Below are 142,617 nucleotides of genomic sequence, written 5' to 3'. Positions count from 1 at the left end.
GTCTCTTTGTTGATGTGAAGAGCTATTTTTATATTCTGGGTACTGGTTTCTTATCAGATATGTGATTTCTAAATGTTTTCTCCCATTTTGTGGGTTGTCTTTTCACTTTCTTGATACATTATCTGTAGCACAAAAAGTTTAAATGGTGATCTAGTCCAATTTACCTATTTTTTTCTTTGATTGCTTGTGCTTTTGGGGTCACATCTAAATGGACATTAGCTAACCCAAGGTCACAGAAATGTGCTCTCATGTTTTCTTCTAAAAATGTAATAGCTTTAGTCTTGACACTTAGGTTTATGATGTATTGTGACTTAGTTTTGTATGTGATGTAAGAAAGGGGTTAGCGTTCACTCTTCTACATGTGGAGAGCCCTTCTCCCGGCATCATGTGTGGGAAAAGACCCTTCTCACTCTACGGAACTCTTCTGTCAGTTTTAAGCAGAAATAATTCTGTTTTGCTCTGACCACAGCCTGAGCAGAGGGCAATGAGACCATTCACATTCCTGAATTTCCAGTACCGGGTAAATTGTGAGACAAACCTTAGCCAAATGCATTTGTTAACTGAACAAACACAAGAAGCATACTTAACCTTGCTGAACTACCTGAGAGCTTGAACCACTTCTGTTTGCTATAAATACTCAGCACTGTGGAAGAGGCCGTGTTTCTATTGAAACTCGATCCTGGAGTATTTGTCTGAGAAGCAGGGGGACTGATTTTCCTGTTTTACCCATGACCCCTCCCAATAAATGCATTTATTAATTTCCATGAATTGTTGTGGCTGCTGGGAGGTGTAGAGCAGCCGCCAGTGGGGGCCCAAAATCCCAGGCTGCCAGCTGAAGGGCACATAGGACCGTGGACCTGCTCCTTCTCCACCCACCATGGTCTTGGTCCCTCTGGTTCACGTCCAGTTCTTGCCCGACCTTGGTCTTCCATCTGACTGCAGAGAATCATGGGCATATTCAAGTTCTCCAGGCCAGTCCTCTGATGGCTCCTCAGAAACATCAAATGAAACCTCAGCCTTCAAAGTGGACCAACTCAAGCTACTTGGCCAGCTGTGTGTACTTAGCGGCTCAGTCATGTCTGATTTTATGCGACCCTGTGGAATGCAGCATGCCTGGCTTCCTTGTCCTTTACCATCTCCAGGAGTTTGCTCAAACTCATGTCCACTGAGTTGCTGATGCCATCCAACCATCTCATCCTCTGTCATCCCCTTTTCCTCCTGCCCTCCATCTTTCCCAGCATCAGGGTCTTTTCCAGTGAGTTGGTCTTTTCCAGTGAGTGTATTGGAGCTTTAGCACTAGTCTTTCCAGTGTATATTCAGGGTTGATTTTCTTTAGGATTGACTGATTGATCTCCTTGCTTCCCAAGAAACTCTGAAGAGTCTTGCCAGCACCATAGCTCTAAAGCATCAATTCTTTGGTGCTCAGAAGCTGAGGCCCAGAGAATCCAGGGGCTGGCCTGTGTCACACAGGGAACTGAGGTTTTAGAGAAGGATTGTAAACTTTTGGTGTATGTTAATGTTCTGGGTCAAAAATCACTGATCCAAGACAGTTTTCCAGTCAAAGCTGATGCTTCCAGCATGCCACTGTCCCACCCAAACGATGAAGGTGAGATTTGGATAATCAATGTCAAATTAATTGGGTAAAAGATGGAGGAGGGGGATGGGCAGTCACTGCAGCCTCAACAAACCAAATCTAAATCTGATCCCCCACAGCATGGCTGAACAGAAAGGGCCTCCTCTGGTACATTTTTCTCCACATGAGCTGTGTGACAATGAGAGGTCAGCTGACCTGGGTTCCTGGGATTATGTTGAGATTGTACAAAGAGCCTCCCAGTCTGTGTCTCGCAGGGCCCAGGTGCTGGCCACCCCTGGACGCGGGTCCCCAGACCTCACTGTCCACTGCAGCAATTATGCTCTCTCTCTGCAGCTGCAATCGGAAGAGTGCTTTGTGGACCACCAGGCATTTCCTGTGATAGAATATCAGAACGCCAGTGGTGGCTGGGAGGAGGTGACCTCACAGGGCAAAAGTTCCCTTTCTACAATAAACATTCTCAGCGTGGCCATGTCAGAGACTTCCTACACAGACCCCACACCTACGAGCCACTTGTCATCGTGACACTGAAGAGGTGGAGAAAGAAACGCAACCGTTTCCAGCAGATTCTCTTTCTGGAAAGGGAACTGGCCTCTGGGTTCTGAGTACGTGAGCATCATCCTAAAAACTGGTGAACTTACAAAACAGAAAGAGACTCAACAAACGTAGAGAACGAACTCACAGTTGCCGGGGGGAAGGGGTAGTTAGGGTGTTTGGGATGGACATGTGCACACTGCTGTATTTAAAATGGATAACCAAAACGGACGTACCGCATAGCACAGGGAACTCTGCTGAATGTTATATGGCAGCCTGGATGGGAGGGGGCTTTGGGGGAGAATGGATACACATGTATATGTATGCCTGAGCCCCCTAGTTGTTCATCTGAAACTGTCACAACATTGTTATAAGAGAACTTAGGGGTTCTGTAAAGCAGTTGGTGGTTCCTAGGCGAGGGCTAGAGGCCTGAAAATCTATGACCCTAACGCCCTTTAGCATCTTGAGGGGAGAGGATAAGGGGTGTTCGCTGTGCCCCACGGAGAGCCTGGGAGCATTGTGGGGGGTAACCGAGGCCATTGACCCCAAGGCTTTACGTCCCCAGCAGCCGCCATGCAGAAGAGAGTCACTGAAGAAAGAAGCCAGGGCCGTGAGATGATGCGTCGTTAAACCCGGTGTCCAGGGAAGACACCCTGGGGGATGGCGGTCCAGGGAAGGGGAGCTGGCATGCTCGCCCCAGCCTACTGCCCGGGCCTGCACGTCTACCACCAGTGGAGACAGCACTGCAGGCCAGGGGGTGACGTTCTCGCCTCTCTTCAAAGACCTCTCTCTCTGCCTGACTCTGCCTGTGTGTCTGAACAGAGTCCCGGGTCCTCGCCCGCAACATCTCCCGCTTAGGGGCTGCACGTGTCCCCACTGGTAAATAAGGAGCATCGCTGTGGACTGACCAGTGTGCCAGCTCGAGAGCAGATGGACCTGTCAGAGCTGGAGGTTAACTTCAACCCTTCCGAGGGTCTTGTGAGGAGCCACGTCCTTAGTGAGAACCCCTGTGAACACACCCACCTGCCCTCCCTCCAGCTTGGAGCTTGGACCCTGACTTTCACCTGCTTCCATTGAGTGATGCTTCCCACTCATATGACCAGGCCCCTCGGTAGCTTCCATCCTTCTGGTAAAACAGGATGCAACGGTTTGACTAGGCTTGTGTTCTCCTAGGCAGTGTGGCTCCTACCCTCTCTCTCTCTCTTTCTCTCTCACACACAGACACACAGGTCTAGAGTTCTTCCCATCTTTCTGCAAGAAGGTGACCACAGCTGGGTTGGGCTGGAGGGGGGGCGGTCAGCTGTCCTCACCCATGTCCTGAGCTCCACTCCTAAGCATCCCCAGGCCCACATCCCTCAGGTCAAGTAGGAAGCAAGTGTGACCAGTGGCAAACACTGCACAAATCTTTAGTGCGTGCGTGCTCAGTCATGTCTGACTCTGTGTGACCCCATGCACTGCAGCCCGCCAGGCTCTTCTGTCTGTGGGATTCTCTAGGCAAGAGCACTGGAGTGAGTTGCCATGCTCTCCTCCAGGGATCTTCCTGACCCAGGGATCAAACCCACATCTCCTGTGTCTCCTACATTAGCAGGCGGATTCTTTACCACTAAGCCACCTGGGAAGCCTACATATCTTTGCACAGTCAGATTCACCCTAGTTCTCCTCTAGGATCCCCCATGTCCAAGAAGAGCCCTGAGCCCTGGTCTTTTTCTCTCTTCATTCCATGTGAACCAGAATTACAGGCAGGACATTGGAGCAGAGTTGGCCCCTCTTATACCTTTCCTGAGCCCACATCCCATACAATTTGCCTCTGATGCTACTGCCACTGTGTCCGTCTGAGGACTGGACAGAGGCTCCTTTTGAGACCACAGTGTGGGTGACCTGGGCTCCCTGTGCCCCTAGTCCAGGGCACTCTAGTCAAGCTGCCGTCATTCCAGGGGCAGGGTGGGGGGCACACTCGCCCAAGGACGGGGGTTCCAAGGCTCTGGTCTAGGAAGAGGAGCTGGCAGGTCCATACAGGAGGAGGAGGGATTTCAGGCTCCAGCCTGATGCAAACAGCAGCTACATCAGAGATGCCTCAGAGCCAGGACCCTCCACCCAGCAGCCCCTGCTGAAGGAGCACAACACATATTCATAAGTTTGGGGAATGAACGGGGCAAAGAGGCACATGTCTCCCGCTTCTGAGCAGCTCCTGAGAGCTGAGACTCTAGCTTTCTGAGCGGGGACCGCCCCCACCCCGCTGCCGAGCAGCCGCCAGGTTTTCTTCTTGCTCACCCTGCTCCTGCCCGGGGTTCCTGGGTTCAACCTCGACTCACCCATTGTTCAGCTTCCTCAGTCAGCCTCCTAACCCACTGCTGAACCACGGCGAAGTGACGTTTACAAACATGTCTGTTTGGCTCTAATAAATTGGCACTGACTTCTTCTCTATAGAATATTCAGGAAGGATGTATACAATGGGGCCCAGACAGAGACCCAGGCCTGGCGGACGGAACTAGGAGCTGGGGGTGATGTCATCTGGGTCCCGGGGAGGACAGTCCCTCCCCCGCAGTGACAGGGAACCAGGGGCGTCATCGTCCCAGACCCCAGCCCGCCCCATGTCTGTGCATCAGCAACGCTTGATCCAGGGCCTCTGAGGCCCTCAGGCTCTAAAAGTTCGGGTCGCGGATATAGTTTCTGAGCGCTCATCTGGTAGCTGGCCTAAGGCAGCCCAGACTCTATCCCCGTGACTTTGACCTAATGGGGCAGGGAGACACCCAATGAACAATTATAAAGAGAGGAACACTGTGCGCTCTCCAGGTAAATATGCAGTCTGGGCACCGTGACGGCGTGGATTTTTGCAAACTTAAGGAACATCAAGAGGAAAGCTACAGAAAAAGCTGGGGTGCATCTCAGTCGGAAATATGGAAGGCCTGATGGCATCCCCAAGACACAGAACTTGAAGGGAAAACAAAAGCCAAGGGGCGCTCTAGCGCAGTTCTTACTCCCCATGCCCACAGGGCCTGATCAGTCCAGGTGAATCCACACCAGCCTTCATGCCAATGTGTCTCCATCAGCAGGAGAAGCTGATCCTGGCAGATTCAGGCTCAGCCTACCTAAAGACCCGGATTCAGAAGACCGGTAGGAACAAAGACAAGCCGGGGAGGGGAAGGCCAGCCAAAATCTCAGCAGGACCATAGCATGCATACCACCCCACACAGTGGACCAGCCTGGAGGCTGGTTGTTTTGTTGGGAAGACCCGATGGAAGAGTAAATGGCAACCCACTCCAGTATTCTTGCCTGGTCCCATGGACAGAAGAGCCTGGTAGGCTGCAGTCCATGGGGTCACAGGAGATGGACATGACTAAGCGACAAACAAAACCAACTAGATGTGCAGCCTTGAGCTTGTTGCTTAACTTCTCTGTGCCTCAAACTGTCCTATGTAAAATAACCTTAAAAATACATTGCAATAAGCCTAAAATGCTGCCAATTGTAAGATGTGCTATTTTATGAGCCACTAAGCAGGAAAAAAAAACCCGCTACAACCCAGTGCTTTCTTATTGTTCCAATTTTTGATTTTTTATTTTGTGAAGAATCCATCTTAGATCTTTTAAGATGCAGGTTTTTACTATGCCACTCTTATACAGGCATAAAAAGGAAAAATAAATTAATTAGGAGACTTCTGCTGTTGTTCAGTCACTCAGTCCTGTCCGACTCTTTGTGACCCTATGGACTGCAGCAGGCCAGTCTCTTCCATCCTTCACTATCTCCTGGAGTTTGCTCAAACTCACGTGCATTGAGTTGATGAAGCAGGAGACGCCTAGCCCGTTCTCAGTTCAGAGCCCAGCTCTCTACCTTCCCCACGGCCTGCCAGCCTGGCCGTTGGCACCCCGGGCACTGCAGCCCCAGAAACATTTCCGCAGAGCGCTTCTGCACCGTCTCCTCCTGGACTCGTGACAAGCCTCAGACACCACTCCTCCAAGCGTCACTTTCTTACTGCTGCTTTCTTGATCTCCCAGAGGTGTCGAGCTTCCAGAGCATGGCCACGGGCCTTTCCAAGTGACCCCCAATCCGTCCATCCCGAGACAGCGAGGGTTTCTGTATCCTGCAGGCCACCAGGAACACATGTGAGCATGCGCAGCAAGACCGGCCCGGTGACCACAGCCGGATGCTAAATTCTGGGCAGGCGGTGCCTCGGGTCCCAGCAAGGAGTCACATTCCTGCTGGGCCCCAACTGAGGGTTGTGACCCTCACTTCTTTATGGAGCCCAGTCCTAGTACACCGTCAGCAGTCAATAGACATCAGTTGTTTTCTGCTTTTTAAAAATTTTTTTAAATAATTTTATTTATTTTTTAATTTTTGGCTGTGCTGGGTCTTCGTTGCTGCCCAGGCTTTCTTCTAGCTGTGGCAACTGGGAGCCACTCTCTAGCTGGTGCTCCGGCTTCTCAATGCAGCTTCTCTTTTTCTTGTTGCAGCGCCCGGGCTCTAAAACACAGGTTCAGTAGTTGTGGCACACGGGCTTAGTTGCTCCACAGCACGTGGGATCTTCCTGGACCAGGAATTGAACCTGTGTCTCCTGCCTTGGCAGGTGGATTCTTTACCACTGAGCCACCAGGAAAGCCCAGTTCTTTTCTGCTTTTAAGAAACATTTGCAGCAACAGGGAATGATACTCAATATTTTATAATAACCTCTAAGGAAAAACTCTGAAATATATACATATACATATTTCTTCAGCTCTGCCAGGTAGCCTGAGGTCTGCTCTCCTTAGGATGAAGTTCAAAGATGTGTATCAGCAGGCAGGACTCAGATCGGCTCAGAGACATCCCAGCAAGGGAGGCACGTTCTTTACGGGTCAGCACAAGTACATACGTACGGTTTTTTCCATCTCTAATTATTTCAGCTTAGCTCAGTGATTGTCTATGTTCTTGGGAGCCCAGAACAGCTTTGATGGTTTTCTTTTGTGTGATAATGGACTCAGAACACTGAATCCCATTTCTGACCAGGACGGCTCACACACCTTCCCCCATATGCAAGCAGAGTGTGGGATGGGAAAGGCCCTTCCCTGGGTGGGGCCCTCAGAGGAGCCTGTGGAACAAGGGCCAGGACACCCTCTTCCAGTGCCCGGTGCCTACTGCATGAGTGACCGGGGGCCCCGGGGAGGCAGCTGATGCTCCACTGGAAAAGCCATCATTTCGCAATCCTTCGTGAAAAATAGAAGACCTTTGACCCTTTACAACCATCCATCCCTCCCCCTTGCATTCGTCTTTGGTGCAATTTGGTGTTTCTAAGGGAAATACTTTGAAATCTTGATTTGACGAGTCATCAGCTACAGGGACCAAAACTCTTTGTTTTGTCTGTAAAATGAGAATCAACAGCACAGGCCTGGGTGGCAGGCACCCAGGAAGAGGACGGGGAAGAGGGGCACTTGCCTTCCCTTGAAATGAAAGCTATGACAAACCTAGACAGCATATTAAAAAGCAGAGACATGACTTTGCCAACAAAGGTCTGTCTAGTCAAAGCTATGGTTTTTTCAGTGGTCATGTATGCATGTGAGAGTTGGACCATAAAGAAGCCTGAGGACCAAAGAATTGATGCTTTCTAATTGTGGTGCTGGAGAAGACTCTTGAGAGTCCCTTGCACTGCAAGGAGATAGAACCAGTCAGTCCTAAAGGAAATCAACCCTGAATTTCATTGGAAGGACTGATGCTAAAGCTGAAGCTCCAATACTTTGGCCACCTGACGTGAAGAGCCGACTCATTAGAAAAGATCCTGATGCTTGGAAATATTGAAAGCAGGAGAAGAGGGTGACAGAGGATGAGATGGTTAGATAGCATCGCTGATTCAATGGACATGAATCTGAGCAAACTCCAGGAGACAGTGGAGGACAGAGGGGTCTGGCGTGCTGCAGTCCACGGGGTTGCAAAGAGTTGGACACGACTGAGTGACTGCACAACAAAGTATCCACTGATACTTTGTCAGCATCAGATGTCAGCTTTCAAGTGTTCCAATACCGTTGATAGCTTAGGATGTGGCTTTGAGCCCAAAACATGAGTATTTGGCGTTTCAGTAAATACCACCCAGCTGTGCCCAGATGCAGTCCCAGCACGGAGTCAGAGAGCGCCAGCTCCACACTCGCCACAGCGCCAGGTCCTTTGGTTTTTATTGCATCACTGGTGAGTGCTGCAGGCGTCATGCAGTCATGAACAACTCTGAATTTCTCCTTTCTCTATCAGGTTGGGGGATAAGGCTTCATTTGTATCTTACCCCAGCAGCAAAGAGGTGAATATCTGCTTGGACTGAAAGAGGACGAGTTGCTGATTGAAATTATTGTTGTTCAGTCACTGATTGTGTCCAACTCTTTGTGACCCCATGGAGTACAGCATGCCAGGCCTGCACTCGGGTTCATGCCCGTTGAGTCAGTGATGCTGATAGAAGAGAGACTCTCAACTCTCCAGGGCAGTTGGGCCCACAGGGTTGGGAACCTCTCTCCAAGGAACCCGCTCCTGAAACTTTGAGGTGGAGAAGAAAAGTGCTCCCAGGAGCTCCCAGGGGGCCTAACTCTGCCCAGTGGGCTGGGCTCCCATCACAGGGTGGCCCAGGAGTGCAGGGCAAGCGGCTGCTCCACGCTTCCTCTCTGTCACTTAGCCCAGCCACAAAGTCCCCGGACCTGGTAAGCCTGGAATCTCAATTTATAAATTTCTTTGTTTATTCTGAAGGAAAGAAGCGGGAAGTTCATTTTTACCGGTGACCTTGACTAGAAGTCTTTGATGAGGAGGTTTCACGGGTTAAAGGTTCATCATGGTTTATTTATGTCTTGATAAAATGACGCCATCCTTCTTACATTTTTTTCCACATTTCTCTGATGGATGTACTTCTTGAAATAAACTACACACACACACACACACACTCACACACAGAGACACCTGTAGCTAAAAGCCGAAGTTCTTCAGTTTACTATAACTATTTTTATTGTAGCACCATCCCAACATATCATACAAACAATGTCATGTCATTTTCAGATATTTGCCTGGACTTTTAGAGCAAACATTGTGCCAGTCTTTCTAAAATGTTTTACACTTTAAAATGTTCCTTCTCCACAGTTATTCCTCAAATACAACTTTATATGTTGCACATAAAAGTTTTTGCTATTATATTTGTTTTCTCTTCATTTAAAGAGCAAAACGTTATTTCAGTAGAGGAAAAGAACATTATTACAAAAAAACAAAAAAACACGAAACGACTTACGCTATGGGTCTAAAGTTGCTCTTAAGTATAAAAAACTCGAGGAAATGGCTCCTCCTAGTGGTCTAGACGAGATACTGCAACATGCAAGCTCCGTATCTAGTACCAGAGCGTCTCAAACTTGAAGGTGTACAGAAATTATCTGGGATCTTGTTAAAAGGAAGACTCTTACTCAGCTGAAAGGTGAGGACTGGATATTCTAAACTGATAAAGAGCTCCATGTAGATTCCAATGCTGCTGGTTCATGGAATTTCCATGAATTTGATGATGTCTAGTCACTAGTAAAGTGATGCTCGAAATTCTCCAAGCCAGGCTTCAGCAATACGTGAACCGTGAACTTCCAGATGCTCAAGCTGGTTTTAGAAAAGGCATAGGAACCAGAGATCAAATTGCCAACACCTGCTGGATCATCAAAAAAGCAAGAGAGTTCCAGAAAAACATTTATTTCTGCTTTATTGACTATGCCAAACCCTTCGACTGTGTGGATCACAATAAACTGTGGAAAATTCTGAAAGAGATGGGAACACCAGAACACCTGACCTGCCTCTTGAGAAACCTATATGCAGGTCAGGAAGCAACAGTTAGAAGTGGACATGGAACAACAGACTGGTTCCAAATAGGAAAAGGAGTACGTCAAGGCTGTATATTGTCACCCTGCTTATTTAACTTATATGCAGAGTACATCATGAGAAACACTGGGCTGGAAGAAGCACAAGCTGGAATCAAGATTGCCAGGAGAAATATCAATAACCTCAGACATGTAGATGACACCACCCTTATGGCAGAGAGTGAAGGGGAACTAAAAAGCCTCTTGATGAAAGTGAAAGAGGAGAGTGAAAAAGTTGGCTTAAAGCTCAACATTCAGAAAACGAAGATCATGGCATCTGGTCCCATCACTTCATGGGAAATAGATGGGGAAACAGTGGAAACAGTGTCAGACTAATTTTTTGTGCTCCAAAATCACTGCAGATGGTGATTGCAGCCATGAAATTAAAAGACACTTACTCCTTGGAAGGAAAGTTATGACCAACCTAGATAGCATATTCAAAAGCAGAGACATTACTTTGCCAACAAAGGTCTGTCTAGTCAAGGCTATGGTTTTTCCAGTAGTCATGTATGGATGTGAGAGTTGGACTGTGAAGAAAGCTGAGCACCGAAGAATTGATGCTTTTGAACTGTGGTGTTGGAGAAGACTCTTGAGAGTCCCTTGGACTGCAAGGAGATCCAACCAGTCCATTCTACAGGAGATCAGTCCTGGGTGTTCATTGGAAGGACTGATGCTAAAGCTGAAACTCCAGTACTTTGGCCACCTCATTCGAAGAGTTGACTCATTGGAAAAGACCCTGATGCTGGGAGGGATTGGGGGCAGGAGGAGAAGGGGACGACAGAGGATGAGATGGCTGGATGGCATCACCGACTCGATGGACATGAGTTTGAGTGAATTCCAGGAGTTTGTGATGGACAGGGAGGCCTGGCGTGCTACGATTCACGGGGTTGCAAAGAGTCGGACACGACTGAGCGACTGAACTGAACTGAACTGAGTCGTCTAAAAAGAATTAAAAGGTTGTAATTATATGTAAGGATTTCCCTGGTGGCTCAGGCGGTAAAGAATTTGCCTGCAATGTGGGAGACACGGGTTCAATCCCTGGGTAGGGAAGATCCCCTGTAGAAGGGAATGGCAACCCACTCCAGTATTCTTGCCTGGAGAATTCCATGGACAGATGAGCCTAGTGGGCAACAGTCCATGGGGTCACAAAGAGTCAGACATGACCAAGAGACTAACATTTCACAAAGACCTTTTCATGGTAAAAATTCTAAAAAAGTCAGACTCATTTCCTCCATTTTCTACAAAGGGCACTGTATAGTTGAACTGGTGATGTTGATTACTAATTGCAGAACAGCTAATTGCCCTAAGTGAATTCCCATTAATGCTCAACCCTTATTTTGTTAATACCATATGTCCCCTACATACGAACAAGTTCCATTCTGAGAGGATATTCTTAAGTCTGACAATGTTAACCCAGTACAACCAGCACAATTGGTTATATAGTACTGTACTGTAACAGGTTTATAAGATTTTCCCACACAAATAATACTCAAAAACAAACATAAAAAATAAAGAAAACATTTCAAGTCCCTTTACAGTACAAGGCCCTTGAAAAGTACAGCAGTACAGTACAACAGCTGGCACACAGGGGCACGTATGCATCTTTGAAAGTTTGAAACTTGAAGGTTCGTGTGCAGGGGACTTACTGTACAACGTTTAGAATGTGTTCACTTGCTCCTGCACCCACTGCCTTACTGTGAGCAGCTCTGAGAGCAATCTTTCTGTGTTCTATTTCACCTCCCTGGCAGGTGTTATCGGCTGAATTATAGCAGGTGCCCAGCCCACTGGTCTTGGGAGATGAATTTTCCAGATGAGGGAACTAAAGCAGGTGGGCACACAATGAACCCCTTCTGGCAGGCGTGGACCCAGCGAGTGTGCACCCGAGGTTCTGCTGTGTCACTGGGTCCATCCTCCCTGAAGCTGTCCACCCGATGTCTTCACAGGGATAACGAGCTCCCCTGCTTCCTGGACCTCTGCTCTGCCCACCACCTGCCAAGGACGCACATCCTCTCTCTCACCAGCACCACAGCCATCTGAGGAAGGGATCATGCTCTTGCTGTCTTGCAGGGGAGGCCACTGAGGTTTGAGTTTTAAAGCCGCCTGGGGAAGCAGCCCCCACGGGACCACCTCATCCAAAACCTGTGGCTTTAATCCACTTTGCCACCATGTGTAACCCCAGTTCGTGAGCACACACTTCCTGGGACATCTCTTTTAGGTAGTCTACAGCCAGCTTTCAAATGTGTGTGAGGATATACAGTCCCAGAAATTAAGAGTTTGTCTATTCCGTACCCTTAAAATGTTAGGAGGTGCTGTGAACATCAGTGTTGGAAACGGGCAAGCGGACACCTCAAGGTTTACAGAATCTTAGGGAAAGCAGAGTGAGAATCAGAGTGGATCCTTTGCTGCTACTTTGGTTCCCCCTTCCCTTCTCCCTCCTCCTCCTTCATCACCAACTGCAGCCAAGGAAAAACTTGGGTTTGCTGTGCACTCAATTCCTTTAAAACAGAGGATGAACCAGAGTGTTGGGAGCAGGCTACGTGCGGCACTTTGGGCTCTGTGATTTCATTACTCCTTCCCTTGGCTCCTCGTTCCCTTCTACTGGTCTGTGTAGGCCAGTCACTCCACCTCTCTCACTGTAGTAGCCCCCGTGCCTAGCGCTGTGCCTGCTGTGCGAATGCTTCAGGTGTGCTGAATGTATACAGCATGAGTACCTCCTAACTAAGGAGGACCACACCCCACTCCAGTGCTCTTGCCTGGAAAATCCATGGCCGGAGGAGCCTGGTGGGCTGCAGTCCATGGGGTCGCGAAGAGTCAGACACGATTGAGCGACTTCACTTTCACTTTTCACTTTCATGCATTGGAGAAGGAAATGGCAACCCACTCCAGTGTTCTTGCCTGGAGTATCCCAGGGACGGGGGAGCCTGGTGGGCTGCCATCTATGGGGTCTCACAGTGTCAGACATGACTGAATCTACTTAGCAGCAGCAGCAGCAAGGAGGACCAAGGTCACACCTGGAAATGCCTGCAGTCTCATATGTGGTCACTAGGTGGCAGCCTTGCCTCATTTTTGAAGGCTAAGGGTGTGTGTGTGTGTGGGGGGGTGTGTGTATGTGTGGTGTGTGTGTGTTTGTGTGGTGTGTGTGTATATGTGTGGTGTGTGTGTGTATATGTGTGGTGTGTATGTGTGTGGTGTGTGTGCATATAGGTGGGGGTGTGTGTATGTGGGTGGTGTGTGTGTATATGTATGGTATGTGTGTGTGGTTTGTGTGTGTGGTGTGTGTATGTGTGGTGTGTGTGTATATGTAGGGGGTATGTATATGTGGGTGGTATGTGTATGTGAGGGGGGTGTATATGTGTGGTGTGTGTGTGGGTGGGTGTGTGTGTGTGGTGTGTATTTGTGTGTGTGTGGTGTGTGGTGTGTGTGTATATGTAGGGGGGTATGTATATGTGGGGGGTGTATATGTGGGGGTATATATGTGTGTGGTACATGTGTATGTGTATATGTGTGGTGTGTATGTGTGGGTGTGTATGTGGTGTGTGTGGTGTGTGTGTGTGTATATGTGGGGGGTTATGTATATGTTTGGGGGCGTGTATATGTGTGTGGGGGTATGTGTATATGTGTGGGTGTATATGTGTGGTGTGTGTATGTGTGGTGTGTGTGTGTATATGTGGAGGGGTATGTATATGTGGGGGGTGTATATATATGTGGTACATGTGTGGTGTGTATATATGTGGTGTGTATATGTGTGGTGTGTATGTGTGGGTGTATATGTGTGGTGTGTATGTGTATATGTGGGTGTGTATGTGTATATGTGTGGTGTGTGTGTGTGGCCTGTGTGTATATATATGGGGGGTGTATATGTGTGGTGTGTGTGTGTGGTGTGTGTATATGTGGGGGGTGTATATGTGTGATACATGTGTGGTATGTATGTGTATATGTGTGGTGTGTGTGTGGTGTGTATATGCATGGTGTGTGTGTATGTGTGGTGTGTGTGTGGTGTGTATATGCGTGGTGTGTGTGTGTGTGGTGTGTGTGTATATGTGGGGGTGTGTATATGGGGGGTGTATATGTGTGTGGTATATGTGGGGGGGTGTATATGTGGGGGGTGTATCTGTGTGTGGTACATGTGCGGTGTGTGTGTGTATATGTGGCTGTATGTATATGTGGGGGGTGTATATGTGTGTGGTACACGTGTGGTCTGTATGTGTATATGTGATGTGTGTGTGTGGTGTGTGTGTGTATATGTGGGGGGTGTATATGTGTGTGGTACATGTGTGGTGTGTGTGGTATGTGTGTGAGGTCTGCAGTGACCTCTCCCAGGTCTGGACACGTACCCTGTCTTGGAGACCACAGCCATGGGTGCACACCAGGGGCCCACGTGGAAGCAAGGCAGGGGCTCTGACAACAGCTTCTCCAACTTCAAACAATACCCGGCAGCGCCTAGGCTTTCTCTGGAAATCTTCCCTCCGTTACTGGAGATGCAAGCATTTAGGATGCGTTAGGACAGATCCCTTTCTGATACCAGGGGGTGCGTTTAGTTCCAGTCAATGTGACTCCACAGAGGGACTGGGCTCAGGACCAGCATCCCCAGGGGGTTGGGCTGGGGCCTAATTCTTCATAGATTCTTACAAAAAGACAAGGAGGAAATACTTTCAAATCATTCTATTTGCCCAGTATTACATTGATACCAAGCCAGACCAAGACATCACAAAAATCATGAACAAAATACTAGCAAACCAAATCTAAGAACAAAAAAGCAAGTGGGGTTTATCAATGATCTGAAAGTCTTGTTCAATATATCTGAAAATCAATGTAATACCCCCAAAATAGAATAAAATACAAAAACCACATGATCATCTCGAAGACACAGAAAAAGAAATGGACAAAATTCAACATCAACTGATGATGAAAACACTCAAGAGAACAGCTGAGGTTTCTTTAGTTAATTCCATAAGACCTATTACAAGAGTCAGAACTGAACAAGCTGGCCCTGCAAGTGCTGGTGAGAACGAGGCTTACATGGGATCTTGCTCAGGGGTGGGAGGGGGATGAAAAATGGTTAAATGACTTTAGACAACAGCCTGGTATGTGATGTAGGCGTTTACCCATGAGCAAAGGAAGCACACACCCAGAGACTGGTACACAAATGTTCGTGGCAGCTTGATTTGTGATAGACAAAAACTATAAGCAAGGCAATTACCCTTCTCCAGGTGGATGAGTAAGCAGATTGTGTAATGGAACATGTGTGCTGCCGTGGCAAAGAACGCACTACTTATACACACGTCAGCGTGCAGAGGTCTGAAGCTTATCATGATGTGGCAGGCTGTGGCACAGCCACGAAACGGAGAGGCACTCAGCAATCAAAGAGCAGGAGCGGCACAGCTAAGCCCTCTGCAGGCCTTGTGCCAAGTGAAGAAAGCTACACTCGGGATGCTCCAAAGCACAGGAGGGAAATTCTGGAAAAGGCAAAATCACGGGGACAGAAGTCAGATTGTTGCAGGAAGGCGGACCCCTTCCAGGGCCCGAAACTGGGCTCTTGTCTAACACTCGGAGATGAATTGTCTGAGGAGACGCACGTGCTGACAAAGCAAGAGATTTTATTGGGAAAGGGCACCCGGGTGGAGAGCAGCAGGGTAAGGGAACCCAGGAGAACTGCTCTGCAGCGCGTCTCGCAGTCTTGGGTTTTATGGTGATGGGATTAGTTTCCGGGTGGTCTTTGGCCAATCATTCTAATTCAGGGTCTTTCCTGGTGGCGCATGCATCACTCAGCCAAGATCGATGCTAGCGAGAGGGATTCTGGGAAGTAGATGGACACACGGTGTCTCCTTTCAACCTTTCCCGAACTTATCTGGTTGGTGGTGGGCTTATTAGTTTCATATTCCTTATCAGAATCTCCTGTCACAAAACAACTCATGCGAATGGTTACCATGGTGCCTGGCCAGGGTGGGCGGTTTCCCTAACAAGTGTGCTTCCCCTAACAAGATCACTGGTTGCCAGCTGTTAGGATATGAGGGAAGGAACTGACTAGAAAGGGACAAGAGGTAACCATGGAGAGGGTAGTTGAGTGTATAAATGTGTCACAACTCAGTTGGACACCTGAACACCTTTCCTGGACATAACTCATGTCTCGATAAGCCGCAGTTCTTAGGGAAAGACTTAGGCAGTATTTATTGGAGAGACACAGGCATAAGCCAACAGAGGAGGAGGACAGAGTTGACTCTACAGTGGAAAGGGTCCTGTGGAAAGTTTTGCCAGCAAGTCCACAGCTGTGGGCTTTGGCCACCTGATGCGAAGAGCCAACTCATTAGAAAAGACCCTGATGCTGGGAAAGACTGAAGGCAGGAGGAGAAGGGGACGACAGAGGACGAGATGGTTGGATGGCATCACTGACTCAATGGACATGAGTTTGAGCAAGCTCTGGGAGATGGTGAAGGACAGGGAAGTCTGGTGTGCTGCAGTCCATGGTGCCACAAAGAGTTGGACACGACTGGGTGACTGAACAACCACAGCTGTGGGAAGAAGGCAGATGGTATACACAAAACTGTGAGGACGTCAAAGGAGAGACCTGAACACTGACACAACACACAAACCGCTCCCTACTGGCCTCTCCCACTGGAGACGAGAATTCCTTTGCTGCAGAGGGACTGTACCATGCTTTGAGCCTGGATTTACAAGGATTAGCAAGATCATGGCTACTTCTGTGATTGATTCAGAGCAGTGAGTGCTGCCAGGCTCTCTGACGAAAGCATGCACTGGGACTTAGGCTTAGTGGATGACAGACGTCTTATCCCAACCCACTTAACCCACCAGGTTTTGCCTTTTGGTCTCAAAAGGATTTATTCTTTGAAAGATGCAAGTGTCTAGAGCTCACTAAAACAAACAGAAAAACTTCCTCTTTAAAAACCTTTTTACTTTCAATGTGAAAGTAATTATTTAAAAAATGCAACCTCTTAAAACCTAGACTAGTAGCATTCAAATTTATGAGATAAGAGACCAGAAGGCAAAACCTAGTATTTCTTGATTTCTTCCAACAGTACCCAGGTTATTCTGTAATTCACAAGGAACTTAAATCCTGAGCCAGAAATGCTGACAAGTGCTCTGCGCAGTAAATGTGTTTCTCATTTCACATCTGGGGAAACTCAAGTGTCAATACATCCTCTGTGGTGACCAGCACGGAGCAGCATGTGTTAGAAGGTCAAGTGCAGTCTGATCTCTGGCCTTTGGCCAAGTGAGCGGGTCAGGAAGATCCCCTGGAGAAGCGAATGACTAAGTAATATATTTATATGAAAGAAATTAAAATTACTTTGATGCTTATAAAACTATAAGATATACACAGGGCTTCCCCGGAAGCTCAGAGGTAAAGAATCCGTCTGCAATTCAGGAGATGAAGGTTCAATCCCTGGGTCAGGAAGATCCCCTGGAGAAGGAAATGGCAACCCACTCCAGTATTCTTGCCTGGAAAATCCCATGGACAGAGGAGCCTTGTGGGCTACAGTGCAAGGCATCGCAAAAGAGTTGGACCTGACTGAGTGAACAATAAACAATCACATAAGAGGTGGGCCACGTAAGATGCTTAATTCATGAGCACTTAGAGGCACTTCTGTGCCAGGCGCAGTGGTAAGTGCTTCACACACTGATTTCTCTCAGTCCCCATCATCACTGGATATGTTAGGATCTGTCATTATCCCGCATTTTTCAGATGGTCAAGTGGAGGCTCAGAGAGGTTAAGCAGCGGTCACATAACTAGTACTAGATTCTGAGCCCAGGGAAATTCTCCTGACCAGTCTGCACACTGGCCTCCATGCCTGGAGCCTCTGCCCAGGTAACCAGGTGAGTCTCCTGCCCAGGTAACCCAGTGAGTCCCTAGCCACAGAAGGAGACAGGAGTGGGTGTTGCAGTTAGACGACGTGCCCCAGGTCAGCCGGCTTCCGTGAAAGCCTAGATCAGCACCGAGGTTTACAGATGCAAGGCTGTGCCATGCACGCCATAGCCAATCCCCCTGACACAGCACAGGGTCTACACTCACTGACGCCAGGGAGTGTGCTTTGTTCTGACACATGCTCAGCAGACCTGCTGCTGCTGTTGGACACTAGCTCTGCCACTGCAGAGTCTACCCACAACCCAAAGAACAAAAGGACATTAAAAGAGGAAAAGAGGGGAAATCCCTGATGGTCCAATGGTTAGGACTCCATGCTCTCACTGCCAAGGGGTGTGGGTTCGATCTCTGGTCGGGGAACTAAGAACCCCCATGCCAAGAGGCACGGCCAAAGAAAAGGAAAATAAGCCAAAGCAATCCACAGTAATTACTTTCAGGCACTAAAAGATCTTTTCTAACCCGTATCAACTGAAGACTTCTCTGCAGACATGCACAGGCCATGTCCGGTGAGAAAAGGCTTAAGTCACACCAGGCAGGACTGGGATGTAGACGGAGGGCGTGTGGCTTTCCTACTTAGACCTGCTGTCTTGGAAATGACCTGGCACAGGGCACTGTTATAGAACGCGGCTCGTCTCTCTGCTGACCCCGATGACAGCAGAGTGGACAGACTATGTGGAACGTGCCTGCACTGAGAATGAGCTGCAGGACTATGAGATTAAGGCCAGGATACAGCTGTTTGTGACTAAGCCCTGAGCCCCGAGCAAGTGCTCCCCGGCGTGACGCATCACCAGGCACCTGTTTCCTGTTTTCATTCTTCCCTTTATCGTTCTCTCCTGACTTCCCCTCCACCTGGAGGGCCCGAGACCACCAGCTTCAGCAAGTCTGGTGTCTGCCCGCCTCCTTCTCCACTCTCACTGCGGCTCCGGGTAGCTGAGTCATTTACTGGGCGCGGGGGACACTCCTAAGGGCCTCTTGAGTACTTTCTGGGGCTGGAAGCTGAGGTCCCATCGTCCACTTGCCCGTGATTACCACCCCACCTCACGTCTCCTGAAGAACTGCCTGTCGGGGCCCCTCCAACACGGCTGTGAAATGAATCACAAGACGAGCTCCAGCAGCATGGCGGGGGGTTGGGGGTGGGCGGTGATAGTAGCCCACCCACAGCGAGGCCCACACTCCGCAGAGACAAGTGGTCCACTCCAGATGGACACAGGACAGGATGTGCTTAAATGTAAGGAAGTTCATTTCTGCACAAAAGGTTGAGGTCATAGAAGCCTTCCTCAGCCCAAGACAACTCAATCATCACGGTATTTGAGCCTGTGCTACAAACAGTACGGGTCACCACACTTCAGCCAGGAGGGTGAAGGGACTTATCTAACGGACCCTGTGTGAACGGCTTGTTAGTCACTCAGTCCTGTCTGACTCTGTGCGACCCCATGAACTGTAGCCGGCCAGGCTCCTCTGTCCATGGGATTCTACAGGCAAGAGCACTGGAGCAGGTTGCCATTTCCTTCTCCAGATCTTCCTGACCCAGGGATCGAACCCAGGTCTCCACATTACAGGTGAACTCTTCACCATCTGAGCCACCAGCGAGGCCTACGTGAATAGCTTAGTTAAGAATAAGAGTAGACATCATTTAGAAGTGGACATTTAATTTCCAAGTACATGGGGTTTTATAAGTTTGATACTAATTTCTCATTTAAATGCTTTCTTCTCTGCAATCACCGTGTTTTTTTCAGTCTAACTTCACTGAGGCTTTCAACGGCTAAGTATCTCTCTCAGTAAAGGTCACATTGCACTTGAAAATATGTGGGTTATTTTCAAGTAACTTTTGTATTGATTTCTAACACAATTTCACAGTGACAAGAGAACAGACTGTAACGTTTCAATACTTTTAGACTGTGACGCTTATGCACCTTCGTTTTTGCCCCTGGATATGTTCCAGTGTCTCCTAGCTTATAGTCTCTGGAAACTTCAAATTTGTATCCTACTGTTGCATGAAAACTGTACAAATCTTAATTATGTTGAATTGGTTCATAGTGCTTTTCAGGTCTACTATACCCACTTTTCTGTATATTTCTTCTATTAATTTTTGAGAGTTTGACATCAAAACTAAAAATCTACTAAAAAAAAATAATAGTAATTATGTAGTGGAATTACAAGTAACTTTGGTCTGTATTTTCCAAGTCTCCTATAATGTGTTATCATACTTTCATAATTTAAAAAAAAAGAGAAAGAAAAAAGGTGCTGTTTACTCTAATGGAAAGCGTTTTTGAAATGGTATTAGATGTAACAAGGTAACTGCCTTTATTTGCCGTCTATGCTGTTTTGATTAAATAAAAAAAAAAAAGGACTCCAAACCAACCAGTGGTTTTCTCACCTCTGGGAAGTAGGTCAGGAACCAGTTAACAGTAGGACAAATGGACTTTCACTTTTTAGACTTCGGTATTACGTAATTTCAAAACAGGCACTGGCTACTTTCATGATAGAAAGTTTTTGAGGACCTTTCCCAGTGACTTTAAAAAATGAAAGTATATTCTCTTAATGAATTACTGTAATCATCAAAAACATGTTTTCTGTGTACCTTGCTGTTTTTCTTTGCAATCTATCTCCTCTCTTCTTCCACATACAGTATTCCAATATAACTTTTCAGAATCTAACACAGGCAGCCTAAGACAGCTTGATGGTCAAAATGTTTAGAAAAAGGAGGCACGGAAAAAAAGTAGATGGTATCTGGTTCTTTATCATCACTCTCCTTCAAAAACATCATTCTTACCCAGATTGATGAATTAATCACTTAGTTTTATAACTTACTGAACAGAATAGTGAATATATCATTAAGCACATGCTCAGTCGTGCTGACTCTCTTGTGACTTCACGGACTGCAGCCAACCAGGGTCCTGTGTCCATGGAATTCTCCAGGCAAGAATACTGGAATGGGTTGCCCTTTCTCCCTCCGAAGGATCTTCCTGACCCAGGACTCAAACCCACCTCCTTGTGTTAGCAGGTGGGTTCTTTACCACTGAGCCACCTCAGAAACCTCTACTATTAAGCACAGAAATAATGAATTCTGCACTTTTTTTTGATGTTTGTCTAATTTAAGTCAACTAACCTCAGGGTTGAAGTTTGGTCAATACCAAAGAGGCGTCAACCCCCACTGCTGGTTGTCAACATTCCCACTCGTGATTCACCCATCAGGGTTTTTCAGCTGAGAACACAACTGCAAAAGAAAAGACTTCAGCCCCTTGTGTAAGAAAAGGGCTGTAGCCAAGCTTTGGCAAGTGGGATGGGTGTAGTGCAGGTTTTGTGTGGCAGCTTCCAGACTCATCTTGGGGAAAGCGGCTCTGTGTGAGTTGTATTTGGGTCCTAAAGATGCACCTCTCTCTAGGACTGGGGGAAGCAAGGGACTGAGAGACCAGTCGACGCTACAGTGATTGCCACTCTTCACTTCAGAGAACGAGAAACCTGATCTCATTCAAGCCACTGAGACCCGGGGCTCCAATCAGTGGAGCCAAATCTAATCCCAGCACTGCCAACTCTTGTCACCGGGTGTCCTGGAAATAAAAGCGTGTTTTAAAATTGTTGCCTATCTTCTGAAATTCACAGGTGACTATCAGAAAAGGTAATCCTAGTACTGATTCTTGTGAGTTCTGGATACTATGAAATGGCTTAATAACAAACCAAACTAAATAATCCTGCATAAACTGAAATATCCTCTTGGCACATAAATTACTTCATCAATTGAATATTATACCAGCAATATCTGAGGTAGATAAATTGACAAAATAATGCACTGTTTAGGTTTTTAAAAAAATTTTTAATAAAATAAACAGCAATCATTTTAATTCCACTGTAGAAGAATTATCAGGAATTATTCAAGATTTAATTGCATCAGGATAAATTAAGCTTCCACGTGGTTTAGATACAACAGATCTTTGCAAAGCTAAAAAAGCTTACTGACTGCTAAACCTTTTACATTAACAGTTTAATTTTCATGTTACCAACTGTTCTTATAGCTTATATAATCACTGACCATTTTCTTCAAAATCATTTAAAACGACTGCAAAACAAAGGTTTCCAAAGTCTAGGAAATAAGTAAAATTATATCAATTGCAACATTTACCTTCTTCAAAGAAAAAAAATGTTAATGGCTTGATCATTTTCGACAGCTTTGCCAGAGTTGAGAAAAATGAATTCACTTGGAATTTTCATTTCAATCTTGCCAGCAAACACTGCAATACTTAGAAACTATTCACCAGCCTTACACTCCCATCCAACATCTTCATCAGTCTGGGTTGAAGGCTTGCTGTCTCGACTCTGGGTAAGAGGTTCCTCAGGGCTAACCAAGAGGCACACCAGCTCATCAGCAGCCCTCAGACCCCCACTGAGAGGACAACAAAGCAAGCCCAGCCCATCTGCATTCTTTCTGATTTGCAACAATAAGACAAGACCTGAATGGGAAGAAGATGGAAAACTCAAGGGGAAATGGTCTAAGAGCCGCCTACTCCCTCGGGCAGCGTGCCAGCGAGCTCTGTTGCTGAGACACACACAGATCCACATCTTCCACGCAGTCCTTGCTTACTGTATTTTTAATTTTGATTAAAAAAAAAAAAAAAAGGCGTGATTACACAGAAAACATCATCCTCTGCAGAAACACAAACTGAGCCGACGCAGTGGGAAACATGTGTCAGCACCCCTTCCAGTGCCCTACCACTGGCTCCCCTGGACGGAGCTCAGGAGCTGTAGTACTCAAGCAGCTTCTCATCCGTAGGTTTCAGAATCTTCTTGTCTGCCATGTTCACCACCCATCCGGGAGCCAGACCAAAGAAAATCTGCCGTGGATCCTTCCGAGAAGTGAGCATTTTGAAGAGTTCGTCTTTAGTGATGTCGGGTAAAATATAGCCATACTTCTTGGCGAGCTCCAGTCTCGCTTCGGGAAATCTGGCAGGATCCGCCAGATAGCCTCGATTTCTCGCATCAGTGTAGTAGGGGACTAGTGCCTCGGGGGGGAGCATCCGCTTGGGAATGGGTTGTCCACGGAGAAAGAATGGGATGGGTTTGCACAGAATTTCTAAAAAACATTTTTAATAAAAAGAGAGATGCAAATACTGGCGATATATATACTAGTTTTCTCTTAATGATATTCTTTTAATTTATTAAAGTATTTCCAAGATGAGAGCTTAATTCCAAAAACTTTTTATTTTTTTCTTAACTTAGTAGACTTAAGTAAACAAATGGAAACACTTGATCTTCAAAAGTTTGCATCTTGAAGGTCAAAGTCATTCCTGGGTTACCAACAATTAGTGAATTTCTAAACATAGGGTATTTAAGCTCCAGATTTTTTTTTTCTAAAAAATTTTATGACATACTAGCTGAGGTGTATCAGAAGACGGAGCCTCACCAGCCACACCACTAGCAGAAATTCCCAAAACAGGAACCGAGGTGTCTGAACAAGTCAAGCCCTGGTGAGGCAGTCGATTCAAGCCCCGAGAGGACAAGCTTACCCAGGCTTCGCGGGTCGTAGAAGGCGGTCGTGACGACACCCCCATTCTTCTCGATGGCGGCGATGGCCAGCTCAGAAGCCAGCTGAACTTCGATGTTAACTTTTGCCTTAAAGGTGTCAGCACCCTGTCATCCGTCAAAACAAAAGTGTGAGGAGATGGCTGGGCTGCCAGCAAACTAATCACGAGGGCCTTCTCCCTGCCCTGTTTTCTCCTCCGGAGTGCCTCCAGCCCAGCAGCTGCTCCTACTTTAACACCTCTGCTTAGAGGTCCTATCAACCACCACCAAATCGTTCCTCATTTCTTTAGGCCACTCTATTTTCTTAGTTTTCATTCCCTAAGAGCAGGGATGATAAGACTTCCATTTTACATATTCAGCAGGCACCATCGTAAGTACCCATTCCCAACACCTCCTTAACAGGCGATTGTTTAGCCCTCAAAACAACTCTAAACCAATAGAATTACTGCGACACCAATGCCATAGATGGTGGCACAGAGAGCCTGGGCAACTTGCCCAAGAACATAAAGCAAGGGAGCCTAGTCCCAGTGGCTGTGTTCCTAACCACAACATTATGTCATGTGATATAGACAGAAACTTACTTTCCTGACCCACAAGTAAGCAAGAGGCCAAGAGATGGTTAAAGAGGGGAACAAGCATGCTGGAGCCAACGGAAGAACAAAATAGCTGAGCTCTGGAGGGCACCAGCCCTCTTGAGCGAAAGAGGCAGAGACCACAGAAGAAAAATAATTCTGAACTTTTTCAAGTCCTGTCTTTGGTCACTTTCATTAGGCCTAATTTCAAAACAGATTCTGACAAAAATAAAAAGATGGTGGCACTACCATTCTTTTTGCAGTGGTAAAATTTTTTCTGCTATTTTCGTGTGGTTGAAACAAGGTGGTTCCCAGTTTCAAAATATTCCATCAATTCTAAGACACATTTCTCCCTTCCCTGATACTGGTAGGCATTTTTACAATCATTGAGACCTTTGACTCAATAAAACAAGGTCTTGCCACGTTACCTGACATTTCTCATTACTATTTCACAGACTGTTTAACCATTTCCCTGTCTCTGGGCACTAGTGTTAGTTCCAGCATTTTCAGTGCTGTAAGATGCCTATTTAGTATTTCTTTATATCAATTAAGTTTCTTTTATCTTGTTTTACCTTAGGACACATGTTCCTAAGTTGGTGATTTTATGCTGAAAAGATCAAAACCATCTTATTACCTAATATTGACTGAAAATCTGAAATCCAGAAAAGGGCAACTGGTTTACAAAGCTGTAAATGATGAATAACTGTACATACTCAACCAATAGATTTCAGAATGATTTCTGCTAGTTTAACAGACATATGTCCAAAGCTGTTAGGATGTGCAGTTTAAGGTCTCATGAGGTCATGGGTTTTTCCGTATGTTACTTTATAACCGTGTTCCTTGATATGCCTAAAGTAGAATACCGAGGCTTAATCCTGTATTTGGTATTCTCTCTTCAAATCATTTATTTGGAAAACTTTTATCGCCAAGTTTACTTTTTCAAAGATCTGAAAGGTTTTCCCATAAACTATGCTTCCCTCTAGTGGACACTAAGTTAGTCACTTACACAGCGATCAACTGTATTATTGACACGGAAGAAAAAGGGGGTGGGGGGGCATTAGTTGATTAGCAATGTACAGGTTCATTTGCCTATAAAACTCCTGGCCAACTCCTCTAAATAGAAAACCTCTTCCCTACAATCAGAACTGACTGGATTTCATTCATCCCTTTCTTCCATAAATACCGAGTGACTATCACAAGCAAGTTGAAAATACAGCAATGAGTCAAAGCACCTGTACTCAAAAAAAACTGACATTACAGTGAGGAAGACAATGAAAAATGCCTGCTTGGTAATAAATATCAGGTGTTCATATATTCAAAGAAAAACCCTTTTGGGCACAATAAGGCAGACCGTCAGATACGAGAGTGCTCCTTTATAAAGAACATCTCCATAATAAAAATAATTTAAGCCTCAAATAATTTGGAAGGAAAAAAAAAAAAGTTAAAAAGATCCTCCTACTAGGATGACATCTGAACAGAGAAACAAACAGAGTGAGGGAGCAAGCTGAATGGATACACAGGAACAAAACTCAGGACAAGGGAACAGTGGCTTTCTAAAACCACAACTGAATATAACACAATCAACCACTACATAATGGTTACAACTTGAAAGAGATAAAAATAAAGGAGGCATAGCGTTGATTATATGGAAATCAGAAACAGTCATCTACGAAACTCCCAAAAAAATTTAATTCAGACTTACCTCCTCTACCAACTGGACTCCATAGTCCCTTTTAGATGGCTGGATGGTAACACCTCGCCCATTGACCAGCTGGGTTAAGTCAATAGGTTGTGTGGGATCGACACGGCCCAGGTCAATCAGGTACTGCAGCCTGTTGAGACTCAAAGGCTGATACTGGCGTCTGAAGCTACAAAAAAAGCAACAACAGATGGAAAACTCAGCCAGACTTATCCTCCTGTAAGACCTCCAGATGAACGCAGAGCTCTGTCCCGTGCTTTCCTGCATCAATTTAGTTGGTTTAAAATAAAACTCCTACATTTACTTTGCTCATTTATACAAATAAATATGTGAAAAATTTAACATACTATCTGAATTATGCATTACTGGATCTCGAAGTAAGAGCAGTTACCATTTACTGGGTGATGACAGTGGGCCAGAGTTTTAAACATAAAATCATTCTAAACCTCCAGAGCATGCATCATTACCTCCATTCTGCAGGTCTGGGTGTAACCTCTGGCTTTTTTCCTCTACTAAGTCAGGCTAAACTTCATTACCAAAAATGGTTCAAAGGAAGGGTAGCAAAAGTTTGCTAATTTAAAGAAGTGGATTTAAATTTCTACCAAGCTATCATTTGGTGATTCTCAAAATCACAAATTTTTACACTAAGAAGCAAAGCAAAGCAAAAAAATAAAACCACAAACAAAGCAAACTTACCTGTGTCCTTCATTAAAGCCGTATTTTGGGATTCGAAGGTAAAATGGAGTCTGGCCTCCTTCAAAGCCCAGCCGGGGCCGGGTTCCTCTCTGCCGTTCTCCTTTGTGGCCCCTGCCACACTTCCTACCTCTTCTCTGACCTCTTCGTCGTCTTTCCTGGAAGGAGAGAAGAATGTTTTATGAGCTGCAGATGCACTTTTTAAAGTATATTTCACCTCTGCGCTGTCTGTTGGTAAGGCCCTCATTCATCCTTCCAGCCAGCAAAGGGCCAAACCCACTACGTGCCAGGCACTATTCGAACTGCTCTGAGGTCAACACACCAAATTATAAAGAAAACTTTTTTCTTACTTGGCGAAAGCAACGAGTTGATTTTTAAGGTGACAGTATACCCATAACAGCTTTTCTAGCTGTGTTCAGTGACTTGCAGAACGTAAAGTATCTTTCCCTTTAAGATACAGGTATAATGGAAAAGCACTTCATGCTAACCCAATATTGAATGAAACAACCATCTGCACCTCCTGCGACCTCGCTCCCCGCCCAGATTAACCCGATTACTCCTCTAAACCCGAACCTGAGAGCTGGGACTACCGGGGCAGGCTTCCCGCATCACTCAAGTGCAGGGGCTCACAGGCCCCTCGTTCCCACAACGTCTCTAGACCCGCGACCCCAGGACTCCCGCGCCATCCCCAGCCTTACCGGTTTCCTGGAGCCCGGGTTCGGCCTCAGGTTAGCCAGGCTCACACGAGGCAGGGCCCGAAGCAGGTCCAGAGCCCAAGGCCCTGCTGCGCCCCGCACCCGGCCGGCCATAACCCGCTTGCAGGAGACGCCGCAAGGGCGCCTGGCATCCACACCCACGTGATCTCGGGCGCTGCTTTACGGCCGCGGCCCCGCCCCCGTCGTGCAGCAGGCGCGCAGCGCCGCAGGCCTCGGGGCACGCCAGGAGCAGGTCTTCATCCAGGCGGCGGCGGGTACGCTAGGCTACCTTCTCCGAGCTGAGCTGGCTTTGTATTTAGTTCCCTGGGGATGGGACCGTATTTTGAGAGATCGTGCCTTGCTCTTGGCTTGGAATGTGCTGCGTTTTCTTTCGCCGCACAAACACGCGTTGAAACGCTGCGCGTTGTAGGACTTGGTGTCAACTGTGTGTTCTGAGCTGTCTCACAGTCTGGTGCTTAGAGAGGCAGGGTCTTCTCCGAGCGCCACGTGGAGCCCCGAATAGCATACTCGGAGCTGAAGTTCCGGTTTGGAGCTGGGAGCTGGGCTGATTATACGCCCTGTCAACTGAAAAATTGCACAACACAGAGCTGTGAGTTATTTGGGGCAAAATGAGAGCTATAGCCTAGAAGACAGCCACTCAGCTCTGAGAAACAGTTCCGAAGAGGTGGGGGGAAGGTCGGCTTATATGTTATTTTAGTGGAGTCAAGAGTCACTGGAAAAGACCCTGATGCTGGGAAAGATTGACGGCAGGAGAAGGGGACGACAGAGGATGAGATGGTTGGATGGCATCACCGACTGGATGGACAGGAGTTTGAGCAAGCTCCAGGAGTTGGTGATGAACAGAGAAGCCTGGCGTGCAAAGTTGGACACGTCTGAGCAATTGAAATGAGTGGAGTCAAGCACATTTTGCAGAGGCTCCTGCTAGTAAGGAGGAGAAGGTGTCCCCTTTAATGATTTCACTGCTTTTCTAGACACAAGGAAAGTCTAGAATTTGGGCTTGTAAAGTCTGAAAATATCTGAATATATGAAGGCCTGTTCTGTCAGTTTTTCCCAGAACACAGATGCCTCACTCCTGATCTCAGACCTGAACGCTGAGGTGAGGGGGGTGTTGAAAGACAGGGGCTGCAGTGGCTCCTGACTTCATCCTTGTAGAGGCAGATAGTGAGTGCCTTTCAGTTGGCACCCTGAGATATGAGAATAATACCCAGAGTTGAGCTATTACCAATGGCTGGCTGGCACCAACCTGTGCTTGCTGACTTCACTTGCTGTTAATGAAGGAGTCACCCTGGCTTGATTCACTAACTAAACAACCCCTTGTTGGTTAGATGTTATTTCCTTTGACAGACTTGGCAAGGCTGGTAGTTTAACCAAATTCTAATAAGCTACCAGCCTAACCAAATTCTAATAGTAAGCAGCCAGGATTCATACACTGCCTCTTATACTATGTAAGTAGTATTTTTTTTAATAGTATAAAGTTGAATATCTGCAGCCCAAAGTACATTATTTTCACTCAGAAATATCAGCTTCCTTATTTTTGTCTTAAGTGAGTGTGATACAGACCATGCCCTGTTCCTGTACTGTTTTTTTTATGTTTCACCGTCTAGCTGGGGATTTGTTCCTACTGGTGATCACAAGTAGTGAAGGTGGAAATAAAATTTTGGAGGGCAGCTATTTCTATGTTTAGCTAAACCTTTTTGAAGTTATTTTAAATCAAGTGTAAAAAACAAAAGCAGATTCCCTGGCAGTTCAGTGGTTAAGATTCTGAGCTTTCACTGCTGGGCCTGGGGTTCCAGCTTTGGTCAGGGAACTCGGATCCCACAAGTTGCTTGTGTCGGGGCAAAAAAGAAAAAAACTACAGAAAAAATTGCATTCATTCCTTTATTTGAGCAATATTTGAGCAAGCTACTGAACTTGTTACAAAAATATGGACGAAGTAAAAGTTTTGTTCCCAGATTATTTGAAGGTAAGCTAAGGGAGATCTTCCAAAAATGAGTACTTTTGAAAAGTTAAAAAGAGCCTTTTGTAAAGCTAATAGCACAAATACTTTCAAGAGGGAGCTGCTGCTGCTGCTGCAAAGTCACTTCAGTCGTGTCCGACTCTGTGCGACCCCATAGACGGCAGACCACCAGGCTCCCCCATCCCTGGGATTCTCCAGGCAAGAACACTGGAGTGGGTTGCCATTGCCTTCTCCAATGCATGAAAGTGAAAAGTGAAAGTGAAGTCGCTTAGTCGTGTCCGACTCTTAGCGACCTCATGGACTGCAGCCTACCAGGCTCCTCCGTCCATGGGATTTTCCAGGCAAGAGTACTGGAGTGCGGTGCCATTGTCTTCTCCGTCAAGAGGGAGCGGACATATGTATACCTGTAGCTGATTCATGTTGATATGTGGCAGAAGAAAACAAAATTCTGTAAAGCAATTATCCTTCAATTGAAAAAAAAAAATACAAATATGTGAGTTCCGTAAAACAGTGTGATGATACATGACCAGACTCTATTTAGAAATATAGAAAGAAATACTGTGAAAAAATAAAAGCTAGTTTCTGACCTTAAGGCTTCTCAGTTCAATATATTTCTTCATCTTTCTGTTATAAATTTCATAATTCTGGGAAGAAAATTGCAAAATATGTTGCAAAATATGTCCTAATCTTCAGAAAGAAACACAATTTTCCCCCTTATCTAGAAAAATCATAGTTTTCACTAAGTAATGAGCTTCTGGGTGAGTGTTCATTCCAATATTGTTTTTTATCATCAAAAAATTTTCTATTAAATAAATGAGATACAGGAAACATAAAACAGTGTGCTGCACTTCTGGGAAGTAGATGCTTTTTGTTGTATAGGTTATGTAATGTTATTGGTGGACATCGGTTAATAATAGTACAAGTAATAATTGTGGTTAGCTGTAGACTCCAATTTATCCCATAGCAACATGTTGACCAAGCATATAAAAGTGAAAATTTGATGAGTCTCACCTATGTTTTAAGAATGTAAAATTAAGGGTGTGTGGTGAATAAGTCATAAGTCATTGATCTTTATGTCTATAGAAGTTTTACATCATCATCATCATTGCAGGATAATGTTTATTAACCACCCACATGCTTGGGGTGTTGTGCTAGCCCCTGTTTAAATCACATTAAGGAGACCTTGTAATAAGAAAACACCTCAGCAACTATTTAAGTTCATCCTGACTCCAGCCCTGGTTAATAGTGACCACTGAGTCATATAAAAGAATGAAGTGGGACTTCCCTGGCAGTCTGGTGGTTAAGACTCCATGCTCCCACTTCAGGGAGTACAGGTTTAATTCATGGTGGGAGAAATAAGATCCCACATGACGATCATTAAAAATTAAAACAGCATTAAATATGGATTTTGGGGGAGGGGGATAAATTTGACAAAATATTAGGCCAATGGGGCTTCCCTGGTAGCTCAGTTGGTAAAGAATCTGTCTGCAATGCAGGATACCCCAGTTCAATTCCTGGGTCAGGAAGATCCCCTGGAGAAGGGAGTGGGCTACACACTCCAGTATTCTTGTGCTTTCATTGTGGCTCAGCTGGTAAAGAATCCGCCTGCAATGTGGGAGACCTGGGTTCGATCCTAGGTCTAGGGTTGGGAAGATCCCCTAGAGAAGGGAATGGCTGCCCACTCCAGTATTCTGGCCTGGAGAATTCCATGGACTGTATAGTCTATGGGGTTGCAAAGAGTTGGACACGACTGAGCAACTTTCACGCTATTCAGGTCTATATGATGAAAAGTGTAAAACATTACTGACAGAAATCCAACATTACCAAAATTAATATCTATCAGTTCTTAGAAGTTTCAGTTGTCAGATTTCCTCAAATTGGTCTGTAGACTCATGAGCCTCTTAATGAAAATCCCAAAAGCCACACACACCCCCCTTTTTTTTTAATTAGCATCAATTTAAGGGTTTTTGAGAACCCACAAAATTTTCAGCACTCAGATTCAGGACAAGAATGATTGAAAAAACAACAAAAAAAACATATGTATAAGACCTTCAACTTTCAGCATTCTGGCTATCATGTGAGTAATGTGAAGTTTTTTGTTTTTTGGTTTTTTTAAAGATCTTTCCTCACTATCTTCTTTACCCTGGACTCCCTAAGGACTGTAAAAAACAAAACTGGGGCTCCGTAACAACCTAGAAGCCTGGGATGTGGGGGGAAGGTGGGAGGGATGTTCAAGTAGGAGGGGACATGGGTAAACCTATGGTTGATTCATGTTGATGTTTGGTAGAAACCAATGCAATACTGTAAAGCAATTGTCCTTCAGTTTAAAAAAAAAAAAAATGACATAACTTCAACTGAGTAAATTAAAAACTAATGGCTTTATGCAACCATTTATGAATTGGGCAGCATCCCATATGGCAAGTAGAAAGGAGGTCTGAGGAGCTGCACAGACAGAGGACTTTTAGAGGTAGAAAGAAGATGGGAACAAGAGTTCAGTTCAGTCGCTCAGTCGTGTCCGACTCTTTGTGACCCCATGGACTGCAGCATGCCAGGCTTCCCTGTCCATCACCAACTCCCAGAGGTTGCTCAAAGTCATGTCTATCCAGTCAGTGCTTCCTCCAACCATCTCATTCTCTATCGTCCCCTTCTCCTGCCTTCAGTCTTGCCCAGCATCAGGGTCTTTTCCAATGAGTCGGCCCTTCACATCAGATGGCCAAAGTATTGGAGTTTCAGCTTCACCATCAGTCCTTCCAATGAATATTCAGGATTGATTTCCTTTAGCATTGACTGGTTGGATCTCCTTGCAGTTCAAGGGACTCTCAAGAGTCTTCTCCAACACCACAGTTCAAAAGCATCAGTTCTTCAGCACTCAGCTTTCACATCCATACATGACTATTGGAAAAACCATAGCTTTGACTAGACAGACCTTTGTCAGCAAAGTAATGTCTCTGCTTTTTAATATGCTATCTAGGTTGGTCATAGTTTTTCTTCCAAGGAACAAGTGTCTTTTAATTTCATGGCTGCAGTTACCATCTGCTGTGATTTTTGGAGCCCCCAAAAATAAAGTCTGCCACTGTTTCCGTTGTTTCCCCATCTATTTGCCATGGAGTGATGGGACTGGATGCCATCTTAGTATTTTGAATGTTGAGTCTTAAGCCAGTCTTTTCACTCTCCTCTTTCACTTTCATCAAGAGGGAGCAGATTAACTCATTTTGGGGGGGAGATGGAAGGGATCCTATCAGGCTCTCTAACACCCTCATGCCCACCAGGAAATTCCAGACTGATTCTGACATCTTGCCAGAGACTGAAACAGACAAGTTGAGGTAGTGAGTTTCAGTTTGGTGATGATGCGGGCTTGGCACAAAGGGCTTGGCTCCATTTGGGGCTGGTTGTTACTCTTTTGACAGATTGTATATATCCTTTAGGGCTTCCCAGATGGCTCGGGAATCTGCCTGCAATACGGGACACACGACTTCATTCTTTGGGTCAGGAAGACCCAGACCTCCTTAGAGGAGGAAACGAGCAACCCACTCCAGTATTCTTCCCTGGAGAATCCCACGGATAGAGGTGCCTGGCGGGTGTCAGTCCATGGGGCCGACTTATCATCTAGACAACAATATAGCTTTAAATCTCTCCACTAGATGAAGACAATGTCATTTGCCGTCTGGTTCTACAAGAATGAAGTCAACAGTCCCTGACCTTCAATACCCCCTGAAAGGAGTTCAGGGTGGAGATCAAGAATGAGGCATCCAGGGACTTACCTGGTGGCTCAGACAGTAAAGAAGGAGGCATCTGTGTTCCAGGAGAAAACGCAAAGAATGAACTGAAAGTTGCAGAGAGGGAGCTGTCAGAACTCAGCTAAAGAAAGGCCTTCAGACAGTAGATACTTCCAGGTGAAAATTTTTATGAACCCAAACTGGTATCTTCCCATCTTCAGAAAAGCACCAAAACCGTATTTTCTCCTGACTACCAGCAACCTACAGAAATGCTGCTTGACCATCTGAACACTTGGACCAAAATCGTATAGATGCTGACCTCGCCCAGGCCCCCCATTCCAGAGATGCTCCTCAGCGCTCAGAGGCTGTGTCCCAGGGTACAGTCCTCAGTGAGCTCCCAAACAAAACAGAACCATAGCTCACAAGTTGTGGCTTTTCACCAGAGGTCAGTCGTAACCTTCCGAAGGTCAGGGCATTCTAACTTTTAAGTGCGCCCATCTCTGCTCCTCCCAGACCCCACCATGTAGTAGATAGGCATTGGGCCCCCTCCCGTGGTCGGGTGCCTAAATCAGTATTAACTCCACATCCGCCCACCGGTGAACCGTGGAAACCCGGTGACAACCGTTTCCCTCTCCAGCTGCAGTTTAGAGGAGGAGGGGAGCGGCCCCTACAAGAAACGCCGCCAAAGCTGCCCCAAGTCCCCACCTTCGTAGGGCAGAGACCGAATGCCCGGGGTCGTCAGTGACCGCGCGCCCCGGCCCACCAGCCCTCCGCCCGCATGGAGCATGCGCGGCCCGCACGCGGAGGTCAGCTCAGGCAGCCCTCGGCCGCAGCCAACCGGGCGCCACTCGGCGGAACATTGTGACGCGCGGGCAGCGGCGCGAAGGGCGGCAGGGACGCGCGGGGCCGGGGGGCGCGCACGCGCCAGAGCGCGCGCCCGTGGGCGGGCCCGACTCGCCGCTCGCACGCCCTTGGGCCCGGCCGGGCGCCCGCTCCGCCTTCCGCTTCCGACGCGCGGCCGCTGGAGCCGGTGTATGTGCGGCAATAACATGTCGGCTCCGCTGCCCGCCATCGTGCCTGCCGCCCGGAAGGCCACCGCCGCGGTGAGTGCGGGCTCGGGCGCGCGCCGGGGCGCCCGCGGGCCGGGGGGAGGGGGCGGGACGCCGGGCCGGTGGGTCGGGTGCGGTCGGGCGGGGGTGATAGGCGCCGCCTGGCCCGGCTGTGTGCGGAGGGCGCGGGGTCACGGCGAGCGGGAGGCTGTTTTCCTACCCTCGAGCTCCCATCCCCATCCTGAGCCCCCGGCCCCGTGTACCCATTCTGAGCTCCTAGCCCAGATCCCTGTGTCCCCATCCTGAGCCCGTGCCCCGATCCCCTTGTCCCCAATCCTGAGTCCCTAGTCCCGATCCACTTGTCCCCATCCTGAACCTCCAGCCAGAACCCCCATCCCATCCTGAGCTCCCCGCCCACGTCCAGAGTCCCCTACCGCGCCCCGGCCCAGGGACCTCCCTCCCCGCCCCCTCCCCGCCGGCACCCCACTCCTAGGCCCCCATGTGAGACGACGGCGCCCTAGCCCCAGGCAGCTCTGGAGCAGGTTTCTGCCTGTCTGTGGATGGGAAAGGCCTTAGCCCCCAGAAACAGGACTTTATTTTCGCACCTCACACCCCTCATCTCAGAGTTTGAAGGTTTAGTGTCGTTTCCGATCAGGGGTGCCACTCCTTAGGAAACTTGTGCGTGAGGATCTCAAACTTTTACCCCGCGAAGCTCCTTTTTTGTGATGGAAAAATTCTACCGTGTAGGTGAGACTCTCACGGTCTGACCTGAAAGAGACAACTGTGTTCTGTAGAATGTGATCGTTTGCCCAGAAGCATGTCTAACTGGAACCTCAAGAAGTGCTAAAACCCCACGTAAGTTATCTGAGGAGCTGCAAAGAGAGAAGTTAAGTATTTTTGCCGCTTCAGCGAGGTCTGTGGAGATAATTAACTTGCTGAAGGCAGTGTTCTGTGACTCCTGGTATCCAGCTTAACCAGATCCCGGGGCTGTGACATTCTGGTGGTTTCTTGGGGGTATTAAGCAGTCATTGCTCTCTTCTCTTCTAGGTGATCTTCCTTCATGGATTGGGAGACACAGGGTAGGTACCATCCTTAGTACCCTGATGAGCGAGGTCAGGCACCCCTACACGAGCAAGAATTCACTGTTGAAGAAATCTAGGATTGTATAAAAAAGACTGCTAGTTATATTTCTTACACTTTGGTCATGAGATAGAATCCTTTCTTTTTTGATTCCCAGCCCCTCCCCCTGCAGTTTCCCCCATCCTCTTAATTTGTCATGCATCAACTTGTGTTTCTGGAACATATTAAAACTGCAAACTCCTCCTTGAGTTGCCATGGGTACTGGATGCCAGAGTTGGGAGGTATGTTTGTAGAGCCTGCACTTGAGAACTTGCCGGAGGTGAAATTTCAGGGCAGCTTGAGAAGAACTGGTGCATTTTGTTTAGTGAGATACTAGCAATGTGAGTGTTCTGAATGAAATCTTAGATGTTCTGTTCAAAAATCAGTTGAAAGGCAGAGGATGCAGTTTAAAGATTTGTTCGGAGGCTTATCAGACACATGGCTTTAGCCCTATGGTTTATCTGTCACTCAGCTTTTCTCTGTATTGAGAGCTTTTTGGGGCGGAAGCCGGGGAGCTATGCCAGATCTTAGTTGCGGCAACCTGGGATCTTTATTGCAGTGTGCAAAATCTTCCTTGCTGCATGAGGATCTAATTCCCTGAACAGGGCTCAAACCCAGGCCCCCTGCATTAAGAGCTCAAAGTCAACCCCTGGACCACCAGAGAAGTCCTGAGGGGTTTTTAAAATTTAAATCCATGATTATCTGTTTGAAATGTCAGTCAAATTGTTGTTATAAAATTGTTAAAAAATTACAGAATTGGAGGGAAAGTGAAACAAATAAATTTTGATAAAGGAGCCAAGACACTATTGAGTCTTTACAAGGAGGCACTGGGCTAGAATTAGATTAAGTCTTAAATCCTTTTAGGCCTCCCAAGTGGAGGTCCATGCCTTACATGGAGTTATGTATGGGAAGGGTTATAGGACTTTATGGTCAACACGTAGTTCTATGAAAAAGAAAGACTTGTTTTCCTATTTATTTATCCATCTATCTGTCTAATCCAGAGGTTTTTAGAGAAGCCCTGTTTTATTACCTGACAGAGAGCATCTTGGTCCCCTGCAACTTTCCCAATAAAGAGCTTTGAGGCCTGAAGAATCAGGGCAAGAGAAAAAAGCTTCATTTGGAGGAAGGTTCTGTGTGGACCCCAGTGTAGCCAGATACTTTAGACAGAAGTTATGAGTGAGATGGTGACGAAAATGACCACCGTGAGATTATAAAGGCTGAGAGCAGCTGTGACATCTTGACTAAGAGTGAAGTTTATATAAAAAATTAGAGTTCTGAAGGACAAAAATTAGAGGTCTCAGTTCTGACAGTGCTTGGTGGGGTGGCACCAAAGAAAGCTGACATTTAACTGGTTGCATTAACACATGAGAAAATTCAGCAGCAGCCTATCTGACAAATGGTAATTCAGTGTTTAAGATAGTTTTTGGAGAACTGAGGTTCTTTTGTCAGGTTGACTTGCAGGGTGAAGAGGATTAAGCAATTCAGTTTGTTGCTATAAAAATGGGCAGCTTTCTTTTTTTTTTGGTTAAGGTTCTTTTTTGCAGGGCCAGCCAAGGTGTGCTGTCTTAACTTGGATCTAGCAGTCTATGTCCTGTAGATTCCTCATGAAAAGTGTTTGGTGGCCAAATGAGATTGGGAGACCCTGTGTAATTCCATATTTTCTCAATTCCCATATGTCATTTTCCCCACATTTTATGTTTCTGAGATTGGTATTCATCTTTTTTTTTTTTTTTTTTTTGGTATTCATCTTATATGTGTTTGTTGTGGTGGTGATTTTTTTTTTTATAAAAAGAGTTTTTTCAGTGGTGCCACTTAGATTATATCTTAGTGTCAAGGGAATATGATATGGCTTATTCTCCCTTTGAAGCTTTACTGTGTGGGCACTAGCATGTTTAAAGCTCTGAAAAGTTCTGCAAGAAACACATCTGACCACATGTTCCTCTGCGTAACCTGTATAATAAAATGTGTTAGTCCACACTATATTGCCTGAGATCAGTTTTCCTTCCAAAATAAAGATAGCTTTTGTTATGATTATGGAAGTGTTACATTTGTCTTGTAAAAAAAATTCAGATTCAAATATATTTGAGAAGAGAATGAAATCAGTTGAAATCCTACAACCCAAAAGATAAATACTTTTGAGAGTATTAAAAAAAATTTTTTTTTAATACTTTCAAAGGTATAGAAGAGTTGCAAGAATAAAGGGGCTTCCCAGGTGACTCAGTGGTAACTGAGTGACTCAGTGGTGACTCAGTCAGGAGTCAGTGATTCCTGACTCCACCTGCCAGGAGAGGAGACTGGTTCGATCCCTGGTCTGAAAGATCCCCTGCAGGAGGAAATGGCTATCCACTCTAGTATGCTTGCTGGGATAATCCCATGGACAGAGAGGAGCCTTGTGGACTCCAGTCCATAGGGTCGCAAAGAGTTGGACATGACTGAGTGACTGAGCATATGCTAGAGTAAAACAGATTCCTCGATTCCTTCTACTCAGATTCACTGAGCTCTAACTAACATGTTACTGTGTTTGCCTAAACTTGGAAAAGTTGCCAGTACCATGATTCTTTACTTCCCAACTTTAGCACTTACCTCCTAAGCACGAGCAGAGTCTCCTGTATAACCACAGAACAGTATCTGATTCAGGAAGTTTAGCACTTCTTTAATGTTCTTATCCGTCTACCCTGTTACCTAACAGACCTTGGCAGCTGCCCCAGTAATGTCCTTTGTAGTAATCCTCTCCGCTTGCCCTTCAGTCCCTGCCGCGCTGCCCTGAGCAGCTGCAGCGCTCGAGTCTCTTTTAATCTGGGACAGTCCCTCTGCTCCTCTCTGGTGTTCTGGATGTTTACCTTTCTGCACGGATGGGACTGGTCCCCTGTTTAGGTTTGTGTGGCACTTCCTCACATGGCAGTTCAGCCCCGTTCATTACCTCACACTGGGAGCCAGACGGGGTCCTCTGTCCCGTTACTGATGCCGCCCTGGGCCACTTGGTGAAGGTGGTCTCTTCCTTTGGGGCTTCGCCGCCTTGTTTTCCCTGTGTGGTAAGCGCAAGTCGTGGGGAGGTGCTTTTAGATGATGCAAATCGTACAGCGGACTTTGACCCAGGGCTTTTTCCACGGGTGATTCTCACTGGAGGCAGGTGTTACTGTGACGTGGTTCTCTAACTGCCACTCCCCTTGCGTTTTTGGCTTGACCCTCCTCACTTCTGTCATGTGGACTCATAGAATCACTTAACAGGTTACGTTCCATTCATTGTCTTAGTGTAAAATTTTAGCTGCTTCTATTAAAATAACTTCAAATTTACATGAAAGTTACAGAAGTAGTATCCAGAGGTCCTTTTGCCCTTCACTCAGATTGCCCAGTTGTTAACATTTCTCATACATTCAAGAATAAAGTTGCAGGCTTGTTGCCTCGTTACTCCACAGAGCTGCAGTGTGTTTTGCAAGCAGAAGGCACGGCCGTGTGACCACAGCATACCCATCGGTCAGGCTGTTGATGTTGACCTGAGGCTCCCGTCAAACCCACCATCCACAGTCACATCCCCCTGCTCTGACCAGCAGTGTCCTTTGTGGGTCCAGATCACAAGTGAGCTGGTCAGGTTGAACTGTCAAATCTCCTGAGGCTCCTTCAGTCTGGATCGGTCCATCTTCTTAGCTTTGGTGACCTGGACCCTTCTCCCTGACAAACCAGTTCCTAGGTGGGCTGGCCCTCAGTCTGGTTTATGTGACTTCTCACTGGGTTGATTTTTGTGCCTCTGATGATGATTTTATGTTTCACTACCTGGTTAAGATAGTGCCTACCAAGTGTCTCCAGAATAAATTAGTAAGTATGCTGCTGCTAAGTCGCTTCAGTCGTGTCCGACTCTGTGCGACCCCATAGACGGCAGCCCACCAGGCTCCCCTGTCCCTGGGATTCTCCAGGCAAGAACACTGGAGTGGGTTGCCATTTCCTTCTCCAATGCATGAAAGTGAAAAGTGAAAGGGAAGTTGCTCAGTCGTGTCCGACACTCAGCGACCCCATGGACTGCAGCCTTCCAGGCTCCTCCGTCCATGGGATTTTCCAGGCAAGAGTACTAGAGTGGGGTGCCATTGCCTTCTCCATTAGTAAGTATAATTGCACTTAAAAAGTATTTGGTGGGTAGATGCTATGATTTCATAAAAATGTCCATTTTTCACCTCTGGATTTAGCATCCATTAATGATTGCTGTCTGCATCTGTTATTGTGATGGTTGCCAAATAGTGATCTTCTAAAACATTCCTTCATTCTGTGTGTATTCACTGACAGTCTACAGTATTGGTTTCAGCCCTCTCTGTGTTTGCCTTTTCAGTGAGGTTTCTGTGTCCTTAACACTTTTGGGGAAGGTGGATTAAAATAGAGAAGTAGTTAACAGAAAAGCAGTTAACATTTATTTCAAAACCATTTTATCCAGAAAAGGCTTAAGTTACTTTTATTTTACCCTTTAGTAGAGGTAATGGGGCTTCCCTGGTGGCTCAGTGGTAAAGAATCTGCCTGCAATGCAGGAGCCACAGGAGATGTGGGTTCGATCCCTGGGTCGGGAAGATCCCCTGGAGGAGGGCAACCCACTCCAGTATTCTTGCCTGAAGAATCCCATGGACAGAGGAGCCTGGCAGGCCACAGTCCATAGGGTCACAAAGAGCTGGACACAACCTAAGCACCTGAGCACACAGAGGTAACATGTAGAAAGTACCAGGTGTAATGTCAAGTGTAAGTAAGTAGGGAGCTGTGTGTTTGTAGTGTGATCCCACTCTTCTTAAATCTGTGTTTACCTCTCCAGTGATAGCATGCAGAACTTGGAAAAAATATGTAAAAAGATTAACTTTATTTCTGGCTGGAAGGATTTTGATGACATTTATATTTTTCTAGTTTTTCTCTTACTCCATTTTGAACATATGTCCACATTTGCACAAAGAGTGAATGTTAGAGTTGTTTTATTTTTGATTGGTGTAGTAGCAAAAGAGAGATAGCAGATAGTTGCTTTACCCCTCTGAGGTTTTTTTCTTCATATAAAATGAATTATATCATCTGTCTTGGGTATTTTGTTAGGCATATGGTTGGGAGATTATAGAGCTTAAAAAAATGCACTTTGTAGATTTGAAGGCCCAGTGAAGTATATGAAAGAGAAAACACTGTTCTTTAGGAACCATTAGAGAGTTTCTCACGGTAAAGCTGAAATCACACGCTTTGGGTTATTTCTAGGTTGGCAATGATTTTTTAAGGGGTTAAAATTTATCTTTACAAATGTAAGTAACTATTCTGTTACTAACTAACGGGACTGTAAAACAGTATCTAATGACGTTACTTCTCCACCAGGCATGGATGGGCAGAAGCCTTTGCCGGGATCAGAAGCGCTCACATCAAATACATCTGCCCGCATGCGTAAGTGTTTCCAGTTTTCAGGCTTGCGATTTGGAGTCCAGAGAAGAAGCATCATGATAGCTTTGCTTTTCCAGAAATGCATTTGTGTATGTTCAGCTTCAAACTAAAGATTAGTAAGTTCTTTAAAACATAAATGTGACCTGGTTACCTTGAATTTTTCTTTCTTTTTTTTTTTTAATTGCAAAATTTAAAATAATGCTATTTTGGAGATCGATTGAACTCACAGCAGCCAGAAAAATTCCTGTAGATACACAGATACCTGTTAAGCTCTGAGGATATCCATGAGCTGTCTCTGAAGGGGATTTACCTGTCAGGTTTGTGACTACCTTGAAAACCCTTTCAAATTCCATCAATTAGAAACAGTATGATGCAGCACAAAGAGAACACATACTTTGGAGTCTGTTAGATTTGGCTTTGAATCCTGAAAATATTTGTAGGTGTCCAAAAGATACTAGTAAGTTTTGAGCAAATTCAGAAAGTCCCTGAGATGAGCAGGTCTTAGGTCAGAGGGTGCTGAGGAGTGGTAGCTGTGGAGAAGCCGGTGGGATGAGACGAGTGCTGACGGGTCAGTAGTTCAGCCTCGGAAGTGGTCATAGCAGCAGAGTCGATAAATACGAAAGAGGAAGAGTATCTGAGACTAGGTAAGAAAAGGTTCCCTCCTCTTCTTATCCTGTACCAAAGGCTTCATCTTCTTCATCTTAACTGTTGTCAGCGACAGCCACATACTGTGGCCAGGGTTGCTGTGTGCTTCTTAATGACTCAGGCCAGAGACAGAATTCTTGATGCAGTTGGAATTCCTGCTCTATTGTTATTGGCCCCCAGACTGAATTTGGTGTAAACCTATCTTTGAACCTAGGGAAGCAAGTTTATGTCCTCAAGGAAATTTCGCTAAGATTTTGTGACATCTAAGGTGGACTTGTTTCTCAAGTAAGGAGGATGGTGGTGAGATGCAGTTAGAGTGTGTCTGTTCTTCTCTTCTTTGGTACCTGGCTGCAGGTGGGTGGTCCAACATTGTCAGCACAGAACTGAGTTGGGTATAATGGATACTCAGGCAAAGCTTGTGTTTCCCTTATTTATTTAGAGGTCTTGTAAGCAGGTAAGAACTAGAAAATCAGCACACATGTCATTGAGCCTACGGGAATCGACATCACCTTTTCTGTGCAATAAGTTGCTTGCATCCCTTGCCCCCTGCTTAGCCAGTCTCAGACATTTCCAGCCATGTTGGCCACTGTTTTCTTTCTCACGTCTGGTCTGAAAGTATCGAGTAAAGGTGTTGATAAAGAAAGATATTTTTTTTTGCCAACTTTAGTCCATCCCAGTGGCCGCTTTTGTCTCAAGAACCATTTGGAGAGTGTGGAGCACAGAGTTGTACAGGTGTGCGTGCAGCTAAGCAGATCATCTGTTTAAAATTGCACACTGGATGTTGTGTGAGCCTCGAGTAATTATCTGCAACAGATGGTGTTGACTAGGTTCTGTGCTTTGGTGTATTATTCTTGTTTTTCTTTTTTCTTCCCCATGTAGGCCGGTTATGCCTGTAACATTAAATATGAACATGGCCATGCCATCATGGTAAGTAAGACTTCACTAATTTACTAACAACTTTTTACTTAGGGGGGTTTTTTTGTAAGTTTTTCTTTTTTTTGTTTTTGTTTTAATCAAAATTGCTTTTGCATACATCAATTTTTAATGAACTGTCTTTAAGTTGCAAAGTTCTAAAGTGAAATGGTTCTCATGACTTAGGTTCAGGGGTAAACTGAAGGAGCTGCGACAGCAGGTAGAGAAAGAGGAGTGAGTGGGTGGGTAGAAATGCTGCAGAGTGTCCCTCACCACTTGACACGCCTCTGCTGACTGCTGTGACCAGATGGGGCGTCCACCTCCCGCCTCGGCTTGGCAGGCTGGCGGGTGTGTGGGGAGACCACTTCCTGATGAGCCCTCTGGGGGTCGACAGGGTGCCAGGCGTTCCCCGTGTGCTTCACAGTCGCTCCTTTGTTCTCTGAGCTGCGTCCAGGCCAGCGTTCCTCCTGCTGCTCTGAGAGCCCTGCCCTCAGGTCTGCTCAGAAATGACGACTCCAACCCCTGGGTCCTGCCGACATCTTACCTTTCCGGTGACTTGGGGATCCGATGTCCGTGGCCCATTCACAGCCTTGAATGTCTGTTGCTTCCAGGACTCTTCTCTTCCCGCTGACCTTTTCCTCTCTCAGCCTCAGGCACCCACATCTCCCCTGGGCTCTGCCACCTGGAGCTGCCCCATCTCTGAAGGCACTTAGCTCAGACCTAACCAGCAGGCATACTTGTTCCTGCTTGTTTGCTCCCCTGTCTCCACACTCCTGTCAGGACATCTTGGGGTCTCCAGTGTGTTGCCACCTTATCCTCTGCTTGTCCCCACCCCTTCTAACCCACCTGAATGTTCATCTGTGTCTATGGGAGATTCCTTGGTGACTCTCACAGGTTCCTGCCCACGGTGGCCTCTAATTCTTCTCTCTTCCTTCTCTGACAGAATCCCTGTCTGACACCAAGACTTCCACCTCACATAGCTCCTGACCGTAGTCTGAACACGTAGCGGACAGCGGGGCAGACCCAGATTCAGGGTCAAGTGGTGACAGGCTCTGCAGACTGTGGTGGAGGCAGCCCGAGGGCCTTGTGCAGCAGGCGCAGGCCTTGCGTGTGAGGTGCCGCGCTGGTGCAGGGATCTCCAGCCAGTAGACTTAGGATGACTAGGAGTGAAGTGAAGAGATGGCATCTATTCAGGTGTCTCAAGGGCTGAAGATTCCTCCCCAGGTGTCAGGTTAGACTAGGTCATTCTGCAGGTGTTTCTAACTCTAAATTATGTGACAGTGACTTTCTAATAGCATCTGCGTCTACTTAGCGCAAAAGGAACTCACAGGATATCATATTCAGACATTTAAGTTGACTGTTTGGCCTGCAGAGACAGTTGTTGTTATTTAGTCATTAAGTTGTATCTGACTCTTTGCAACTCCATGGACTGTAGCCCACCAGGGTCTCCTGTCCTTGGAATTCTCCAGGCAAGAATGCTGGAGTGGGGTACCATGCCCTTCTTCAGGGGATCTTCTCGATCCAGGGATCAAACCCACGACTCCTGTGTCTCCTGCATTGGCAAGTGGATTCTTTACCATCTGAACTATCTGGAAGTCCAGAAACAGTTTAGTTTGAATTTAATGTTCTAGAGAATATTTCTGGTTAGCCTTTTTTCTCTGAAGTTACCATCTTCTTATCAAAGGTAGATATTCTTAGAATCAAACAATTCTTTTAGGACTTTGCTTTGTTTTCCAGGTTTGACATTATTGGGCTTTCGCCAGATTCACTGGAGGATGAAACTGGAATTAAACAGGCAGCAGAAAATGGTAAGTAAGGAAAGTTTTATAGTAGATTCGGTTGTTGTATTGCTGTTGATGAAAACGATGCAGCTGTCTAAACTCAGGTGGTGGCACTATGCCACCCTTTTCTGATCACTCTTACCTTGTTGGACTGTTAATTATGGTCCATGAAGATGAGGTGGATGGGGAGGAATGGCATTTTATAAAGCTTGAGTGCTGTCAGATGCATCATTTTGCTTTCATTGATGTAGGCAAACAGAGAAAGTCACAGAATATCTCATACTTGTGGCCAGTTAAATTTGGAAATTTTCATCTTAAAAAGGTGAAACTCTTACATACATATATCAAAAGTGAAAGGAGATAAATTTGTAAAAAGGGGCAGTTATTCTCATAGTATTATAAAGAAAAATGGAATTATAGGGAGTTACCGAGTAATATAGTTAGTGATATGTGTTGAAATATTTTGCGGAAACAAAAGAATTCATCTGTTTCCCCCGCCACCACCACATTATTTACTGGCTATAGGGAAAATTAATACTGTGTTTGGGGTTTTTAAATAATAAGGTAAATTATTCAAGCACTGTAAATCACAACCCACGTAAAGTACTTAACTATCTACGATTTTAAAGTAACAGCTTTTAGGTACAAATGCCTGAGGTTCATTGGAGAGAAAGAACTATAAAATGTATATGAGCAGAATGGACCGTGGATAAAGGAATATTCATATCCCTCCACACTGATGAGAGAAAAAACTGCTTTACAGATCACGTGACAAATAATTGAACAGTTTAAGCAGTGCCTACAAAATTGAGTTCTTGAAAATATATCCTAATTTTGTATTTTAAAAGAGTGCTTCAAGTTTTTCACTTGTTTTGACCTTTAATACACTGATACAATTTAAATAGGAAAAAATTAATAATGGAAAAGCACATCAGTGGACTTTGAAAGTATTGGTGATTTAATTTTTGGTGATTTTATTTTTTTATGTTATTTTTAGTAAAAGCTTTGATAGATCAAGAGGTGAAGAATGGCATTCCTTCTAACAGAATTATTTTGGGAGGATTTTCTCAGGTAAGATAAAAGTTTGGGTGGCGTGTCATCGGTCTATTTGTCTAGAAGTCCTGATCCTTTTTTTATGGGAGTCCTGTTTTTAGAAGATGTTACAGAATATGATGTACTCCTTACCTTTAATGCTGAATTAAGTTTGATTGGACTGGGAAGTTCTTCTTTTCTAGTTTTCTCTCTCAGTGATAGGCTTCACTCCATAGATTACGACTTGAAAGTCAGTTTATTTAAGGAAATCAATTGGAGCCTGGAATGTGTTTTTCTTGAGTAACCACAGCGCACACATAGCTGTATCTGTTAATAGTGTGTGCCCCTCTAGATAAAACTGCTGAAACACGGGTATGAGGCCCTGTCCCAGGAGGAGATGACTGATGGGAAATAAGGTCAAAGAGAAAAATCCCTTCCTTCTTTTTCTCACAAATTCCCAGCGGTCGAGCCCCACGAACCCCCTGGAATCCCAGTTGGGTGGGATCAGAGTAGGGGCCCGGACAAAGGGGACCCCAGTTGGGGGGCTGCGCCAACCACTTGCTGACCACCCCTGCATCTGTGCTGGTCCCAAGGTTGGGGGTGCTTCAGCCGCACCCTGTTTGAGGATCCCTCTGTGGTTCCCATTCTGGAGTAGATGGTTCTGGTGAGGGGAGCCAAGTCAGTCTTGGTGATGTCATTCTGTCCTCTTTTTTCTTGTCATGCAGAACAGATTTTAGATAAAAGTGTATGGTGTTTACTTTTGGCATCTTTCTTCTCTTCCTGTACTTTTTCTCCCACCTGCGGTACTTTTTCTACAGTTACGACGTACTGGCATTTACATCTTAATTTCAGCTCATCACCTGTTTGCCATGTCACCTCCCACCCCCCAAACTGCCCTCACTGCCAATCTGTAAATTCTCCAAGGCAACAGTTTAGCATCCAGATGACCTGAATTAGGGCAGTATCAGAATTAAGGAATCATTTAGAAGTTAGAATTCGATGGAAACATAGGTTGTTGATATGATACAGTAAAAAGACGCGCTGTTGATGCGGTATTTATTGGAAGTCACGGGTAATGTACATTGTAGTGCACACACTGTGACATACATGTGGTTATAGGAATGAGCACTTGGTTCAGACAGGAGTCTGTCAATGAGATTCGTTGATTAGAGCAGGCAGAAACTAAATCCTAACACCTTAGGCAAGAAAGAGTAAGTTACGAGTCTGGGGTCACATCCCAGAAGCCAGCAATGAGAATGAAGCCAGGATCCCGGAGGCAGCTGGGACTCAGGTGTTCTCCCCCTGCATCTGCCCATCAGCCTCACTTGCCTCGCCATCTGTGGTTGGCCTCTGCTTCCTCTCGCTTTTCCCATTCTTGAGCTTACATGTTACAGTTCCAGCCACACAGAGTGTGACAGTCACTGAATTTCTCAGATGAGAAAGGCTCCCACATCCTTGTGTGGCCCTGGAAGCAGTGGGCCAGAGTGAATGCAGGCTCCAGGCCTGGGCGGGGGGGTTGTGAGCTGCCGGACAGTGCTCCCGAGGTATCCCCCCAGACAGTCCTTATCATCCTGAATTCTTCTTTTGGAAAGTAACACCAGTTTAAGACCAGATTTGATTTTCTACCCAAGACTTTGCAGAGAGGATAGTGACTATAAATTTGGACTACCCCTCAAGCATTGTCAGGGCAGCCATGAACTCTGCTGTTCAAACTGCATCTTGGCTGGTTGGGGCATCACTGGGGTCTCATGACTGCCTTCAAGGTGGAGAGTCAAGTCCTGGAGGACGTGCTGCTGGGGGGTGTGTGTGTTTCTACCAGTTTGCCTAATTTCATTAGATGTCAGCCATCCAGTGTGACTTTTTTTCTAACAGATGGTATTGATAACAAGAATCACCCCCACTGCTCTTGGCAGCAGATCCGCCCCACTGACTCTGCCTGTTATCTCTCCAGGGAGGAGCTTTATCTCTGTACACGGCTCTGACCACACAGCAGAAGCTGGCCGGGGTCACCGCTCTCAGCTGCTGGCTGCCACTGCGGGCTTCGTTTCCACAGGTGCCTGACGCATGCGTGCAGCGGGGCATCGCTGAGCTCTGAGGTGGCCGATATTGTTGAGAACAGCCCCATATTAGCTTATTAGGACTTCCCTGGTGGCTCAGACGGTAAAGCGTCTGTCTACAATGCGGGAGACCTGGGTTCGATCCCTGGGTTGGGAAGATCCCCTGGAGAAGGAAATGGCAATCCATTCCAGTACTATTGCCTGGAAAATCCCATGGACAGAGGAGCCTGGTAGGCTACAGTCCACGGGGTCGCAAAGAGTCGGACACGACTGAGCGACAGGGCTATAGTAGTAATTAACTTAAATTTTTAGGGCGGTTTTAGGTTCACAACAAATTGAGCTGAAAGTACAGAAAGTATATGTTTACTTTGTGATGTATTTATTTAGACTTTATCTGCACACTACAATGCCTTTACTGTGGATTGCAGAAAATGGAAGAAATGAGTGAGTCCTTAAAACAAGAAAGAAAGAAGTCCTTGCTGTCATGAATTCTATATTTGATGTCTTTGGTACACTGTAAGATTTATATCAAAAATTAGGGCTATTTTTAATACATAGAAATAATGTTTTTGGAATGCTCAGTATGCTCACTGCTTAATAGCAGAATTTTGCCAGAGAATGTAGTTTTTAAATACTCAACATGTAAAGCAGTACATAGTACACACGAAGGATAAGGACATTTTCAAATTCATCTTTAAATCTAGTGTTTTCTTTTTTCCTTGTCACTATATAGTAACTCTTTGGTGTCTCACACATAGTGTTGTTTATTAACCTTCTTATTTAAATCAAGTAAGAGCTGAGAAGAACATGATTCAGCTAAAACATACTGAGTCCAGACACTGGACATATGACTAGGATACAATGTGCTTTGAGGAACTGATTCATTAGGAGAACATTTAATACAAGCAGGGTGATCCTATGTCCTTTAAATGAAGAGGTGGGGGGCACAGGGATGGAGGGAGTTTCATTTCTGTGGCCAGACGTCACCTGTGATGTAAGAACATGCTGTATGATACGTGCCTGTTCTCTGGTTGTACGCGCCTAACACAGTGCGCCATCCCTTTGAGTGAATAACACAGTTCTGTTGTGTTGTCTACAGGGCCCTATCGGTGGTGTGAATAGAGACATTTCTATTCTTCAGTGCCATGGGGACCTGGATCCTCTAGTCCCCCTGATGTTCGGTTCTCTCACTGCTGAGAAGCTGAAGACATTGGTGAATCCAGCCAATGTGACCTTCAGAACCTACGCAGGCATGATGCACAGTTCATGTCAACAGGTAAACGACAGGAAGCAGCGATGACAGGCATACCTCTGCAACTTTTTGCATGTGATATTTTTAGGATAAATAACATTTGATGGCTTGGGGGTTTAAAAGAAGTTAATGAATGAATTCACATTGAACCATAGGTTAGTAGGACTTAGATCAAAGTTTATTTCATTTAATTCAACATTCATTCATCGACTTCCCACTTGCAAACATTGTATGTAATCAAAGGACAAAAAATATTCCTTTATTAAAATCTAAAGTGCTGCTGCTGCTGCTAAGTCGCTTCAGTCATGTCCGACTCTGTGCGACCCCATAGACGGCAGCCCACCAGGCTCCCCTGTCCCTGGGATTCTCCAGGCAAGAACACTGGAGTGGGTTGCCATTTCCTTCTCCAGTGCGTGAAAGTGAAGTCGCTCAGTCGTTTCTGACTCCTAGCGACCCCATGGACTTCAGCCCACCAGGCTCTTCCATCCATGGGATTTTCCAGGCAAGAGTACTGGAGTGGGTTGCCATTGCCTTCTCCGAAAATCTAAAGTAGATTAACTCAAATGAGAATTTTTAATAGGGGAGAAGGGTATATATCCAAGTGACTATATAGCGAGCAGACTGTGATGTATGTTACGTTACAAGTTTTTTAAAAGTTCTCTGAAAACCTGAGAAGGATGATCGCTTGTTAAGAATGAAGGACGTCAGGATAGGTTCAGAGGCTCTAAAAACTAAAAACTGACTGCTCAGCACCAAGGCAGTCCAAGTTAACATTGTTTGCACTTGTCAGCCTGGCTAAATCACGTGCTTAAAGGGCAGAGAAGGCAAGTAGTAAGATTTATCTAGAAGGATGGGGGACCTAGGTCTCTAGGTGTGACTGAGAAGGCAGTTGAACCCCTGATGACATATCAGATTTGGCAAGGCTGGCAGCCAGATCCCAGGAGGGAGGGGCTGCAGGTCCAAACCAGTGGTCCTCACAGCAGGCATCCCGTCACAGGTGCCCCAAGGTTAGCACACATACACCCGAGCCAGGACCCCAAACTCAGTACCTCTGGGTCAGCACACTGAAGACTCGGGGGTGCACCTGGGCACCAGTGTTTGTGTGGAGGGGACCTATGCACCAAATGGGAGGACAGTGGATGGACAGCTTGGGGCAGAAAGTGAGAGGCGGTGGGGCTGCAGGAGGGGGCATCGCAGGGACCTTTGGGACCACAAAGGATGTACAGTAGGCTGGAGGTGATATGAGTGAAGGGTCTCTGTGTGCTGGGGTGTGGATCTGGGAGGTCAGACACCAGGGGTAACAGCAGGGAGCCTGTTCTGGGGCAGTGGTAAGGTGGAGCCACAGGCAGGAGGCATGGAGCCATGTCCTCGGGGATGGGCTCGCTTCCACGGCTCTCCAGGCCTGTTTTGGGCACCTGCCCTCCCTCCTTCAGGTGGCTGGTTGTGTGTGATTCCTCATGAAGGCACAGCGTGTTTGGTGCTGCTGGTATAGTGTCATTGTTTTAGTGGGGGTGTGTTAGAAGCTGGGCACTGACGCTTAGTTGACAATAGTTGTGTGTGTGTACCATGTCTTCTCCAGGTGGTTATTGTCACTTCTCAACCTTCCTTCCCCCTGACCCCCAGTGGAACAAAGTGCATACAATTTTCCTGGGACTTCATACCACCAGAGCAGTCATTAAATGTATTAATACAATCATCACTATCATCGTAGGAAGTATTCCCAGATTTCTGTTGGTGCTTCATTTCTCTGTCACCACTTTTTATGTAATTGTAGTAAAACTGTGGTTTCACCTTATCTGTGCACACCATGGATTTAGTTAGCGGAATTTAGTGGGGATTTCATTTCTGATTTGTGTAACTGCTTATCAGACCTCTTTATTCCAAACAGGAAATGATGGACATCAAGCAGTTCATTGATAAGCTCCTACCTCCTGTTGACTGACGCCGCCAAGAGGCCTTGTGTAGAAGTGCACACCAGCATCGTCCAGTGGAGCACATACTTCTTCCTGTGCCCAACCTTGAAACCTCTAATGTTTGCAGTGTTAAAACGTTTTGCAAATATACACCAATGACACAGACTAAATAAATCTCCTCGTGGGAAATGTATGATCTTTGACATTTCTCTATATGTATTTGTATGATATGATCCAGGATACACTAGTATTAAAATAGATGAAGCAGCTAGCTTCTTTCTCCCAAATGTAATTCAGCAAAATCATAAAATACTGCAACCGGACTTTTTTTTACTACATCACTTGAAAATTACTAGTATGCTTAATGAAACTTTGTTCAGGTGTAAATGAGCAGTTAAGACATAAAGGGTTTATACGTGCTGTGACTTAGGACTATGGACACATCCCTAAATTACATAGTCACCATGCAGTATCCATATTTTTATATGTGTTCTTATATACTTAATGATTATAATATTAAGAATGAGGTGTTATTACATTATTCCTTATAAGAGGGATAATGCTATTAAGTGTCCATAAAGAGTAATATTGCTCTCTAGAATTAATGGCCCTTTTATTTTGGGGACCAGGTTTTTCTTTGCTGAATATAATTTCTGTTCTATTTAATATTCTTTTCTCCTCTCTAGAAATATGTTCTTTCTTCTTGTTATCCTTCATAAAAGACCAAATATTGCCTCCTTGCCATGGACACCCACAGTCAATATATGCTGTAATTTGACATTCTGAATCACAGACGTGGTGGAGTAAAAATGTATTGATACTTATAGAAAGAAACCTGACATCCCTTCAGAGTTTGTACACTACTTCCTAAACTGGAGTTTAGTCCACATTTTGGACCTGCAGAGTTACTAGAATCTTCAGTGCAGGTAATGAAAATAATTCTGTGGTTGTATTTTCCTGTAACTAACTGAAAGAATAGTTAGTTCATATTCTAGTATGTTCTGGAATATTTAAAACGGATCTTAAAAACTGTAATCTCTAAGATGATTTGCTCTGAGGTGATTCTCCTCATAGCACAGAATTTACTTATTCTGTACATATGTTTGAAACCGACTGCTGTAGGAAATGAACAGTCCTTTCAAAAATTTTGCTCTACTCTTCTCTGCCAATAGACTCATTTAAAATTTTCACTGTAGTCAAATGATCTTTTTAAGTTAGCTTTTGTGCAAATGAAAAATAGCAATTATTTGATTTTAAATAATCAGATTTTTCAAATTATCGGTTAAAATTACTTGAAAATAAATTTATGGGTAACAAAAGTTAGTCAGAGCTCAATACATGTGGTGTAGTTACCACACAGTTTAATACATACCAAAAATGTACACTTGATATTTCTACTGGTCATTTTCTGCTGTATTCCAGCTGACTAGGACAGTGTTAGGATGGCATCTTCATAAATGGGTGCTATTTGATGATGGAAATGACTTGGTATGGACTACACAGAGCATGTGAATAATGAAGCCATATGTTTATGTCTGGATTCAGTTTTTAAACAATCATTTACTAAGTCATTTTGCTTTACCTTGAAGAATATAAACTGTTGTTTCACTGACACAAATCAGTAAGATCTAACTTATGGCAAGAAATATTCCATTGAAATGCTGTGCTGTAACGTGGGAAAATGTAAATCTTTTTCACGGTTTCTATCAATGTGAAATAAAACTGAATTCTGACTTTGCTGTGACTGGCTCTTTGGAATATCTTTGACTTTTGAATTTGCCTTGGAATGGCTGTACGGAAAAGGAGGAAGACACTGATGCAGTCACAGGAATACAGGTGGAGAGAGCAGATTGATGGTGGAGTGGAGTCAAGTGGGAGCCAGTGTTAATGAGCTAAAAAAATCTCCAGTTTGATCTTAAGGGTACCTGGCCTACTGAAGTTTTCTGTGGTGTCTCCTTCTGTCTTCTCCTTTCAAATAGTTTCACAGGATTTTAAAATTAGTGTCATAAATCAGTTATCCAAGTGGTTTTTTTCTCCTTTTATTTCACTGCTGATTTCTTTCTTTTTCCCTGTAAAGGAATCCTGTCTGCCTTTTAAACAGTCCTTTGGCTTTTGAATCAAGTGACCAGCTCACCTTTTTGTGAGGCTGGTTGTTCCATTTGAGAGTGGCCTTCCTGCTTAAGAGAGTTCTTGTCTCCAGCTTTAGCTCTTTCTTAGATTTATCCTCCACAGCAGCGGCTTAATTCATGTGATAACCTTTGATTTCACCATCCTTTTGAAACTCTTGGTTCAAAAATAGATGTGGTCCAAGCATGGTTTTAAGTCTATCTACAGATAACAGCAGTGTCCTACTAAAACTTAAGTACTTAATCCATTCCAGGCAGGCACTGTACTAGGCATTTTATATCCTTTACTCATATAGTCCTCACATCAACCTTATCTTCATTTTCCGGAAGAGGAAATATACTTGGAGAGATGAAGTGTTTGCCCATGGTCCCAGAGCTGATATATGTAGAAGCCAGGGTTCAAAATGATGTCTTTTTCTTACCCTGTAGTCCCCTGCCAGTGCCCCAGGGAGGTAATTTAAATGCTTCTAAACATTAAAAAAAAACAAACTGTTTCATATCATTCAAAACACCTAGTAATGCTGAATAGACTGGGGTAAAATTCAGCTTGCCCTAAATAAATTGCATCCTCCAATGCTCAGAAAGAACCGAAAAGGAACCTAAATCCCAAAGGCCACACCTAATTTGGGGGCTCAGAAATAACTCACTATGATGAAGCAGGCATCCTTTCAAGGGCTCCACTTTGCCACAGGGTGAACCGGAGAAAAATCTGACTCCTGGGAAGGGATAGGAGAAATCTGTCTGTCTTGGCTTGGGCTCTGACAGAAGCTCTCCTCACAGATACTTGGATTCTGAATTTGTACTATTAACATAGCCTGGGAACACGTGAGCTTCTAATGAACAAGGATTTCCCTGGAAAGGTCCATGGTGGTTCAGTGGCTAGGACTCTGTGCTTTCACTGCCAGCGGCCAGGGTTCATTCAAATCCTGGTCAGGGAACTAAGATCCCACAAGCCTCAGGGTGCAGCCAAAAAAAAATTTTCCTGGGACTGGGTCTGTCCCTCTGGTTCCTGGAAGAGGCAAACAGATTCTCCCATAGACAGTGATGTATTCTCAGCCCAAGTTGGTTAGTTAGCTCTGCCAAAAGTGAGCTCAGCACCCCTAAAGGACAAACCTGATGAGAGAACTACCTGCACAGGTGAGCACCGGTGACGCAAAAAGGCAGAGGGATCATTGGGTTCTCAGGAATGTGAAGAGACTGATGGTATGAGTTCAACCAATCAGAGCCAAGGACAGACAGGTGAAAGGACACAGGATCAGAAAATGCAAACTTGTAGAAGCACAACATAAACACTCAAGTGAGAAATCTTTATGGAGAAGGATTATTTATGATTGTATTTATGATGGGGTAAAATACTGAAACAACCCCATGTGGAATAAAAGTGGCCCAGCTAAATAAATTACTCTTCACCTGTACAATGGATTGTTACACAGCTGTTAAAAAAAACCAAAAAGAATTAATTTGGGAAAGATTCAGAATACATTACTGATGAAGAAATGTGAAACACAAAGGGGTGGAGAAAATAACACCCATATATTTCACTTGGCTAGGATTTGCATGAAAAAAAAGAAACCCATATGTGAGAAGGATGTGAAGAATCTGATAAAACAGGTTACACAGCATGACCGGGGCAGGGATGAAGCCGGTAAGGACAGGAGGGGGAGCAGGCCAGGCTTGGATATACTTTATTCTTCAGATATATTTTTTATTGTGGTTAAATATAACAAAATTTGCCATTTAAACCACTTTCAAAGTATACAGTTCAGTAGCATGTGCAACCATCACCACCGTGCAGCTCCAGAACTTTAATCAGCTTCCCAAACTGAAACCCCACACTCCTTGAGTTTGAATTGTAATATATGACCTACAAAAAATACTCAGATGAGTTAAAATGCATATTAAACACAGAAGACTTGTATGCATGAAACTGTGTATGAAAGAAACTCATTAGAAGAAATTCAAGGGACCAAAGGAAGGGTGAGAGACTGGAAAAGTAAAATGAAGAGGTCCAACCTAAAGTTTCATGGAAGTTGCAGAGCACAGAATGGCAGAGAAGCAATACTTGAAGATAAAATGACTTGACATTTTTCCAGACTTCAGGAAAGGTAAGAAATCTTAGATTCAGGAAGCAACATGAGTTACTAACAGAAGAAACAAAACTAAGGCTCTAGGGTCTTCCCCTTGTGGTCCAGTGGTTAAGAATCCGCCTTTCAATGCAGGGGATGTGGGTTCCTACCTGGGCAGGGAGCTGAGATCCCACATGACACGCGGCCTGCCTGTGTGCCACAACCAAGACCCAGTGGAGCCAAAAAAAAAAAAAAAAAAGAATTAAAAAAAAAACCCCAAAGTCTCTAAAGAGACATTTCATGGTGAGAAGCAAAACTGAATACCATAGAAAAAGGTTCCTTTTTTTTAGAAAAAGATCTTAACAGCAAACAGAGAGAGCCTACTTGAAGAGTCGCACATCACACTTAACAAAAACACCACCAGAGGGCAGAGAATAAAGGAATAACGTAAAAGTGGAAGAGAAAGGATAACTGATAAACTTAGAGGTGAACTCATTTTGAAGTGAGGGCAGAAGAAAACCACTTTGATATAGAAAGTTTATGAGAAAAAAGAACACTGAAAGAACCATGTTCTTTCAGAAGAAAAAAATGAATTAGAGGAAAGAAGAGATGCAAAGAATGGGCAGAGTGATAAACATCTGGGTAACGCAACAAGCAATGGCTGCATGAATGTAACTTGGGAGTTGAAACAGTTAAAAATGACCTATAAGTCAAGGAACTAGCAAGGAACATGTGAAAACCAAAATTAAAAATACAATACTATTTACCATTGCCCCAAAGAAGAAAGAATACCTAGGTGTATACCTACGTAGGAATCAATGATGAAAAGATAATTTTAAAACTAAAATGAAATAAAGAGAAAGGGGCACGGTTCAAATTACTCTTTCGCCCAAAAAACTGAGCTAGAGCAATACCTGACATCCTAGTATAGAGGAAACTTTTAGGTGGTGAGTTTTGATTAGTGATGGTTAAATTGGGTGTGGAGTATGTCTGCAGTTAAATTGGGTGTGGGCTATGTCTGCAAACTGCACGAGATGGTAGTCCAGGGTATTAACTGCGCAAAGATCTACGGAAGGAGCCTACACTCTCCAGTATTGATTATTTCGATTTTCTACCTCGGTTTTGGGTTGTTAGTCATAACTTTTTACATTTCAACTTCCTCACTTATCTTCAGAGCAGGTGAGACGCCTTCATCAATTTCCTTGATGAGAACGTTACTGTCAACGATTATTCTACTATATTCAAGGTACAGCGTCCAACATTCTGAGTCAGGCAACAAACAAGACTGGGTCCCCGTCCTCACGGCGTTTACAAACGACTTCAAAGAGTAAACTCTTACAACGGCCACATCCTTACGATACAACGATCTATTGAGGGGGATGGAGAACCCAATTTCCAGGCAGCGGTCGACGGCGGGGAAAAAGCTGGGGTTCTCACCACGTTCCATTCTCCAAAGCCGCCGGGGCTGGGGACCCCGGGCGGGGGGGGCGGTCTCTGCGGGCGCCACGGCTCGTGGACGGGAGACCAGCAGACCAGGGGTGCCGGGCACCAGGGGACCGCGGTGGGAAGGGATGGGGCGGGGCTGCAGGGCGCGCGCGCGAAGCTCGGCGGCGCAGCCCGCCCACTTTCACGACAGCCGGCGAAGACTTGCAGCCCGGCGGGCCTGTAGCCCAGCTGGTCTCTGTCGATTGGTGACGCCTGCTCGGCGCGCGCGCCACTCGATTGGCTCTGCCTGCGGGGGAGGAGCGCCACCGCCTCTGCCGCCGCCGCCGCCGCCGCCGCTGCCGCGGGCTCGGTCGGTGAGGAAGAGCCTGGGCACGGCCTGCTGAGGCGCCTCGCAGACGCCTGGGCTGGCCCGCCGCCCGCCAGCTTCGCGCACTTCCCGTCCCACACGGCCGGGCGCGGGGCAGGGAGCCATGGAGGACGAGGTGATCCGCATTGCCAAGAAGATGGACAAGATGGTGCAGAAGAAGAACGCGGTGAGCGCGGCGGGCGGCGCGGGCCGAAGCGAGGCCGGGCGGCGGGCGGGGACCGGACGCGGGAGCCCGGCGGCCTGGTGAGGCTCGCGGCCCGCGCCGCCCGCCCTCCCTGTGCAACGCCGGCGAGGCCTCGTCCTGGGGCGGGGACCCTCAAGGGAGTCCTGGCCCGCGTCCTGGGGAGAAAGTCCCGGGGGAGGGGTCCTGTCCCGCGTCCTTGGTAGGGGAGGCCTGGGGGGCGAGTTCTGTCCCACGTCGCGGGGATGGGGTCCCGGGGCGGGAGTCCTAACCCGCGTCCTTGGAAAGGGGTCTTGGGAGCCGTGTCGTGTCCCGCATCATAGAGAGGGGGGTCCTGGGGAGGTGTCTTGTCCCGCATCCTGGGGAGGGGTCCCGCGGCGGGAGTCCTATCCCGCGTTCTTGGGAGAGGGTTCTGGTGGAGTGGGGTTTTCCTGTGCTACATCTTGGGGAGGGGGTCACGAGACGGGAGTCCTATCCCGCGTCTTTGAGAGGGGTCTTGGGAGGGGTGTCCTGTCCCGCATCGCGGGGAAGGGGCCCTGGGTGGGGTCCTGGGGGGTGTCCTGTCTCACGTCCCGGGGAGGGGGTCCCGGGGCAGGAGTCCTATCCCGTGTTCTTGGGAGAGGGTTCTGGTAGCGGGGGGTGCCCTGTTCCACATCCCGGGCACAGGGTTTCGGGGGTGGGGGGCTCCATCCCGCGGCCGAGGGCCCGCTCTGAGCGCCGAGGCCCCTGGGGCCGGTGCAGCCGGGTGAACTTCATCGAAGCGTTTTCACTATAAACTTGACCGTGGCCGAGCCTCGCTGGCTTAGCCCAAGAGTACAGACAGCCCTTGCCGTTTGAAAGAATCCGTTCTCGTTTTCCGGGCTCGTTGGCTAAAAACGAGAAAACTTAGAACAGCGGTTTGTGATCTGTTTTAGACACGAAGCTGATAAAGCAAAACGTGAAATTCCCGGATCTTTTTTTTTTTTTTGAAAAGGGCTAAACATGCCCTGGATTATTTCAACTGTCCTCCATGTTTGTTTAGTAATTAAAAAGGTAAACGATACCAGTGTGTTTGGCAAGCTGCTAAACTTTTTTTTTTTTTTTTAAGTGGATCTCCTTAGGCAGTAGAGTGCAGAAGGGCTGTGTCTAAGGCACACACCCTGACGAGAGTGTGCTGCTTGGCGGGTTTGCACAAGTGTCCTGGCTGGGCCTCTCTGGGCGCTTTACTGTTGATGCCAGCAGCGTTTTCTGTCACTGATAACATGTTTATGTGGATGTGTTCTCTTGTGGTTTGTATGAGATGTCCCAGTTTCTGCATTTCTGTCCACCTGCCTGTGCCACTTTCTGACCCTTGCTTCAGAGCTGTCTGTTGTTCAGTCGCTCAGTCGTGTCTGCTCTTTGCAATTCCACGGACTTCAGCATGCCAGGCTTCCCTGTCCTTCACTGCAAAGCCGTTTTGTTGTTTTTTTTTTTTCAGCTAAACTGAATTCTCAAACTAACTGGAGAGAGGAAAGGGGTGCTCTGGTTTGTATCGCACTTTAGAGAAAGCACTTTACAAAGCATCTGTGCAGCGGCATTTTGGGACTCCAGACACTGCTGTGCTGCATCCATTTTACAGAGTAAGAAACCAAGTTAGGCCAAGTAGTTCCCCAGCTTCCATGAAGTGTACACTGGATTAAGCCAGGAGCTGAGTGTTCTGCTGGTCTGCATGCCAAAGCAGAAAGCAACCTTAAACACCGAATTCTTCAGGCTTCAAACTTAGTCTCTTCCTCTTTTCCTTTCACAGGTGCATTGCCTAGCATGTGATTTCATAGCCTGTTAATCTGCATTTGCAATTTTGGACTTTTAAAGTATTTCCTGTTTGTTTTCTGTTCTAGACAGTTGCCTTTGCTATTTGTTTTTTCTATTGATACAGGCCATTCATTGCCTGATGCAAGTGATGAATTCTGGATATTTCATTGGCTGAACATTTCTGTTATTTTGCTTAAATTGGCAAGTTTTTTTCTCTGTCTAGGGAACCCTCAGTTCAGTTCAGTCGTTCAGTCATGTCCGACTCTTTGCAACCCCATGAATCGCAGCACGCCAGGCCTCCCTGTCCATCACCAACTCCCGGAGTTCACTCAGACTCACGTCCATCGAGTCGGTGATGCCATCCAGCCATCTCATCCTCTGTCGTCCCCTTCTCCTCCTGCCCCCAGTCCCTCCCAGCATCAGGGTCTTTTCCAATGAGTCAGCTCTTTGCATGAGGTGGCCTTTCAGCTTCAGCATCAGTCCTTCAAATAGGGAACGCCAGACTCCCACAGTAGAAGCGTAACCTAGGGGAAAAGGCTGTTAGTTGGATAATTTTTTTCTCTAACTTGGGCTATAATGTATCCTTTAATCATCTAGTGATGCTTGTGTTTGTTTCCTTGTAATAAATGTTTCCTAAAAATGAGGAATTTCCTAGTGAACAAGTATTGAGAAGACGAGTTTATGCTTATCTGCAGTTCTCAAATTATAAAGACATAATGCGTCAACAGGAGAACGAGAAGTACCACAAATAAGTCTCAGGTCTCATTTTTCTTCTCAAATCTTCTATTTTTCTAGTAGTACAAAACTTTACCAATATAAAAGCTTGCTCCCCCGCACGCCCCCCCCCCCCCCACCAGCTCCCTGCCAAAGAAAGGTAAAATTGACTGGCTCTTTTACTTTTTTCCTTCTCTCTTTTCCTGTCTGTGTTACAGAAATTCAAATAGGCAGATGAAATAGAGAAAGGGAAACGGTCTAAATGACTCTCCCTCCCGGCCCACCAGCAGCCCATGAAAGCTTTTTAAGTTGTTCAGTAATTTAACAGAAGCTGTTCTGGGGAATTGTAGGATTATGATAGATTTGTTTCTCTCTTTTTTGTGTGTGTGGCTTCCAGATTTTCTCTACAAGCTATTTTTTATACTATTTTTATACTATGAAAAGTGAACTTTGCTGAAAAAATAATAGTTGTCCTCTGAATTGAAGTTTAAGTGCCATTGTTAGATAGTGCTTTACTATCATAGTACAAATCATAGGTGTCACTTTTAAGTAATAATAAAAACAGCTTCCATTTATTGAGCTATTACTCTGAGCTAGGAATTCTTCTCAGTACCTACCTTATCTGATTTATTCCTCAGACAGTTTATTGAGCTAAGTCTTAATCTCTAGTCTGAAAATGAGGAAATTGGGCTTCCCTGTCGGTTCAGTGGCTAAGACTTCATGAGTTTGATCCCTTTGGGGGATCTAAGATCCTACATACCATGCAGCCAAAAAATAAATAAATAAAAATATATTTTAAAAAAATAAAAATGAGGAAATAAAGTATTTAGGCTCTTGAGTGAATTCTCAAGTCTAATAGCTACAGAGTGGCCAAATGAAGATATAAATCTGAATCTGTTTTTCGTCAAAGCCAGTACCACTCTGTTCAAGCATCTACCACTCCAAGCATCTCTCTAGAAGATCTGGGTCTTGAACCTTGTCTGGGTACATTGGGCAACCAGGGTATTGCCGTTGTGGGGCAGACAGGTTTCTCTAAATATCCCCACAATATCCGGACCCTGGCGCTGCCCAGAATGTTGCCCCGGCTGTGCACTTGATCTTAAACAGGACATGCTTGGAGGCCATGATGAATCACGTGAATCAGTTCTAAATTTTCAGATATTAGCCGTTTTTTACATAGATTTTCTTTTTCTTGCCGTTTTGACTAAAAGTCAGTAAACAAGTCTGTCTCCTAATCTTGGTTCAAAATCTGACTCTTCTGAACTTTAGCTGTTAGGGTCTGAAATGTTTTTTTGGTAGTAAAGTGGATACAATTTAGTAAAGATTAGATGAATATAAAACTCTTGGCAGTGCCTAGGATATGAAGGACTGATGCTGAAGCTAAAACTGCAATACTTTGGCCACCTGATGCGAAGAGCTGACTCATTGGAAAAGACCCTGATGCTGGGAAAAATTGAAGGTGGGAGAAGAAGGGACAACAGAGGATGAGATGGTTGGATGGCATCACTGACTCAATGGACATGGGTTTGGGTAGACTCTGGGAGTTGGTGATGGACAGGGAGGCCGGGCATGCTGCAGTCCATGGGGTCTCAAAGAGTAGGGCATAACTGAGCAACTGAACTGAAAAAAATCTTTTTATCTTTGTAAAGGATTTGTAACATTAGACTTAGAGGAATCAAGTGAGAACTTAGAATTTTCAAGTTCATGGACACATTAATGAGTGATGTTGAGATTTGTTTATTTTTTTCTTCACTGAAGGCTCAAGGCTGAGTAGAATTAAATTGCAAAGAGAGAAATTGAAATTAGATGTTAGAATCTCCTAGGTGCAGGGATACCTGAAATATGTACATTTCTAAGTCTTAATCTTACCTGGGTTGGGGAAAAAAAAAAAACTGTGGTTTCCATATCAGGGTTAGATTAATTAGCATAAATCCGAATTTAGAATGACTACACAATCTTTGTGCTGCGATTCATGGGGTCGCAAAGAGTCGGACACGACTGAGCGACTGAACTGAACTGAACATAACCTTTTATAACAGCTTTATATAGCTGTACAATACAGTTCACCCTTTAAAGTATACAGTTCAGTGGTTTTTAATATATTCTCAAATTTGTACAACTATCACCACTGTCTAATTTTAGAATATTTTCATCACTCCGGATGGAAACTATCCATTAAATAGCCCCTTACATAGTTACCATATCTCCCCCCAACCATTAATCTATGTTCTTTCTCTCTTGATTTGCTTATTCTGAACTTTTCGTGTAAATGGAATCATACAGTAAATGGCCTTTTATTTCTTTCGCTTGGTGTTTTCCAAGTTCGTCTGTGTAACAGCATGTCAATACTATGTACCTTTGTGTTGAATAGCATCCCTTTATTCTGATGGATATATCACATTTTGTTTATTTACTCATCGTTTGATGGACATTTGGGCATTTTCCACTTTTTTACTATTATGAATAATCTAAGAACATTCTTGATCAAGTCTTGGTGTGGACATATATTTTCATTTCTGTCGGGTGTATGCATTTCTGTAGGAGTAGAACTGCCAGGTCATCTGATAACTGTGTCTATGTAGCCTTTGGAGGAACTGCCAGACGGTTTTCCAAAGTTGAACTATTATTCTACATTCTCACCAGTAGCATGAGGGTTCAAATTTCACCACATCTTCATCAGTACTTGTTATTATGGCTTTTTGATTATAGCCTTCGTAGTGAGTATAAAGTGGTATCTTATTGTGGTGATTTGCATTTTTCTGATGACTAATGATGAACATATTTCAGTACTTGGTGCCCTTGCATATTGGAGAAATGTCTGTTCAGATCCTTTACCCATTTTTTTAATTGAATACTTGTATTTCTAAGTTGTGAGAGTTCTTTATATTCTGAATGCTGCTGCTGCTGCTAAGTCACTTCAGTCGTGTGCAACTCTGTGTGACCCCATAGATGGCAGCCCACCAGGCTCCCCTGTCCCTGGGATTCTCCAGGCAAGAACACTGGAGTGGGTTGCCATTTCCTTCTCCAATGCATGAAAGTAAAAAGTGAAAAGTGAAAGTGAAGTCTCTCAGTCATGTCCGAATCTTTGCGACCCCATGGACTGCAACCCACAAGGCTCCTCCGCCCATGGGATTTTCCAGGCAAGAGTACTGGAGTGGGGTGCCACTGCCTTCTCCAGTATAGTCTGAATACAAGACCCTTAACAGAGATAGGGTTTGCATATATTGTCTCTCATTTTGTGGGCTGTTGTTTCACTCTCTTAATAGTGTCTTCTGAAAGATAAAACCTTTTGTTTTTCTGCCTACACTGTGTGACTTGCAGGATCTTAATTACCCAACCAAGGACTGAACCCAGGCCACTCCATGAAAGCACTGAATCTTAACCACTGAACCACCAGGGAATCCCCCAAAGCTTTTAATTTTTATAAAGTTGAATTTATGTATAAATTTTGTATCTTATCAACCATCTCTTATATGTCAGGCACTGTAATTTGATACTTCTTAGGTGTTATATTACCTCATTTGATCATCCTAACTAAAGTTTAGTGTAATATGCTCATCTACACATGAAGAAGCTGAAGCTTGAAAAAGCAAAGTAACATGCCCAAGATCTGACAATTGGGAATTGACAGAGCCTGGATTTTAATCTAGATCTACCATATACGTGTGTGCTCTTTGTGTTCTGTGTTGCTTCTTCCCTCTTCCTTGAACAGAAGACCATTTGGATCCTGTACAGTCTTCTATGTACTGGGTTCTCATCATACCATATTTTATAAAGCACTTTTCTCTGATGACAGGTAGTAGTACCAAGGCTGTAATAAAGTAGTCTGTAGCTGTTTATCTTTTAGCCAGTACTGTGAACTAAATTTGACTCTTGAAGTTGAGGCAGACTCTTTCTTTCTCTTGCATCATTGTCTATAGGAGATGCTGCAATCAAATAGACTTGACCTTTAGAGGCAGGTGATGATTAGGGACTGTTTAGTAGTGCTGTTTGCTGGAGCTCACACAGAGCAGAACTGCCCCAAGGGTGGGGCTGTAGAATGGACAGAGCAGTGACGCAGGCCAGGAAAGTGGGCTCTTGTCCCTTTGCAGTACCCATCAGTATCGCCTCGGGCAAATTACTTACCTTCTCTGAATTCAGGGTTTTGTTTTTTTTTTCTTGTTTAATTGAAGGTTTGAAGTGGAGGCTCAAAGATTTCTGCTTATTTTTGGATTTCCTGAGGTCAGAAAGGGTTTCTGTTTTGCCCATTGCTGTGTCCTCAGCACAGCAGAGAGCTTGGCATGTGGTGTAGATGGGTGTTTGTTAAGGGTGAGTGTGTCATTTGACAGAACGGGGTAAATCTCACTTTTTCTGGTTAGTAAATCTTGTGACCTTGTGCAAGTTTCTTAACTTTTCTGGGCTTTAATTTCCTCATCTGTAAAATGGGGATAATAGGATTCCTGCTTCCATAGGGTTCCTTGTAAAGAAGAAATGAGACACTGTATGCAGCGCTTGGCACATGGTAACCCTCAAAAAAGTTTTTGTCACTGAATTAACATATGATCGTCTCTTTTTTGCCCTTTTCACCCATCCAGATCATCATATTAATAGTTGTTTATTTCCTAAAGAACCTTGATTGAAATACATATCTTATTTCGTTAGAACACACTGTAATTCTGAGAAAGGTCTTACTTTTATCCCATAAGTGTTATTTAACTTTTCCTTCCTTCCATAGCCTATATCTCTAACCCTAGTCTCACCAAAGAGATCCGAGTGAAAAAGGAGAGTGTGATGAAATTAATGCAAATCTGTTGCTTCCTTCTGCTTGAAAAATAGCTTAGACCTTAAGCCACATTGCTGATGTGTTAGAAGAGTCAACTTGATATGCAACCCAGCTTTATGTAAACCTAAAGACCCTGCTTTTTAAGGGACTCTTAGAATTGTGATTATCTTCACTTTTAATTGATCTTAGGTCAGAAATTGTTCAAAAAGACCACAGAGATGTGAGTAGAAGAAAAATATCTACGGTAGATAAGGATACAGGCAAACAGTCTTGTAATCAAAACCTTCAGAGTCTTTAACATATTTAAGAATTCCAAATTTCCCAGGTTTATAAACATATTGGTATAGTACAAACATCACATATTTCATAGTATCGTCAGTGGGAGCTGGGCAGTTCCCGGTAATCAGACATTGGCATTTCTATAGTGAAATGTAACATTCACACATTAAGTAGGATAAATAGAACTAAATAGCTGTGTACATCTGTTGAGATTAGATGTTACTGCCAAATGAGTTTATTGAAAATCTATGGGAAATCTTTTGGTTTTTAAAGGATTTTGGTTTGGGGATTTGCAGATACAGGATTGAAGACACTTGCTCACAAAAATGGCATGCGTATAAAAATTCTTGATTAACAGTAAATTTAAAGTCAGTGTTTTATTTTTTAACAACTCTAATGTTTTACTATTTTTAGTTGCCTCTAAATAAAAAGAAATTATAGAATTTATGATCAGGAGGAATCTCTTAAATGGTGGATCCTTAAAATCCTTTATAATGACCTATTTCATAATTTCTATTGAACTTGTTTTTAGCTAGGAGGTTCTGGGTTAAATTAAAAGGATGTATCTGTTGCCAGAAGAAAATTTAATACTGTTTTATTCTTCAGGGCCACATTTGTCAACTTTAAATGGAAGAATTATCTGGCTAGAAACCTTTGCTTGATTTTAAACTTAAGAAATACAGGGATACCATGAGGTTCCATGCTTGTTCCGTGCTCTGGGCTTTCTGTTTTCCCAGGGTGTGGTGTGTTTCACTGGTTCATGGAGTGCCTAGTTTTCATATTTTAACATTTCAGAAAGCAGAATGAGTTACACGTGTTGCTGGCCAGATGGATGTTGAGATGTACTTTCACAGACAGAACATCCAGCCCAGCATCAACATTGTGGAACAGGTGTCAGTGACTTGGAAGGAAATCTGAGAGTAGTGGGGTGCTCTTGGCCCCGCAAGAAGCCAGTGGGAGAAGAGCAGTGGGGTAAAGGCAGCAGGCTTACACGCCCAGAGCCCACCCTGGTGCCTGCAGAGAGCTGATGGCTCAGAGCTCAGAGCTCTTTTATAGATTCTTTTGTGAAATGTTGTGTTACTAGTGTTTTGACACAGCTTTTTGTGGGCTAAAATCAGATATTATGGAATCTGAGTCAGTAGGCAATTCATAAGTGTTAGACTCTGAAAAATAGTTTTAGAACCACCACCTTAGCCAGTTTTGTAAAAGGTAATATGACAAAAATTCCAAGTCTAAAGGAACTGCAAAAGTAAAAAGAAGTGATAAGAAAAGTTTATGATAGTTTAATAGTTTTTTAATTAGTGGTGGGTAGAATAATAATCTGTCCAAATATAGTACATTAAGTCACTATTAGACTAAATGATACATGATTAATTAAGTTAAATGTATTAGATGAACTGAACAGAACTGAACTGAAATGTGGTCAATTGAATGAGTATCACGTTGACCACAAGCTGTAGGTGGCACTGTTGCTTCTCATGTAATTCCAGCCCCTTTAGCCGTAGTGCTAAGTCTCATCGTCATCAGCTGCATGGGAGCCTTTGATTCTAGATGGGAATCAGAGTCCTGGCAGAAGATGGGCCTGCGAGCTTAACAGAGACCTCACTTCTGGATTTCCTTTCAGAATTTGCTTCTTACCATGCAAGAACCAGGTAGACAGCAGTGTCCTTGAGTCTGAGCTGTGAGGTGCAGAGGCGTGGTGAGAATTCTAGAGAAGCGGTGCCCCCACCACCACCACTCTCCCACTCCTGCTTCCATAGCTAATTACCCTGCATGGAAGTCTGGGGGTATTGTACCACCACAGTGAGAAACATTGCACATTTCTAGTTGAGACACATAAACAAATACTACTGAAAGTAAACTTTCACACGACAACACGTAGGTGCTGGTTATAACCCAATAAATGGATTTTATGATCCTCTAGTGAGTTGCAGCCTGTTTGGAAAACTCTTTGCTCTTTCTTTTTTTCCTCTTCATCTATGTATCTGTATCTCTATATACCATTCTCCTCACATGAATAAATGACTCTCAGTGAATTCTGGATAGGAAAATATACATTTAAATCTCTGGTTACTCTTTGCTTTACTCTCTGGAGAATTTAGTTTGAAATTATTTTATTTTATAGGCTGGAGCATTGGATTTACTGAAGGAGCTTAAGAATATTCCCATGACCCTGGAACTATTACAGGTATGTGCTAACATATGTCATAATTTTTGAATAGGTAATTGTCATAAAATACTGAAACATCTTCAATACAATATAAGTTTTTTGTATTTTCCTCTTGTAGTGTAAAACATTATTAACTTGTTTTTGTTTTTTTTAAAGATGGTAACATAAATTAGTAATCTACTGAGTTACCATCATAGAAAAATGTTGCCTGCTTTTGAAAGGTTTTCTGCATTCAAGTGCATGCCCCACCGGCTGAGAAGGCAGTGCTTTAGACAAGTTCTAAAGCATTCTAAAGTTCTAACAGTTTTTCTTCACTGAGAAAAGTTCTTGGAACATACTATCTTCTACAAGAAAGAAACCACTTTCTGTGGGAAAAACGTCCCCCACATGCTGATCTCAAACCACCTTGGGGTTTTAGAGTGGTGAGTCCCCTGTGTGTGTCTGCTGTGGAAACTTCCTCTGCTGTGCTCCACTCTCCGAGAGAGAACACAGGGCAGTCCAGTCAGATACATATTCTAGATTCTTCAGCAGATGCCCCAAATCTCTTTGTTGAGTACATTGAATAATTTAAAAGGAAATCTTAAGGATCCATTTATTTCTCAGCTTTAAAGTTTATAGCAGGGCTCCCTTTTGTATCTCACTAACAATTCCTTTTATTTCTTCCATAACCATATTTTGAGAGATTGTCTATTGACAACCTAAATTTACTAATTAAGTCACCATTTTTTATCTATCATCCATAATTGGCCATTAGAATCTTTATGTTCTCTGAGCAGTTTGAAGACAGTTGATGTGTGGGAAAAGAGCATGGATTTTGGAGGCAACAGACCTGGATTAAAATCCCAGTTTTGCCATTTAGTAATGGTGTGATGCTGGCCAGGTTATTTATTGACACTTCGAGTCTCTTCATCTTTAAAAATAGGGATGATGATCTTGATTTTAAAGGATCTTGGGACGGTTGATGAATATGGGCGCTCCCAGCACGCCCCTGAGCACGTATGTCACCACAAGTTAAGTTGTCTGTATTCTGTGAAGTCCATTTTTAGTATCTGTGATCATGTGCTGGTGTTTAACCTTGTGTGGACGGTGGTATTTGTTTTGGTGTCCTCCTTAAAAGGCGCAGCACGTGATGTACATAGTAATCTGTGCAGGAGATGTGAAGAAGCAAAGTGGGTGTGTGTGTGAGCCCGTGGTTGCATCTGCCTGCCTTGTGTACACACACACTCTTTGTTCTGTTCTCTTGTGAGAGAGACTGACTTCATCTTACTAGTTGACCAGCCTCATTTCAGTAGCGAGTTAACATGCCTGCAGATCTCGGTGGTGAGACCCTTGATGTGTGTGTCTTAAATCGACAGTTTACTGCTAAAAGAATTCATACAGTTGATGTTTTTTCTGTTCTAAAATGAAGAGGCATCTGGAAAACAAGAAAATCAAACAACGAATTGCCTGAAATAAAATTGCTTGTATACATTTTTTTTTGTCATTGCCTTGCAGTCCACAAGAATTGGAATGTCAGTGAATGCTATTCGCAAGCAGAGCACAGATGAAGAAGTTACATCTTTAGCAAAGTCCCTCATCAAATCCTGGAAAAAGTTATTAGGTATCTTCCCTTATATATATTTATGATCTGGTTTATTCAAACATTGAGTTTTTGAATTTTTTTTTTCTTTTAATGAATATAGGTGTTTTGAAATCAGTACTTTATAATCTGGAAGGGGGCTTTAGTCTGACCTTGAGGATTCTGCTTTATAAGCTAGTCAGATTTTTTAATACTTATAACTGGATTGCCTCTTTTTCTTTTTTTGCCACTTTATTTTTTAATTGAAGGATAACTGCTTTACAGAGTTTTTTTGATTTCTGTCATACATCAATAAGAATCAGCCATCAGTAGACCCATGTCCCCTCCCTCCCCATCCCACCCTTGTAGATTGTCACAGAGCCCCTGTTTGAGTTCCCCAAGTCATACAGCAAATTCCCATTGGCTATCTATTTTACATATGGTGTTCTAAGTTTCCACATTACTCTCCATACATCTCACCTCCCTCCTCCCCTGGATTGCCTCTTTAAGAAGAAAATTTTTCCCGGAGGAGAAGGTGTCCCACTTTTTGAAAAAAAAAACTGTTTCTAACTTAGAAAAAATTTTCAAAAATAATTCACGTGTCATTTTTCTAGGGCATTCATCTTTAATATTTGCCATGTTTCTTTTGTCATAGTCTCTCTCCTCTTTTTCTCTTTATGTATATCCCGATGCATACACTTTATTTTTTCCAAACTATTTGAGAGTAAGTGGATCTCTCATCTTTATTTACTCTTTAAAACTTAAGTGTATGTTTTCTTAGAACAAGTTTATTTTCTTATGTAATCCTAATACAGGAAATTCAGGAAATTTAACATTGGTTCAGTTCAGTCACTCAGTCGTGTCCGACTCTTTGCAACCCCATGAATCGCAGCACAGCAGGCCTCCCTGTCCATCACAAACTCCCGGAGTTCACCCAGACTCATGTCCATCAAGTCAGTAATGCCATCCAGCCATCTCATCCTCTGTCGTCCCCTTCTCCTCCTGCCTCCAATCCCTCCCAGCATCAGAGTCTTTTCCAATGAGTCAACTCTTCCCATGAGGTGGCCAAAGTACTGGAGTTTCAGCTTTAGCATGATTCCTTCCAAAGAACACCCAGGGCTAATCTCCTTCAGAATGGACTGGTTGGATCTCCTTGCAGTCCAAGGGACTCTCAGGAGTCTTCTCCAACACCACAGTTCAAAAGCATCAATTCTTCGGCACTCAGCTTTCTTCACAATCCAACTCTCACATCCATACATGACCACAGGAAAAACCATAGCCTTGACTAGACAAACCTTTGTTGGCAAAGTAATATCTCTGCTTTTCAATATGCTATCTAGGTTGGTCATAACTTTCCTTCCAAGGAGTAAGCGTCTTTTAATTTCAGGGCTGCAGTCACCATCTGCAGTGATTTTGGAGCCCAGAAAAATAAAGTCAGCCACTGTTTCTGCTGTTTCCCCATCTATTTCCCATGAAGTGATGGGACCAGATGCCATGATCTTCGTTTTCTGAATGTTGAGCTTTAAGCCAGCTTTTTCACTCTCCACTTTCACTTTCATCAAGAGGTTTTTTAGTTCCTCTTCACTTTGTGCCATAAGGGTGGTGTCATCTGCATATCTGAGGTGATCGATATTTCTCCCGGCAATCTTGATTCCAGCTTGTGCTTCTTCCAGTCCAGCGTTTCTCATGATGCACTTTGCATATAAGTTAAATAAGCAGGGTGACAATATACAGCCTTGACGTACTCCTTTTCCTATTTGGAACCAGTCTGTTGTTCCATGTCCACTTCTAACTGTTGCTTCCTGACCTGCATACAAATTTCTCAAGAGGCAGATCAGGTGGTCTGGTATTCCCATCTCTTTCAGAATTTTCCACAGTTTATTGTGATCCACACAGTCAAAGGCTTTGGCATAGTCAATAAAGCAGAAATAGATGTTTTTTTGGAACTCTCTTGCTTTTTCCATGATCCAGTGGATGTTGGCAATTTGATCTCTGGTTCCTCTGCCTTTTCTAAAAAAACCAGCTTGTACGTCAGGAAGTTCATGGTTCACATATTGCTGAAGCCTGGCTTGGAGAATTTTGAGCATTACTTTACTAGCGTGTGAGATGAGTGCAATTGTGCGGTAGTTTGGGCATTCTTTGGCATTGCTTTTCTTTGGGATTGGAATGAAAACTGACCTTTTCCAGTCCTGTGGCCACTGCTGAGTTTTCCAAATTTGCTGGCATATTGAGTGCAGCCCTTTCACAGCATCATCTTTCAGGATTTGAAATAGCTCAACTGGAATTCCATCACCTCCACTAGCTTTGTTCGTAGTGATGCTTTCTAAGGTCCACTTGACTTCACATTCCAGGATATCTGGCTGTAGGTCAGTGATCACACCATCATGATTATCTGGGTCATGAAGATCTTTTTTGTACAGTTCTTCTGTGTATTCTTGCCATCTCTTCTTGATATCTTCTGCTTCTGTTAGGTCCATACCATTTCTGTCCTTTATTGAGCCCATCTTTGCATGAAATGTTCCCTTGGTATCTCTAATTTTCTTGAAGAGATCTCTAGTCTTTCCCATTCTGTTGTTTTCCTCTATTTCTTTGCATTGATTGCTGAAGAAGGCTTTCTTATCTCTTCTTGCTTTTCTTTGGAACTCTGCATTCAGATGCTTATATCTTTCCTTTTCTCCTTTGCTTTTCGCTTCTCTTCTTTTCACAGCTATTTGTAAGGCCTCCCCAGACAGCCATTTTGCTTTTTTGCATTTCTTTTCCATGGGGATTGATCCCTGTCTCCTGTACAATGTCATGAACCTCCGTCCATAGTTCATCAGGCACTCTATCTATCAGATCTAGGCCCTTAAATCTATTTCTCATTTCTACTGTATAATCATAAGGGATTTGATTTAGGTCATACCTGAATGGTCTAGTGGTTTTCCCTACTTTCTTCAATTTAAGTCTGAATTTGGCAATAAGGAGTTCATGGTCTGAGCCACAGTCAGCTCCTGGTCTTGTTTTTGCTGACTGTATAGAGCTTCTCCATCTTTGGCTGCAAAGAATATAATCAATCTGATTTCGGTGTTGACCATCTGGTGATGTCCATGTATAGAGTCTTCTCTTGTGTTGTTGGAAGAGGGTGTTTGTTATGACCAGTGCATTTTCTTGGCAAAACTCTATTAGTCTTTGCCCTGCTTCATTCCGTATTCCAAGGCCAAATTTGCCTGTTACTCCAGGTGTTTCTTGACTTCCTACTTTTGCATTCCGGTCTCCTATAATGAAAAGGACATCTTTTTTGGGTGTTAGTTCTAAAAGGTCTTGTTGGTCTTCATAGAATCATTCAACTTCAGCTTCTTCAGCGTTATTGGTTGGGGCATAGACTTGGATTACTGTGATTTTGAATGGTTTGCCTTGGAAACGAACAGAGATCATTCTGTCATTTTTGAGATTGCATCCAAGTACTGCATTTTGGACTCTTTTGTTGACCATGATGGCTACTGTATTTCTTCTGAGGGATTCCTGCTCGCAGTGGTAGATACAATGGTCATCTGAGTTACATTCACCCATTCCAGTCCATTTTAGTTTGCTGATTCCTGGAATGTCGACATTCACTCTTGCCATCTCTTGTTTGACCATTTCCAATTTGCCTTGATTCATGGACCTGACATTCCAGGTTCCTATGCAATATTGCTCTTTACAGCATCGGACCTTGCTTCTATCTCCAGTCACATCCACAGCTGGGTATTGTTTTTGCTTTGGCTCCATCCCTTCATTCTTTCTGGAGTTATTTCTCCACTGATCTCCAGTAGCATATTGGGCACCTACTGACCTGGGGAGTTCCTCTTTCAGTATCCTATCATTTTGCCTTTTCATACTGTTCATGGGGTTCTCAAGGCAAGAATACTGAAGTGGTTTGCCATTCCCTTCTCCAGTGGACCACATTCTGTCAGATCTCTCCACCATGACCCGCCCATCTTGGGTTACCCCAGGGGCATGGCTTAGTTTCATTGAGTTAGACAAGGCTGTGGTCCTAGTGTGATTAGATTGACTAGTTTTCTGTGAGTATGGTTTCAGTGTGTCTGCCCTCTAATGCTGTCTTGCAACACCTACCGTCTTACTTGAGTTTCTCTTACCTTGGGCGTGGGGTATCTCTTCACGGCTGCTCCAGCAAAGCGCAGCCGCTGCTCCTTACCTTGGACGAGGGGTATCTCCTCACCGCCGCCCCTCCTGACCTTCAGTGTGGGATAGCTCCTCTAGGCCCTCCTGCGCCCGCGCAGCCACAGTTACCTTAATCTGCAGTGCACTGTTTGTTCCAGTTTTGTCAGTTGTCCCAATAATTACTTTTCCAGCTTTTTTCCTCATCCTTAAGCTTTTTTTATGTCTTTTCAGTTCAGTTCAGTTCAGTTCAGTCACTCAGTTGTGTCCAACTCTTTGCGACCCCATGAATTGCAGCACGCCAGGCCTCCCTGTCCATCACCAGCTCCCAGAGTTCACTCAAACTCATGTCCATCGAGTTGGTGATGTCATCCAGCCATCTCATCCTCTGTCGTCCCCTTCTCCTCCTGCCTCCAATCCCTCCCAGCATCACAGTCTTTTCCAATGAGTCAACTCTTCGCATGAGGTGGCCAAAGTACTGCAGTTTCAGCTTTAGCATCATTCCTTCCAAAGAACACCCAGGGCTGATCTTCAGAATGGACTGGTTGGATCTCCTTGCAGTCCAAGGGACTCTCAAGAGTCTTCTCCAACACCACAGTTCAAAAGCATCAATTCTTCGGCTCTCAGCTTTCTTCACAGTCCAACTCTCACATCCATACATGACCACAGGAAAAACCATAGCCTTGACTAGACGGATCTTTGTTGGCAAAGTAATGTCTTTGCTTTTCAGTATGCTATCTAGGTTGGTCATAACTTTTCTTACAAGGAGTAAGCGTCTCTTAGGACATGGACTTTTGAAGAACACGTGCCCCCTCCTCCCCTCCCTCTGTTGTTGTGTGTGTGGAGGGGGGGCATTGTCTGTTTTTGGCCTGTGCAGTGCATGTTGCAGGCTCTTAGTTCCCCAACCAGAGACTGGATCTGGGCCCACTGCAGTGAATGCGCTGAGGCCTAACCACTGGACCACCATGTTCCCTGTTCGGGCTTCATCTGGCATTTTCTCATGACTAGATCCGGTTTTGCGTCCCTAGTCGGGGTACTGCGCATGTGTGTTGTGTCCTTCCGGGGTGTGGTGTACAGAGATAGGACGGTGTTATTTCTGAGACCCATCCAAGGTGTACAATGCATCACTGATGATTTTTCCTCGTGTCTAATAGTTCTGTGGGAATCACTTTAAGACCCTGAAACTATGGTGCTCCCTGTCAAGACCTTCCCCCACCCCCATTTGGTATCCCCCGATTACTGCCCAAACCATTCTTTTCGGTGACAGTTGAAAAATTAAGATTTTCTAGTTTTTCGACTTTTTCAGTTTTCATACATCATCATTCTGTAAGAAGAACCCTCTTCTTTCCTCTCAGTTCTTTTTCTGTTGTGAGTGTGGACACATAGGTTCCTGTTCTGTATAATGGATTATAATCCATTCCTGCTAATATTTATTTTGATATTTACATTGTCCCAGGTTTGACCAGTGGGCACCCCTGCAAACTGGCTTTTGTGTCTCTTTGACAAGCTCCTTGCTTTTTTTTGTTGTTGTTTTTAACCTCTTTCCTGCATTCTGGCAGCACGCAACATGCTGGACTTATCTGTCCCAGCCCTGGAACCAGCCATTTCCTGAGCAGTTACCAGCCTTATGTGGAGGAGAAAATAAAAAAAGTGAAGCTTTTAATACTTCATAGATAGCAGCAGTAATAATAAAAGACCTGTTACATATAAGAGCTTGGAAACTAGGAACCAAAAATTGTAAAGCCTGGGAAATTTAGAAAGTTCAGCCTTAAGAAAACTAACGAAATAGAGGATCCTCTATTAGATTCCAAACCAGAAAACATTGCCGTTTAGGTGGTTAGCTAGATTTCTGGGAGATTTCCTCCGCTTCTGGTTAGCACAGTTCTGAACACTTAAGACACACTGTGTGTGGGCCTGTATTAATGCACTTAGTCCTCCCGGCTGTCCCGCGTGCTCTGGGCTGCTGTAACCCCAGTTTGTGCTGAGACAGTTGAGGGGCTGCTGTCACCCCCACTTTGTGCTGAGACAGTCGAGGGACTGAGAGATCAGGTACCTTGTTTGTGTGCAGTAGGAGCAGTGCTAAGCGGCTGAGCTCTAGGGTGTGGTCTGAGCCCTCTGAGTCAGGCTCTGCTTCGTGGCTCACCACCCTCTGCTCAGAGGTTGGAGTGTTTCTATGACCGTTGCTGCCTCTTACTGCCCTGCCTTCTCAGAGGGCCACCGTAGTGCACACTGCATCATGGCAGCGTTACTGCTCCCCCCCAGCACTGGACCTTGTTAGGCAGTACTGCCTGATTGTATTCCCTGTCCCTGGTGGCTTAGATGGTGAAGAATCCGCCTGCAGGGTGGGAGACCTGGGCTTGATCCCAGGGTCAGGAAGATCCCTTGGAGAAGGAAATGGCAGCCCACTCCAGTATGCTTGCCTGGAGGATGCCATGGACAGAGGAGCCTGGTAGGCTGTACAGTCCATGGCGTTGCAGAGAGTCAGACACAATGCATCATGTGACCTTTCTGAAGCCTCCTACTCCCTGTTGCTTTGGGAACATGTCTTGGTCCTTGCTCTGTTCTGAAATGTCATCGCTGATCCGTGCTTTCTTCCTCACGATACCATGGCATCTTCAGGCCTTCCAGGGAATTATAGAGTAAAGGGGACAATACAGTTGGTCTGTGAGAACTGACATGTGTCATGAGGACTGGATTCCCATGATAGTTCTGGAGTTGTGATTGGGACTGTCCTCTGTCAGTCCATCCCGTCCAGAGTGGCATGTTAGCGTGGGAGCTTAGAGCTGCCTGGGCAGTCCGGCCTCAAGGGTAGATGTTCTTCCGTGTTCTGCACAGAGGGCAGTGGAGAACTGAGCTATTCATGCAGCTCTAGGACTCGTGTATGGATCAAAAAGTCGACCAAACTGGGGTAGTTCACGCAGTGGGTCCAAATATTTCTGAACCCAGCTTCAAAGCTGTTCTGGTTGATATAAACGTGAATGTTTCTTTCCAGTGCTAAACTGTTGCCTTCGCCCAACCTATTTTATGTACTTTATTTTCCCGTGTCTGATGACTCACTTCTTTTAAGTCTTAAAGCTTATGCTTTATTAGTATTAATAACCTGTATTAGTTTTCAGATTATTTCAGATAGAGGAGATGCTGAGTAGGCCTAACTAATAATCCTGAAGTATATTCTATGAAAATCTTCTTTGTTTACTATCTCTGAAATATTTATTTGTATTTTGAGTACCACCTCAAATTTTTTTACTTCATGAAAAATTATCAAAACAACATTGTTATATATACTTTGCACTTTAATTTTTTTTAATGTGCAGTGTTTCTTCCATGTACATTTGCTAACAGAATAGCTTGCGTAAACTTCATTTACTTGTTAAAAGCTTAGGATTTTATTGGTTTGTTTTTTTTTTTTTTGCATGATAAATAGCTTGATAACATGTAGTAGTCCTGTTTTTTGTTTTGTTTTAACAAGTGCTGAAACAGGAATTTCATAAATTTTCAGATGGACCATCAACAGATAAAGACTCTGAAGAAAAGAAAAAAGATACTGCTGTTACGTCACAGAATAGCCCTGAAGCAAGAGAGGAAAGGTATTTCACTTCATGGAAGCTTGTGTGTTTTGGGAGACAGGGGTCATGGAGACTTTGGAAAACACAAGACTGACCTCAGAAGGCCTGCGGAGTGGCCGCCGGGCCCATGCAGGCTGTGTGTGGAGGCCGGCTGGGTTACCGGCAAGGGCAAGGGGCTGCCTGCCGGCAGGGTGTAGCAAGTGACATCAGTGGAGTGAAAGGCAGGATTAGTTTGGCAGAACTAATTGGTGGAAATCTTTATTGTGGTAAAAGTTAACTGAAACCAGTCCGAAAATATTTCAGTAAGAATCTAACACAGCAAGTTAATCAGGAGTGGTTGAAGTGATTAGGTTGACTGGAAGAGTTATTAATTATTGCAATGGTGTTGATATTTTTAGAGAGAAATTAAGAGATGTTTATATTTTCACGACTCCTCCCTCCATGTGGTTTTTATCCTGAAGTGGTGTCTCACGTATAAGCCTCACTGGTTGTCTGATTGGAGCAGGGTTTGCCAGCTTTCTCTCTCTGGTTTTGGTCGAGAGCGATCATAGTCTTTGTGCCCTCCTGTATCCCCTCTGCTCATAACTGAGATCCCATCTTTTCATGTGCTGTATTGAGGTGTAATGTGTGTTTTCTATATTAAAAATATTGTTTAACATTTAAAAGGAGGAACAAGGTTAAAAAAATAGAAGACTTGTCTCATCTTTACTAAAAGTTTTAACTTCTTTTTAATCTATATACAGGCAGGTTTTTTTTTTCCATTTAAGAGTCACTGGAATACTATTTCATTTATTTAGGCCCAGAATTACTGTTTTTAGAGAGTAATGGTAATGATACTCACTTTAAGAGAGTTTTCCTGACTTCTTTTTTTGTGTGTCTGTGTGTGTGTGTGTGTTCCAGCAGCTCCAGTGGCAACATGAGCAGCAGAAAGGACGAGACCAATGCCCGGGACACGTACGTCTCATCTTTTCCTCGGGCGCCGAGCACTTCTGATTCTGTGCGGTTAAAGTGCAGGGAGATGCTCGCTGCTGCTCTCCGAACAGGAGGTAAATGTCATTGCTCAGTCCCTTGACCAAGGCCGCTGCTGCCCTGTCCACCTCATTTCACCCTCTGGGTGGGATCCCGATGGCTGCTGCCCCTCACCGCCCAGCCCAGGGAGAGGCTGTTGTGCTGGGCGTTACTGAGAGCAGAGAGGCGCAGGCATCCAGGCCTCTGCTTATTACGTGTGATTCTCAGAAACAATAGGTTCCTTCCTTCTGGTGAATGTTCCCCTGAGTCGTACTTATTTACACTCTTTTTCACAATCCTTTTTCTCCTTACATTTAATCTGCAAACTCAGTATCCCCCCGCCTCAGATTGAGAGTTAATGATACCATATTATTGTCCTGTTGTTAAATGTTACTATGACATTAATAAGTTTTATATTCATAATTTCATTTCCTACTTTTTTAAGTGAGAAAGAGATCTTGGTTTATATATGGGAGCTTTAATTTAATTTAGGGGTATTCATTCCTATGTAAAATTTCGGCTTTAAAGTTTCATATATAGGAATATGTATTTACTGTCTTCTAAAAATGCATCCTTTTCTATTATACTGAGCCCTAGTTAGTATGACCTATTTTTCTTCTTACTCTGCCTTTTCTTTACTCTGATTCCTTTATTATCTCTTTATGTATATTTTCTTGTTTCTTTCTAGTTTTTTTTTGTTCCTTCTGTCACTTTGAACGTTTGCCTAGAAGTCTTCTGAGTGTGTCCATATATGTGATTGGCCAATGAAATGAATGGTTTCTTCGCATGGAAGCCTGAGGCAGGAAGGAGACAAGACAGTTCTTTGCATAAGTTTCTCTGCTGTCTGTGGGAACAGCCAGAATTTCTGGAGTTGTGAAATGAGGGGTTGCCTGCTGGATGCATGACTCCCCAACTCCTGAGGGATAAGGCATCATCCATGCAGGAGCCCTGTGGACACTAGCTGAATCCAGAGGAGGAGCTGAGGAAGTCACAAAGAAGACCAGGTTCTAAGGAAACTATACTGAAAGGATTCTTTGTATAGGGCAAGTGGGGTTGAAGAAATAGGAATACAGTTTAATTGGCTGTGTACTGAAATTTTCTTTTAATATGTTGTAATCATTCATTCATGACACTTCTCTGTCTGTGTTTAGATGACTATATCGCCATTGGAGCTGACGAGGAAGAATTGGGATCTCAGATTGAGGAAGATATCCTTTGCGTGTATATTCATATTGGTGTCAAGAATCCAGTAGATTATTTTTTCTTCCTGTAAAGAATAGAAGATCTTATTCTTCAGTTTCTGTGTTGATTGTTTTGGTGGGAAAGGGGAAGGCTGTCTGTGACATGTTGTTCTTGTTGTCCTGTTATGCAAAAGTAAGATACACAATGGTGACAGCGCTTTTATTTTTCTGCCTTGCAGATTGAGACTAACGTCTCACGGACACGTGCTACGGGTGCAAAGTGGGGTCTCACCTTGTGGGTGGGGCCCTCAGCAAAGCATAGAAATCCCCTGAGCTCATCGTCCTGTGCGTTCACACTGGGTGCCTCAGAAAGAGCTCTGGTGGGGGAGAGCGAGTCTTGCACATGGGTCCAGGGAGCAGGAACTGTCTGGTGACAGATGACAGTGTACCGCAGGCCTGTCCTGGCTGAGGGGTGGCTGCTCTAGGGCTGGGCCCCTGCTGGAGCCCGTCCTATTGAAAAAAACCGACTGCTAACCTGGCTTCTTGCTGAGCCGGAAGGAGATGAACCTCCAGGCCACTGTGAACTGTCTTCCGAACCTTCTTCTATCAGAAGGCCCTCAAGAGAGCTCTGTGGTCTTTTTGAGGCTTTTAGGATCCTTGGCGGAATGCAGATTTGGGCCAGGGAAAGCATGTATAAATTCAGGCTCTTTTTCTAAAGTTTTCTCACTCAGATTGAATACCTGAGTTACATTTTAAACCCTTTTAATCTGTGTCACTTGGCATTAAACATTGAGAAAGTATTGCTCATTCATAGCATAAAATCACTATTTTTTGCCAGGTACTGATCAGGAAATCAGGCAGAAACAGTGCCTTATTAATTTGATCTGAATTGGAAATACTGCTTAGAAATTTCAGGAATTCTTATCATGGCAGAATAGGAAAAAAAATGATCTTAGGACCTTTATAATTTAACCTTTTTCCTTAATGGCCTAGTACCTATCTATCAAGAAATAAGGAATACAGACATGAAATACAAAAATAGAGTACGAAGTAGGATATCAAATCTTAAGGATGCCAAAAATCCAAATTTAAGGAAAAACGTGCTGTGTGGAAACATTCCTCCTGACTTGTTTGCTAGAATGACAGCAGAGGTGAGTGCATTTGAATAGAACATTTCTGTGACGGTATTCCATGATGTCAAGTGTAAAGTCTGTTTAAATCATGAAGTACTGAATAAATACTACATCTGTAATAACTATCCTAATACACTTTTATACACACTATATACAGTATACTAGACAAGAACTTAAGGTGATTGAATCTGTTAGCATCAGTACTTTGTCCCTTTCATAACTGTACCATGATCTTTGAGTGGTTGCCTTATTAAATTATTGTCAAAAAATAAAAATGTTATTTATTGTAGATTCATGTAGAATCAGAATTAGATTTCTAATTGCAAAACAGACTTTGTAACCTCTAAGCTCTTTTCTTGGTTAAATACTATAAGATTGGCTACATCTTATTGACTATTCTTATATTTATTTAGAAAGTGATGCAGAAAATGAAATTCATTGTTTGCTTTTTTTAGATGTAGCTAATTCATAGATATAAGCTGAAGTGTGTCTACAGTCTCACTGTCTTACTGAACATCCAAGTGAATTTGTCTTTCTATATAACTAATGAAAACTGTTATATTTTTAAGATTCATTTTTTAAAACCTCATTAGGATAATTTTCACAAAGTACAGAGCATAGTGTAATGAAGTCCTGTCTACCCATCACCTAAGCTTCAAGTATATTAAGTAATTTGTCACTTGTTTATTATCTATCCCTTCTTTGTTTTCTTTCTTTTCCCCTGAATTATTTTCAAGCAAATTCCAGACATTATATCTTTCCACCTCTCTATCCTTGAGAGAAATCTGTAAAAATCTGACATTCTTATGTAACTACACTGTCATCACTGCGTCCAGCAAGTCTAATGATGATTTCTTGGTGTATCTGATATCTGGTTTATAGTCATTGTATGTTCCTGGTTGTACATTTACTTTGTATCAGGATCCAAAGTCTAGATGTCACCTTAAGCTTGGTCTCTTAAGACTGTATGAACATAGTTAAGTCTCCTTTTCCAGCCCCCTTTTCTTCCATGACATTGACCTATTGAAGAAACTGGTTTATCTCTTGTGTATCTCACACTGAATTGCCCGTTTCTTCCTCATTACACTAATTTTTCTGTCTCCATTCTTTTCTGTGAACTGGAAGCTAGTTTTATAGGCTTAGATTATATGCAGGTTTAATTTTCCCTGCACAGATGCTTCATCAGTGGTCCTTCTTACTTCATACTACATCACCTCAGGAGACATGTATCTTGTTCTCGTTGGTGTGGAAATTTATCAGGGATTTGTGTATGGACAGTCTCATCCCTTCTCTGTGAGGTTCTCCACTGGCCTTTCATCTGCATGTTCACCCACTGATGATCCTTGCCTGAACTGGTGATGTCATTAGGAGTTGCAAAACAGATTTCTAGAATTCTGAAAGTCCTTTCACCTTCCTTAGCTAGACTTCTTTGATAGAGGAGCACTTGCCCTGAGTTTAAGGCCATTGGTTAGGATAGGAAAGGCAGGTGAGTGTGTAATTGTTCCCTTTGGTTAACGGTTGTCAGAAGGAGTGGTTGGCGCCCCACTAACCGCCAATGGGGGCCTTTGTTGCCATTTTTGCATGTGTTTGTGCTCTACTTTTTTAAGTGTCATTATGGACTGGTGACTTTATTTATCCAGTGGGTTGGTCTTTTCAGTGATTTATCATGATGGCTGAAGAAATTATCCTCTTTCTGGTCAATGGAGCTCTGTCACATAGCCCCTTTGTCCAGTGATGAGCTCACAGTGGTCAGGCAGCTCCCATGCTTCCTGGCACAAGAAGATACTCTGCCTGTCTTGTGCATTTCTTGACTCAAAACTGGAACCAGACATTCCTCTGAGGCCCCTGGTTCCTTTTCTGGCGGAGGAGGTGGGTGCAGTAGTAGAGACCATGGTCTGGATACGCTCATCACTACCGGATTGCGTTAAATGCAGTTTTCACATACAGACTTCTGAGTGTTTGGGAAAAATGTAAGAGTAAACAAACTGATGAGTCCTTTGAGGAAAAATATGATATTTCACTTTCAAAACTTTAAACGTTGATTTTGATCCTGTTGTTGTTTAACTATTGGAGCATAAACAGCATTCTGCATGTGTATAGAAGGTGCCTGTAACTGGGTGGTATTGCTGTCCTTGTGATAGGAGATGGCTAGTGATGAGCTCAAAGAGATGCGAAAAAACTTGACCAAAGAAGCCATCAGAGAGCATCAGATGGCCAAGACAGGCGGAACCCAGACGGACTTGTTCACATGTGGGAAATGTAAAAAGAAGAACTGCACTTACACACAGGTTTGTGACTGTTAATAGACTCACTTTCATACTAAGAGGCTTACAACTCCTGTTTCAAGACAAATATCAACTTATTTTCAGTTAGCTGGATTTGTTAGTATTAAGAATGTATCCTTATACTTGAGGTCTCTCTCAAAACATATCAAAATAACTTTGTGTTTCTAGTTACAGTCTTATATTAGAGCAGATGTCAAGTTCCTCAGTCACAGAGGATGGGTATTTAAGGCTCTTGTTGCTGTCTGACTTTTAGAAAGGTTTTGGCAGTTTTTGTCAGAATGAAGTATTTGTAATTTTTACGTTTTTACGAATTTGTAAGAAAACTGAGAGGTCTTTTAATTAGTATTTCTGTGCTTCTTAGTTATGATGAAAATTTTTCATATTTGTTAGCCATTTATCAGTAGTATATATTAGATTCACCTGGCTTAGACCGTAAAGCGTCTGCCTACACTGTGGGAGACCCGGGTTTGATCCCTGGGTTGGAAGATCCCCTGGAGAAGGAAATGGCAACCTACTCCAGTACTCTTGCCTGGAAAATCCCATGGACTGAGGAGCCTGGTAGGCTACAGTCCATGGGGTCTCAAAGAGTCGGACACGACTGAGTGACTGCACTTCACTTCTATCGGTAGTATAATGTGCAAGTTTAGATAATTTTCCCACTTACCTGGGATAAAGATGAGAAGACAAGGACTTTTGTTTGGAAATGTGTGTTCTTTCCTTATTATTTCACTAATTTGTTAATAGCTTATTTTGGACTGTTACACATTTTATTGTGCTACCATTGTAGTTCATGTAGGATATTCTAACTTAGGTTGGATTTTCTGTGTAGTCGCTCAGTCGTGTCCGACTCTTTGTGACCCCATAGACTGTAGCCTACCAGGCCCCTCTGTCCATGGGATTTTCCAGGCAATATTACTGGAGTGGATTGCCATTTCCTTCTCTAGGGGATCTTCCCAACCCAGGGCTCGAACCCGGGTCTTCCGCATTCTAGACAGATGCTTTAAGCAGTGTTTTTCACCCAACTTTGCCATAGGTACAAACGCGGAGTGCTGATGAACCCATGACAACGTTTGTCGTCTGCAACGAGTGTGGAAACCGGTGGAAGGTAGGGCGCCCGGGGGTTTCCCGTTTCACCCGGCTCTGTGGGGTGGTTTCTCCCTGGAGTGGTTACACCGGCTCTTCTCTGGGGGCTGTCCCGTGTGTCCCATGCTAACCCTGCACCATGCTGGGGAGGCCAAGGCTGGCGTCTGTCGTGGATCACACTGTTTGGTACTCTGCTAGAACTAGATGGTGACTTTGGACACTGCCCTCTGCGTGGTCTTGGTGCAGGAGTCACAAGGCTGGATCTTAGAGGTGTAGCTCCTGTGTCGCCATCCTGTGCACACACTGTCCTTTCAGGTGCCCCCATGCTTGTTCTTCCGGAACACGTACACGGGTGTATGGTTGCGTAAATGTTTATTCTGGAAAAACTACTGTACCCCTTTGAAATCCAGCCCACTGGTTTCAGTGTTTATTCTAGGAAATCCAGATGAGCACTGCCATGATCTGGTAGGCTTCTCATGAAGCCTTCTTTTGTGTTGCCTGTGTTCTCCTAAATTAGCCCCACACAGGCAAATAATGTTACATGAATGATTCATTCTTCAGTGATTTCTGTGAGCCACAGAAACATCACACCTAAAACAGAGGTGGGGACACTAGGAGTGTGTGGCTGGGGGCTCCCACAGGAGAAAGGTGGGCTTTGGAGCCAGACACGCTTTGGGCTCCTTTGCCCCTTACTGTTGCTGAACTGTGATATTCTCACAGACAAATATAAATAAGGCCCACATTACAGGTCATGCTGAGTAGTAGAAATGATAGATTTAAAAGTGCCTGGTCATTGTTGATGCTCCAAAAATGCTTTCTATTTGTGATTAGTTTTGTGTGTGTGTGTGTGAAAATTCTACAAGCTTCTTTTCAAGCTATTCTTACCTTAGACGTTTCCTTACTTTAAAACAGTCACAGAGGTTAAAGCATTTCCTGAAATCAGAAGTGAACAAAAAAGACAGTGGGAGGAGGGCTCTAGCAGTGTTCCAGCGGTGAGGCCAGCGCCCATTTCGTTACACACAGAGATTCTGTTCTTGGGCCTGGAGGGTATGGTGCTGACAATGTCTTCATGGCTTGAAGCAGTGTCTCCTGCCTGGAGCCAGCAGTTTCTTTAACTGGTCTACGGGAGGGATGTTCATGCTGTTCAATCCTGCTGGGCAAACCTGGTTTTTCCAGTGCTCTCCTAGATTTGTTTAGCATCATGAGGAGGAGGAAGACTGGGCATATCACAGTTTGTACTGAATACAGGCAGTTTGCTGCAAAGTGCTGACATAGTTCCTGTTGGATTTAAGAAAATTCAATGTAATGTAGAAAGCTGATGCCTATGGTGGCTTACTCTGGAAGTTCAAATTTGGAATTAATTTTTTTAACCTAAGAATTAAGGAGAGAAGTGCTTAATAAGAAAATATTTTATATTATTTCTTTATGTATGCTTAGCAATTCGAAATTGGAAGAGTCAAACACAATATAGGTGACTGTTCACGTCTGGAAAATACAACATATTTTTTTTAAATGCCTCTTTCTTTAGCAGTGTCATGTGTATGCTGTGTTGAACAGGGGAAGGAGGTACACCCCATTGTCTGTATTTAAAGGTCTCACAAAATATTTCTTCTTTTTTGACAGTTCTGTTGAGTTGGAAGCATTGGCAAAACATCTGGACCATTAAGAAGATGGATTTTGTAATTAGCTTTAAGACTAGGTCGACTAGCTAGTTTTCCTGCAAATCAGATTTTTAAAGTAACTTGCCTCCCTTGGGTTAGTCTCTGGTTTTGACATAGTGTCCCTTCCTTAAACGCCTTGTGTAGTTTCAGGTCAGTAGGGAGACCACATAATGGTATCTGTTTCAAAACTTTTTTTTTTTTTTTTTTTTTCATTTTTTATAAACTTTTGGCAGTTAATTTTTACCTTTTTTTTTCTTCTTAAAAGAAAATGTAGCAACTTTTTTACAATATAAAACATACACAGTAGAATGTTACTCTTCTCAGTTAACACACAAGTGGAAATTACATTTCTTTTTCCTATATTGGCATGTACCTGCAAATATTAAAAAAGGATGAGGCAGTGTAATTATAAGTTTATCAGACATGGTGTGTATTCAAGTAATACTTGACCAGCTTATCTAAATTGTATATAATATTTGAACTAGCATATGAAATTGATTTTAATTATTCTGTTCACAAGTCTGGGATAATTAGATATTATTTTGCATTTGTAACTAACTGTGATCCTCATTTCTTGTAATTTCTTGTACATGTGTATTACTTGTTCTTAATAGATTTTGGCTTTTGGAAATATGACTTGACTTTGTTGAAATCAGTTTGGTTTGTTGTTTATTTACCTGTTTGACTTTGTAGTGTATTTTAGTTTTGCAGAACACTGTCATAATTTGGTATGCTTTTCATAAATCCCAGACAGGCAAAGAGTGGAAAGTTTGGACCATTTTTTCCTTTTGTAGGAAGACACACTGGGAGGAAGATGTTAGCATTTTAGAATAGTGTGGTTCCTGTGAACAGTTCCTGACTTGATTTTGATTTGGAAATCTGTCCTGACTGAGGACTTTAAGGCTTATATAGATCATTAAGCTGTGGTCTTTCCATATGGAGACTGATGGAGCACATTTCTTTCCTAACTGACTTGCTGCCTCTTACCCAGGAGGTAAGGCTGAGGGACAGATGAGTGTGTGGGCTATAACACGGCCCACGTTTATGGGACGGACCTTGCAGTTAAGTGTGTGTCATCTGCTTGGTTGAGAATAAGGAAGAATGATCTCACACTGGCTGTAGCACATCTTGAATCCCCAGTTACGAGGAACACATCTCATCCTGCTCCATCTCCACTCTCCGACCCCTATGGAAAGACTTCAGCACCAGCTTGCACACCCCGCGCCCCCCCGCCTTTCCCCACTGCTCACCGCAGGTCAGTTTGATGCAGTAGAGAAAACATCCAGAAGTCCACATGAAGACCCCATGTGTAAGAATTGGCCACTGGTGCCATCCCACCTCCTCTTTGTCAGGTCACAGAGTAACCTTTTATCACTTGGAAAATAACATGAATTTTTGAAAGAATGAGTGTAAGAAGATTAAAATAGTCCCACTTTTAAGTGAGCCATTTTTAAATTTGTAATTCAATAAAGTTTCTTGTTATTAAACATGTATCACATTTTGTCATTTTATTTTGATATCTATACTTGCTTTATTTTTTGTTTAAAAAGTTCTGATTAAAAAAAAAAGTAGAAAAATGGTTAAAAAAAAAAAAAAAGTTCTCCTTTCCCAACTATTAAGGTGTTTTTAAAGTGCAGTTTTAACTAATGGTTGCCTGGTTGTAGGTATGAAGGGACTGGTGCAGAGCACATTTGTTTTCTCCTCCCTGGACCCCGGAGAGGGATTCAGGCTGGTTCAGAGCAGAGTACATGTGTGCATTCTGTGTGTGCACTCAGTGTGATACGAAAAACCAAACAGGGAGTCTTAGACTGGAAAACGCCAGCCAGTTATAAAGTAACCGGAAGTAAACAGTTCTCAAGGGTAATATCTTATAATGTCTATTTCTAGGACAAAGCAACTGTGTTAAATTAACATGGAGATGTTGCTCAGTCACTAAGTTGTGTCTGACTCTTTGTGACCCCATGGACTGCAGCACACCAGACTTCCCTGTCCTTCACCATCTCCCAGAGTTTGCACAAATTTATGTTCATTGAGTCAGTGATACAATCCAACCATTTCATCCTCTGTCACTGCCTTCTCCTGACTTCAATCTTTCCCAGCATCAGGGTCTTTTCCAATGAGTTGGCTGTTCGTATCAGGCAGCCAAAGTACTGCCGCTTCAATGTCAGTTCTTCTAATGAATATTCAGGGTTGATTTCCTTTAAATTGACTGGTTTGATCTCCTTGTTGTTTAAGGGACTCTCAAGAGTCTTCTCCAGCACCACAATTCGAAAGCATCAATTCTTTGGAGCTCAGCCTTCATGGTCCAACTCTCACAGGAAAGCTATGACAAACCTAGACAGCGTATTATTGAAAGCTGAGATATCACTTTTCTGGCAAAAGTCCCATATAGTCAAAGCTATGTTTTTTCCAGTAGTCATGTACAGATAGGAGAGTTGGATCATAAAGTTAGATGTGACAGTTAATGAAGAACCATCCCCGGAAGGCAGAAAATCACCACCTTGGTATTCCAGCTCCCCTGAGAATAATGAGTGTTCATGTAAGTGTTGGGAAGCCATGGCAGGAGTTCTGACACACACACACAAACACAAACACACGTTCTACATGCCTCACAGATGGAACAAAGTTTAAAGTATTAACACTAGACTTCCACAATGATTGCCTCTAGTTCAAAGTATAATTTGGGGATTTGAGGTATCAAAAATAACAAAGTGGTGAGATTTAAGGAGTTTTAATCAACAGTTACACTTTCCTGCCCACTGCAGCCTCCACCTCCACCCCATTTAGCTGTATGGAAAAAATTAGCCATTCAAGAATTGAGGGACTTCCCTGGTGGTCCAGTGGTGAAGACTCTTACCTTCCACTGCAGGAGATGTAGGTTTGGTCCCTGCTAAGAAAATTAAGATCTCATATGCTGTAGGATACAGCCAAAAAGTGAAACAAGAATGTGCCACCAGGAAATGTAAGGTGAATAGTCACTGATGTAAAAATCCACGTGTTTCTCCAAGTTTCAGGATAAGCGAAGTGCCCACACTGAAGATCCTACTTCATAGTGAGTAGGACAGAGGTACTGCCTGACGAGTTCCTAGGTCAAACTGGTTGTGGGGGCTCCCCTCACCCCCTACATAGTTCCTAGGATGAATGACAAGTTAAACCAGTCCAGTGCAACAGCTGTGATGAGTAGCTGTAAGTTGGGGAAGGTGGAGCCCATGCATTTCTATGAGAAACTTGTTCAGTGCTGTGTTCAACACCTCAGAGAATGGGTGCACCCAGTGGGGGCTCATGGAATAGTTTTCTTGCTTCTGTTTGTGTTCTATCTTAACTGGGGGAGCTGAGTCATGAAGGCTGTCCCACGACTGTGGACCTGGGGGAGGGCAGGTAACCAGTGCCAGCAATGTTGTGGACTCAGTTCCAGGAAGAAGTAACAAGCTCCAGCCTTGGGAGGTCTCTTCTGGTACTCCGGTTCTGCAAAGTGATGCAACGGGTTTATTATTAATTAAAATTTTTATTCAAATCAACCTGTGTGCTCTGGTGCTTGTTTATCTAAGTGGTGGATGGAAGATGGGAGCACAGATGACTGCCTCCAATGACTTGTTCTGATTTGTCTCCCCAGTGCTATAAAAAGACAGCTAATTATTTATTTATTTTTTTCTTAATGGCCCCAACTGCAGAGAGAAACATTTCATGTACTATGTGCCATACAGTCTGATTAAATTAGCCCAGGTGTTTCCATAATTGGAAGACTGAGCTGCTTTGACATGAAAGGGCTTTTCCACTCTTATATGCGGCTGACAGTGTGTATCCAAGTTACCTTTGTAATAATGCTGTTAGAAAGTGTAACTGGTAAAAAGCAGAATTGTGAGAGCCCTGGGAAGGGAGGGCATTGCTGTATCTCGTGTCTCTCTGGCGCTAGTTCCCAAACATCTGATTCATTTAAGGGATACCTCATCCCCATGTGACCCTGCTGGGTCTGTCAGTGTTCCGTCCCGCCTCACCTGTGCTCCTCCCTGGGGTTACTGTGTGAAAGGTGGGATGATAGATAAGTGCTTCCACTGGACAAGCTGAGCCAGGAGGAGCTGCCCCCGGGCTCCCTGTACTTTCTACCCGCTGTGTGCAGAGACCCTCTGTGTGTGATGAGCCAAGGGAAGTTGAGATGGGGAAGGGAGGTCAGGTAGTTGCAGGCATTGCAACTACCCTGGACTTCTGCTAATGGAAGCTGGTCCATTTACTTTATGCTACTTTAAGATAGATTTCTATAACAAGCAACTGAAAAAAGAAAGATTTTTCATATTAAATGGTTTAGGATGAATACTTGAGTTCAAAGTAAATGCATGATTCTAAGTAAAAGTGAGATAATACAACATCAAAACCTGTGGGAACACTGCTAAGATTTCCAGTTAAACTACAGAAGTGTTTTTGATCCAGAAGAAGCATTGAAGTCCCAGGTGAATAGCAGGCTGATTTATCTCAGGATTGTTTCATGTACACAGATGGCCCTACAGATTCACACACTGGATTTGTTCATGGTGGGCTTCCCTGTTGATGCAGACGGTAAACAATCTGCTTGCAATACAGGAAATGGGCATTCAGTCCCTGGGTCTGCAAGATCCCCTGGAGGAGGGCATGGCAACCCACTCCAGTATTCTTGCCTGGAGAACCCCATGGACAGGGGAGCCTGGTGGGCTACAGTCCATGGGGTTGCAAAGAGTCAGACACAACTGACACTTCTGGGAGAAATGGAAGGGGCGCTCAAGTGAACCCAGGGAAGAGCTTGGGGGGCGGCACACGGATTGTGAGGGCCAGGTGGGCGGGCTCAGAGCAGGAAGGTAGCACTTGGATGTGAGGCTGCTCCCCTGGGGATTCTCGGGCGCTGTCAGCCAGTACCAGGTTCCCAGGTGAGAAGGGGTGGACCAGAGCCTGGCGGGAGCTCGGGTCATCTTCACAAGCTCCCTGTCACCTAGAAGGCTTCCAGAGCTCAGCTCCTCTCTGGACCAGTACTCACGGCTGCTGTTGTCTCTGCCCCACACATCTGTCGTCCTTACTCTGGTGTAAGCGGCTGCAGGGCAGTGTCAATACCTCAATCCCTAAGCCATCCTCTCTAAGGAAAAAAAAATGAGACCCTAGGAGATGGAGTCAGAATCAAGATGCAAACTATCATTATATAGGAAAGATAAGCAAGGAGATCCCATTGTAGAGCACAGGGAACTCTATATTCAATATGCTGGGATAATCCATTTGTTTTTCAGTTGCTAAGTCCTGTCCAACTCTTTGGGACCTCGCTTATGCCAGGCTTCCCTGTCCTTCACCATCTCCCAGAGTTTGCTCAAACTCATGTCCACTGAGTTGGTAATGCCATCCAACCATCTCATCCTCTGCCGCCCCCTTCTGCCCTCAATCCTTCCCAGCATCAGGGTCTTTTCCAGTGAGTCAGCTCTTCACATCAGTAGCCAAATACTGAAGCTGAAGCTTCAGCATAGCACCAGTGTTTCCAATGAATATTCAGGGTTGATTTCCTTTAGGATTCACTGGTTTGACCTCCTTAGCATCCAAGGGACTCTTCAAGACTCTTCTCCAGAACCACAGTTTGAAAGCATCAATTCTTTGGTGCTCAGCCTTCTCTGTGGTCCAATTCTCACATCCAGATAAACCATAGTGAAAAAGAATATACATAGGTACAACTGAATCACTTTGCTGTGCAGCAGAAATCAATTAACACTGTAAATCAACTGTAACAACAACAAAAAAGGACACAAGAGGTTTAATGTCTTGGAAAGGGGGAAAGAGCACCGTCACTGGGGCTGGGCTCAGGAGAGGGCATGGATGCTGGTCCACGCAGATGTACAGGTCGTCAGGACGATGGAGGCTTAGGGGCGCCATGGTCACAGTAAAGGAGGAGGGGAGGTGTTTGCTGAGAATGAGGACCAGGGGCTTGAAGAGTATAATGAAGAAATCTTCAGACTGAAGGGCCAGGGAGGGGGTGACCAAGAGGAAGGCCATCCTGTGAAGGCTGAGGCGCAAGTGTGGTTCAGTTGCTAAGTTGTGTCCGACCCTTTGTGACCTCAGGCTTCTCTGTCCGTCGGATTCTCCAGGCAAGAAGAATACTGGAGGGGGTTGCCATTTCCTTCCCCAGGGAATCCTCCTGACCCAGGGGTTGAACCTGGGTCTCCTGCATTGCATGCGGGTTCTTTACTGACTGAGCTTCATGCAATTACGTTCTGGATGCATTTCTTCCCCACTCATTATAGTGATGGTTTAGATCTGTAAGGCTGTATTTTCACCTGTGAGCTATGAATTTATTCTGTTCACCTGTGATAAAAACAGTGGGCTCTAAAGATGAAATCCTGGTCTGGGAACTAAAAGAGAATCTTGAGTGTGTCTGTACTTACTTAATCTTCAGTTCAGTTCAGTTTAGTTCAGTCACTCAGTCATGTCCGACTCTGCGACCCCATGAATTGCAGCACGCCAGGCTTCCCTGTCCATCACCAACTCCCAGAGTTCACTCAAACTCATGTCCATCGAGTCGGTGATGCCATCCAGCCATCTCATCCTCTGTCGTCCCCTTCTCCTGCCCCCAATCCCTCCCAGCATCAGAGTCTTTTCCAATGAGTCAACTCTTCGCATGAGGTGGCCAAAGTACTCGAGTTTCAGCTTTAGCATCAGTCCTTCCAAAGAACACCCAGGACTGATCTCCTTTAGAATGGACTGGTTGGATCTTCTTGCAGTCCAAGGACTCTCCAACACCACAGTTCAAAAGCACCAATTCTTCGGTGCTCAGCTTTCTTCACAGTCCAACTCTCACATCCATACATGACTACTGGAAAAACCATAGCCTTGACTAGTCGGATCTTTGTTGGCAAAGTAATGTCTCTGCTTTTGAATATGCTATCTAGGTTGGTCATAATCCTCCTTCCAAGGAGTAAGCATCTTTTAATTTCATGGCTGCAATCACCATCTGCCATGATTTCGGAGCCCCAAAAAATAAAGTCTGACACTGTTCCCCCATCTATTTCTCAAATAGTTACATGTACAAAAAAAGGCTGAGATAAAACTCTTGTGCTTTATTTTTTTAGAGTGAAAATGCCCATGTTTCTTTCAGTACTAAAAAAGGAAATATGCTTATTTGAATGTTTGTGATGAATGCCACTAAGTTGAAAATTCATTCTTTAGGTTGACAGGCTCTGGTAATAAAAAATAAAGGTAACTTGTCAACAAAAGGATTTTCTAAACACTGCTTCTCTTACCAGATTTTTGAGGCTGATCTAGTTAAGAGCACAGCGCTTTACATCAATCATGTAAGTTACATATTAACATATATGCATTTAGCAATACATACATGTATCCTAAGATACAGCAGGGTACCAAGTTTACAGGTAGCGATCACATTTTTATAAAATGGGAATCTGGGTCCTGTCTGTTCCCATGATGTGCCCTTTGAAGGCAATGTGGTGTCTTCTTGTGTATCCTTTGTCCCTTGAGAACACACTACTGTCTGCGTAAATGTAACTACACAGCCTCTCTACACAGCCATACCCTGGTCTTTCCAAAAGGATTAGGAAAGGTGGCTGCAGTTTCCTTGGTGAATGTATCAGTTTTCTGCAGAAGAAAGCGTCTGTTATTAAAACAGCCCGAGCACGACCAGCAGAAGACACTACCGCCTCTTAAGTCCCTGTCCTAGACGGAGCCCACGAGTTCTTGGATTATTTTATTAATAATAAATATCTTTGATATCCTAGGCTTCCACTGCTTTCTCGGATAAGGAGCGGAGCAGGTCTTTGTAGAGAGCGGAGTTCATGAAGCGGGGATATGAGTCCCTGTGCATCAGCGTGTAGATCTGCAGCTGGGCATCGTCGAAGATGTTCCGGGAGGGCTCGGCCATGCTCCTGTTGATGGTCTCCCGCACGCGTGAGTCCAGGCTGACCTGGCGGAGGCGGGGGAAACACCGGGCTCGTCAGACATGGTCCTCTCTGGACATTCACCCCCGACTCCCACAGCTTGTTTGGCTTTTTAAAAATCCCAACCAAGCAAGGTCGTCCCCAGCTTTGGCTTTGCTGCCAAAGGAGGAACTGAACACAGAGAACAGGGGTCCCAAACTTCAGAAGCGTTGGAAGCCCCTGGTGGGTTGGTTAAACCAGGTGGGGCCCCTGCAGAGCTTCTGGCTCAGTGGGTCTGGGTGCGGGTGAGAATCTGCATCTCCTATGAGTTCTCGACGATGCTGGTTAAGTGATGCTTATGGAGGTTGTATTTCTTTTTTAAAAAAATTTTTTTATTTTTAATTGAAGGATAATTGCTTTGTGGTATTGTGTTGGTTTCTGCCAAACATCAACATGAATCAGCCACAGGTATACCTATGTCCCCTTCCTCTTAAACCTCCTCCCCATCTCCCTCCCCATCCCACCCCTCTAGGTGGTCACAGAGCACTGGGTTGAGCTCCCTGTGTCACACAGCAAATTCCCACTGGCTATCTATTACATATGGTAATATATATATGTTTCCGTGCTACTCTCTCGATTTGTCCCACCCTCTCCTTCCCCCATAGCAGTGTTTACAGCCAGACACAAAGACACCTCCTTCTGGAGAATCTGATGAAAGTTACGCACACTTTCCCCAGGAAAATGCTCATGATCTTTCACAGATTTTCAAGGGCACTTGGCACCCATTGGTGGGACCACTGCCCAAGTCTATGATGAGTGGGGAGCAGGGGGGTTCCATATTTTGGAGCAGCGGTAACCGGGCTGGGTGACCAGACACTGAAGGGGTCCTTTGTGCCCATGGCCTCGACCTCTGGCGGGCACCTACCTCCTTAGGAGAGAGAATAGAAATGTAGTCTTCGTATATGATCCTCGCTTTCTCTTCAATCATGGCTTTATTCGCTTCTTTCTTCAGCTCCTCACACGCCATCCAGAAGAGCATGTTCTCCTCGCTGAACTCGGTCCGCAGAAACTCCCGGAAGGCGTTCCTGCCCGCGGGCGTGAGCATGAGCTTGTCAAAGGACTGAGCCCAGGCACTGGCCTCCTCCAGGGTGGGACCTGGGCTGGGGGTAGGAGAAACGGGTGTGGGGAGCTGAGGGATCAGGAGCTGACGGGAATTCAGCCCTGGACAGATGTCTTTTTCCTCTGAGAATGAAAATGTGCACGCAGGCCCTTTCAGGCTGAGAAAGACTTGTCCTCATTCCTAAAGCCTTCAGCAAAAATATGAGCATGGATTGAATTGTGTCTCCTAAAAAAGAGATGCATGGATTGAATTGTGTCTCCTAAAAAAGTGATGCTGAAGTCCTGACCCTGGACCTTGTATTAGAAGTAGGATCTCTGCAGATTTAACCAAGTTAAGATGCGGTCATTAGGGAGGGTCCTCATTCTGTATAACTGGTATTCTTATGAAAAGGGGGATTTGGATACATACAAACACATGCAGAAAAGGTATGAGTCGATAAGTGAAAATAAGTCCATTGATAATACAGGAAGAAAAAAGACACTTTTAAATTCGGCATTATGAAAAGTAATTTATATGTTTTTCCCAACTTTTTTAAAAAAAAACCACTTCAAAAAATAATATATTAGCTAAAGTATAAAAGAAGAGTTAAGAAAAAACAGACCTTTAAAATTTTCCTGAACCTCAACATAATGTATATTTCATTATGTTCTTTTATTTAAAAAGGTGAATCACATAAAAATAAAATATATCACATGTTTTGCCAAGAAGCAGTGATTTATATTTGTGATTAACAGGCATTAGATTAATAATGGAACTGACTTTTCTCCCTGTCACACAATAAACTGAAAGGAATCTGCTGGGATTTCCCTGGTGGTCCAGTGGTTAAGACTCCAAACTCCCAATGCAGGGAGCACAGGTACGGGTTCAATCCCTGGTCAGGGGACTAAGATCCCACATGCAATGTGGTCAAAACATTTTTTTAAATTAAAAAAAAAAATTAAAAGGAATTGTGCAGAGTGGAAATGTGACGCAACATTATGATTTGATATTAAACTGCAGTTAGAGAAACTATTCTAGTGACACATATAAGGCAAAACATCAAAAAATTCCAGCTGGGCATCCATGAGATGATGGATGTTCACTAAACTTACTGTCATCATCATTTCATGACGTATGCAAGTTAAACATTTACGTTGTATACCGTAGGATTATACAGTGCTGGATGTCAACTATATCTCAAAAAAAAAAATTGGAAGAAAAGAAAAAATAATAAGGAATTAAAAATAGTAAGGCTGGCATTTCTGTCAATTCAGCGAGCTAAACACTGAGATGTTACCTTTCTTCACAGGTGGGAAGGTCTTCTGTTCTGGCTTCATAGGAAGTCCTTCTAAGTCTTTGTTCCTCCTGGTTTCTTACAGTGAGACTGCACGAAAGGAGACGTACACATGAGGGTTGAGCTCATTCTGTATCAAGTAACAAGTGACACAAATGACTCTGCTTTGTTTTCTTAAGAAAACCAAAAGTACGACAGGCAAGTATTAGCAAACTAAATTCTCTATATAATACTCTGGTCTACAGGAATGAGGGACAGTTTACATTTAGAATAATAATGCTTTTCGTAAAACAAATGAACAGTTAGGGTGTATGCACTTTGGGGCTATTTGTAGTCATTGTGTGTGGATGTCTGTTTTTATTTCTCCTGAGTAGACACTCAGGAGTGGAAATACTGTCACATGATGACTCTATTTTTAACATTTTGAGGAAGTCCCACACTGTTCTCCTCCAAAGCAGCTGCACCATGTCACGTTCCCTCCAGCAATTCTGGCGGGCTCCAGTTCCTCCACACCCAGACCAGCCCTACTGTTGTCTGCCTTTCTAATTCTAGCCATGTAGGTGGGTACGAAGGGTATCGTGCTGTGTGTCTGATTTGCATTTTGCTAATGACCCATGACATTGAGCATCTTTTCAAGTATTTACCAGCTATTTGTCCATCTTCTTTGGAGACATCTTCCTGAGTTATAGTTTGACTAAGTTTTCTGTTACTTTGCTCCCATACTTTGAAGACATTGCTCTCACCTTTCACAGACGCACATACCACATGATACTTGGTTTCTGGCCGTGATGATGATGTCCAGGCATAGAGTTATATTTTATTCACCTTAGTTGTTACTAGTAGGAGGAGCCTGCTTTGGTGCCCCCCACCACCTGCCCCCTCGCCACACCATCAGTCCCAGACTTTATTCAGGCCACGATCCTGCCTCCTATGCCTCCCAAGGCAGCAGATGGGGGACTGGGTAGATAGGATAAATGCCAGCGTCATTCCACATTCATGGGGACATCTCTGAGCATCTTTCAGGTACCATCTCACTGAGCCTGATGAGCAGAGTGAAAAGTGCAGAAAAGGGGGCTTAAATGTGGTCTCTTCTCCATTGGGGGATCTCCTTCCCACTATGGGGTCCTGGACATGCTTTGGTGTAGGGGCTGCTAACACACCCTTTCCTCTGGTCCCCTGCTGGCTCCTCGAGACTCCTACTCAGGGCTGAAGGCTTGCCTCGAATGCCAGGCCACTCAGCCCTGTATTCCCCCCAGAGTCTGGGGTTCTGTCCCAAATGGACAGACCTCCCAGCATTGGGTCCCATCTATCCTCGGAGGCTCGCACTTCTAGGCCCACCCACCGGAGTGGAGCTTCTTGGAAATTAATGCCAGCCCGAGGCAAGCAGGAGCAAACCAAACAAACTGTCCTGGACTTTTCATTTTCAACCTTCAGCTCCCGTCATCACCTCGTGTGATTCTGTCACTGATCGATCCCAGGGTTTCTTCTTCTGCACGGTGTGGGTCGAACTTGCAGTCAAGCCCAAGTAAATTACAATGGTTTCATTGGCTAAAGCTACATACACATTTGGTTGGCATGAGGTATGTTTCATATACAAGATTTCAGAGATGCAATCTAATGCCCATGTGATTTCTGAGTGTAAATCATACCCCTTTCTCCAGATCTTCAGCAGTAACTCAAACAGTCAAGTTGTATCACTTTTTTAAGCAATGAAAGTGTATCTTCCTCTCCCAGTAAGTTAGCCTATATTTTTAGCTTTTCCTCTCTCTGTTCAGCATAAATTTTAATAATTTTCTTTATTAAAAACAATATTAATAGAACAGAAGCAGCAGAATATAAAATACAGGCTCATGTTCTTTCATAACCTTAATCTTTAAGACTCAGATTAAATTGTAACTCCTCCAAAAACTCTTTATCTCCAAGTACAGGGCCTTGAGTTCACTCCTTTTTGACAATCTAGGCACCATTTTTGCCCAGATATTAATATTCAACCATCAGCTAGCTTAGATTGTTCTTCAGACATTTGATATATATTAGTTAGCCTGATTTCAGGGACTTGACTATGTCCCTTCAGAGCTAGGATGCAGCCTTGTCTTGTTTATTTTTTTTTAATATTTATTTATTTTTAAAAATTTAGCAATGCTGGGTCTTTGTTGCTACGCTGGCTTTTTCTCAAGCTGCAGTGGGTATGGGCTTCTCACTGTGGTGGCTTCTCTCGTTGTGGAGCACAGACTCTAGGTGCACAGGCTTCAGTAGTTGAGGCACACAGGCTCAGCAGTTACCTTATTGGGGACCCTAGAGTCCATGGGCTTCAGTCACTGTGGGCTCAGCTGCCCAATGGCGTGTGGGATCTTCCCAGACCAGGAAACAAACCCGTGTCACCAGCACTGGCAGGCAGATTCATAACCACTGGACCACCAGGGAAGACCTTGTGTTTTTATTCACTTGGCTGACCCCAGGCTTAGCTGTAGGAAGCGGTATCTTTCAGCTGAGGCATATGGGAGCTAGTTCCCAGACCAGGGATCGAACGCCGGCCCCCGAATTGGGAGCACAAAGCCCCAGCCACGGGACCCCCAGGGAAGCCCTCATCTTGGTTTTTTGTTTGTTATGTTGTTTTTATGGTCCTTTACAAAACCCACATCGGTGTCAGCCATACAGCAGTTGCTTAGAAAGCACTTACTAAATCATCATAAGCTGGCACTGTTGAAGGTACCGTTTTCTTATCAGAAGCATGCCACCAGCTTACCAGGAACAGCTGCAGCAGCAGCACCAGCAGAAGCAGCAAGCGTTGGATCCCTGGTTCTCTACTCCGGGCTGGCCGGGGGCGCAGGCTGCGGGCTCCTGGGCTGCGCACACAGGCCGCTTCCGCATCTCCATCCATTCTGACCCCATTGGCTGCAACAGGAGAAGCGGGGTGGGGGGCACAGAGTTAGTACCAGGTAAGCTGGAGATTCCACTGTTTGCGTCATTGTGAAGATGCAGTGTGACTCTATCCTGTCATCTCTGCTAATTCTGGTAAAAGTTGGTCCTTTGAACCTATTCATGCGTGTGTGCTAAGTCACTCAGTCATGTCCAACTCTTTGTGACCCCATGGACTTAGCCCGCCAGATTCCTCTGTCCATGGGATTCTCCAGGCAAGAGTACTGGAGTGGGCTGCGATGCTCTCCTCCAGGGGAACTTCCCAACCCAGGGATCGAATCGTGTCTCCTATGTCTCCTGCATTGGCAGGTGGGTTCTTTACCACTAGCGCCACCTGGGAAACCCCTAGAATCCACTCATTTACCATTTATTCACTGTCTAGAATCTGCCATTTGCTGTGATCAATTCTAGTAGCGAAACAACGAATGGAGGTCCCTGCGCTAAGTTGCTCACAGTTTGGTCAAGGAGGTGGATGCTGACAGGACATCCCTTGACACCACTGTGAGGACCTCCCACAGGTGCCCATCCCAGTTTGAGTCCCCCCAACCCCACCCCTGCTGGACCAACATCGTGGGGCATGTGGGGGCAACTGCACTGACGATCACAGTGGCAAAGCTCTTGGAGCCGCGCCTGTGTCCTGCTAGTGATGCCCTGGGTGCACCCAGGAGACAGTGACGCCCCCTCCACAAGCGTGCTGCCACCTATAGACACGATGCCCTGGCCTTCCCCCCAGACATGGTGCCACCGGAAACCCCTTCAACCCTCCCCTTTCCTGAGAACTACAGGAATAGCTAGAGGAGAGAACTATAAAAGCAGCGTAAGAAAGAGAAATGTCTGAATCCATTTTTAACTTTTGATACAGTGGTTAAAAAATTGTTGGCAGAGTAAAAGGAAAAAAAATTTTAAGTCCCGTTAAAGAACCTTAAATAGGTCTTTGGAATTAAATTCTGTATTTGTTATTCCATTCCATCTATTCTTACTATTACTTACCTTTTTATGTTATTGGACTTTGCTTTAATTATCATAGTTTCATTATGTGTTTTCATATTGAGTAGGCTAAATTCTCTTTATGAATTAAAACTCATTAACAACAGCTTTGGATTAGCCCTCGTCTTTTGATTACACAGGGATGTAAGTTCCAGGACAGAACGAGGGACCCATCAGAGGGTTGTACTGTCCCTCATCCACAGGCACAACAATGCTCAGAACACCTGTCCAGAGCACCAGCCTGGGCAGTCCATTCTTCCAGGTGGACCCAATTCTCACCGCATCAGTGGCATTTCAGTGGAGCCAGAGACAGACAATGCTTTCACTTTATTTAGGACGTGGAGGGGCAAGGACAAGCCAGCACAATCTGCAGACTAATCAGCTTTGAACCACGGATGCTCTAGGTAACTGTTACTTTCTCAAAGGTACTGATGCAACTTGCCTCCTTAAAAACAAAATCCCAGGGCTTCCCTGGTGGCTCACTGGTCAAGAATCCACCTGCCAATGCAGGAGACACAGGTTCAGTCCCTGGTCTGGGAAGATCCCAGATGCCGCGGAGCAACTAAGCCAGTGCGCCACAAATACTGAGCCTGTGCTCCAGAGCCCAGGACCTGCCGTTCTGAGCCCGTGCGTTCTAGAGCCCGTGCTACGCAACAAGAGAAGCCACCAAAATGAGAAATCTGAGCACTGCAACTAGAAAAAACCCTGAACAGCAACAAAGACTCTGTACCACCAAAAATAAATAAATAATCATATATTTTTTTAAATCCCAGTTGTTTCTCAAAAAAAAAAAAAAAAGAAAAAAAAACAAAGGATCGTGACGTGGTCATGTCAGCAGGCTTTAAGAGACTCCTGTTTCAATATCTTTGCAAGACTGGGTCTTAAAGTTTGATTTCTGTTCTCTTCATACTTTCTTCCTCTCTTTGAGTCAGTATGGGTATTTTTCATTTCCCATTTCAAACACATAATGAAACTATGATCATTAAAACTATGATAATTAAAACAAAGTCCAAATAAGCCATCGCTCTCATTCCATTTTCAAATTTACTGCAACTTATCATTATAGGTTATCTTAATTGTTTGACTAAGACGCTTTCAATTACTGCAGGCCTATTCAAAAGGCAAACATGCAGTAACTTATGGGAGAGTTGCGTAAGTGTCACTAAATATTTGTAGAGAATTAATTTTTCAAGTGTCATAGTTAATTAATATGAAGACTAATAACATATTAAATACCTACCTTTATACAAGATTTTAAAAATATGCCGTTGTCATATGTTCAGCTCATCCTTTCAGACACTGATATGTGGTCTGATTTACCAGACGAGCTTTCTGCATCTTTTTTTTGGCCTCCATCATATGTGTGGGAGAACTCTGAATACATTTCATTTCCATCTGCTCTAAGCAACACAGAATCAGTACTCCTTTGACACTGCCATTCTATTCCTCTTGTGGGCTATGTGTGGCGCAGACTACTGGCCATAATTTCAGGGTCTGTCGGCATGATCCAAGCATGAGGCCCCAGCAACTAGCCTTTGTTTGAGGGTCCAGAGGCTTAGAAGTTAGATGAATGTAAAACCAATGTCAGTGACCTCAGAAACTGTTTCTATAATGTATGGCAGCCTGAAGAAATGGTAAAAAACAGGTTGGCAGTTTATTAAATGTTCTGTAGTCCACTGGGCTCCTCTGTCCATGGGATTTTCCAGGCAAGAATACTGGAGTGGGTTGCCATTTCCTTCTCCAGGGGATCTTCCCAACCTAGTGATCAAGCCCGCGTCTCCTGCTTGGCAGGGAGATTCTTTACCACTGAGCCACCTGGGGAAGCCCTATTAAATATTTAGATCTTAACTAAGAGAGCATCCTACTCAAACATGGCTTTTCCATTCCCAGGAACCCAACATTTAAGAGAACTCTTTTCAAGATCAAGTGTAAAAAAAAAAAGCAAATTCTTAATCTTGATCAAAATCTTTGGTAATTTGGAATTGAAAGGAGTAACTAGTTATAAAAAAATTTAGCCTAACAGTGACTCTCTCAGAAAAGTTATTTTCTTATAAACTTAAACTTGGCGGTTGGATTCCATGAATAGCTATTTATTTTCATTATGGTTTCCAAATTCTGAAAATAGCCATTATTCAATTACAAATAGGGAATATGATGAAAGAACAAGCACTGGATGGAAAAAAAAAAATCTCTCTTAAAAGGGCCTGATTCTAAGCTGTAGAATCATAGACAAGGGCCTGATAAAGGAGAACCAAGAACCTTCAAGGACATAACATTAAAACCATCCCCAGCGATCTTTAGAAGGATGATCTTACCATCAGTAAGAAGTGATGGGCCCTGAAAGAGTCATGCCAGAACATAAGGAAATTTGAGAGACAAACTCCCCCTCAAGTCGGGAGTGCTCTCTCTTTATAAGGACACCCTTTACAAGGACACCCTGGTCTTTATAAGGAGACTCTGGTCCAGTGTGGCCTCATCTGCACTTGATTACATCTGCAAAGGCCCTTTTCCCAAATAAGGCCACATTTACAAGTGTGAACAATATTCAAGGCTAATTAAGAGAACAATGCTTCATATTTTTATGGGGCTTCACAGATTACAGGAGACTTTCATATGTATTACCTCATTTGTATTTTTCCCCACATTTCTGTGAGCCAAGAAAGACAGTTATTAGTTCCTCTTCTCAGGTGGAGAAACCAAGGCTTAAAGAGGCTTACCTCATCCCTGAGGTGCCTCAGAAGGACCTGTAGCCCGGGTGGCCAAGCCCATTGTCTTTCTTCATGCCAGTCTGTCAATCCAAGGGCCTTCTTCAGAAATTTGACAGCTCAGCGCAGACACACGCATTTTTCTTTTTTTCGGACGCCTGCATTTTATAATACACTAATGTGACAATATTTCTAGTTATGATGTTTACTTTGACCTGTACGTGATCTAATCTACTTAATTTTTAGGCCAAGGGAGGTAAGTGACTTTTCCATGGCCCCTTGGCTAGCTGACAGGGTGTAAGCGACTAGAATCTACAAACTGCTCACATACACATGCACACGTGACTCATGTTCTTTCCGAGTCACGTGTGTGTGCATATATTATGCTTCTTCCCTTGAGACTGTACATATTTTACATTAAAAAAAAAACTTTAACCACTTTTTAAATTGAAGTATAGTTGATTTACAATGTTGTGTTGGTTTCAGGTGCCCAACAGTGATTTGGTTACTTTGAATAATCTTTTCCAGATTCTTTTCCATTGTAGGTTACTATAAGATATTGAATATTGTTCTCTGTGCTATAGAGTAGGTCCTTTTTTCCTATTTTATATACAGATTCTTTACCATCTGAGCCACCAGGGGAGCCCATTTTATATACAGTACTGTGTATATGTTAATCCCAAACTCGTAATTTATCCCTCTCCCCGATCCCTCTGGTTACCATAAGTTTATTTCCTACATCTGTGACTCTATTTCTGTTTGTAAATAAGTTCATTTGTATCATTTTTTAAGATTCCACATGTAAGTGATATCATATGACATTTGTCTTTCTCTGTCTGACTTAATATGATATTTTTATAAACATTAATATATACTTAGGTATTTAGATATTCCAATCAGTTTTTCATTTCTTTTGGCCCCAAATGCAGAAACTATTTGCAAATGTAATTGCAGATATAAGATTTCATCAAAGACAAAACTTTAAATCCGAACTTGAAAACAAAACATTTTTTTTTTGCCTTGCTGAGCAGTATGTGGGATCTTAGTTCTGTGACCAGGGATCCAGCCCACACCCCCTGCAGTGGACACGTGGAGTCTCAACCACTGGATCACCAGGGAAGTTCCAATAAAACTAATTAAAAAAAAAAAGAAAATCCCCAACAAAAAAAGTAATACATGCTGATGAACCCTCAACCAGGCTTCCATGCTGAACACAGAGGCACACAGAGAAATCACAGCTCTGCTGAACTCTTTAATCCTTCTCCCAGCCCCACAAATAACCATTGTTAAGATTTTGATGTGATTCTTTCCAAAACCATTTCTTTATCTTTTTATGGTTGTGCCACGAAGCATCTGGGATCTTAATTTCCCAACCAGGGATCGAACCCTCAGCCCCTGCATTGGAAGTGAGGAATCTTAACCACTGGACTGCCAGGGAAGTCCTTCCAGAACCATTGCTATGATGATAAGAACATGTAATTAATTTTAGTTTAAAACACAGTCTTAGTAATGCTTATCTAAACAGCCTTGGATGCTATGTATGACTCTGTGCCTTATGTTTTTTGCTTTAAAAATATATCAGAAATCTTACCAGGACATGTAGCTCTGACTCCTTCATTTAATAGGTGACTAGGCTCTCATACTTGAGATGCTTCGACATATCATGACAAAATTACTCTTCCCCCTAGAGACCGTAAAAGATTGGCAGATTTGACTATATAAAAATGCTAAACTTGGGAGCCATGAGCTAATATAAACAAGGCTGCCCCTGCCAAGTGTGGGAAAGTTTAAGTATCAGAAAGAAAATATTAACTGCAATGAAAAATAATCAGATGTGTGTGAATCTGTGATTTCACAGTGATGCAAAAACACTCACTGTTACTTTTAGAAAATGTTAGGGAACCAACTGATTTTGAAAACTGGTAAATACTGACAGAGAATCAAGGTTTTATCCTGTCTTTTCCAACACAAACGTGACTCCAGGGTAACTAAGAGTTGATAAGGAGAAAGTTCTCTTTACAAAAGTTTGCTTGTTGTTGTTTAGTTGCTCAGTCGTGTCCGAATCTTTGCGACCCCGTAGACTGTAGCCTGCCAGGTTCCTCTGTCCATGAGATTTCCCAGGCAAGAATACTGGAGTGAGCTGCCATTTCCTTCTCCAGGAGATCTTCCCGACCCAGGAATAGAACCCAAGTCTCCTGCATTAGCAGGCAGAGTCTTTACCATTGGGCCACCAAAGCAGTCCCTTACAAAAGTTTACTAGCTAATCAATGGAGATGCTCCCGCCTAGACCATAATATCTGACCACCTCTCACACACATTATGGGGCTTTGCTGGTAGCTAAGTGGTAAAGAATCTGCCTCCCAATGCAGGAGACATAAGAGACATGGGTTCAATACCTGGGTAGGGAAGATCTCTTTGACGAGGGCATGGCAACCCACTCCAGTATTCTTGCCTGGGAAATCCCATGGAGAGAGGAGCCTGATGGGCTACAGTCCATGCATGGGTCGCAAAAGAGGCGGACACGACTGAGTGACTGAGCAGCAGCAGCACACACTTTATGCTAGGACATTAATTCGACAGGATTTCCTGTCTCACCCTCAAAGAGCTCTCCTAATATTTTATGTGATGCTGGGAAAGATTGAAGGCAGGAGAAGGGGGTGACAGAGGATGAGATGGTTGGATGGCATCACCGATTCAATGGACATGAGTTTGATCAAACTCTGGGAGGCTGTGAAGGACAAGGAAGCCTGGTATGCTGGAATCTATGGGATCTCAAAGAGTCAGACATGACTGAGCGACTGAACAACAAATACTTTTTTAAAGATTTTTTTTTTAAGTGGATAATTTTTGTAAGTCTTCATTGAATTTGTTACAGCATTGCTTCTGTTTTATGTTTTGGGTTTTTTGGCCCCGAGGTAGGATGTGAGATCTTAGCTCCCTGACCACACTCCCTGCACTGCAAGAGGAAGTCTTAAGCACTGGACCACCAGGGAAGTCTCTCCCAGTATTTCTTGGAGCCTGTTCAAAGGATCAGGGTTTTGTTGCTTCTCTGAATTCAGAACAGAGCTCCTCTCCTCCATGGCCACACCTGTTCATTTCCCTTTAGCTGTTTCCTGAGCTCCCCTCAAGGGGTACCAACATCATCAAGAGAACAGTCTTCCAGGAACATTCTCTGCATCCTCCCGAGACACTCTTTCCCTTGTTCTCTGCAATAACATTTCTGAGGACTTAGCCCCATTTGCTCCTAATTTTAGCCTCCTTTCGGTCTTTCTGCCTTCTAAGTCTTCCCAGCCTGGGAAAACTCTTTCTATTAATAACATCCTTCCCCCAGATGTAGGATGATTTTTCGCAGATGTGTGTCAGTTCTAGGTTCTGCTCTGACCCCGCCTGCAGGACAAGTGCATCCAGGGAGTGCTCAGTGGTGGTACCTGGTGGAGGGCAGGGTAGGTCTGCCACATGTTCTCCTTGGGGTCTGCACTCACTCCAGGGTGGGGTGGAGGAAGCTGTGATCCAGGACCCTCTCAGCCCGAGCCCCTCACTCCTGGTAGAACTGGAAGAAATCCATGGCACAAGCTGGGGAAAGGAACTGTTAGACATCCTTACTCGTGAGGGAGGAGAGAGCAGTCTGGTATGCCAGGCATGCAGGCTTCCAGAACCCAGAGGAGCTGTTTCTAAGGATGAGTGACTCTGAGGCTGATGAATCCGACAAGAAGTCTTTTTTGGCTTCTTGTTGTCTTTCATTGAAGAATCTACACAATGGGACTTTCCTCATAGCTCAGAGGTTAAGAATCCGCCTACCAGTGCAGGGGACACAGGTTTGATCCCTGGTGCAGGAAGATTCCACGTGCCCTGGAGTAACAAAGCCGTGTGCCCCAACTGCTGAGCCTATACATCCTAGAGCTCCACAGCAAGAGAAGCCCCTGAAAAGAGAAGTCTGTGCACCACGAGTAGAGGGTGGCCCCTGCTTGCTGTAACTAGAGAAAACCCTCGCATAGCAATGAAGACTCAGGGAAGGAAGGAAGAAAGAAAGGAGAGAGGAGGGAAGGAGGAAGAAAGAATATACACAATGGATAACCAAGGTCCTACTGTGGAACACAAGGAACTATCTTCAATATCCTGGGATAAACCATGATGGAAAAGAAATGCAAAAGAGTCACTTTGCTGTATAGTGTGAATTAACACAACATAGTAAATCAACTGAAAAAGAGAATTTACACAGTGGAGTTTGAAAAACAGACCAGCTGAAAGTAGAGGGTGGATGGATCACGCAGTGCAGAACTCTCCCTGGAGTTAGCTACCCACTCAGAAAATAGCAGCAGGTGAACCTGGCTTTCTCTGAATCACATACTCCAGGCATAAACACCAATCAGCTGGTGCTAATTAAGTCACAAACAGGCCCTCTGCCTGCCCAGGGCTCCCACCTGTTGTTATTATTAGCAGCTGAGAAATAAGATGAATCCTGTCAACAACGATGTTTCTACTGTTTTGTGGGATCTTGAAGTCAGCTGATTTTAAGTGTGAGAACCTTGTGGTCTAGTCATCACCAGAAAAAAGTCCAACTCACTCTAGCTCATGAAATATTAATGAAGAGCTAGAATTACTTGCATTGACTTCAGCACAGTTAATAGACCAAAAGTCAAATCAAATCTGTGTCTTCCACTTCACAGGACACAGAAAGCTATCAATGTTTAGTAACCTACCAGTTTTAGCCAGAGATCTTAATGTGTCCTCTAGTTTTCAAATTTTTCTCCCTTTTGGTTTTATTGCCTGAATAATTTTGGGTCTATTTTAAGGAAAAGCTGGTTCATTATTTTAGTAGGGGAAATCAACTGAGAGTTTAATAATAATAGACTTTTTTAGAATTATAATTACTTCCAGATGGATGATCACATCTGTCCTTACCTTCTAAAAGAACTACTTAAGTGACCATCTGTTTTTCAGTAACTTTGAATGGAAATCTTTACTATTTTGTTTATCTGGTTGTCACCGAATTTGTAACTCGAACCACACTGAGGTTTTTTATGATAGTGATGTGCTTTTCTTCTGTCATTATTAAATGAACATATTGTATAACTCAACTTTTGCAACTGCCTTTGGGAAATTAAAGTAGATCAGAAGGAAATAAATGAATTATACATGCTTTTACTTGGTCTTTCTTAAGACCAATCAACAGTTACAGTGTATTTTGCAAGTACTGATTGAAATGTTGACCGTGGGCATTCCTTACCCCATGAGGCCATGGGACTTTCTCAAGGAGACTGTAGATGATTGCTTAGCCCAGGGCACCTCTGCAATAATTCAGGATTTACTAAATCTTTGTCTCTAGGGCTGTTTCAGGCAATCTTCAAACTGGTAAAGAATGTGCCAGGTTTGGGTAAGAATCCCTGCCAACTTTTACTGCTTCCTTTCAAAGCAAGGAACACGTGCTGGGTTGCATCCCACTCTTTGTGGCCCTGTGGACTGTAGCCCGGCAGACTCCTCTGTCCATGGGAGTTCCCAGGCAAGAATACTGGAGTGGGTTGCCAATTCATCCTCCAGGGGATCTTCCTGACCCAGGGATCAAACCCGAATCTCGTGCGTCTCCTACATTGACAGGTGGATTCTTTACCACTGAGCCACCTGGCTCTCTAAGAATTTCTGAGCAATCATTGCAAATTACAGAAAAAACAGGAAGAAATATTTTCAACACAGACAAATGAATGTTTAAAATCGAACGGGGTTGCAAAAGAAAGGGACTTGGTGGGTGGACAGCTGACAGAGGTGGCTTTCTTCTTGAAATGATGCAAACGTGAAAATGTTCTCAAGTGGATAACAGCGATAGTTACCCACTCTGAATCTACTAACAGTCCTTAAACTGCGCATGTCTAATGGGTGTCATCTGACATAAGTCACTTGCCTGCATTGTGCTTCTGGTGGCTGTCATTCCTGCTTCCTGTTTCATCAAGTTCACTGACTCAGGTATAGTAACCAACTGGGCTTCCCTGGTGCCTCAGTGGTAAAGAATCTACCTGCCAATGCAGGAGATGCGGGTTCGATCCCTAGTCTGGGAAGATCCCCTGGAGGAGGAAGTGGCAACCTACTCCAGTATTCTTGCCTGGGAAATCCCATGGACAAAGGAGCCTGGAGGGCTATAAACCATTGGGTTGCAAAGAGTCAGACACAACTTAGCGACTGAACAACAGCAACAACAACAATAACTAAGTGGACAGTGTTCATTGGTTGGAAATGATAAAGCCATCCCATGACTGAAAGTTGAGACACATCAGAAAAGGAAAAGAAAAATATCCAAGGGGGAATTCTCTGATGGTCTAATGGCTAAGACTATCTGCCCAATGCAGGGGGCCCAGGTTTGTTCCCTGGTCAGAGAACTAGATCCCACATGCCACAACTAAGACCTGGCACAATCAAACAAGTAAATAAATATTTATAAAAAAAAAAAAAGAAAAATATCCAAGGAGGAAGGGAGAGAGAAGATGGTAGGGACTAGTGCCTGTGCTGTGCTGCTGCGGTGGGGGGTGGTGGTGATGCCAAGAATGAAGGTGATGCTGGGGAGACAGGAATGGAGCATCCCACAGCACTGGAGCGTGGTCCCTGTGGGGACCAGAGCCTGGCTTCAGAGGGAAATGCTACATCACAGTCCAGAACCATGGTATTTATCACAAATCTTTAAGTGTGTATTTGGGGGGAAAGTGCCATGGAAATCCTTTCCCTGCATGCCATGTTACAGTGGGGCATCCAGATGAACATGCTGGGCCAGGGAGAGCATCCCTATGCTCTCCTTTATCCACACAGCTTAGCACCAAGGTCAGGAATGCAAGCTCTTTCTCGGTTAAAAGCACTCGAGTGCTCTTTGGCCCAGAGAATTTCGATATTTATAGCCTTTCCTACAATCAACAGGGAAGAAGTGGGTTCCCAAAGTGCACCCTGAGAAACAAAAATGAACAGAATGTAACTAATTACAATTCAGATTTTACTTAATAGGGAAGACAATGGGTAAGTGCAATGAATGCCATATAAGTCCGGATTCTGTTCAGTCTCATACATATTTCATCTCTACCTCTGGCTTTAAAATCTAAATAAAACTAGAGCCTGGAGGGTATCATGGATTACGTGGGCTTCAGTGAAACCCTGAGAATGTGAATAGAAATTTCACGTGAATGTAAAGCCTCTACAAGTCCACACTTCTATGAAAGTGCCTGAAATGCTGATGAAAGCAGAAGAGCATTAAGAGAGAAATCAGTTTCATCAAGAAGACAAGAGACAATAGACATTGCCAAGGTGGTGAAAAAGGAAACTTGATGCATCGTTAGTGGGAATGCAAATGGTGTGGCCACTATGGAGAACCATATGTAAGTTCCTCAAAAAACTAAAAATAGAACTACCAGATGATCCAGCAATTCGACTCCGGTAGATACCCAAAGGACATGAAGACAAGATTTAGATATCTTATCTGCACACCCATGTTCACTGCAGCATTATTCACAGTAGCCAAGATGTTGAAACGACCCAAGTGCCCGTTGAGGAGGAGTGGATAAAAAAGAGGAGGTGGTATATATATACAGGACTGAATATTATTCAGCCACAAGAAAGGAAGATATTCTCCCATTTGGGAAAAACATGGATGGACCTTGAGAATATGGTGTTAAGTGAGGTAAGTCAGACAGAAAGAAAAGTACTAGAGTGTATCGCTTACATGTGGAATCTAAAACAAGTTCAATCTGTACAAACAGAGACAAATGGTGGTTACCAGGGAAACCCAGAGGGTCCTCCTGAAGCTCCCTTGCAGTCTTGTAGTCTGGTCCAGTCTGGGCTCTCCTGACCCATTCTGTGTTTACTGAGCACAAACCTCATACACATCAGGCCTGGAGGAATATTTGCTGGTTGAAGAACTTCTTTTCCACCAGTTATAGCAGATGGGTTATGAAATGTATTAATGTACATGCAAACCAAGCATAATAAAAAGTTACAAAAAGGTGTGTTCGTAAGTCACTAACCCAGGCTTTTCTCCTTTCAGGTCTGTCTGGGCAAATTTTCTATCTCTTTTTTTTGCCCCCACAAATTCTACTTGTTGCCATAGGAAATTCTCCACGATCTGTGACTGGATGGTAAGGTTGGCTAGTCAGACTTGGCCTCTTGTACATTATCAGTTGAATTTTCATCTGTGATGATAATCCTATTATAAATGATATGAAATATTCAGCTCCCGTCCTGTTAAAGCTTTTAGGCTGTAATCTGAATCCCTAAGAGCCTTCCCAGTCTAAGCGCCCATCCACAAAATCTTTGTGTGGATCATTTCCCTCTCCTTTCTTCATTACAACTTTTAAAAAATATTTTATATCAAATTTAATAAAATATTTGTACTTAATTATTTCCTGCCTCCAGTGTCATTTTTTTCTGCATCAATTTTAAAAATTATTTATTTATTTAGGGCGAATAGTTTACAATGTGGTGTCAGTTTCTGCTGTACAACAAAGTGACTCAGCTGTACATATTCATAAGTCCACACTCTTTTTTTGGATTTCCTTCCCATTTAGGTCACTGCTTTAGTACTTTTGGGACTTGCTAACTGTCATTAAGTTTTCCCATTTGTATGAAAATGCTGAGTGTTGAAATGGTGGATACCAAAAGGAAACTTAAATTAGATCCTTTGATTTTATCTCCTATAGGAAATTGTTTTTCACTAGATTCGTGGTCTGTCCTGAATTTTTTTGTTGTTGTTGAGAGTGCCTTATCACTCTAAGAAATGTCCTTGTTCTTGGTTGAACTTACTCTTTTAGAGGCCGTTTCCTACAAGATCCTGGTAGTGGTACTCCACGCTGACATTTAGATTATAGATCAGAAGTAACACTGTATGTAAAGGACTAGAGAGTAAGTCCGGTGGCCAGTGGGCAGTCCATCTCCAGTTCTCTCCCGCACAGATTTTAGGGGCACTGACAGAGTTGAGTAGTTGCAATGGAGACCACATGGCCCTCAAAGCCCAAAATATTTACTCTTTTTATCTAGAATCCAGTCTTGGTTAGTCCCCCTCCTGTGGCCATTGATGGTAATTCTTGACACCAGAATAAAATCTTAACTATTTATCAGGGCAGCTTTCTCTCCATAATTTCCAACCTATGTGCAGTTTCCCCTTTGAATGAGCAGATGGAGTAGTAAGCACACCTTACTTCTGTTTACTCCGTGGGGCAGTCTCCACACTGACTCAGGTCTACACCATCCACTCACAGAGCCTCGCTCTGCACCCCACAGCTGTACACAGGCCACCTTTAGACAGACTGGGATTGCTTTTTGATGCCCATCAGTGGATGCCTCCGGAGTCCTTTTCCAGCAGGTGTGCTGCTGATGAGAACAGGCTAACAAACATACCAGAGCACCTTCACCTGGGTTCCACAGTGCCTTCCTGCTCCCAAGACAGTTCCAGGGGCTGAGCTGTTGGGATGTTTTTGTCTGCTGTTCTTAGGACGTGTGTGACAGAATCTCTGTTTTGGTTTTCTACAATTTGCACCAAAATATGTCATGAATTTTAGGTTCCCCACCACCTCACGCCCTGCCGGCATGAAGTATTAGATGGCTAGATATGCTGAACAAGCAGATCCAAAACTGAAAAAATTCTCAGTGAATTGGAATGCTTAATGCTTATGCATTTTAGACTGTTTGTAGGGAACCATAGCCATTCATCTCTTTTTGTGTGACCACATAAAGCAGTCAGACATAGGGAACTAGGAATAAAACCCCATCCTAAAGGATGCATAAAAGGCTCATAAAGGAACAATTTCCATTAAAAAATATTCTCTATGCAGTCTCCTCATTCTCAGGCTACATTTGATATATTTTAACAGATAAGTGCTCTATCACAATTAGAACTTATAGCTCAATACCCTCAGGATTTTGAATACATCATTAGAAGACAACAGAAGAGATCTTTTGGAGGTTAGTTTATGATGTGTTTAACCTGAACAGGCAAGTTGTTCATGTTATTAGATTTTGCGAACGTTTTTCATAACTCTTGTACCATTTTCTTCACCCTTGTTTAACCCACATTTATTCCACCTGGTCTGGTAGCTGTTCAGATATTTTTGTTGATAAGCAAGTACTTCATTTTACCACAAGTACAGCACAGAACTTCCAGGTCATTTAAAGGTCATTTAAAGGTCTATAAATGCCTTATTTGCCACAGCAGAGACTTAGCTCTAATGAGAATTTGATAAATTCTAGGTTGTGCAGATGACACCACCCTTATGGCAGAAAGTGAAGAGGAACTCAAAAGCCTCTTGATGACAGTGAAAGAGGAGAGTGAAAAAGTTGGCTTAAAACTCAACATTCACAAAACGAAGATCATGGCATCTGGTCCCATCACTTCATGGGAAATAGATGGGGAAACAGTGGAAACAGTGTCAGACTTTATTTTTGGGGGGCTCCAAAATCACTGCAGATGGTGACTGTAGCCATGAAATTAAAAGACGCTTACTCCTTGGAAGAAAAGTTATGACCAACCTAGATAGCATATTGAAAAGCAGAGACATTACTTTGCCAACAAAGGTCTGTTTAGTCAAGGATATGGTTTTTCCAGTGGTCATGTATGGATGTGAGAGTTGGACTGTGAAGAAGGCTGAGCGCTGAAGAATTGATGCTTTTGAACTGTGGTGTTGGAGAAGACTCTTGAGAGTCCCTTGGACTGCAAGGAGATCCAACCAGTCCATTCTAAAGGAGATCAGCCCTGGGTATTCTTTGGAAGGACTGATGCTAAAGCTGAAACTCCAGTACTTTGGCCACCTCATGCGAAGAGCTGACTCATTGGAAAAGACTCTGATGCTGGGAGGGATTGGGGCCAGGAGGAGAAGGGGACGACAGAGGATGAGATGGCTGGATGGCATCACCAACTCGATGGACGTGAGTCTGAGTGAACTCCGGGAGTTGGTGATGGACAGGGAGGCCTGGCGTGCTGCGATTCATGGGGTCGCAAAGAGTCGGACACGACTGAGTGACTGAACTGAACTGAACTGAACTGAGGTTGTTGTAAAACTAGATCCCATAATTCCTTTTTTTTGGCCGCACTGCACAGCATGTGGATCTTGGTTTTCCAACCATCGATCAAAACTGTGCCCTCTGCAGTGGAAGGCCAAGTCTTGACCCTGGACCACCAAGGAAGTCCTGAGACCCTACAGTTCTCGTGCCTTCATTGCTGTAAGGAGGGCAGACCTCTTAGAGTCTGGAGGCTAGACCAGCAAAACCGGCTCCAATGGCCCCCACCATGCTGAGCAACCGAACTCTGAGCAGGGTCTTTGGCCTCAGGAATGTAGGCCCACAGCGCTGTCCCCCTGGCCAGGGGCTGAAGAGGCCGGCAACTCTGGAACCACCCAACCACCCCCCAGGACTACTTTTCCATCTTAAGCTCAGTTACTCAGTCATGCCTGACTCTTTTGGACCCCATGAACTGTAGCCCACCAGGCTCCTCTTCCATGGGATTCTCCAGGAAAGAATACTGGAGTGGGTTGCCATTTCCTCCTCCAGGGGATCTTTCTGACCCAGGGACTGAACCCGTATCTCCTGTGTCTCATGCATCAGCAAGCAGATTCTTTACCACTGAGTCAGCTGGGAAGCCCTAACAGGAAACTTAATGTAAAAATCATTTGTATTTTGGGACTTCCCTGGTGGTCCAGTGGTTAAGAATCTGCCTTGTCATGCAGGGGATGTGGGTTTGATCCCTGGTCAGGGAACTAAGATCCCACGTGCTGCAGAGCAACTAAGCCCAAGGGCTGCAACTACTGAGGCTAGGTGCCACAACTAAAGAATCTGTAGGTGGGAAGGAAGGTTCCCACATGATGCAACGAATATTCCATGTGCCACAACTAAGATGGGACACAGCCAAATAAATACAAAACCTTAAATCTCATTATCAACCTCCTCCCCCCAGACATGAAAGTCATCTACAAGGGTTGGGTAGGGTGTGGGTTGAACAATTTTTTCCACCAACTTGCATCAGAACAGCTATACAAGCTTGCATGGATATAGTCAAACAGCCCCAGAAGGCTTGGGAGCGCTGCATGTATTGCTGCCTTAGAAGAATGGATGGGTATCACAGACTCGTGTTCTGGCTCTGGAGCAAACAGCATCCAGTTAGCATCAGATGTGACAGGCGCACAACAGAGAAAAATCAAGAAAACAAGGTGTTTTCCTCCACTTCACTGTTGGACTGAGGTGCACACAGTCAAACCAAGACATTAGGAAGTCCAACTGCAAGGTGACTTTGCATGAGATGCCATTGTCTAAAATCCAAACACTGATACGTACTTGAGAAGGATTTTATAGTGTAAAGTTTATTAATAACTGGAAATTGAGCATTCCCAAACCAGCAAGGTCAATCAGCTGTAATAATCATTGAAATAACTCCAGTGAAATATCACTACCAGGTAATGGAGCATATTGCTCATTCTTCACAAATGACTCCCCACACAAATAGCTATAATGAAATCAGCTGGGTTCTATGAATTTGTAACTTCGGAACACTACCTTGCGCACTCAGTCACATCAGGCTTGGCTGTGATCAGCTGCTGCAGAAGCCCATTCAGTCGTACTGTGAACTAACTCACGCCATGCAGTGCTGTCTCTTTAAGTGGCTGCTCAAGTTAACATTCAGGGACCATCTCAGAAGTGCTGGGGAGTCAGTGACTCACGTGTAATGTACTGAATGCTAGGCTCTGACTCGACTGACCCCTATTAGCTGCTGCTGACACTATACGAATCTGAATAGAAGCTCACCCTGTGAGTCACCTGGTGCTGTAGCAAACCAATCTGCTGTATTCCCAGTTGGACCATGATTCACATGATAATCATAAGGGGATCTGACTTGATACATGTGATTTCAAAACTCAGTTCTGCTGAACTGACTTAGGAGCCTGCTAGAAAGTCACTCCTTGCTTAATGCCCTGGATTTCCATCTATGAACAAGTGTACAGAAATGCAAAACTGAGCGTAAGATAACCAGTTCACAACTGGAGAGAACCATGGTCTCCTTCTTCAAGGATGCAGATGCAGTTCCTAGGACTTTCCATGGTAGATACATCATTCCTGTGAATAACTTTGCAAGACCACTCACTTGAAAGGCTCTGCCACATCATTTTAAACCACTTATGTGAAGTCTGGGGGCTTCTCAGGTGGCACCAGTGGTAAAGAAGCCACCTGCCAATGCAGGTAGACTTAAGAGATGAGGGTTCGATCCCTGGGTTGAGAAGATCCCCCGGAGGAGGGCACAGCAACCCACTCTAGTATTCTTGCCTGGAGAATCCCATGGACAGAGGAGCCTGGCGGGCTACAGTTCAAGAAGTCACAAAGAGTCAGACATGACTTAAGTGACTTAGCATGTATACACATCATGTCATTTCTAAACCACTTATGTGAAGTCTAGACCTTTAAGCTGCATCTGTTAGTGAAAGGTGAATGTCATGAGCCGGCTCCATGCAGAAATGAAAGAACACCAGGACTTTTGGAACTGATGTTCAAGCGTCTGAAATGAAACCAGCCACCTGGGCCACTGCATTAAAATAAGAAAACTTCTTTACTTCTCTCACTCTTGCTTGTCTACATAATCTAGAATAAGAAAATCTCCTTGTATGTAATCTAAGTTGTGTATGACTCTTTTGCAACCCCACGGACTATAGCCAGCCAAACTCCTCTGGATCCATGAGATTGCCAGGCAAGAATACTAGAGTGGGTTGCCACTTCCTTCTCCAGAGGATCTTCCCAATCCAGGGATCGAACCCATGTCTCCTGCATTGGCAGGTGGGTTCTTTACCACTGAGCCACCTGGGCAGCCCAATCTTGGAAGACTTTCCAAAAACTCTCTTACAGACTAAAGACCTTTAAAGCCAGAAGAAAGGGGATTAAAAATCTAAGAAAAGGTCAAAAATGTTTTCTAATGTAAAACTGCTACAAGGGATTAATCAATCAAATGTGTTGAGTCCTGCCCAGAAGGCCACAGGGGCAAGGCTTCGCACCAAGGCCACAGAAGCGAAGCCCAGAATCAAGGTCACCTCTGAAGCTGACCAATCCACTCTGTAACCTTGCCAAAAGCCCCCTGATCATCACTGACAAGCTTCCTGACTCCCAATTAGGCAAAGATGTCCACTCCAGTAAACATCCTATAGCACCCCAACCAATCACCTGATGCCAACCTTCCAGCAGGAATTTTGTCTGAGGCTGTAAAAATTTACTATTAACCCACAAACACTGCTGGCTTTCCCTGGTCTATTAGGTGGTCAGACTGCTGTGCTCACAGTGCCCACTTTATCTCTGCTCTTTGTCCTTAATAAACTTCTCCCTTCTGAAATGCTGTGTCTGGAAATTCTTTTTCAACCCATGCTCGGACTGCCTCAGCAAAATGTAGGATATGAAATTCTAATGCTGTCTCTGCTTTAATCTGACACCTTTCCATACCTCGAACAAGTCATGTGGTCATATCTTCTGGTGTGAAGGGACCATGATTAAGGGGTCTGACAGTAGTAACAACATTACTGCCTGGCCTTTCTTATGTTGAAGATAACACATGCTTGTATATTTCTTCCTTCTGGTTTCCTATTTGTTAGAGGTTCATGAATCTGCAAGGGTTTCCCAGGTGGCTCAGTGGCAAAGAATCCACCTGCCAATACAGAAGACTCAGATTTGAACCCTGAGTTGGGAAGATCCCTTGGAGAAGGAAATGGCAACCCACTCCAGTACTTTCCTGGGGAATCCCATGAACAGAGGAGCCTGGCAGTCCTGGGGTCTGTCTGCAAGAGGGACTGAACACATGCGTACATCAATCTGCAGTCAACAGAAAATCACCTGTTTGGTGTGTAAGAGCCCTGGACATCGAGTCAGATCTAATTCTAATCCCATTTTGGCCTCTGTTTAGCTGGAGATGTCGGACAAGGCCCTTAACCTCTCTGAATGTTTCCACACCTGTAAAGTGAAGGAGGTAAGTGAGTAATCTGACTTTTATCATTCTATACTTTTGATATCGGGCTTCCCTGGTAGCTCAGCTAGTAAAGCATCCACCTGCAATGCAAGAGACCTGGGTTCAGTCCCTGGGTTGGGAAGATTCCCTGGAGAAGGGAAAGGCTACTCTCTCCAGTATTCTGGCCCGGAGAATTCCATGGACTGTATAGTTCATAGGGTCGAAAATAGTCAGACATGACTGAGCGACTTTGATTGGATTTTAGGAAAGTTAGCATTTCTAGCTCCCAAGTTTCCACATTCTCTTAATTAAAATGGACTCAGTGTAGTATTTTAATGCAGACATTGGATTTTCCAAATATAGCATGACCTAAAACATAGTGTTAATGCATATTTGTTTTACAAAGTGAAATATTTTGAAGTTTAGAGATAATCTTTTCTTCTTTTTAAAAATAATTTATTTATTTGGCTGCACTGGGTCTTAGTTGAGCCATTGGAACTCTTAGCTGTGGGATGTGGGATCTAGTTCCCTGACTAGGAATTGAACCAAGGCGCCCTGCATTGGGAACACAGAGTCTTAGACACTGGACCACCAGGGAGGTCCTGAGACAATATTCTTAAAATGCTATTTGAAGCTTATAAATAAATATAATAATTATTTGAAATAAAAGTCCATATAATGTAGAAATGTATTGTTTTTAAATTTAGATACTGACAGAAAACTTTTTCTATTTTCCTAATTTTGATGGACATCTTCTATTTCATTGGAGGGACTGATCCTGAGGCTGAAACTCCAATACTTTGGCCACCTCATGCGAAGAGTTGACTCATTGGAAAAGACCCTGATGCTGGGAGGGATTGGGGGCAGGAGGAGAAGGGGACGACAGAGGATGAGATGGCTGGATGGCATCACGGACTCGATGGACGTGAGTCTGAGTGAACTCCGGGAGTTGGTGATGGACAGGGAGGCCTGGCGTGCTGTGATTCATGGGGTCGCAAAGAGTCGGACACGACTGAACTGAACTGAACAGGGCTCTACTGCATTAATTTACTGGATGTGTGCCAAGTCGCCTCAGTCGTGTGGGACTCTTTGCAACCCTATGGACTGTGGCCTGCCAGGCTCTTCTGTCCATGGCATTTTCCAGGCAAGAATACTGGAGTGGGTTGCCATTCGCTTCTCCAGGGAATTTACTGAATGTTGGCAGTCAACCCATGGCATACCTACTTTTCTTATCTCTATTTTACAGACGATAAAAACTATGGCACAGGGAGGTTGAGTAACTTGCCTGAGGTCACACAGCTAAAAGGAGATCTGAATCTAGACAGTTCCTGAGTTCAGGACTTCTACCTATTACGAAATATTGTGCCTCCTACGCAATACTGATACATGATACAAAAGAGGCCACTAAACGTACAGGACGAGGCCCAGTAGAAAATCAGGTCGTGAGCAAAAGAGAAAAAAAAAAAGCTAATACTTTACAGACAGACCCTTTTCATTACAAATTTCCTTTGCCAAGTCTGGGGAAGAAGTCACACCCATTTCGTCAACTCGCACCTTTGTTTGGTCAACTTCGCGATCTGGAACCACCAGAAGGGAACTGAAGCCCAGCCACGCAGGGGCCCTGCGCTCCAGAAGAGGGGAGCTGACGCCGGAGGGTGACGAGAAGGTGCCCCCGCCTCCGGGGACAGCGCGAGCCCCACGGGCGAATGACTGCTTCGGCCCCGCTGGTGGCCGAGGGGCGTTCCGCCGGCGCCGCAGGCATCCGCTGCGGTCGGGACACAAGGCGCCCTCTGGCCAATCGGCTCGGCGGGGGCAGACAAAGAGCGCTCGGCCTCGGCCGGATTCTCGGGAAGAAGGGAAGTCGGGGTGAGTTCCCCCTGGAGCGCCCTCCTCCTCATGGACTGAAGCTGGGCCTTGGCGCCCACTCCTGCAGCCGGTCAACCGTGGGGGGCGCGGGGACAGAGCTACACTCCCGGCCTCGCCCCCTGCCCGCCGCCCAGGCTTTTCCCGATCGCTGGCCAGTCTCTGGGGCTCGCAAGCCACTCGGGTCCCCAGGCCCTACCCCAGTCGGCTCCCGCAGCATCGAGACCACCCCCCACACCCGCTGCCCACTCCTTCCAGCCCGCTGCCCCCACCGCTGTAGGGCCCTGGGCGCACAATCCAGTCCCGCCGGCGCCCCGCCTCCTCCGCTACCCCTCCCTTGCCCACTCCCCCACAATCCGAGGAGGGGAGTCGCGGAGCCCACCGACCCCCCAAAGCCCACTCCCTGCCGCGCGCCGCCGCCCCAGAGGTCCACTCCAGCCCCGGGCCCGCTCAGATCTCCGCAACCGGGGCGCCAGACTCGTTCCAACTTCCGAGCGCAGCCCGAAGAGCGCGGGCTACTAACCGCGCGGTTCCTGCAAGTAAAACACTCTCCGCGCCGCCTCCACCTCCTCCGCGCGGGCGAAGGGTGCCGACAGTTATGTCCATTAGGTTTTCAAGAGCTTCAGGGCCGACACAGAGTCAGACTCCCGGGGCTCCTTGGCGGGCGCCCGCCGGAGTGGAAGTCTCCACTTCCTCTCCCCCTGGGCGCACTGCCCGCCTCCGGCGCCCGAAGTTTCCCAAATCCGCTTCGGGTGTCAGTAGCCCACCCACTCACTGACGCCGGGCCACCGGGGTCGAATCCTGCGGACTCCCCGGCGGAGACCCTGGAAACGCGGTCAAAGTCCACGCCCGGCACCCGCTGCGCACTGACTCAGGCCTGCTCCCGCCACCGCCGTCCTGCCCCCGATGCGCTCCCCGCCCAGCCCCCGCCGCCCCGGGATCCGAGGTCTGAGCGCGAGTCCGGAAGGGAGAAGGAGCCGCTAAGCTAGCGGGTACTCACGGTTCCTCCGTCCACCGGGAGAGCCGGAGGGGTGGCTGGGGCCAGCTAGCCTCCGTCCTCTGTGCGCATGCGTCCCGCGAGTGCCTTATTTTTATTATAATTCCAAGTGCAGCCCTAGTTAAGCCCGCGATCGCCCTCCCTGGCTTTCCTCTGCCTTTGGCTCTCGGCCTTTCCAGTCGCCCTCTTCTCTCGCTCTTTCCCTCCCTCGGCTCTGCCTCTCCCCGCCCCTCTCTCCCCCTCCCTGGCTCCACGATCCCAGGGCTCGCCTCCGGCGGCGCGCTCCTCTGCGGCAAGAGCTGGGGGTTCCCATCCACGCCCGGACCGTGGTCCCTTTCTCCAGCCCCTGATTAGGAAGTACGGAGAGTGGGAACCGAAGAACCCCCTCGGCTATTCCTTACGCTGGGGTTCGCGGGGACTGGGTGGGACTCCGGCGTGCGGGAGAAGGAGCGTGGGACCTTGTGAATGGAGCTGTGGGAAGGAGGAGCCAGTGTGCGCGTAGGGGTGGGCCGCGCGCACAGGTGCTGCTACCCGGAGAGTCCGGCCGCGGACTGTCCGCCTCAGGAGGGCAGTCCCCACCATCTCCTTTCCCCCGAGTGCTTCTCCCAGCTCGCCCCCCACCCCCTCAGGCTGCAGCCTCAGCCTCCAACGGCCCGATACTGAAAAGGGGTTCCTCACCCCCTCCCCACCCGCCCGAGTGAGTCGAAGGCCCCACCTGGCTGGATGGCGGAGGGGGAGGGGGCGGGCGGGAACGAGCGGGGGGAAACTAACTCCTGACTGGAATCCGAGGAAGGAGGAGACCTGGAGGGTAGGGGGAACCCGCCGCCCAGCTCTACGGGCGCGGAGGCCTTAAGACCCCGGCGCTCCCTCGGGATCGAGACGCAGTCTGACTGCCGGGGCCGCGCGGAGAGCTAAACTGAAGCTGAAAGCCGACCTGACCCTAAAATAACATCACGTCATTTCCTCCCTGGCCACCCGAGCCCTCTGTAGCCGGGGGCTGGGGAGTGGGAGCGCGAGGAGGGGGCTGAAGCTTGTCCCGGGTAGGCTTGGAGTAGCCGGAGGAGAGCGACGCGTAAAGATGGAGAGTTTGAGAAGCCGCCTCGCGGAGGGCGGGGACCCCCTCCCTCTTCCGTAGACTCTGGAAGGAAGTGGTCCGGGAAAAGTAGACTCGAGGGTCTCCTGGGGGGAGGGGTGTGAGGCGGGCAGCCGGCCTCTTTTCCTTGAACGTGCGCTGCCGGGTCTGACCTTCCCGCTTGCCCTCCCGCTCTCCCCTTGCTGGCCCCACATGGTCAGTCCGAGTTAGAGAGGAACCCGGGATGCGGGCGTCCAGGTGAGGTCGCGGACTGTGAGACCACAGTACTCACGGGTATGGGCGAGCTCTGCCCGGCTCTGGCGTCCACTTCCCGAGGCAGACGTCCCCCTGGGGGTCGGCCAGGCAGTGCCAGAGCTGCCCTGAGCAGGAGCGAGAGGCGGCCCGGCCGCTCTTCGTGCCCCGGCGAGAGCACGGCGGCTGGCAAGGCGGGGATCAGGGCGGAGAAGTCCCGGCGCCGCAGGGGAGCCTCAGGAGGGGGTCGCCGAAGGAGGAGAACGAAGAAGCGCGCGAGGCCGGAGAGCGTGCCGGAGAGGAGGCTGAGCAGAGTCGGGGCAGCGGGCGAACCTAGGAGCTGTGCGGGGCCGGCGGGCAGGGCGAGAGGCGGGGGAGGAGAGAGACAAAACCACACAAGGTCACTGTGGGGTCCGGCTACAGACCGAAGATGAAGTGCAGAGTGCCAGTCTGCGGCATTTTGAGGCGTTACTTTGGGGGTGCAAGAGAAGTCGGTGAGAGCAAGAGGAAAAGGACTCTGCTTAGTTTCTCCCACCTCTCATTCCTCCCCTCTCTTCCCTCTCCGCCCCACCGCCTTCTCCTCCCACCCCCTTCTAACTGCGGGCTACTTAAGGTGTGGTCCTTGGACCGGCAGCTTGGATAATACTTGGGAGCTTGTTGGAAAACCAGAATCTCAGACCCTATCCTGACCCACCGCATCAGAATGGGAATGTTAACATTCCCAGGGAATTCTGAGACCCATTCCCTGTGAGGTGCAGTGCACAGCAGTGTCTGTGTTCACCTCTCTTGGTTCTTTCGAATTTGGTTGAAAATCTCCTACTTCACTTTTGGAACTCTCACTCTGCCTCATCCTCTCATCCTGCCTCTTTCCCTCGGTCTTGCTCCACATTCCAAAGTGCCCAGAGCTCTACTAGAGACAGATGAGGTCACCAGGGCCTGTGAGAAGTGTCCAGGGGAGGCCTGGTTACAGGCAGGCCACGGAAGGGCCTTCAGGCTAGAGGAAAATGCACTGGCGATTTGATTTCGGTTGTGCTGGGTACTGGGGTCAGGAGAGACCAGAACTTAGCACCATCTGCAGCCCCCTTTCCACACGCCCTGTGTCCATCTTATTCCTCCAGCGCATCCTGGAGGCAGGCCTCCAGCTGAGAGGCAGGCCTCTCACCCTCCACTTGTTGCATGGGAGATCTAAGAAGCTAAGGTAAAGATAAACTATTATTTTCTTGGTATGTATAGGTAAACGTTAATTTAGAACTCAGGGGCTCAGGACTCTACCTTGCTACCAACGCGACGGCTAACCGTAGGAAATTCTTATTCTTTGAGTTCATCCAATTCATTTACGAAGTAAAGGGATTGAACTTTGGCGCTTTGAGGTCACCCGCCTTGTTCAGGTTTTTGGAGCTCTCAGAGCTTCTTGGTCCACTAACATTTAGTGAAGTTACAAACCGGAACCTAACTCAGCCAATCCAAACAGCCCCCGCAAGCAAAATGAAAAGACAATTTAATGTGTGTGAAAAGCAAGAGCTAGTGGTTGCCAAGAAAAATAAAGGTGGAGGCGGGAAGCAGCGAATACAGGCGACCCGGGGGCGTGGCGCGCGTCCTGGGGCGCGGCGGCCGCTCTCCAGGGTCCTGAAGGAGGGAGCGGCCGCGTGGGCTTGGCGCGCGTCCCCGCTCGGCAGTGGCAGGGCCAGACCTGCTTCCTTTCCTCTGGTGGGAAGCGGGTGTCAGGAGGGAGCGAGGAAACCTAGCAACCCATTCTCATTCATGAGGCCCTTTCTGGGAAGCTGCCGGGCGCTCCGGCTGATTCGTCCTTCGCTCGTTGGTATGCTCCCGGCGAGAGAGAAGCTGGGTTTGCATTTCCGAGCAAGTTCACTGTTGAGCTTCCCTCATTACCTTTTCCTAGAGAACGGGGTCGTTCTCATAGTGTTTTCATTCTCCGCGTGCGGACGCTTCTCTCCCCTCCCCCACTTTCTGGACCTCCGCAGCGTTTATTTTAGGGGTTGGACCCGGAAATCCCCGAGCCTTCTGGATGCGCGCCAACGGCTCACTCGAGGAGGGAAGTGAGAGATGTGGAAAGAACCCAGAGCCGGCCTTGGCGCCCAGGGTCTGTCTCTCGGGGAGGGACGCAGGCGACCAGCCCCTGGGCGCGGGGTGGGAAGAGAGCGCGGCCGCGGCTGCGCCGCTGGATCCGGGCGGGATGCCGCTAGCCCCGGGCGCACCCGGGGACCGTGGGCCATCGGCCTTGGCAGCTCCAGAGCGGTGCCCGTGGCCGCAGGCCTATGCCACTATGCTAAGCAAGTCAAGAGAAAACAGGCCTGGTTCCCGGCGACCCGGAATTGGCAAGCCCACCCCTCGGCCTTCCCAACATGCTTCAGGCAAGCGCTGAAACAGAGCGGAGAGCTTAGAACCAGAGCCGCAGGCGCACCTCTGCAGAGCGCGCCCGGCTTCCGGGGCCCCGAAGGTCGCTCCACAGGCCTTTCGTGGGTCCCGGATTTTGAGTCTCTAGATCAGGTTTTCAAGTGGTTTTTCGAGAACATGGAACCTGTAACCTGACTCTTCTCCCTCCCCAGCCCTTCTTCCCGAGTTGCTGGATGCCCCTTCCTCGGCACGCTTCATTAGGCATTGCGCTGCGGTCCTGTGAGCCCAGACAGAGACGCTTGTGAGGGAAACTGCAGACATGTGCAGGCAGAATATAAAAGCCCAGCTCCTTTGGGCCTCTGGAGAAGTTCACCTCTTCCTCTTCTCTAGAGTGGTGTTTTCCCTCGGGTCAGCAGTCCGCTCCCCCCAGTTCTGGCTCCTGTCTTGCGAAGGACCGCCGGCTTCTCCAACTAGCGGGGGTGTGAAGGCTGGAGGCATCGGGTGCTGAAACCCAGCCATTTCCTTTGCTCGTTTTGGCAGGGTCAGAGCACGGAATATTAAAGCAGCCACAAAATTCGATCCGAGAAAAGTTATCCGAGGAGAGACCTTCAGCCGCAGGCGGTGCCGATGACTCCGAAAAGCCCGGTCTTCCTTTTAGGCCAGGTTCTGTATGACAGTTCAAGAGTTTAAGAAACAATTCCAAATGGAATCATCTTGGAATCTGTATTCCTAAAAGGACTGCTCCCAGGGACTCCAGAAGTTTTAGGGAATCCCTGATTTTGATGGGGAATCTGCTTTCCTAACTGTTCATGTTGCTTACTGAACTGCAGAGTCAATATGAACAGTCTCACCCCCTTCAAAAGGAAAATTCAGAAATGTCATTCACCCCTAAATAGTACATTTCATAAAGGAAACATCCATGGTGGAATTAAACTACTTATTTACCAAAAATTTATGCAAGCCTTTAAAATGAAAATCACAGAATGGAATTTTAAATTAGATTTAATTTTTTGAGCTGACCTATTTTTCCTGAACTTTATTTTTTAAAATTTTATTTTGCTGTGGTTTAGCCATACTATATATTTTAATTTTCTGTCATTGTAAGAAGTCGTTTTTCCATGACTGCAACAATCATATTAGTTCACAACTGCAGGGTTGCATGGTTCTACTTTTGAATATTTTAATTAAAAATGTAAATGAACTAAAGCATTTGTAAATAATAAGAAAAAAGGATCCATGTACCAAAGTCCTAAGACTTCAAAATCTTCCTCCCCCATCTTTCTTATTTGTTAGCTCATTTAAGAGGATGAAAAAGAAAAGAAATGAAAATAAAAGTAAACTAAAGTCTGCACTCTGTCTTCTGTAATATTCCATATCTCCAGAGATCAGGAAGGGAATTTTTTATTACATATCAGAAAATTTAAAAGAAAAATTCAAAACTCATTTTTGAAGCTTTAGTGATTTTGGGGGGAGTCTCTAACTCTATAAAAATTACATTTGTCTACACTAGTAGAGTTTTAAATTATGGATGATTACAACTTAAAAATTATATATATTATATAATATATAATTATAGAATAATTCTCTATATATAATTCTATATAATATTTTATAATATAAAATTTAATATAAATAAATATATATACACCAAACAAACTATTCCTTAGAAGGAATAAGCAGTCCCCTAACAAAATTCCCACTATATTTTGCACACTTACTTTTATCATAAAAAAGATTGAATTCTTTTTACCCTGATGTATGAGCATTTTCAAAATATTCTCATGTATGTTACTCAACTAATCACCACTCCCCTGCCCCCACCCCCCTTCTATTTAATGAGGAAACTGCAGAGCAGTGAGGTTAGATGATGTTTGTTAGGACAAATAAAACCATAATTCAAAAAAACCACATGTACCTCAGTGTTCACTGCAGCACTGTTTACAATAGCCAGGACATGGAAGCAACTTAAATAGCCATTGACAGATAAGAAGATGCAGTATGTATGTACAATGGAATATTACTCGGCCGTAAAAAGGAATGATATTGGGTCATTTGTAGAGATGTGGGTGGACCAAGAGTCTGTCATACAGAGTGAAGTAAGTCAGGTAGAGAAAAACAAAAACATATATAAACACATATGTCTGGCATCCAGATAGAGGTGCAGACATAGAGAACATGAATTGGGAGGTTAGGATTGACATATATACACTCAGTCAGTTCAGTCGCTCAGTCATGTCCTACTCTTTGCCACCCCATGAACTGCAGCACGCCAGGCCTCCCTGTCCATCATCAACTCCCGGAGTCCACCCAAACCCATGTCCATCGAGTCTGTGATGCCATCCAGCCATCTCATCCTCTGTCCTTCCCTTCTTCTTCTGCCCTCAATCTTTCCCAGCATCAGGGTCTTTTCAAATGAGTCAGCTCTTTGCATCAGGTGGCCAAAGTATTAGAGTTTCAGCTTCAACATCAGTCCATCCAGTGAACACCCAAGACTGATCTCCTTTAGGATGGACTGGTATGATCTCCTTGCTGTCCAAGGGACTCTCAAGAGCCTTCTTCAACACCACAGTTCAAAAGCATCAATTCTTCTGTGCTCAGCTTTCTTTATAGTCCAACTCTCACATCCATACATGACCACTGGAAAAACCATAGCCTTGACTAGACGGACCTTTGTTGGAAAAGTAATGTCTCTGCTTTTTAATATGCTGTCTAGGTTGGTCATAACTTTCCTTCCAAGGAGTAAGCGTGTTTTAATTTCATGGCTTCCGTCACCATCTGCAGTGATTTTGGAGCCCAGAAAAATAAAGTCAGCCACTGTTTCTGCTGTTTCCCCATCTATTTGCCATAAAGTGATGGGGCCGGATGCCATGATCTTAGTTTTCTGAATGTTGAGTTTTAACCCCAATTTTTCACTCTCCTCTTTCACTTTCATCAAGAGGCTTTTGAGTTCCTCTTCACTTTCTGCCATAAGGGTGGTGTCATCTGCATATCTGAGGTGATTGATATTTCTCCCGGCAATCTTGATTCCAGCTTGTGCTTCTTCCAGCCCAGCATTTTTCATGATGTACTCTGCATATAAGCTAAATAATCAAAGTGACAACATGCAGCCTTGACAAACTCCTTTTCCTATTTGGAACCAGTCTGTTGTTCCATGTCCAGTTCTAACCTTTGCTTCCTGACCTGCATACAGGTTTCTCAACAGGCAGGTCAGGTGGTCTGAGATTCCCATCTCATTGAGAATTTTCCACAGTTTGTTGTGATCCACACAGTCAAAGGCTTTGGCATAGTCAATAAAGCAGAAATAGATGTTTTTCTGGAACTCTCTTGCTTTTTCCATGATCCAGCGGATGTTGGCAATTTGATCTCTGGTTCCTCTGCCTTTTCTAAAACCAGCTTGAACATCTGGAAGTTCACGGTTCATGGATTGCTGAAGCCTGGCTTGGAGAATTTTGAGCATTACTTTACTAGTGTGTGAGATGAGTACAATTGTGTGGAAGTTTGAGCATTCTTTGGCATTGCCTTTCTTTGGGATTGGAATTAAAACTGACCTTTTCCAGTCCTGTGGTGACTGCTGAGTTCCCAAATTTGCTGAGATATTGAGTGCAGCACTTTCACAGCATCGTCTTTCAGGATTTGAAATAGCTCAACCGGAATTCCATCACCTCCACTAGCCTTGTTCGTAGTGATGCTTCCTAAGGCCCACTTGACTTCACATTCCAAGATGGCTGGCTCTAGGTGAGTGTGAGTGATCACACCATTATGATTATCTGGGTCGGGAAGATCTTTTTTGTACAGTTCTTCTGTGTATTCTTGCCATCTCTTCTTAATATCTTCTGCTTCTGTTAGGTCCATACCATTTCTGTCCTTTATTGATCTCATCTTTGCATGAAATGTTCCCTTGGTATCTCTAATTTTCTTGAAGAGATCGCTAATCTTTCCCATTCTATTGTTTTCCTCTATTTCTTTGCATTGATTGCTGAGGAAGGCTTTCTTATCTCTCCTTGCTATTCTTTGGAACTCTATATTCAGATGTTTATATCTTTCCTTTTCTCCTTTGCTTTTCATTTCTCTTCTTTTCACAGCTATTTGTAAGCCCTCTTCAGACAGCCATTTTGCTTTTTTGCATTTCTTTTTCTTGGGAATGGTCTTGATCCCTGTCTCCTATACAATGTCATGAACCTCCATCCATAGTTCATCAGGTACTCTATCAGATCTAATCCCTTAAATCTATTTCTCACTTCCACTGTATTGTCATAAAGGATTTGATTTAGGTCATACCTGAATGGTCTAGTGGTTTTCCCCACTTTCTTCAATTTAAGTCTGAATTTGGCAATAAGGAGTTCATGATCTGAGCCACAGTCAGCTCCTGGTCTTGTTTTTGCTGACTGTATAGAGCTTCTCCATCTTTGGCTGCAAAGAATATAATAAGTCTGATTTTGGTGTTGACCATCTGGTGATGTTCATGTGTAGAGTCTTCTCTTGTCCATTGTTGGAAGAGGGTGTTTGCTATGACCAGTGAGTTCTCTTATACACTGCTGCTACTGCTGCTAAGTCGCTTCAGTCGTGTCCAACTCTGTGCGACCCTGTAGACGGCAGTTCACCAGGCTCCCCTGTCCCTGGGATTCTCCAGGCAAGAACACTGGAGTGGGTTACCATTTCCTTCTCCAATGCGTGAAAGGGAAAAGTGAAAGTGAAGTCGCTCAGTTGTGTCCAACTCAACAACCCCATGGACCGCAGCTACCAGGCTCCTCAGTCCATGGGATTTTCCAGGCAAGAGTACTGGAGTGGGGTGCCATTTCCTTCTCCCTCTTATACACGACCATGTGTAAAATAGATAGCTAGTAGGAAGCTGCTGTATAGCACATGGAGTTCAGCTCAGTGCTCTGTGATGACCTACCTAGAGGGGTGGATGTGGGGAAGGTGGGGAGGAGGGTGGTCCAAGAGGGAGGGGATATATACACATATATGGTTGATTTACTTCATTGTACAGCAGAAACCAACATGGCAATGTAAAGCAACCATACCCCACCCCACCCCCACCCCCTGCAAAGAAAAAGCAGAGCTGGGCCCCATCCTACAACTCCTGGTTATAATGCTCTGTGGCCCCACATCCAGGAAATGTGCTTATTATTTACTGACACCAGTGACAGTAATCTATGACAGCGATGATGTTGACTCATAGTCTCCAAATGACTATGATAGTTTCCAGTTGTAATTAAGTACATCTGACCACACTGATTCTCTGTGATCAAAATTCCAATGTCTCATTCTTCTCATACTCAGTGAGTAGTGAAGATTCCAAGACTAGTTATGCTTCCAAACCCGCAGATGAGATTGAATGACTGAGTTCAACTCTATAGGTACTAAGTCAATTCATCACATGGCTGTTAATTCTCTATTTCCCTATTAAATTGCTTAGTTCTCTGAGGTCCTAAAAGAATAATAAAAACTCTATAATAGCCTGGTTTACCTGAACCTAAGGAATAGTATTTTGGGGCTTCCCAGGTGGCTCAGTAGTAAAGAGGCAGGGAATGCAAGAGATGCAAATTCAATTCCTGGGTCAGGGAAGATCCCCTGGAGGAGAAAATGGCAACCCGCTCCAGTATCCTTGCCTGGGAAATCCCATGGAGAGAGGAACCTGGTGGATTACAGTCCATGGGGTCGCAGAGTCAGATGTGACTGAGCACGACGCAAGGAATAGTATTTTAGGGCCTAACAGAGAAGCTTCTGATAATTTACTTAGTGAGGGATTTACACCAAAGTTTTAGGAGAGTCGGCCTCATAAAAGTCAGGCACCTTTGGTAAGTTAAATCCACGGAATGCGGAATATTGTTATTCTGAAATGAAATTCAATATAGTTGACTCTGTGTGATGTCCAAAGTTTCTATTTATTTATTTTTTTGCAAGAAAGCTTTCAGTCTTAGTACGGCAAGGCTTCCAAAATGATTGACAGCTATAGTCTAATGTATTTGTAAATCATGCATTTCTTTTTCACTTCATGTAAAGTTTCTCTTAAGAAGACAAAGGAGCAGGTCAAGAAGGATTTATATAAAATTCTGTAAAGCAATTACCCTTCGATAAAAAAATAAATTAAAAAAAGGATTTATGTTGTGATATTTAATCCCAAGACTTTTCAAGATTTGATGTCAGTAACTTCAAGAAATGAAAAACTCTTTTGTTAAAACCCTAAGAGCTGGTGGAGACCAGTGCAAGCTTGACTGGTGCAGGTGACAGAGACGCTCACGATCAGCAGTGTTCTCTTTCTTCACTGTGCTGTTGTTGTTCTTTTAGTCTCCAAGTCATGTCCAGCTCTTTGTGACCGCATGGACTGCAGCACCCCCAGGCTTCCTGTCCTTTACTATTTTTCCAGAGTTTTCTCAAACTCATGTCCATCGAGTCGGTGATGCCATCCAACCATCTCATCCTCTGTCGCCCCCTCCTCCTCCTGCTCTCAATCTTTCCCAGCATCAGGGTCTTTTCTAATGAGTTGACTCTTCGCATCAGGTGGCCAAAATATCAGACCAGTGTGTATGTGTATATGAAGTTTCCAATACCGTTGTCATTTGAATCCTAAACACACATAACACTAACCCCAGACCTAAACCTTGGCCCTGCCTTATAGTGGAGACCCAGGGACTTCTCTGGTGGTGGAGGGGTTAAGAGTGCAGGGGGTGAGAATTTGATCCCTGGTCTGGGAGAAAAGATTCCACATGGCTCTGAGCCAAAAAACTAAAACATAAAGCAAAAGAAATATTGTAACAAATTCAGTAATGATTTTAAAAATGGTGCACATCAATTTTTTTTTTTTTAAGTGGAAATGCAGAGCAGAATCCACAGAGGAAGCTCTAGAGCTTGAGGTCCTCCCAACTGTGCACTTCAGCATTCCCCATGGGACTGCCCGGCTCATTAATTAAAGTACAGCTACCTCCTTCACAGGTCCCACCTTGGCATCTACACTGAGCTTCTGTCCAGTCTAATCCACTCCCACCTTGCATGAGGGGTGATCTCTCTGCTGGCAAATGTGATCATGTTACTCTCTCCATCTAACCATTCAGTGGCTCCTGGTGTCTCTGCAGGACTCAGTGGGGGCATAGAAGACCTTTCCTGATTTATTGGTACTCTGCTGATTCACCCAAGTTTCTCACTGTTCTTTTATACTCAAAGTTCCAATTATTTTAAGATTCCTTCAGTTCCTAAAATCCCCTTGTTCATTCACATTCCTGTTCTTTGTGTAGACTGTTGCCTCTACTGCAGTCCCTCCCCTTTCCCCATGGAGGCCTCCTTTTCTCTCCAAGGGCCATCTCCCACTCACCTTAGATGCCATTTCCTTGGGATCTCGCCCAAGATGGGTTAGCGGCCTGTCTGCTTTCTCTGACCACAGCACTTCCTGCCCTGTGTTGTAACACTGACTGTTCATTTCCCCTGAGTCTCCAAGCCCCAGTGTATGTCAGAACTGTACCTTACTCAGACCTGTGTCTCCAAAACCTAAAGCCGTCCTGGGATGGAATGTGTATCCACATTTTTTCCCAAATGAATGAACTTGGGAATGACATGACCTGAGTTTGAGGCTTGTGGAGGCTGGGTAATGGGTTGCTGTTTAGTCGCTAAGTTGCTATAGTCGTGTCTGACTCTTTGTGACCCTATGGACTGTAGCCCGCCTGGCTTCTCTGTTCATGGGAATCTCCTGGCAAGTATACTGGAGTGGGTTGCCATTTTCTCCTCCAGGGGATCTTCTCGACCCAGGGATCGAACCCATGTCCCCTGTACTGCCAGCAAATTCTATACCACTGAGCCACCTGGGAAGCCCATGGGGAATGGACACTTAGGGTTTTATCATGCTATTTTTCTCTGCTTTTAGGTATATTTGACGTTTTTTGTAACAAGAAGATCTTACAAAAGACATGGTGTTTAACTTATCAAGGACGTGTCTCAGTTCAGTTCAGTTCAGTCGCTCAGTCATGTCTGACTCTTTGTGGCCCCATGAATCACCATCTCCCAGAGTTCACTCAAACTCACATCCATCGAGTCAGTGATGCCATCCAGCCATCTCATCCTCTGTCATCCCCTTCTCCTCCTGCCCCCAATCCCTCCCAGTATCAGGGTCTTTTCCAATGAATCAACTCTTCGCATGAGGTGGCCAAAGTACTGGAGTTTCTGCTTTAGCATCATTCCTTCCAAAGAACACCCAGGGCTGATCTCCTTTAGAATGGATTGGTTGGATCTCCTTGCAGATATGTCTCACGTCTTCTTAAATTGCAGAAGACCAGAAACAATAGTATAGAAGCAGTCCCAATTCCCTGCACACACCTCAAGGATATGAGTTTATGAAATGAGTGTTTGGAGAAGGCCTGATGCAGAGGGGAACACGAGCCAGAGCCTGCACTTCATTTGTCCCCATCGATCAGGCCAGATCCACCAGTGTCACAGCGGAGGACACGAAAGCCAACAAACAGGACAGCAAGAACAAAAGCAGCCATTGTTCCATCCAAAGTGCACAGTCTGTGACGGCCGGGAGGACTGCTTGCGCTTGTGCTTCCCCACTGGTTCCTTGTGAACCGGGTTTTGTGTGAGCCTCACTCAGGCTGCACGGGCTCCCTCCCTCTCCGCCTGGCTGCCCGGCTGCCTGAGAACTTGTCAGCTGGCCCTGATTTCTTTCAGTTGGACTCACTGGATGGCTTTACCCGGCATTTTAAAAAGACTGTTTTTCTTGAGGAAGCTGGAGGTTGGCACCTATTTGAAATGACACATCTTGGGGCCATTCAGGATTTGTAACTATCTTTAATTTCCCTCGGGACATGAGACATTGGCTGAAGAAAGATTTTAACAGTGACCTCACCTGATGTGAAGAGCCGATTCATTGGAAAAGACTCGGATGCTGGGAAAGATTGAAGACAAGAGGAGAAAGAGGTGACAGAGGGCGAGATGGTTGGATGGCATCACCGAATCAAAGGACATGAGTTTGAGCAAACCCCAGGAGACAGTGAAGGACAGGGAAATCTGGCATGCTGCAGTCCATGGGGTTACAGGGTCGGACACGACAGCAGCTGAACAACAAGTTAAAGAGGTCAAGAGAAAACATCTCTGATTAGGGTCTCAGGAAGCAGAGCAATAATGCAATTCTATTAACTAATCCATCAGCCAATCAGTGTTGACTTACAATGTGCCCAGCAGGTGGAAGCCCATTTTGTAGGGGGAAATAAACAGGTTAACACCTGGTTATTGGAGACTGTGTGCCTGCGTGCTCAGTTGTGTCCAGCTCTTGGAGACCCCATAGACTGTAGTCTGCCGGGCTTCTCTGTCCATCAAATGGGCTACAAATCAAACATGTGGGTCTGGGGAGTTTACCAGGATGACAGGGCTAATAGGAAACCTGGATCCTTGGGTACAGGCTGTTTTTTTAAAATTCAAAGTATCTGATAAAAAAAGAACCAATCAAATGAAATTCTGTCTGGCAGGTATTACTGTCTTGATTTTATAGGTGGTAAAACTCAGAGAATTAAAGCTAACTTGGACCTAAATTCAAACCCAATTCTTGCCATTCCAAAGACACTGCTTTAGGTCCTCACTCTGGTGGCAGCTTGGCCCTGGCCAGGAAGCACAGAACAGGACACCTGCGGCTGGGATAAAGAGGTCTTCAATTTATCAGACTCCAATTAGTTATTAATACACTGGAGCCTCAAGTTTCACTAGCTTGAGATCCTGCACCGCTTGAATTTCCGCCATTCACCGTTCCTCACTCCCTTCGGTCTTTTACAAAACAGAGCAGAGCCATCCTGCTCTTGGGATCCTCAGTGTGGTCACTGCATCTGTGCCTGCGATGGAGGGCTGGGTGCCAAGAGAGCAGCTGAGTGCTGAATCCTGACTCAGCAAGAAGGCATTTGAAAATGCAGTCAGTTTTCTGCTTCCACGATTACCTACAATCCAAAGGCACTCTATTTTTTCCCTTTTTTGATGTCATTTATGGAAAAAGAGGGAGAAGGCAATGGCACCCCACTCCAGTACTGTTGCCCGGAAAATCCCATGGATGGAGGAGCCTGGTAGGCTGCAGTCCATGGGGTCGCTAAGAGTCAGACACAACTGAGCGACTTCACTTTCACTTTCCACTTTCATGCATTGGAGAAGGAAATGGCAACCCACTCCAGTGTTCTTGCCTGGAGAATCCCAGGGACGGAGAAGCCTGGTAGGCTGCAGTTCATGGGGTCGCACAGAGTTGGACACGACTGAAGCGACTTAACAGCAGCAGCATGGAAAAAGAGAGCCTGTTTCTGACAGATGAGCCCAGCAGAGTTCTCCTGGCCTTTGGTCAAGACTGCGCAGAACACAGGAGGTTCTGAAGTGAAGGGGTGATGCAGGGCGGCCGGCTTCTTTGTAACCAGAGGTAGAATCTGGTGCCTGATGGGCTTGGGGCTGGACCAGGCTGCAGCATGGCTTCAGGGGAGGCGCCAGAAACAGCCACACACACCAGGTCTCTCTCATGCTCAGGTTTTATTTGCCCCAGATTATACTACTGGGGCTCCACACTTGTGGACCTAATATTAGCAGTCCATGCACATTTTGTGATGGGAACAATATATTAGTTCATTCATATCTAAGTAAACTTAGATGAGCAAACTCCAGGAGATAGTGAAGGACAGGGAGCCTGGCATGCTGCAGGCCATGGGGTCGCAAAGGGTTGGACACGACTTAGCAACTGAACAACAACAACACATCTAAGCACCAAATGAACTTGAACTTTATTTTCTTTCCTAATGGGAGAAGTCAGGCCAGAGTGAGAGGATGAGGTGCCCCAGGTGTGACTGGGGGTGTTGGGGAAGGTTTGAGGTGAGGGGTTGGTGCAGGCTAATGGCCGTGGCGCCTGGGAGACCTTCTTAGCTTCCTTCCCTCATGTCCTCCCCTCCTCATCTGCCTCCCTCTGTGTTATCAGGATTCAGGAGGGGTGAAGAGGGGCCCCCCAAAGCCTGGGCTTCCCCAGGGGCCAAAACATGGTGGACAGGTCTGGGGCTGGAACTCTGGGAAAGGGGAGACCTTGATGACACTATTGAGTTGTTAAAAACAGTTTGCAGCTATTTTTAGGAAAAGACAAGAACAGAAAAAAGGCAGTGTTAGGACATGGCTCTTAGTTCCTGATTAATATGCTTATAATCCAGCAAACTTGTTCTGCATGTACTTAATTGCACGTATGTACTTAATTACCTGAAAGCATCTACGTAATTAAGTACATATCCTCCTACGATGGCGCAGATGGCAACACTCTGAGCTTTCCACTGAAAACTTAAAAAAAAAAAAAATCTCCTTCACAACACACGGCTTTCCCGGCAAACGGTCACAGACAAAAGACTTACCTATACGCAGGTTGCAGAGGCAGAGAGAGTAGACTTACTACACAATTGGGAAAGGTGGTGTGAAATTGCTAATATCAGATGCTTGGACCATTTCTTTCTGTGGAAAATTCTGAAAGAGATGGGAATACCAGACCACCTGATCTGCCTCTTGAGAAATTTGTATGCAGGTCAGGAAGCAACAGTTAGAACTGGACATGGAACAACAGACTGGTTCCAAATAGGAAAAGGAGTTCGTCAAGGCTGTATATTGTCACCCTGCTTATTTAACTTATATGCAGAGTACATCATGAGAAACCCTGGACTGGAAGAAACACAAACTGGCATCAAGATTGCTGGGAGAAATATCAATAACCTCAGATATGCAGATGACACCACCCTTATGGCAGAAAGTGAAGAGGAACTAAAAAGCCTCTTGATGAAAGTGAAAGTGGAGAGTGAAAAAGTTGGCTTAAAGCTCAACATTCAGAAAACGAAGATCATGGCATCTGGTCCCATCACTTCATGGGAAATAGATGGGGAAACAGTGGAAACAGTGTCAGACTTTATTTTTCTGGGCTCCAAAATCACTGCAGATGGTTATTGCAGCCATGAAATTAAAAGACGCTTACTCCTTGGAAGAAAAGTTATGACCAACCTAGATAGCATATTGAAAAGCAGAGACATTACTTTGCCAACAAAGGTCCGTCTAGTCAAGGCTATGGTTTTTCCTGTGGTCATATATGGATGTGAGAGTTGGACTGTGAAGAAGGCTGAGCGCTGAAGAATTGATGCTTTTGAACTGTGGTGTTGGAGAAGACTCTTGAGAGTCCCTTGGACTGCAAGGAGATCCAACCAGTCCATTCTGAAGGAGATCAGCCCTGGGTGTTCTTTGGAAGGACTGATGCTAAAGCTGAAACTCCAGTACTTTGGCCACCTCATGAGAAGAGTTGACTCATTGGAAAAGACCCTGATGCTGGGAGGGATTGGGGGCAGGAGGAGAAGGGGACGACAGAGGATGAGATGGCTGGATGGCATCACCAACTCGATGGATGTGAGTCTGAGTGAACTCCGGGAGTTGGTGATGGACAGGGAGGCCTGGCGTGCTGTGATTCATGGGGTCGCAAAGAGTCGGACACGACTGAGCTACTGATCTGATCTGATCTAATGTTTTATTCATTCCATGTGGTCCTATTTTGCTCAACTATTTTTTTTTTAACATCACCTCCAGCAACCTTTCCTGATAACTTAGAGGTAAAAACAGTCATGTCTCCGTGAATCTGGGTGGTTAGGTGACCCACACTGGATCCATCTGGTCTGACTCAAGACAGCAGAGAGGGTCACATGAAGCCTTCACCATCCACTCCAGTACTCTTGCCTGGGATATTCCATGGGCAGAGGAGCCTGACAGGTGACAGCTGATGGAGTCACAAAGAGTAGGACACGACTGAGCACACACAATGGATAGAAAGATGCTAGAACTCAAACACTGAAAGCAAGTCTGTCTCCTTCGAGTACCTGGGTGTCCTGGGAAGGCCACACACTGGTTCAAAGTTACAGTCGCTCCAAATGTGTGCTGGACAACTGTTTAAGGTTGTCTCACAGCCGACAGGACTGCCAGGACCGGCTTGATCCAGGGGTGGGTACCAGACCCCACTGGACTCGACTCCTGGGAACTGGCAGTGAGGACTTGGCGAGCAGACTCTTCCACAGACCCCTGGGGTCAGGTTCCTGAGCTGCCAGCTCCTGCCATTTCCTTTTATCCTCCAGTCAGGTGCAATCTGAACAGGCAGCTGCAAACACATGTTGAGACTAGACTTATGATATTTAAATCATTCCTCAGTCTGTTTTTGAATAATAGTTCTTGAAATTGTCTCTTATTTGAGAACTGCTGTGTTGCTATGCTCCATCATGTCTGATTCTTTGCGACCCTATGGACTGTAGCCTGTCATGTTCCTCTGTCTGTGGGATTCTCCAGGAAAGAATACTGGAGTGGGTTGCTATTTCCTTCTCCAGGGGACCTTCCCGATTCAGGTATTGAACTTGCATCTCCTGCATTGGCAGGCGTATTCTTTACTGCTGAGCCACTAGGAAGCCCTACAGGGGTATTCTTTACTGCTGAGCCACTAGGAAGCCCTACTTGAGAATAAATCCTGGTGATTTTTAATGCTGAAAATTCAGCCTCACATAAGCAAAATATATTCCTTTGGAAAAACATATTTGGTTACATCACTAATGTCAAGTTAAATTACATAGTCTGCAATTTGGGTTTTACTCTTGAATATCTGAATATATTCCAAGGTTTAAACTATTATCTTTCAAAAGAGTTGCTACATTTTAAAATTACTTTCTTCAGTCATTTTAAATGCAGTAATTATAAAGCCATTCTGTAAAGTTTCTAACTCCAGGCTACGATGCCTCCCAGCCTGCAGAGAAGCCCTGTGTGGCTTCTATCACAGCACCTGGGAAGTGAAGACATGTTTGAGAATCCTGAGACACCAAGGAATAAGAGGCTTCTTATCTTGTGCCCTGAGTCTGGTGTGATGGGTAAAGACAGGAAGCCCTACAAAGCCATTGATTTTAGAATCACTGTCATTTGTTCATGTGCTCAGAAACTCTAGGTTTACATTCTCAAGAACAAAAGCAAACTCAGGCTAAGTTAGAAAGCTACATAATGCAATACACTCTTGATTCTCATTCAGAAAAAACTTCAGAGGAGCGAAGAAACCTGTTAAAATGCTGTCTACCTTTGCTAAAACAAGCCACCTGGTGGCACCAGTGGAGACGTTTGCCACTAAAATATAACCCAGTGGGGAAACCCAATTTTTTTTTTTTTTTGGAGCAGAGCAAGGTTTACTACAGGGTCCTGCAAGGAGATGTGTTGCTCATGCCCTGAAAAGCTCATGACCTGAGCTCCCAGGAGGGTTTCAGCAAAGCATTTTTAAAAGCCAGGTTGCTGGGAGCAGGTGTTGGGTGGCAGGGTGTGAGATGAGCTGGTGTGCGATTCTCTGATTGGGCTGATGGTAAGGTCACAGGAGATGTCACCGGGTCACGGGCTCACAAGATCAGTCCTTAGGCTCCAGGAGGCCTGGGGCTGTGTGCTCACAGTCCTCAAGTAGTCAACATCTTCCATTTGATGGAGGGTTTTTACATCTGCAAAACAACTCAGGAAATGTGCTATATGCAGGGAGAAGCTACAGCAGAGGGAAGGACTGAAGGCCTGTCTCTGCTTCCCAAAGCCCCACATTTGGGGGCAGTGGGGAGGGGGTGTCCTGCTCCGTTAGAATTCCTCCCTTTTCTTTGATACTTCTCAACCTTGAGGAGAACAAAGAAAACCCAATCTTTAATGTAAAACTCTGAAAGACAATTATTTAAGCATTAAAAAAAAATTGTAAACATGACCAAAACTTTATTTAAAAGTTTTTATCTAAAATGTTGAAGAATAGGACTGATGTGGGTCTTTTTTGTACACTATTATTTTCAGAGTAGAAAAATCTTTACTTCCACTGTGGAGAATGGAGAGGCTGACATTGGGTTTTAGGAAGCAAACAGTTGGCTTCTCCATGATATTCCCAGCGGAGGAGAGAATTGCATTTTCCCAGAAGCCTCCTTGATGATAATTAATGGAAAACAGTTAATGACCCAACTCTTTAACCTCAGAGGACTGACTTTTTCAGGTCAATTGAAAAGTACAGATTATAATTGTACATTTTTTTATGCCAGTATTTATATATATATATATATTTATATATATATATGTATATGTATATTTTAAAGGTGCATTCTTTTAAAATTGAAATACAGTTGATATACAATATAATGTTTCAGGTGTATAGCAAAGTGATTCAGTTCTGTATATATGTATATATATTCTTTTTCAGATTCTTTTCCACTGTAAGTTATTACAAGATATTGAGTAGAGTTCCCTGTGCTAGGTGTATATTTGTTAATCCCAGACTCCTAATTTATACCCCTTCCCAGCCATTCACTTTGAAATTGAAAATTGATCACTATTTCATCGATTACGGTGAAAGGCATTAGCTGGTATCTTAGATGCTTCATCAAGTTAAGATAGAGTCCAGATTAACTATCTAAAACTCTAGGGTGATAACACTACTCTTTTTGACAGGCTGAAAATAGTTTTGCTCTTTTTTTTTTTTTTTTTTTTTGCAGCACCATGCACCATGTGGGATCTTAGTTCTCTGACCAGAGGTTGAACTTGAGCCCCCAGCTTTGGGAGCAAGGAGTCTTAACCACTGGACTGCTAGAGAAGTCCCCAACAGTTTTGCTCTTGAAAGTGAAAGTCACTCAGTTGTGCCCGACTCTTTGTGACTCTATGCACTGTAGGCCACCGGGCTCCTCTGTCCGTGGGATTCTCCAGGCATGAATACTGGAGTGGGTAGCCATTCCCTTTTCTCGGGGATCGTCCCAATCCAGGGATTGAACCTGCATCTCCTGCATTGCAGGGGGATTCTTTACCACTGAGCCACCAGGGAAGATCCCCATAGTTTTGCTCTTAATGCCACACCACTGACCTGGCTTCTGTGAGCCAGAAACTGAGCAGCAGGAGAACTCTTTACATGTTTCTAAGGACGACACCACGGACTTTGTTATGGTCCCCATAAAAGGAAGACAATGTAGCTATGGTCACTGAGAACTCAGAGTCCCTGGGTCCGGAGCCTGGGGAACCCTCCTCCTGCTCACCTGGAATCACCTGCAGGGGGACCTGAGGATTGCTCGCCAAGGATGGAGCACGACAGACTTCCAGATGAGCCTTTCCTTAGGCAAGTTTGTGAGCCTCTCAGTTGTTAATTACTACAGAATTCTTTTCAGAGGGCCTTCACAAAGGTAAGAACCAACTCTGTCCTTGGGGAACTCGCTCTTTCACAACTGGAGACAGGACAGGATAACTTTGTCTTCTGAATACACCCATGTATATGTATATGGTGCTGGATATTGGAAGCATAGTTCCTTTCTTGCTAAGAGATTTTTCCTTTCTTCTTTCTGCTCCCTGCATTTGCCATAAAAAGCTCCCTTGTCTTGGTAGGTACCTTTGGGGGCCTTGGAGTTTCTCTCCCCTTTCAGTGTGTAATGTCTCACAGTAAGAGCTTTGATGGGCTTCTCAAGGGGTCACACACCTGGACCAGGAGAGCACCTAAAAGTCTGCACTCTCAGAGGGACAGCAATTAAAATGACGTTGAAAATAATTTTATGTAGAAAATTTTCTGGTCTAAGCTCTGATCACTTTTATTACTGGGAAAGAATGCACACATGTGTATGCATCTATCTGTATTGACAGATGGATGGGTAGATAACTGCTCACCAGCGTGGCTGTAAAGTTTCCTCTCTCTCACTTTTATCACTAAAAAGAGTGCCCGGTCCAGGGAGCACCCCATCTCCCACTCGGTCTCTGTGCTCTGAATGGAAGGAAGCAGAAATCCTGGTGGAGAAAAACTAAACCCGATGAAGCCAGTTCGTAAGTGTGTGTCTGTCTGTGTACATGTGTAGGTGGAAAGATGTTAATTTATTTTGTAGTAAATTAGCAGTTTTGTTGGGCTCTTTGGGGAGAATGCACAGATAAATCACTACTGAGGATGCTGGCTTCCAGCCTGAGAAATTACAGCCTGCTTCTAAAGCACAGCCAGAATCTATCGACTTAGTAACGAAGTCAGTGTCAGAAAAAACCTGGGTTCTAATCACCACTTAGCTGACTGCACACATGTAACAGTGGTTTTTACAAACATGCTTTCTCATCTCTAAAATAGGTTTGACCACCTCAGTATTTCTGACCTAATGAAATGGGTTAAGAATCCAAATAAAAAAGAACAACAAGAAGAACCACAATAGACAACACATTTATGCAACACAAATGAATTGTTATTTTCAGTCTAACCTGCCTTTGGAAGGCTTTTTTTTTTTTACACATTTAATTCTGAAATTATTATAGATTCACTGGAAGTTTCACAAAAGAATGTACACACAGTGGTTCCGCACACTTTTCACGCAATTCCACCCAATGGAAACTTCATAAATTGTACAACATCAAAGCTAGGAGACACATTGGTACAATTCTAAGAGCTCATTCAGATTTCATAAGTTTGTATGCACTCGTGTGTGCGTGTGGTGGGGAGGGGTTGCCATTTTCTTCTCCAGGGGATCTTCCTGACCCAGGAATGGAACCCGCATCTCCTGCATTGGCAGGTGAATTCTTTACCACTGAGTCACATGGGAAGCCCTACAGGTGAGTGTAGTTCTATGCAATTTTAACACATGTGGAGGTTCGTGTAACCACTGAAATCAAGTGTACCTTCCTATTGTACCACTGAAATCAACTACCTTCCTATTGAAAAAGCTTCCCAATGACTTAACAAACAAACAAACAACTTCTCCTTGTGCCAGTTGGTTAAAATAACACCGGGGAGGAACTTCCTTGGTTTTCCAATGGTTAGCACTCCATGCTACCAATGTGGGGGGCCTGGGTTCCATTCCTGGTCTGGGAACCTAGATCCCATATGCTGTATGGTGCAGTCAAAAGATAAAACAAAAATCTTTGGGGAAAGGGCAGATCTGGATAATTAGAATCTGCAAATACATGATTATTGTGAGGATATGAGCCAAGGCACAGGCACAGTTTCTAGTGCTGCAGAATCTGGACAGGTCTTCAGTTGTAGAATTTATCAGCATTTACTTCTGAGCTCTGATCATTATTCGTCACAGGCATTGACATATGTCCATCCCCCTCCACACCAAATAGCCTTTTAAGAGGTGCTTCTATTAATAGTTAAGAGGATTGACAGTCTTAAACTGTACTTTCTGCAAAGATACACACAACGCTAAGTAGGAAAATGATTACTCTTTGGGGAAATCACGTTGTCTAGTGATAGAAATTCATGCTTAAGAAATTCAGCTAGGAAACTATGACTTTAGGAAAAACACCCTTAGTTCCTAAATGGTCTTTCATGCCTATTAGTTTTACCAAATTTTTTTTTTTCCCTCAAGCAATTTTGGTGGAAAGCAATCTACACTTTTTCATTGGTGGCGTTTTAGTCACTCAGTTGTGTCCAACTCTTGCAACCTCGTGGACTGTAGCCTGCCAGGCTCCTCTGTCGATGGGAGTTTCCAGGCAACAATGCTAGAGTGGGTTGCGGTTTCTTTCTCCAGGGTATCTTCCCAACCCAGGGACTGAACCCGGGTATCTTACATCTCCTGCATTGCAGGTGGACTCTCTACTGACTGAGCCACGAGGGAAGCCCATATTTTTTTCATTACTACATGGGATATAACTTTTATGTCAGAATATCTAAGCACTGATAGTAGCCATAGAAATCTATGTCTAGGTTTTCTGCTTTTTAAGACAATACTTCCTGAAACAAACAAACAAAATGTAGTCATTTGCCGTTGTAAAGGGAAGCTGTTTAGGTTGGAGAAAACTGCATGAATCAGGTTGTTATCAAAGTTCTAGTTTTTCTCTTGGGTTTAGTTTGGAAGCCTTTTTGATAAATCATCAATAACGTAAAGTGAGCGCTGACACTAAAGCTTGCTTATGGTTTTATATTCTTTCTGGATAAACCCTTTCCTTGCCAAGAACGGTCACGGACTGGGGAGATGGTCTTACCTTGACATTGTGCGTGGCTGTGGCACATCCTTCATTTTCCACGGTTTGGTGAACGTTCACATTATATGCCTCAGTCCATGGCGGAGGCAGAAATCGTATCCACCTCAATGGTCTGGAGAAATGTTTCTGGTGGCCCCGTTGGTTGTCTTGGGAAAGCCTGGGCATGTTTTTACAATAAAGCCTCAAACGAGTCCTGTAGCTTGATTTTAACAATACCAGCCCAGGGTCCACTCTATTTCTCTTCCTTTGGCTGGCGCTGGGCCATCGCTTAGTCTGCTGGGGGCCTCCCTGTAAAGTCGCATCCGTCAAAGCAAGAGGATTGTCTGTGTTGTGGGTCAGCAGTTTATCCACGGTCCGTGGGCTCTATTCCAGGATGAGCCTCTGATTTTGAGAGTCTAGGTATGTTCTGACTGCCCTCTACAGGTTGCAAGTGAAGTGAAAGTGAAGTTGCTCAGTCGTGTCTGACTCTTTGTGACTCCATGGATTGTAGCCTACCAGGCTCTTCATCTCTACAGGTAGCAACATACTCCTAATTCAAATTTAATGCTAGATCCAAACTGAAAGAAATGATTCAAGTGATATATTGCTTAGTATATCATGATAAAGGAAATAGATCATGTGGTAATATTCTGCGTTTGTAGTGTGTGATATGTGAAAAATTTGGACCATACTCTCAAGAGGCAGAGGAGCCACTTTATCTCGGTCTCTTAAAAGGTCCTTCTAGTAGCAGTCGGCTTTGTGGCTGGAAATGCTTGCTACACTCATAACCACACTTTACTTCAAGGATTATTACTTTTTATGTATGTCATGTAGAATTAATTGAGGACTTCCCTGGTGGCTCAGATGGTAAAGAATCCACTTGCAGTGCAGAAGACCTGGGTTTGATCTCTAGTTTGGGAAGATCCCCTGGAGGAAGTCATGGAAAACCACTCCAGTGTTCTTTCTGGGGAATTCCCATGGACAGAAGAACCTAGTGGGCTACTGTCCATGGGGTCACAAAGAGTTGGACACGACTGAGCGACTAAGCACAGCACAGCACAGCATTAATTGAAGTCATTTCCTTATGCGATAGTCATCTAACCATAAAGTCAAAACTTGGCTTCTACATCATACTTCCTTTTTGTAAAGTGCTTTATAAATATCAGATTATTGGACTTTTCCTGGTGGTCCAGTGGTTAAGTCTCTGCGCTTCCACTGCAGGGGGCCTGGGTTTGATCCTTGGTCAAAGGTATCTAAGGCCTAGGTAGCTTCTGCTGGGTCTGGAGGGGTACAGAGGTAAGGACCCCAGGTATGCATTGCTGGGGACTATGAACTGAAGAAACTTCCTTTCATAACATAGTCCCAGGCCCCCAAAATGGATATATAAAACTAACATAAGTTGGACCTCACATCATGTTAAAAAATTAACTCGAAATGAATCATAGACCCAAATTTAAGAGTTAAGACTATAAAACTTTTAAAAGAAAACTTAGGAGAAAATATTTGTGATCTCAGATTAGGCAAAGCCTTCTTAGACATAATATCAAAAGTGCAAGTGACAAAAGAAAAAACAGGCAAACTGGATTTCATCAAAATGAAAACCTTTTGTTTTTCAAAGGACATCATCAAAAGAGTGAAAAGATACCCACAAAATAGGGTAAAATATGGCAAATCATACATACATAATAAGGGACTTATATCCAGAATATATAAAGAGCTCTTAAAAAAAACAACTAGAAATGGGTGAATTTGTAAATAGACGTTTCTCAAAAGAAGACATGCAAATGGCCAAAAAACATATGAAAAGATGCTCACCATCTTTAGCAACTGGGGACATCCAAGTCAAAATCACCAAGGAGATACCAGTAGGTAGGCTTTAATCAAAAAGACAGACAATGACAAGCTTTAGTGAGGATGTCAAGCACTGGCACCCTCACACACTGCTGGGGGGAGTGTAAAGTGATACCTTCCCTTTGGAAAACAGGGTTACCATTCAATGTAGCAGTTGCCTTGTAGATATCCGCTGAAGC

The 142,617-nt window shown here is 44.8% G+C and overlaps 4 protein-coding genes across 15 annotated transcripts; 2 read left to right on the top strand and 2 right to left on the bottom strand.

Annotated features, from left to right (window-relative positions):
• Window positions 1-21,617: 21,617 nt before the first annotated feature.
• Window positions 21,618-27,196, bottom strand: MRPL15 (mitochondrial ribosomal protein L15). Its single transcript, XM_055546002.1, has 5 exons — window positions 27,004-27,196; window positions 26,309-26,463; window positions 25,616-25,781; window positions 23,326-23,449; window positions 21,618-22,892 (listed from the first exon to the last, which is right to left on the bottom strand). Exons 1-5 carry the CDS (start codon window positions 27,112-27,114, stop codon window positions 22,555-22,557), a joined length of 894 nt encoding a protein of 297 aa, XP_055401977.1. The 5' UTR covers window positions 27,115-27,196; the 3' UTR covers window positions 21,618-22,554.
• A 6,406-nt stretch (window positions 27,197-33,602) lies between these two features.
• Window positions 33,603-51,572, top strand: LYPLA1 (lysophospholipase 1). 4 transcript variants are annotated; one of them, XM_055546000.1, is made up of 10 exons: window positions 33,667-33,797; window positions 34,491-34,598; window positions 34,791-34,822; window positions 40,185-40,250; window positions 41,772-41,819; window positions 43,542-43,612; window positions 44,583-44,656; window positions 46,569-46,670; window positions 47,774-47,950; window positions 49,815-51,572. In XM_055546000.1, exons 5-10 carry the CDS (start codon window positions 41,779-41,781, stop codon window positions 49,866-49,868), a joined length of 519 nt encoding a protein of 172 aa, XP_055401975.1. In that variant the 5' UTR covers window positions 33,667-33,797; window positions 34,491-34,598; window positions 34,791-34,822; window positions 40,185-40,250; window positions 41,772-41,778; the 3' UTR covers window positions 49,869-51,572. The 4 variants fall into 4 exon arrangements, with proteins under 4 accessions (XP_055401974.1, XP_055401972.1, XP_055401975.1 ...); XM_055545997.1 differs by lacking the exon at window positions 34,491-34,598 and having other exon boundaries at window positions 33,606-33,797; XM_055545999.1 differs by lacking the exons at window positions 34,491-34,598; window positions 46,569-46,670 and having other exon boundaries at window positions 33,603-33,797.
• A 4,100-nt stretch (window positions 51,573-55,672) lies between these two features.
• On the top strand, window positions 55,673-84,825 carry TCEA1 (transcription elongation factor A1). Of its 2 annotated transcripts, none has more exons than XM_055545996.1 (10): window positions 55,673-56,010; window positions 65,676-65,738; window positions 67,215-67,320; window positions 74,915-75,002; window positions 75,885-76,027; window positions 77,141-77,197; window positions 78,167-78,321; window positions 80,445-80,591; window positions 81,622-81,693; window positions 83,295-84,825. In XM_055545996.1, the coding sequence occupies exons 1-10, from the start codon at window positions 55,948-55,950 to the stop codon at window positions 83,301-83,303; spliced, it is 903 nt and encodes a 300-aa protein (XP_055401971.1). In that variant the 5' UTR covers window positions 55,673-55,947; the 3' UTR covers window positions 83,304-84,825. The 2 variants fall into 2 exon arrangements, with proteins under 2 accessions (XP_055401971.1, XP_055401970.1); XM_055545995.1 differs by having other exon boundaries at window positions 55,674-56,010; window positions 75,882-76,027.
• Window positions 84,826-91,023: 6,198 nt separating this feature from the next.
• RGS20 (regulator of G protein signaling 20) lies at window positions 91,024-140,788 on the bottom strand. 8 transcript variants are annotated; one of them, XM_055545986.1, is made up of 6 exons: window positions 140,601-140,788; window positions 119,361-119,670; window positions 96,343-96,491; window positions 93,600-93,686; window positions 92,129-92,363; window positions 91,024-91,250 (listed from the first exon to the last, which is right to left on the bottom strand). In XM_055545986.1, exons 1-6 carry the CDS (start codon window positions 140,771-140,773, stop codon window positions 91,062-91,064), a joined length of 1,143 nt encoding a protein of 380 aa, XP_055401961.1. In that variant the 5' UTR covers window positions 140,774-140,788; the 3' UTR covers window positions 91,024-91,061. The 8 variants fall into 8 exon arrangements, with proteins under 8 accessions (XP_055401961.1, XP_055401962.1, XP_055401967.1 ...); XM_055545987.1 differs by having other exon boundaries at window positions 119,361-119,660; window positions 140,609-140,788; XM_055545992.1 differs by lacking the exons at window positions 119,361-119,670; window positions 140,601-140,788 and adding exons at window positions 100,220-100,365; window positions 101,799-101,836.
• Between the last annotated feature and the right edge of the window lie 1,829 nt (window positions 140,789-142,617).

Source organism: Bubalus kerabau, chromosome 14, assembly GCF_029407905.1.
Source record: "Bubalus kerabau isolate K-KA32 ecotype Philippines breed swamp buffalo chromosome 14, PCC_UOA_SB_1v2, whole genome shotgun sequence".
Classification (NCBI taxonomy): domain Eukaryota; kingdom Metazoa; phylum Chordata; class Mammalia; order Artiodactyla; family Bovidae; genus Bubalus; species Bubalus kerabau.
This window is presented reverse-complemented; position numbering and strand designations above follow the sequence as displayed.

Bases quoted from the DNA above. Each gene is read 5' to 3' on its own strand.
- MRPL15 (XM_055546002.1), bottom strand. From the start codon at position 27,114: ATGGCCGGCCGGGTGCGGGGCGCAGCAGGGCCTTGGGCTCTGGACCTG. The intron at 26,464-27,003 runs GTAAGGCTGGGG...CTCTCCTTCCAG, and splicing joins ACCCGGGCTCCAGGAAACCG to GAAAGACGACGAAGAGGTCA. The intron at 25,782-26,308 runs GTAAGTTTGCTT...CTTTTTTTGTAG, and splicing joins GGCTTTAATGAAGGACACAG to CTTCAGACGCCAGTATCAGC.
- LYPLA1 (XM_055545997.1), top strand. From the start codon at position 33,729: ATGTGCGGCAATAACATGTCGGCTCCGCTGCCCGCCATCGTGCCTGCC. The intron at 34,823-40,184 runs GTAGGTACCATC...CTTCTCCACCAG, and splicing joins CATGGATTGGGAGACACAGG to GCATGGATGGGCAGAAGCCT. The intron at 40,251-41,771 runs GTAAGTGTTTCC...TTCCCCATGTAG, and splicing joins AAATACATCTGCCCGCATGC to GCCGGTTATGCCTGTAACAT.
- TCEA1 (XM_055545995.1), top strand. From the start codon at position 55,948: ATGGAGGACGAGGTGATCCGCATTGCCAAGAAGATGGACAAGATGGTG. The intron at 67,321-74,914 runs GTATCTTCCCTT...ATAAATTTTCAG, and splicing joins ATCCTGGAAAAAGTTATTAG to ATGGACCATCAACAGATAAA. The intron at 75,003-75,881 runs GTATTTCACTTC...TGTGTGTTCCAG, and splicing joins CCTGAAGCAAGAGAGGAAAG to CAGCTCCAGTGGCAACATGA.
- RGS20 (XM_055545986.1), bottom strand. From the start codon at position 140,773: ATGCCCAGGCTTTCCCAAGACAACCAACGGGGCCACCAGAAACATTTC. The intron at 96,492-119,360 runs GTGAGTACTGTG...CTCCTGTTGCAG, and splicing joins GGCAGAGCTCGCCCATACCC to CCAATGGGGTCAGAATGGAT. The intron at 92,364-93,599 runs GTAACATCTCAG...TCCTACCCCCAG, and splicing joins CTTCCCACCTGTGAAGAAAG to CCCAGGTCCCACCCTGGAGG.